Source organism: Staurois parvus, unplaced genomic scaffold (assembly GCF_062004578.1).
Source record: "Staurois parvus isolate SC_StPar_1 unplaced genomic scaffold, SC_StPar_1.0 ptg000827l, whole genome shotgun sequence".
NCBI classification, from domain to species: domain Eukaryota; kingdom Metazoa; phylum Chordata; class Amphibia; order Anura; family Ranidae; genus Staurois; species Staurois parvus.
In genome coordinates this window covers 6,916,407-7,060,585 of record NW_028318623.1, presented here as the reverse complement: position 1 = coordinate 7,060,585, position 144,179 = coordinate 6,916,407, and the positions used below count along the sequence as shown (strand labels likewise).

At 42.3% G+C, this 144,179-nt stretch overlaps 1 protein-coding gene and 1 long non-coding RNA gene across 2 annotated transcripts; both read right to left on the bottom strand.

The window, feature by feature from the left end:
- Positions 1-29,749: 29,749 nt before the first annotated feature.
- On the bottom strand, positions 29,750-37,184 carry LOC149443892 (uncharacterized). The gene is made up of 2 exons (XR_016306607.1): positions 30,968-37,184; positions 29,750-30,930 (listed from the first exon to the last, which is right to left on the bottom strand). It is a non-coding gene; the product is annotated as an uncharacterized LOC149443892 (long non-coding RNA).
- Positions 37,185-47,382: 10,198 nt separating this feature from the next.
- LOC149443891 (cell adhesion molecule CEACAM8-like) lies at positions 47,383-143,533 on the bottom strand. The gene is made up of 9 exons (XM_089655221.1): positions 143,297-143,533; positions 129,375-129,728; positions 111,985-112,257; positions 101,979-102,230; positions 87,755-87,890; positions 79,612-79,664; positions 59,513-59,541; positions 55,589-55,651; positions 47,383-48,293 (listed from the first exon to the last, which is right to left on the bottom strand). Exons 1-9 carry the CDS (start codon positions 143,340-143,342, stop codon positions 48,210-48,212), a joined length of 1,290 nt encoding a protein of 429 aa, XP_089511347.1. The 5' UTR covers positions 143,343-143,533; the 3' UTR covers positions 47,383-48,209.
- Positions 143,534-144,179: the final 646 nt, after the last annotated feature.

The window sequence follows — 144,179 nt, the reverse complement described above, 5'->3', positions numbered from 1 at the left end:
TGGGGAGAGAAAGGACAGCGTGGGACAGAGCAGTAGACATTTGAAGGACTATATGCAGCCACAGAGAGGGCTGAAGGTAAGCTCTGTCCAACACCCGATTAAATAGAGAAGAAGAGGAAGCTGAGCTGAAGTGGATTCTGGGAATTGCATGGACTGCTCGGAACAACTACAGTGGGGATCAAAAGTTTGGGCACCCCAGCTAAAAACTTATATTAATGTGCATAAAGAAGCCAAGGAAAGATGGAAAAATCTCCAAAAGGCATCAAATTACAGATTAGACATTCTTATAATATGTCAACAAAAGTTAGATTTTATTTCCATCATTTACACTTTCAAAATAACAGAAAACAAAAAAATGGCGTCTGCAAAAGTTTGGGCACCCTGCAGAGTTAATATCTTGTACTGCCCCCTTTGGCAAGTAAATGCTTTTTGTAGCCAGCCAAGAGTCTTTCAATTCTTGTTAGAGGGATCTTTGCCCATTCTTCCTTACAAAAGTCTTTCAGTTCTTTGAGCTTTCTGGGCTGTCTGTCACGCACTGCTCTTTTAAGGTCTATCCATAGATTTTCAATTATGTTGAGGTCAGGAGATTGTGAAGGCCATGGCAAAACCTTCAGTTTACGCCTCTTGATGTAATCCCCCGTGGATTTCGAGGTGTGTTTAGGATTATTATCCATTTGTAGAAGCCATCCTCTCTTTAACTTCAGCTTTTTCACAGATGGCATCAAGTTACCATCCAAAATTTGCTGAAATTTTATTGAATCCATTTTTCCTTCTACTCATGAGATGTTTTCTGCGCCACTGGCTGCAACACAACCCCAAAGCATGATTGATCCAACCCCATGCTTAACAGTTGGACAGAGGTTCTTTTCATTAAATTCTGTGTCCCTTCTTCTCCAAACGTACCTTTGCTCATTCCGGCCAAAAAGTTCAATTTTAACCTCATCGGTCCACAGAACTTGTTTCCAAAATGCATCAGCCTTGTCTATATGTTCTTTTGCAAAGTTCAAACGATGATTTTTGTGGTGAGGACGTAGAAGAGGTTTTCTTCTGATGACTCTTCCATGAAGACCATATTTGTACAAGTATCTCTTTATAGTGGAATAGTGTACCACAACTCCAGTGTCTGCCAGATCTTTCTGGAGGGATCGTGCAGTCAAACATAGGTTTTGAATTGTTTTTCTCACAATCCTGCGAGCTGTTCTGTCTGATATTTTTCTTGGTCTTCCAGATGTTGCTTTAACTTCCACTGTTCCTGATGACTGCCATTTCTTAATTACATTCCGAACAGAGGATATTGACATCTGAAAACGCTTTGCTATCTTCTTATAGCCTTCTCCAGCTTTGTGAGCGTCAACTATTTTCAGTTTCAGTTTTCTAGACAACTGCTTAGAAGAACCCATTGTGCTGAATGTTGGGGCAAGGTCAGATGAGTCTGGGCATTTCAAACCTTTGAGATTGACATCACCTGGTCTTCCCAGACGATGATTGAGAACAATCCATGACACTGGCAGGTCTCAGCTTTGCAAAGGGGGCAGTGCATGCTATAAATTCTGCAGGGTGCCCAAACTTTTGCAGACACCATTTTTTTGTTTTCTGTTATTTTGAAAGTGTAAATGATGGAAATAAAATCTAACTTTTGTTGACATATTATAAGAATGTCTAATCTGTAATTTGATGCCTTTTGGAGATTATTCCATCTTTCCTTGGCTTCTTTATGCACATTAATACAAATTTTTAGCTGGGGTGCCCAAACTTTTGATCCCCACTGTATAACTTGTGGGGAATGTAGTAACCAAGGAGAATGAGCCTCTAATACAGATTGGCTCTGGGACTCGGGAAGAACAGAGTGGTGTAGGTTGTAAATACACTCGGGTTGCAGTAAAACTTGGGACGGAATGCCAACATTACTAACATCTTGGTGGGAGAGCCCCACCAGAGAAAAAACTCACAGTTCAATGTAGTCAGGAGACGTAGGAGAGGTGCCGACAGTGTCTGTTTCAGAGGGTGAAGTGCAGCCTGGCCGGTCCAGTCCCAAAAGGGAAGTTCCTTTCCAAGAAAGTAGGTCCCTGATCTTTCCCTCCTAAACGAAGAATTGCAGTATAGACCAAACCGCTAACAACAATCTATATTAAGTTTTATTCTCCAGCATATTTCATTGATACATTGATCAGTAAAAACCTGACACTAGATGAAAATTTCCCAATAAAAGGTTCACACATATTAGTAAGTGCATTAGTAAGATAATGAAAACAAGGTGTGACTGGAGTTAAGTGTTTACAATGAAGGTATTTGCAGATGGTTGATTTTGGCCAGCCAGCTGGAAACACACTTTTTTTGGTAATTAGGCCCATCCAGTCACCCTGAACTATCCAAATCCTTATATGTGTCATATAATGAAATGTGACTTATCCGATTTCTTTATTTTTGTACAATTAGGAAGCAATAAAGTCAGACATTAAAGCTTTGAAAGATTTTAACTTTGGCTGTGCTAGAGCTATACAAGTGTTTGTTTTTTTGGTAAATCAGTCATGCTACAAAAATTGATCAAAGTAGCAATCAGTCTAAGTTTTCCCATTAATGGAATGTCCAGTCAGGAGCTGTCCTCCCAATGAACAGTTTATGTCCAAATCTGGGGCCCACTTAGAGGAATACACTTGGCTCATTTACTGCCAACTGCTGGAGGTCAGAATGGTTCTGCTATGCCCACACACCACGTCATTAGCAGACTTACCCCACTATATATACCAGAGCCAGTCTAGCCTGGTTTATCTGATCTGGGGGTGTTGTAAAAAAAGTTGGGGGGCATAATATCAATAGTGTGACAGAGATCCTGGGAACCAGCATTCCCTGTTCACTCAGCATACTTCGATACGAGTCACAACCCAGAAGTAACATCTAATAAGTAGTGCAGAGGTGGTGCAGGAGTGAACAGGGAACACTAGTATGTATCAGGCTAGGGCTTAAAATTTCAAGGTCTGAGCTACTAGCCAGACCTTAAAAGTTGCACTCTACAAGTTGGCCAACCCAACCCCTACCCTGCCCTAAACACGTCCTCGTAAATGATCTCATGAAATTACACTGTTTAGTGTTTTATGCAGAATTATTATTATTATACAGTATTTATATAGTGCTAAAAGGTTTGCTCAGCGCTGTACATTATAGTGGGGGACAGAACATGAGACAAGACAGTAACAAAACAAAACACGAGGGGTCAAGGGCCCTGCTCTTTCGAGCTTACAATCTAGGAGGGAGGGGATTAAGGTACAATAATAAATATTAACAACAACTTTAACAATACTGACATAAAGCAATGTAAATATAAAATGAAAATAAGTGCTTTCCCATCAATAGGGAAACAAAATGACGCACAGTGTGGAGGTCAGCGATGTGACACATAGTGCAGGGAGAAAGGGAGGGAAGGAAGGAAGGAAGGAAATGGAGATGAGGAAGGGAAGGAAGGAAGGAAGGAAGAACGGAGGGAAGGGAGGAGGGAAGGAAGGAAGAAAGGGAGAGGAGTAAGGGAAGGAGAGGAAAGAAAGAAGCAAGGAAGGAAAGAAAGTAAAGGAAGGAGGAAGGGAGGGAGGGAGGAAGGGAGGAAGGAAGGAAGGAAGGAAATGAAGGAAGGAAGGAGAGGAAGGGTGAGGAAGGAAGGAAGGAATGGTGAGGAAGGAAGGAGGGAGGAAAGAAGCAGGAAAGGGAAGGACGGGTAGAAAGGGAAGGAAGGGAAAGAGAGGAAGAAAGGAAGCAAGGAAGAAAAGAAAGGAAAGGACGCATGGAGGAAGGAAGGAGAGGAAAGGAAGGAAGGGTGAGGAAGGAAGGAGGGAGGAAAGGGAAGGAAAGGTAGGAAGGTGTCAGGGCAGGGCTGTGGAACGGACAGGTAGGCCTAGTGGCAGGGTAACGCACTGGCTGACGACAACCACCACCAACAGACTGAAGTCCCTCAGGGCGCGGAGTCTAAGTCCCAGGCTGCCCTTCACCAGGGCCCCTGATGGTGGGGATGGACTTGACGCAACCAGGGACCAGGTCGCGGCCCCCGAGACACCCCAGCTGCGGTAATGGCCGCCGCCAATGGCGTGTAGCTGGTGAGAATGACAATAGCGTAGTCAGACAAGCCGGGTCAATAACAACGGGACAAAACAGTACAGAACAGTAGACAGAGAATCACAGGTCACGGGCCGGGTTCAGCAACGGAAGGTCAGATCAAAGGGAAACACAGAGAATGGTCTTAGTCACAAGCCGAGTCAGAATACCAGAAGAGTCACGAGCGTATACACAGAGCTGTAGCAAGACAAAGACACAAGACACAAGTGCAAAGAGCATGTGCAGATCCCAGGCTTATATGTACTCAGCCACACCCCTCTGGGGGATGGACCTCAGAGACCTGAAGGCATAAAAGATTCCCATCATGCTCAGCAGAAATCCAAGATGGATGCTAGCACATGGAGTAACATAACCTCTGGGAAAAGGTAGGACCTTGACAGAAGGATAGAAGGAAGGAAGGAAGGAAGGAAGGAAGGGAAAGGAAAGGGAGGGAAGAAAGGAAGGAGAAAAGGGAGGAAGGAAGGAGGAAAGGAAGGAAGGAAAAGGAAAGGGTGGAAAGAAGGAAGGGGAGGGAGGAAGGGAGGGAAGGAAGGTTGGAAAGGAAGGGAAGAAAGAGAAGGACAGAAGGAAGGAGAGGAAGGAAGGGGAGGGAGGGAAGGAAGGGAGAGAGGGAAGGAAGGAAAGTGAGTGAAGGAAGGGAGGAGAGGAAGGAAGGGGAGGGAAGGAAGGAAGAAAGGAAGGGAAGGAAGGAAAGCAAGAGAAGAAAGGGAAGCAAGAGAGGAGAAGAAAGAAGGAAGGGGGAGGAAGGAAGAAGGGAAGGAGGGAGGAAGGAAGGAAGGAAGGGAAAGAAGAGTAGGGAGGGAAGAAAGGAATGAGGGAAGGAAAGAAGAGGAGGGAAGGGAGGATAGAAAGGAAGGAAGCAAGGAAGGAAGGAAGGAAAGGGAAGAGACAGGAAGGGAAAGGAGGGAAGGAGAGGAAGGAAGGAATAAAGGAGGGAGGGAAAGGAAGGGAAGGAAGGAGGGGAGGGAAGGAAAGGAAACAGAGGAAAGAAAGGAGGAAGGAAGGAGAGGAAAGGAGAGGAAAGGAAAGGAAAGGAAAGAAAAGGAAAGGAGGAAGAGGAAGGAGGGAAGGAAGGAAGGAAGGAAAGATAGAAAAAGGAGGGAATGAATGAAGGAAGGGAAGGAAGGAAAGGAAGATTGGGAAGAGAAGGGGAGGGAGAGAGGGAGGGAAGAAAGGGAAGGGAGGAAAAAAGTAAAGGATGGAGGGAGGGGAAGAAGGGAAGGAAGGAAAGGGAAGAGACGGAAGGGAGGGAAGAAAGGGAAGGAAGGAAGGAAGGAAAGGAGGAAGGAGAGAAGGAAGAAAAGAGAAGGGAATAAGGAAGGAAGGAAGGAGAGTGAAGGGAAGGAAGGAAGTAGAGAAGGAAGGAGACTGAAGGGAAGGGAGGAAGGAAGGAAGGAAGGAAGGAGAGAAGGAAGGGCTCTCACACTAATTTAGTTGATAAGTGCGTTTTGAATCACTGACCTGATCAGTAGTTTTTTACTTTTCTCTTCCACCATTGGCTCATTGCTCGTCTGAAACTCCTAAAGTATAGAATCCAGAAACAGCAAGGCTAGTAGCGTTTTCATAAGGAGGTACCAGTGACATTCCCCAAAATTCTTTTAGTTCGGGTTCCTTTTAGTGAACAAAAAAACCACTGGAGACAGAATACTAACAATGAGAATTAGCACAGTGGATAGCACTTCTACCTATCATCACTAGGGTCATTGGTTGGGATCTCAACCATGGCACTACCTGTCTGCAGTTTGCATGTTCTCCCTGTGTCTGTGTTGGTTTCCTCCGGGTACTGTGGTTTCTTTCCACACTCCAAACACATGCTGGGAGGTTAATTGGCTCCTCTCTAAATTGGCCCTAGTATGAGTGTGTATATATGTGAGTTAGGGACCTTAGATTGTATGCTCCTTGAGGGTTAGGGACTGATGTGAATGTACAATATATGTAAAAAAGGTAGAGAAACATCTGAGAAATTGAAGAGAAAACAGTTTTTGATTATACAGCACATATTCCTGAGCTTACATTTGCCTGTACAATTTGGCTTTAAAACTGAGTTAATATTAACTGCATTTCATTAAGCTGTGAGATCCTGGATGTAGAAGAGCAGTAACAACGGGCGGAGGGAAATTCCCTGTATCTGAGAAGGAAGTTGTTGTACTTCGGGGCGATGTTGGTTCACGGCTCCACAAAGTTTCACTCTGTCTTTATACATCTGTTTAATGTGGTTCATTGTTTTTTTTATTTTTTAAGCCCATTGTGAAAAGTAAAATAATATATTAATATACAAACCATATTATTAAAAAGGATTAACATGCATACCAAAACTTATTCAAACAGCACGAGAACACTGATCTCTGTCTTAGTGGTGACAATTAATTAAAAATAAGATGGCCATATCAGGGCCATCCTAATAGCATCATGTGCCTATGGAAAAAGTTTTGCACTAATGCCCCTACCAGCCTTCCCCAATTTATGCACCTACTGTCAAGAATTATAGTATAAATAGTTGATAGTACTTGCAATAAAATTGATTTTAATCAATAAAAAAGGTCATAGGTCAAAAGCTAATCAACAAAAAGGGCACAGGACTGGGAAGGTGGGGGGGCAGGAAGGCACAGTACAGGGGGGCGTAAGGAGGGTACAATACTGGGATAAGGAGAGCACAGTACAGGTTCTGTGATGCTGCCTAGGCCTTCCTGGGACAGCTTAGTGAAAAGTGTGACTGTCCCAGCAAATCCGGGACATTTGGAAAATATGGTTTAATGCAAGATTATCATGGGGCCTCCATGCACCTGGGGTCCATGGGCAGTGGCTAGGGGTGCCCATGAATTAAGACAGCCCTGGGCCATATATGAACAGAGAATATCGATTTCACAATAACCAGTAGAGAAAAACAGGGCTTTCAGTTGTTGAGCTATTTCTGAAAATGATAGATGTCTGGCTGCTGTGCTAACCTTCTGGCTTTAGGCTTTCTAAGTCTTTGGTATGCAAATCAGAAAAGTCAAAGTAAAGTCCTTATCTGCATCCTTGTTCTGGGTTAGAAACTCAAGCTACTAAAATTGGTAGGTTTGATCTTTATTGAACTGTTTTATTTGTCCAGCTTGGCACAATGTGAGTATGTGAGTATGCATCTCTCTTATCTGATGGGCCGCTGGGGAGGTTGACAATCACTGTAGTGCAAGCTTCCCTTCGGCACACTTATAAGCTGGTGCAGTCTGTTCTTCAGGTATTTGACAGGTACCAGCTTCCACTTCCACTGCGATTGGCTAGGCTAGATGAGAGAGTCCCATACACCAGCCAAACAAGTGAACACTGACATTCTTCTCACATCTGCTACTTTCCTGCACACAGTTGCGTACATTGCATATAATTAACACGTGTTGCAGCCTAGTTCCCTCGGCTACTACTTTTGAACACGGTGCCTCCCATCAATGTCCATCAGTGCCACCCATCAGTGCCCAGCAGTGCAACCCACCAGTGCCCAGCAGTGCCTCCCACCAGTGCCCAGCAGTGCCACCCATTCGTGCTTCCCAGCAGTGCCACCCAGCTGTTGTGCCCATCAGTGCTCAGCAGTTCCACCCACCAGTGCCCAGCAGTGCCTCCCACCAGTTCCCAGCGGTGCCACCCATTCGTGCTGCCCAGCAGTGCCACCCAGCTGTTGTGCCCATCAGTGCTCAGCAGTTCCACCCACCAGTGCCCAGCAGTGCCTCCCACCAGTTCCCAGCGGTGCCACCCACCAGTGCTGCCCAGTAGATGCACCCATCAGTGTCCAGCAGTATCGACCAGCAGTGCAGCCAGTCAGTGTCTTCAGTTAGTGCCACCAGTCAGTGCCGCCACTCAGCGCTGCCCATTAGTGCCGCCTATCACTGCCCATCATTGCTGCATATCAGTGCCTCCTCATCAATGCCCACCAGTGCCGCCTCATCAGTACCACCTCATCAGTGCAGCCTATCAGTTCCCACCAGTGCTGCCTATCTGTGCCACCTCATCAGTGCCCATCAGTACTGCCTATCAGTGCCCATCAGTGCTGCCTATCAGTGCAGCCTCATCAACGCACATCAGTGAAGGAGAAAAAGCACCTGTTTGCAAATTTTATAATAGAAACAAAGAATAACTTTTTTTTTTCAAATCATTTCCTCTCGTTTTGTTTATAGTGCAAAAAATAAAACACCCAGTGGCGAATATATACCATAAAAAGAAAGCTCTAATTTTGTGAAAACGATGCTAAAAATTTCATATGGGTACAGTGTTGCATGACCGCGCAATTGTCATTTAAAGCGCAACAGTGCTGAAAGCTGAAAATTGACCTGGAAAATTGACCCTCTTTCACCACATGAGGGCGCATGATCTCCATCTTTCCCAGCTATTTCCATGACCAGACCAGAAAGGAGAGGGGAATCTTCAGGATATACAGTTGCAAGAAAAAGTATGTGAACCCCTTGGGATTCCGTGGAATTTTGCATGAATTGGGCATAAAATGTGCTCTGAACGTCATCTAAGTCACAACAATAGAAGAACACAGTCTGCTGAACATAATACTACACAAACATTAGATGTTGCCATGGTTTAATTGCACATAACATGTAAACATACACAGTGCAGGGAGGAAAAAGTATGTGAACCTTTGGACTTAATAACTGGTTGACCCTCCTTTGGCAGCAATAACCTCAACCCAACGTTTCCTGTAGTTGCAGATCAGACCTGCACAATGATCTGGAGTAATTTTGGACCACTCCTCTTCACAAAAATGTTTCAGTGTAGCAATATTCTTGGGATGTCTGGTGTGAATCGCTCTCTTAAGGTCATGCCACAGCATTTCAGTCGGGTTGAGGTCAGGACTCTGACTGGGCCACTCCAGAAGGCGTATTCTGTGCTGTTGCAGCCATTGTTTTGTTGAATTACTTGTATGCTTTGGGTCATTGTCCTGTTGCATCACCCATCCTCTGCGGAGCTTCAGTTGGCGGACAGATGGTCGTAAGTTTTCCTGCAAAATGTCTTGATAAACTCTGGAATTCATTTTCCCATCAATGACAACAATCCATCCAGGCCCTGAGGCAGCAAAGCAGCCCCAAACCATGATGCTCCCTCCGCCATGTTTTACAGTGGGGATGAGGTTTTGATGTTGGTGTGCTGTGTCTTTTTTTCTCCACACATAGTCCCCTTTGAAAACGTGCAGTTGCCACGAAACGCGTTAGGAGATGCTATTTGACCCACAACCACTACCCACATGGTCCACACCTTGACACGGGCGGCCATCTTTGGAAGTGTATATTGCACCATGTAAGTGCGTTTTTTGTTTACTACTCCATAATAAAAGTTATCACACTATCGGAAGCCTCTCTTTTGGGTTATTTCTGAGCCCTGAAGGTGATTCCTGGTCCTTGAGCGCACATCGCACCCCGGGAGGTCGCTGACACAAGGATTCTACTGCATACCGGATGAACGTTTACTCCACCGGATACCTGGGAATTCCATTACTGGAGAGGACACGGATGACTCTGGTGACCATAGTAGAGACGACCACCATTCCGGCAGGTTCCCTGATCCAGTGACCAGGAGTAGGTCATTTTACTCCAATGCGCTTTTATTTGCGCTATCTGGTTAGTGCATTCCACAGCCATATTTCCTACCACAGATGTCACAGATTTACGTCACTCCGATGATAGATTGACTTTGACACCTTTATCACCATTTATACCTTCTTAACCATGAGAATGTTATAATATTAGTTGCATAAGACTATTATGATAGCTGCGTTTATATCTTATTAAGTGGTCACTCCGTATTATGAGATAGATCTATTCACTCTAGCGCTGCATGTTTTTGTATATGATTGTCCACCACGAGGCGTTTTGGAGGCTTGCCTTTCATGCCAGCTGCTTCTCTATTTCGCTCTAAAAACTGTCCAGCGCTCGTTATACTCCTTTTTCCACATAGTGTTGTGTGTTCTTCCCAAACAACTCAATCTTGGTTTCATCTGTCCACAGTATATTTTGCCAGTAGTGCTGTGGAACATCCAGGTGCTCTTTTGCAAACTTCAAACGTGCTGCAATATTCTTTTTGGACAGCAATGGCTTCCTCCGTGGTGTCCTCCCATGTACTCCATTCTTGTTTAATGTTTTCCTTATTGTAGATGTGTCAACAAAAATGTTAGCATGTGCCAGAGATTTCTGTAGGTCTTTAGCTGACACTCTGGGATTCTTCTTTACCTCATGCAGCATTCTGCGCTGTGCTCTTGCAGTCATTTTTACAGGACGACCACGCCTAGGGAGAGTAGCAACAGTGCTAAACTTTCTCCATTTGTAGACAGTCTGTCTTACTGTGGACACATGAACATCAAGGCTTTTGGAGATACTTTTGTAACCCTTTCCAGCTTCATGCAAGTCAACAATTCTTGATCGTAGGTCTTCTGAGAGCTCTTTTCTGAGAGGTATGGTTCACATCAGACAGTGCTTCTTGAAACCAGTAAACCCAAAACAGGTGTGTGTTTTTTAAGGGCAAGACAGCTGTCAGCAACACATTCAATATCATCACACTGATTGGACTCAAGGTTGGCTCACTCCTGACTCCAATTAGCTCTGGGAGAAGTCATTAAGCTAGGACCTCACATACTTTTTCCTCCCTGCACTGTGAATGTTTACATGTTATGGGCAATTAAACCATAGCAATATCTAATGTTTGTGTAGTATTATGTTCAGCAGACTGTGTTCTTCTATTGTTGTGACTTAGATGATGTTCAGAGCACATTTTATGCCCAATTCATGCAAAACTCCACGTAATCCCAACGGGTTCACATACTTTTTCTTGCAACTGTATATTCACATGCGTATTACTTTTACGCTTTCTGGTTAGTGCGCATTCCTATCATTTGCACTGGGAATCAAGGAGCACCTTTATTGGACTGTGTTTTATTATTATTATTCATGATTTATTAACAGTGCTGCATTTTTGTATATATATTAATTTTTTACATTTGTACATTCGTTATCCGTGACACGTAACAAACTCGCTGGCCATTAGGAAATGTAGGCATACTGTAAAGCTACAATGTATCATAAAGATACGTCACGTGTAGAAGATGAGAGATTGCTAAAAATGTGAGCGTGTTTCACCAGGAAATTTCTGTCTAAGGAGAGCCCCCATGTGAGTAATAGCAGAACATGGACATTGAACGGAATAATAATAGACACAGGCTGAAGTTCAAGGGATCATAAAACAGAAACTGAGATAAAGACCGTCATCAAGTCAAATATTAGCTAATGGTGCCTGCAATAAACTAAAATATGCCGGATAGAACTTCCTGAAACCTGCCATCATTTCCCATTGGACAAACACATGGAAAATGAATCAGTGAAACCTAGTAAACTGTTTCACAACATAGAGCGATGCTGTGCAGAGACCAATAATTCAGAATTAGGTTGCCCACTGTGGGTTCTATTTGGCTGCAATCACTTACCAGCTTTGCTTGCGCCTCATTTATTACAAATAGCTAAGCCACTTGACCTCCAGATGGTTTCACCTCCTTCGTGATTGGGGAATTTTTTACCATTCGGCACTGCTCTACTTTAACGTGCAATTGCTCGGTAATGCGACACTGTATGCAATTTAAATTTATATAATTTTATTTCACACAAATAGAGCTTTCTACTGGTGGTATGTGATCACTATTGAATAAAATTTATAAAACAAAAAAGAAATGAAAATATATATATAAAATTAAAGGAACACTTTTTAGTCAGAGTATACCATCAAGGCAATGAAACTCCTGGGATATTGATCTGGTCAGTTAAGTAGCAGAGGGGGGTGTTAATCAGTTTAAGATGCTTTGGTGTTAATGAAATTAACAACAGGTGCACTAGATGGGCAACAATGGGATGACCCCTAAAACCAGAATTGAATAAAATTTATAAAACAAAAAAGAAATAAAAATATATATATATAAAATGAAAGGAACACTTTTTAGTCAGAGTATACCATCAAGTCAATGAAACTCCTGGGATAATGATCTGGTCAGTTAAGTAGCAGAGGGGGTTGTTAACCAGTTTAAGATGCTTTGGTGTTAATGAAATTAACAATAGGTGCACTAGATGGGCAACAATGGGATGACCCCTAAAACCGGAATGGTTTTACAGGTGGAGGCCACTGACATTTTTTCCCTACTCATCTTTTCTGACTGTTTCACTAGCTTTGCATTTGGCTAGGGTCAGTGTCACTACTGGTAGCATGAGGCGATACCTGGACCCTACAGAGGTTGCACAGGCAGTCCAACTCCTCCACATCAATGGCACATCAATATATGCCATTGCCAGAAGGTTTGCTGTGTCTCCCAGCACAGTCTCAAAGCATGGAGGAGATTCCAGGAGACAGGCAGTTATACTTGGAGAGCTGGACAGGGCCGTAGAAGGTCCTTAACCCATCAGTAGGACCGGTATTTGCTCCTTTGTGCAAGGAGGAACAGGTTGAGCACTGCCAGAGCCCTACAAAATGACCTCCAGCAGGCCACTGGTGTGAATGTCTCTGACCAAACAATCAAAAACAAACTTCATGAGGATGGCCCAAGGACCCGACATCCTCTAGTGGGTCCTGTGCTCGCTGCCCGGCACCATAGAGCTCGATTGGCATTTGCCATTGAACACCAGAAGTGGCAGGTCCGCCACTGGAGCCCTGTGCTTTTCACAGATGAGAGCAGGTTCACCCTGAGCACATGTGACAGACGTGAAAGGGTCTGGAGAAGCCATGGAGAACCTTATGCTGCCTATAACATCATTCAGCATGACCGTTTTGGTGGTGGGTCAGTTATGGTCTGGGGAAGCATGTCCATGGAGGGATGCACAGACCTCTACAGGCTAGACAATGGCACCCTGACTGCCATTTGGTATCTGGATGAAATCCTTGGACCCATTGTTGGACCCTACGCTGGTGCAGTGGGTCCTGGGTTCCTCCTGGTGTATGACAATGCCCGGCCTCATGTGGAGAAAGTATGCAGGCAGTTCCTGGAGGATGAAGGAATTGATACCATTGAATGTCCCCCACGCTCGTCTGACCTAAATCCAATAGAACACCTCTGGGATGTCATGTTTCGGTCCATCCGACACTGCCAGGTTGCATCTCAGACTGTTCAGGAGCTCAGCGATGCCCTGGTCCAGATCTGGGAGGAAATACCCCAGGACACCATCCGTTGTCTCATTAGGAGCATGTCCCGACGTTGTCAGGCATGCATACAAGCACGTGGGGGCCATACAAACTACTGAGGACCATTTTGAGTTGATGTAATAAAATTTCAGCAAAATGGACTAGCCTTTGATTTTTGGAGTGTTGATAATTTTCATTTCCATCAAACGATGGGACATCTTTACATTCCTAACACATTAATAAATAAATTACCCAGTCCATATCAGTATAACTATCCAGCATGAGATTTTTCCCCATTGAGATCTGATGTGTTTTCAAGGTGTTCCTTTAATTTTTTTGAGCAGTATATTTCCCCTACTTTCTGTTATAAAACATATCCAATAACAAAAATAAAAAATAAATCACATTTCTTCTTAAATTTAGGCCAAATTCCATTCTGCTACATGTCTTGGGTATAAAAAAAAGTCCCATTGATTGTTTTGTGTGAAAGTTATAGTGTGTACAAACAATGGTAAATACTGTATGCTGGAATTTACATAGCTATGATGCTATACATGTAATGGTGATCAGTGGCTTATACTGGGACTGTGATAGTGTAGCCGGCAATCTGGCACTAACAGATACTCACTGGGAGGTACACTAACTGACTAGCTGACAAGGACATCACTAGTGGCACTAATACACTGATCAGTGCTAATACTATACACTGTCGCTGTACTAATGGCACTGGCTGGGAAGGGGTTAACATCAAACAGCAATCAAAGGGTTAACTGTGTGCCTAACATTGTGAAATGTGTGTTATATGTGCTGCTTTTACTTACGGTTTTGGCTGTTTTTCACCCTGCTTTGTCTAATTAAGTGCAAGGATAATTAAAAAAAACCCACAAGTTTTGCTCTCACATGATTGGATGATTGAAGTCAGCACAACTTCACAATAATGTGAAGTTATGCTGACTTTATAACCACTGACAGGTTGACAAGTGAAAAACATTGATTATCTTGTTGCAATGGCATCTGAAAGTCGGTGGGATATATTAGGTAGCAAGTAAACATGTTGTCCCTAAAGTTGATGTGTTGAAAAAGGAAAAAATTGTCATTGTAGTTGATTGTGTTAGGGGCTGTGCCAGGGGCGGACTGACAACTCATGGGGCCCCCGGGCAATAGGGGATCATGGGGCCCCTGTGTCCTTGCCCAAACTCAAAAAAGCCTATGAAAAAGGTACCAGGGGCATCTCGTGGGGGGCCCCCTACTGACCCTGGGCCCTCGGGCAATGCCCGAGTTTACAAATGGTCAATCCGCCCCTGGGCTGTGTAGCCTGAGACTGGTCAGGGTGCCCATGCTGACCCGTGCCCACAGCCAAAAGTGCCTACAATGGGTACAAGATGATCAGAACAAAGAAAGAAGGTGACCTGGTCTGATGAATCATGTTTTTTTTACATCATGTGGATGACTGGGAGTGTGTTCTTCCCTTACCTGGGGATGAGATGGCACCAGGATGCAGAATGGGAAGAAGACAAGCCAGCGGAGGTAGTGTGATGCTTTGGGCAATGTTCTGCTGGGAAACTTTGGGTCCTCCCATTCATGTGGAAGTTACTTTGGCACATACCACTTACCTAAACACTGATGGTGACCAAGTACACTCCTTTATGGAAACGTCATTAGCTGATGGCAGTGGCCTCTTTCAGCAGGAAAATGCACCCTGCCACACTGGTCAAAGAAAGATTTGGGGAGCCCAAGAACAAGTCTGAGTTGTTGGATTGGCCTCCGAATTCTCCAGATCTCAATTAATTGAGCATCTGTGAAATGTGCTGGAAAAACAAGTCCAATAGGCTCCACCTCTCAATTTACAGGACTTAAAGGATCTGCTACTGATGGCTTGGTGCCAGATACCACAGCATACCTTCAGAGGTCTACTGGAGTCCATAGCTTGTCTAAATTTGAATTGATTTGAATGAGTTTAGAAAAGATGACTTTCTGATGTTCTTTGGAAGTGAATTCCAGAATTTTGGGGCATAGGAGGAAAAGGCTTTGTAAGTAAGAGGGGGGGGGGGGGCAAACAGAAGACCAGAATTTTAGGTGCAGATGTTCCGGGTGGGGGGTTTAAAGGAATAAGTTGAATAAGTGCTAAATGGTTAGCACTTCCGCCTGGCAGTACTAGGGTCGTTGGTTCGAATCCCAGCCACGGCACCACCTGCCTGGAGTTTGCATGTACTCCCTGTGCCTGCGTGGGTTTCCTCCGGGTGCTCCGGTTTCCTCCCACACTCCAAAGACATACTGGTAGGTTAATTGGATCCTCTCTAAATTGGCCTTAGTATGTATGAATGTGAGTTAGGGACCTTAGATTGTACACCCCTTGAGGGTTATGGACTGATGTGAATGTACAATATATATGTAAAGTGCTGCGTAAATTGACGGCGCTATATAAGTACCTGAAATAAATAAATAAAAAAAGTTCAGATAGAGGCATGCCAAGCCACGAAGAGCCTTATAGGTGAGCGAGAGGATCCTAAAGTCTATGTGAAACTTGATGGGTAGTCAGTGCAAGGTCTCCAGGATAGGGGCAATCACCTGTACTGGTCCTAGTCAGGATTCTGGCTGCAGAATTTTGTACATATTGTAGTTGATTAACCTCCCTGGCGGTATTCCCGAGTGTAGCTCGGGGTAACATTTCAGTACCAAAAGCGGTAACCCCGAGCTACACTCGGGCTTACCCTGCGGCACTGCTCCGGCATGTGTTCTTCACTTACCTTACCCTGCGCTCCCACGATGTGTCCCCTGCAGCGTCCCCGGCCATCTCCTCCGGCCGATGCCGGCATCCGGCTTCTGTGTCCTGTCCCTGTGACGTCGGGACGTACGGGCGCCGCCGCCGCCGGCGGCGGGAAATTTAAAAATTTTAAAAAATGTCATTTTTTTTTTTTTACATTTTACATAGTAAAACATTGCTGTCTCAACCAATTTCACATACATTTTGTCCCGAGTGCTTTGTCCGGCGCCCTGCCTGCATTTTGTCTGTTCTTTCTGCCTGGAAACTGAGAAATGTCCATGGCATCCAAAAAGTGTCCCTTTAGGTCAAAAGCGGTTTAGATCAGCTAGAGAACAGCAATAGTAAATCAGAACCACTTGCAGAATTGAGTGATAATGATTCGTGGGGGAAATTCGTCATCAGACACTGAAAACGATTTTGCGACTGAGCTCAGCGATGTGCGAACTTGGAGCTATATTTCACATTTCAGTGTTTTTGGTTTGATTATATTATTGAATTAAATTTTTTATTATTTTTATATTATTTTTATGATTATTTATTAAATTATAATTTATGATTTTGTGTTTCAAATTTTATCATACCCGGGATGTTTACTAGACTCTTGTTCGGACAGATTTCAGTGAGTTTTTCCTAAAAATTACAGCCTACAATAAAAAAAATACATATTTCCATGCAAAAAAATGGTACCGCTTTCAGCACCAAAAATCTGAAATAATCATACCGCCAGGGAGGTTAATAGTAGATTTAGGTACACCAGCGAGTAGAGCATTGCAGTTGTTAAGTTGGGAGAACGCAGAGGTATGGATGAGATGAGCTTTTCAGCTACAGTGTATAACAGTGTTTGAACAATATGATCCATAGGACGGCTGGAAAATTACTGTATTGTTTAAGTGAAATGATGTCTGTGCCCTCGGGGTGAAGAAAGACATTTTCTGCTTCCTTGTACTGTATACACATTGTTGTCATTGAGGCAAAGAGAATCTGGTTTCATTTCCTCGTAGGCACATTGTCATCGCTGAGTAATACAATCAATGTTAAACTTTGCTTGGAAGACTTCAGGAATAACTACAACACCATCTATTGGCCATCTAACATATCCAACCAAGAACAGAAAGTGAGGAAGGGGAACCGGGTGGACTGGAATCCTCCAGAGAATGACTATAATCTGGGGCGGACTGACCATTTGGAAACTCGGGCACTGCCCAAGGGCCCGGGGTCAGTAGGGGGCCCCATGAGATGCCCCTGGTACCTTTTTCATAGGCTTTTTTGAGTTTGGGCAAGCACACAGGGGCCCCATGATCCCTTGTTGCCCGGGGGCCCCATGAGTTGTCAGTCCGCCCCTGACTATAATAAAATAGATTGAAGCATCAAGACTTATTTTATAGGATAAAATGCAATAACCCTCAACAACTGGAGTTACTAAATTACTTCTTTGACTACAGGAAAATGTTTTCTTCAATTTGCATATCATCTTACTTCTTGGTACCACCTTTTTAAAGGATCAACAATAATATGCTCAGTGATAAATAAATATCATAAATCCTTTCCTCAGATCTATGAATATAATCAAAATAAAGTCCAAAAATTAAAATAAATCAAAAATATCTCAAAAATATCATATGTCCCTTTTAACAAAAATAAAAATAAATCAATAAATCCGAGTGTTTTATTTTTGTTAAAAGGGACATATGATATTTTTGAGATATTTTTGATTTATTTTAATTTTTGGACTTTATTTTGATTATATTCATAGATCTGAGGAAAGGATTTATGATATTTATTTATCACTGAGCATATTATTGTTGATATTTGTACACCTCTAAGGGTAGGGGTGAAGTGTGCTCAAAAGAAATTGGGGATTAATAGTGATTTATATTTATTATTATTATAACACCTTTTTAAAGTGTTTATATAGAGAAAAACTTTTTTTTAAGTGTAGAATACAGTGGGGAAGGGTTTTTAGTGCTGTCTATGTCTGGGGAGAGTCACCCTTTTTAGATGCTATAACTTTCACACAAAGCAATCAATATACACTTATTGGGATTTTTTTAACCAAAAATATGCAGCAGAATACATTTTGGCCTAAATTTATGACGAAATTTTAGTTTTTTGGGATATTTTTTATGATCGAAATGAGAAAAAATAGTTTAAAAAAAAAAAATTTCTTCAAAATGTTTTTGGTTATGGCGCCAAAAATAAAAAGCGCACAGGTGATCAAATACCACCAAAAGAAAGCTCTATTTGTGTAAAAAAAGGACATAAATGTAATTTATGTACCGTATTGCATGACCGCGCAATTGTCCGTTAAACTATTGCAGCGCTGTATAGCACAGAAATGGCGTAAATTGCAGTATCTATACCATAATTTGTAGACGCTATAACTTCCACACAAAGCAATCAATATACACTTACTGGGATTTTTTTTACCAAAAACATGGAGCAGAATACATTTTGGCCTAAATTAATAATTAACTTCGAGTTTACTATATATTTTTTATAGCCGAAAGTAAAAAATAAAGTTTTTCGTCAACATTTTTGGCCTTTTTTTTGTTTATAGCGCAAAAAATAAAAAGCGCACAGGTGATCAAATACCACCGACAGAAAGCTCTATTTGTGTGAAAAAAAGGACATAAATTTCATTTGGGTGCAGCATTGCATGACCGCGCAATTATCAGTTGCAAAAAGAGGCAGGGCCGAGTAGCAAAAACAGGCCTGGTCATTAAGGGGGGTAAATCCTCTGGTGGGCAAGTGGATATGTGATTATGCTTCTTCGGGTAAGGGGCCCATGCGCATGCGCCAGCTTACCAGCACTTCCATTGGCTCTTGTACATGTCAATCTCTGGGTCCTGGCCAGCACTTTATGGCTGGGACTGGGTGATCGTTGGAGCAAATGACAGGAGAGAGATCTGGGAATGTAAACAACACAGATCTCTCTTCTGTCAGTGGGGATATGCTGTTTTTTTTATCTCCCTGCAAAGCAGGGAGATAAAATCCAGCACATCCCCTAATAAACACCACACAGTCCACAGTGCACACCAATACATTCCATAGCACACAGTTAACCCTTTGATCAACCCAGATGTTAACCCCTTCCTGCCCAGTGTCCAGTGACAGTGCCACTGAAGATGCCAGTGGCAGTTAGTCAGCTCCCAACCAGTGTCAGTTAGCGTCAGAATGCCTGCCGTACTATCACAGTCCTGTTATAAGTTGCTTATACTAGTATTTAAAAAAACAATTCCAGTATCTATGCCATTGTTTGTAGACGTTATACTGTAATTTTCACACAAACCAATTAATATACACTTATTGGGATTTCTTTCTTTTTTTCACCAAAGACATGTAGCAGAATACATTTTGGCCTAAATTTATAAAGTTTTTCTTTCTTTTTTATTGGCTATGTGTTATAGCAAGAAGTAAAGAATATATATATATATATATATATATATATATATATACATACATATATATATATATATTTAATTTTGGTTTTTTTTTTTCATTTATAGCCCAAAAAATAACAAACCCAGTGACAATCAAATACCACCAAAAGCAAGCTCTGTGTGAAAAAAAATGAAATAAATGTAATTTGTGTACAGTGTTGCATGACCACACAATTGTCAGTTAAAATAGCGCAGCACCGTTTAGCAAACAATTGCCTAGTCATGAAGGGGGGTAAATCTTCCGGAGGGCAAGTGGTTAACTGGTGAATTCCCCTTACTTTACAGAAATTTCTTTTAAAAACTGGGGGTAAACACTGCTTCTTCAAATGATATTCCTAGGGTATTATCATTCTAAAAGAAACTAGAACACTTGCATAGAAAAACAGGACATTAAAGTGTTACTAAACCCACAACAGTAAAATCATTCTGTATATGCAGTAAAGCATGCTTGTTATACTCACCTAAGGGGTTAATCCTCTGCATTGTGTAAAAAGGCCTTTGGTCCCTATTGCTCTGTTCGTCCCCTTGTTTAAGTGACCACCTCTTATCTCCTGATAAGACAGATTGAACGCACATGCTCAGTTTGGTGTGTATTGCTTGAAAGGTTTTTTTTTTTTTTCTTTCTTTTCTTGGGAGAGTGCATGTGGTCATCACAGGGCCAATCAGCACTGGTCAGAGAGGGGTCAGGGGTTTTGCATCCTCCAAGAGCAGAAAGAAAACTCCTCCTACAAGCTTTAGCTAGTTCTTGGCTGAATACTGATAGAAGCCACAAGACTGCTATATACTACTGATGAGAAAAGGTATTTAGCAGTTTATATTTACTAAAATAATTACATTTCCATGTTCTGTGTACTGTGGGAGACCAGATATAGTGAATGCAGGGTGCGGGGAGACCGGATATAGTGAATGCAGGGTCCGGGGAGACCAGATATAGTGAATGTAGGGTCTGGGGAGACCAGATATAGTGAATGCAGGGTCCGGGGAGAGTGGATATAGTGAATGCAGGTTCTGGGGAGACCGGATATAGTGAATGCAGGGTCCGGGGAGACCGGATATAGTGAATGCAGGGTCCGGGGAGACCGGATATAGTGAATGCAGGGTCCGGGGAGACCGGATATAGTGAATGCAGGGTCCTGGGAGACCGGATATAGTGAATGCAGGGTCCGGGGAGACCAGATATAGTGAATGCAGGGTCCGGGGAGAGCAGATATATTGAATGCAGGGTCCAGGGAAACCAGATATAGTGAATGCAGTGTCCGGGGAGACCAGATATAATGGATGCAGGGTCCGGAGAGACCAGATATAGTGAATGCAGGGTCCGGGGAGACCAGATATAGTGAATGCAGGGTCCGGGGAGACTGGATATAGTGAATGCAGGGTCCGGGGAGACCGGATATAGTGAATGCAGGGTCCTGGGAGACCGGATATAGTGAATGCAGGGTCCGGGGAGACCAGATATAGTGAATGCAGGGTCCGGGGAGAGCAGATATATTGAATGCAGGGTCCGGGGAGACCAGATATAGTGGATGCAGGGTCCGGGGAGAGCAGATATAGTGAATGCAGGGTCCGGGGAGAGCAGATATAGTGAATGCAGGGTCCGGGGAGACCAGATATAGTGAATGCAGGGTCCGGGGAGACCAGATATAGTGAATGCAGGGTCCGGGGAGACCAGATATAGTGAATGCAGGGTCCGGAGAGACCGGATATAGTGAATTCAGGGTCCTGGGTTTAATATCACTTTAAATATAGCACCCAGAAAAGACCACATATGAAAGAGAGATTTTCTTAATTAAAAAAAACTAAATTTTATTAACAATTAGATTGGAAGATCAGATCAAACATTATATTGATTATTATTATTTAACATTATATTTGCTCTGATCTTTTAAACTAATCATTAATAACATTTTGTACTTTTTGAACAAAAATGTCTCATATATGTGATCATTTTTGGGTGTTCCATTTAAAGTCACTTTTTTTTTTAATTCAGGTAGTCTATTTAGAGAGATTTCCTCTTACGTCCAACTGATGCCGGTAATATAAAATTGTTGTCATGCTCTGCTGACCTCAGCTTGATGGGTTTTAGTTCTCACTTCTAGTTTCGTTAGGTATGAAAAGACAATGGAACCTGAAATAAATGTCATTGTTTCACACGCTGCAGGTTTCAAAACCTAAAATCAAAGCCTTATCACCATCTTTCTGTCTCCTTTTATTGTGATATATTTAAAGTATATGTAAACCCTCACCATGTAAAACCCATTCAGTTTAAAATAGAAATGAAAGGCAAAACATTTATGTATAGGTATGAAAAACATTATAAAAACTTTTTTCTTCTTTTTATAAGTGATCACAAATCCTCTGTTCTCAGAAGCATCAGGAACTCAGGGAGGAGAAGCAGCAGTACACTGGTCTTCCCAGTGAATGGCTGTGCTGGGGGTTGCGCGTGCCAAGACAAGTCTGATCATTGGAGGAGAGAAGGCAGCGTTTCCAGCACAGTTAGAGAACTGACCATGCTGCGCTCTTATGCCTAGTGTGGTCAGTTTTAATAGGAATGCAGAGGGACTGGCAGGAACACCAGGGATTTCACACAAGGAAAGCAATACAAAGAGAACAGGATACATTTTCATACAAGTACATGGTACAGCAGGCACATATCAGGAATAGGAAATGTTGGGTCTGCATATTCTTTAGCTGTCACTCTACCGGTAATGTATTCTACAGGCTACTAATATGAACTGATGTTGGAATTGTGAATAAAGTGCCACAGTATACCTTCATTGACATCTCAACTTCCAGGGATGTACCCCAGTTCCCAAATACTCAGTACAGAGTCATCCTGAAAGCTGGTATCACATGGGGTTAAGTCGGCCATACACTGTCTGACAGCTCTGCCAGCATGCCCCGGTCGATGACGTCACAAGGGGACATGGTCACCCAGTGATATCACCAGATGGACCTGCCCCTTATTTATTTAGGGACTTTCAGGCGGCGGAGCTGTCAGATGGTGGGAACCTTCATCAAAAGCGGAGCCTTTTTTTTTCCGGCCGGCAGTGGCGGCGGGCATCATGGTTGACGATGGATCTACACGGGGGGGCTTTTTTATTTGTTTTGTTTTTTTAATAAAGAACTTGTCAACCATTGCTTCCTGTGTTTTTTTACACTACACTTTTATTTTCGGTGAATGAGTAGGGGTAACATGTACCCCATACTCATTCACATGGGGGGGGGGGGCAGGATCTGGGGGCCCCCTTGTTAAAGGGGGTTTCCAAATTCTGATAAGCACCCCCCATATTTCTGTTACATCGACAGGAAGGGGTTAACATTCATAGATAACACCAGGGATAGTTTATCCAGAGAAAATCTGATTGCCTTCTGGGGGATTTTTTTGCTCCTGCTGGAGCAGCTTGGATCATGCTTTACAGGGTTTTCTATTCTGTTTATTTATTTTTTCTATTGGTTGAACTAGATGGTCTTTTTACAATCTGATTAACCCCTTTACGCCGGTACCTCCTGGTCCTTTAAGAAGTTTTAGATGCCGGGAAGCAGAGTGGGGTTTGTGATCATGTGACCGCCGTGATTGTCTGTTACTGAAGTCACATGATTGGAAAGCTCCCAGTCACAAGTAGAGATCTGGAGTTTTCCATTAGTTGCCAGTAACTGTGCTAGGAGTGCGCACTTGCGCTCTCTCGGCACATTTCTGTTTTTTTTTGGGTTTTTTTCGGTATGCATATTTGTGGTCTCCCAGCAAACAAAATCCTCCTTTGTATTAAAAGAAGTATAGACTCCAAAAAGAGAGATATAATTTCCCTCAGTACAAATCATTAGTAAGACCTCATCTGGAATATGCAGTTCAGTTTTGGGCACCAATTCACAAAAAGAACATTGGGGAACTGGAGAAAGTACAGAGAAAGGCAACCAAACTGATAAGAGGCATGGAGGAGATCAGCTGTGAGGAAAGATTAGAGGAACTGAATTTATTCTCTCTTGAGAAGAGGAGATTAAGGGGGGATATGATCCCCATGTATAATACATAAGGGGGGATATGATCTCCATGTATAATACATAAGGGGGGATATGATCTCCATGTATAATACATAAGGGGGATATGATCTTCATGTATAATACATAAGGGGGGATATGATCACCATGTATAATACATAAGGGGGGGATATGATCTCCATGTATAATACATAAGGGGGATATGATCTCCATGTATAATACATAAGGGGGATATGATCTCCATGTATAATACATAAGGGGGGATATGATCACCATGTATAATACATAGGGGGGGATATGATCTCCATGTATAATGCATAAGGGGGATATATGATCTCCATGTATAATACATAAGGGGGATATGATCTTCATGTATAATACATAAGGGGGGATATGATCACCATGTATAATACATAAGGGGGGATATGATCTCCATGTATAATACATAAGGGGGGATATGATCACCATGTATAATACATAAGGGGGATATGATCTCCATGTATAATACATAAGGGGGATATGATCTTCATGTATAATACATAAGGGGGATATGATCTTCATGTATAATACATAAGGGGGGATATGATCTCCATGTATAATACATAAGGGGGGATATGATCTCCATGTATAATACATAAGGGGGAATATGATCTCCATGTATAATACATAAGGGGGGATCTAATCTCCATGTATAATACATAAGGGGGGATATGATCTCCATGTATAATACATAAGGGGGGATATGATCTCCATGTATAATACATAAGGGGGAATATGATCTCCATGTATAATACATAAGGGGGGATATGATCTCCATGTATAACACATAAGGGGGATATGATCTCCATGTATAATACATAAGGGGGGATATGATCTCCATGTATAATACATAAGGGGGGATATGATCTCCATGTATAATACATAAGGGGGATATATGATCTCCATGTATAATACATAAGGGGGATATGATCTTCGTGTATAATACATAAGGGGGACTATGATCACCATGTTTAATACATAAGGGGGGATATGATCAACATGTATAATACATAAGGGGGACTATGATCAACATGTATAATACATAAGGGGGGATATGATCAACATGTATAATACATTAGGGGGGCTATGATCACCATGTTTAATACATAAGGGGGGATATGATCACCATGTATAATACATAAGGAGGGATATGATCTCCATGTATAATACATAAGGGGGGATATGATCTCCATGTATAATACATAAGGGGGGATATGATCTCCGTGTATAATACATAAGGGGGAATATGATCTCCGTGTATAATACAAAAGGGGGGATATGATCAACATGTATAATACATAAGGGGGATATGATCAACATGTATAATACATAAGGGGGATATGATCAACATGTATAATACATTAGGGGGGCTATGATCACCATGTATAATACATAAGGGGGGATATGATCACCATGTATAATACATAAGGGGGGATATGATCTCCATGTATAATACATAAGGGGGGATATGATCTCCATGTATAATACATAAGGGGGGATATGATCTCCATGTATAATACATAAGGGGGGGATATGATCTCCATGTATAATACATAAGGGGGGATATGATTAACATGTATAATACATAAGGGGGGATTTGATCTCCATGTATAATACATAAGGGGGGATATGATCTCCATGTATAATACATAAGGGGGGATATGATCTCCATGTATAATACATAAGGGGGGGATATGATCTCCATGTATAATACATAAGGGGGGATATGATTAACATGTATAATACATAAGGGGGGATTTGATCTCCATGTATAATACATAAGGGGGATATGATCTCCATGTATAATATATAAGGGGGGACATGATCTCCATGTATAAATACATCAGTGGTTCATATAGTGAACTCGGTGTAGAGCTATTCACCCTGAGGTCATCACAGAGGACAAGGGGGCACTCTTTACGTCTGGAGGAAAACAAATGTAATCTCCAAACACGGAAAGGTTTCTTCACAGTAAGAGCTGTGAAAACGTTGAATAGACTCCCTCAAGAGTTGGTTCTGGCCAGTTCATTGGATTGTTTTAAAAAGTCCTGGATTCTTTCCTAGATACACAGAATATAACTGGATACTAACATTTATAGGTAAAGTTGATCCAGGGAATATCCGATTGCCTCTCGGGGGATCAGGAAGGAATTTTTTTCACTGCAGGAGCAAATTGGATCATGCTTTGATGGTTTTTTTGCCTTCCTCTGGATGAACTGTGGGTGTAGGATTATAACTTTTTTTTTTTTTAATGGTTGAACTGGATGGAATTTTGGCTTTTTTTCAGCCAGACTAACTATGTAACTATGTAACCAACTACAGTCATGGCCGAAATTGTTGGCACCCTTGATATTTTTCCTGAAAATCAAGTATTTCACACAAAAAAGGTATTGCATTAACACATGTTTTGCTATACACATGTTTATTCCCTTTGTATGTATTGGAACAAATATAAAACAGAGGCAGAAAAGCAAATATGACATAATGTCACACAAAACCCCAAAAATGGGCTGGACAAAAGTATTGGCACCCTTAACTTAATATTTGGTTGCACACCCTTTGGAAAACATAACTGAAATCAGTCGCTTCCTATAACCATCAATAAGCTTCTGACACCTCTCACCCGGAATTTTGGACCACTCTTCCTTTGCAAACAGCTCCAGGTCTCTCTTATTGGAAGGACACCTTTTCCCAACAGCAATTTTAAGATCTCTCCACAGGTGTTCAATGGGATTTAGATCTGGGCTCATTGCTGGCCACTTCAGAACTCTCCAGCGCTTCTTTGCCATCCATTTCTGAGTGCTTTTTGACGTATGTTTGGGGTCATTGTCCTGCTGGAAGACCCAGGATCTTGGACGCAAACCCAGCTTTCTGACACTGGGCCCTACAGTGCGACCCAAAATCCTTTGGTAATCCTCAGATTTCATGATGCCTTGCACACAGTCAAGGCACCCAGTGCCAGAGGCAGCAAAACAACCCCAAAACATCATTGAACCTCCACCATATTTTACCGTAGGTACTGTGTTTTGTTCTTTGTAGGCCTCATTCCGTTTTCGGTAAACAGTAGAATGATGTGCTTTACCGAAAAGCTCTATCTTGGTCTCATCTGTCCACAAGACGTTTTCCCAGAAGGCTTTTGGCTTACTCAAGTACATTTTGGCAAACTGTAGTCTTGCTTTTTTATGTCTCTGTGTCAGCAGTGGGGTCCTCCTGGGTCTCCTGCCATAGCGTTTCATTTCATTTAAATGTCGACGGATAGTTCGCGCTGACACTGATGCTCCCTGAGCCTGCAGGACAGCTTGAATGTCTTTGGAACATGTTTGGGGCTGCTTATCCACCATCCGGACTATTCTGCGTTGCAATCTTTCATCAATTTTCCTCATCCGTCCACGACCAGGGAGATTAGCTACAGTGCCATGGGTTGCAAACTTCTTGATAATGTTGCGCACTGTGGACAAAGGCAAATCTAGTTCTCTGGAGATGGACTTGTAACCTTGAGATTGTTGATATTTTGCCACAATTTTGGTTCTCAGGTCCTCAGACAGTTCTCGTCTCCTCTTTCTGTTGTCCATGCTTAGTGTGGCACAGACAGACACACAATGCAAAGGTTAAGTGAACGTCTCTCCTTTTTATCTGCTTTCAGGTGTGATTTCTATATTGCCCACACCTGTTACTTGCCCCAGGTGAGTTTACAGGAGCATCACATGCTTGTAACATTCTTATTTATCCGCAGTTGTGAAAGGGTGCCAATACTTTTGTCCAGCCCATTTTTGGAGGTTTGTGTGACATTATGTCGAATTTGCTTTCTTTCCTCCCTTTTTTTGTTTTGTCCCAATACACACAAAGGGAATAAACATGTGTATAGCAAAACATGTGTTAATGCAATACGTTTCGTGAGAAATACATGATTTCCTGGAGAAATATCAAGGGTGCCAACAATTTCGGCCATGACTGTATATGCGGCTGGCAGGAAGGGTTTAATTATGTAACTATATAACTGTATCCAGTCAGGCAGGACCTTGCACTACATTGTAGATTGTACAGTTGGAAGCTTTGGTTAGATCTGGGAGAAGCGTTGCTGTGCACCCCAAGTAGTGGCAGGTCCGGCACTGATGAAGCTGGTGAGCCGTGTCTTCATTTCATCTATATTAGTACATCACTAGACCATCCTTGTGACTTACTGTCCTATTAACACATTTAGCAGCACAAAAATCTATATTTAAAATTCTTTAGAATTTCCAGTTACAGATAAGATTTTGCAATGATAATTTTCCAAGGCCTGTGGTCTGAAAGGAAGTTCAGAGCGCTTAACCAATACATTTATCTGATCTCTAGAAATACCCATTTTACATGATACATTTCTGGAGAAATAGCCACAAAAAAAAACAGTTTTATTTATATGGAAAAGTTCAAAAAGTTCAACTATGAAATTCCCAATGTTGCTGTAATTCCTCACCTGTACAGTAGAGAGCACTGTTTTCCTAGTCTTACAAGCAACATTACCCAATGGAAACTTTTCCCAAGGGAACTGTAGGGGCTTTCATTGCAAATGCTTCTTTCCTGTCTGTCCTGCTATGTTGTAGGTTTTATTGCAATGGGGTTGATTTACTAAAGTGGAGAGTACAAAATCTATACAGCTGTGCATGGGAGCCAATCAGCTTCCAGGTTTTACTGTCAAAGCTTTATTGAACAAGCTGAAGTTAGAAGCTGATTGGCTACTGTGCGGAGCTGCATCAGACTCTGAACTTTCCAGTTTTAGAAAATTAGACCCAATGGGGTTTATTTACTAAAGCTGGAGAGTCCAAAATCAGACTCCCTTCTGCATAGAAACCAATCAGCTTCTAACCTCAGCTTGTTCAATGAAGCTTTGGCAATGAAACCTGGAAGCTGATTGGTTTCTATGCAGAAGGGAGTCTGATTTTGGACTCTCCAGCTTTAGTAAATAAACCCCAATGAGTCAGGACAGGCGTGCAGAAAAAGACTTCTGACTTTTCTGATCTGCATACCTGAAGCTGGCCAGTGAGTTGGACCATATTAAAATGATTTTAAAGGTTTGGGGGGTGGTGGGGGGGGGGGGGTTTTGGTTTTTTAATAATCCTTGTTTATTGAAGTTTTATACAAAATAATAATTCAAAACACATAAAAAGCGGCAAGAGGAGAAGGTCTGCAGTACAGCAAATATAACCACAACCATAAAGCATACTAAGCCCCCGGTCACATCAAAGCCAACTTTGAAATCGTGCGACTTACAGTGAAGTCGCATGATTTCAGTATCGGGTGACCTGCCGATTTCAGTTGTGATTTGCAAGACATCTGACACAGATGTCTATGCAAATCGCAACAAAAGTAGTGCATGCACTACTTTAGAAATCAGTGCGGCTCTGACCAAGTCAGAACGACACCGATATGAATGCTCTAATAGCAAACAATAGGGTGCGACTTGGCATGCAATTTCCAAGTCGCATGGCATGAAAATAGCATGCCAAGTCGCACCCAATGTGACAGGGGGGTCAATGATATGTAGGATAAGATCCAGTCAGCGATCAACAAGGACATAGAAGGTGTGGCGTGTCATAAGAAGTCCAAGAATCAGCCATCTATATATAACCTACTGTGCAGATCCATATATTTTAAAGGGGAAGAACACAAAACAAAAATAGGGTAAAGTGTTAGTAAACCACAGACCCTGCATTCACTATATCCGGTCTCAACGGACCCTGCATTCACTGTATCTGGTCTCCCCGGACCCTGCATTCACTGTATCTGGTCTCCACGGACCCTACATTCACTATATCTGGTCTCTCCGGACCCTGCATTCACTATATCTGGTCTCCCCGGACCCTGCATTCACTATATCTGGTCTCCCCGGACCCTGCATTCACTATATCTGGTCTCCCCGGACCCTGCATTCACTATATCTGGTCTCCCCGGACCCTACATTCACTATATCTGATCTCCCCAGACACTGCATTCACTATATCTGGTCTCCCACAGTACACACAACATGGAAATGCAGTTATTTTAGTAAATATAAACTATTAAATCCCTTTTCTCATCAGCAGTTAGAGCAGTCTTGTGACTTCAGCAGAGCACTGGTTAAAGCTTGTAGGAGGAGTTTTCCTTCTGCTCTAAGAGGATGCAGGACCCCTGACCCTCTGTCTGGACAGTGATGATCACATGCACTCTCCCAAGCAAAAAAAGGAACCTCTCTAGCAATACAAAGTAGAATGAACCAAAAAAATAAAAAAGGCCAATTGCGGACTTTAGAGGCACTGCAACAAAATATCTTTAAAATCACTTTATTGTAGAAATGTAGACCATTACATAGCAATTACATACATATTTTTCTGCTAAGAATGCAAGACCCCCAAAAGGGGGAAGAGTATTCTAAGCTGATTACAAAACTCGTCAAAAATTATTAAAATTGACACAATTGTACCGTAACCCGGTGAAGGTATCAAAAGACATAAATCAGATGTCGATACTGGTAATCACTTGATAGTTACTCTGTAGTTACTCGACATGTTTCGCGAGAGTATCGCTTCTTCAGGAGTTACTACATAAAAAAAGGATTGAATATAAATATAACATGATGTCACATAATATCAAATTATTTGTTAATTATATAGATCCAAAAATACCTTGAGGTATCAGCTACAGAGCAGAAAATGTGTTGGGATAAATGATGGTAACCCATGGAGCAGCCGCGTGTCAGGCAAGTCAGCAGGGGGATCCCACAAGGATGAAACACCACTTGGCAGTCCCTATAAAAGGGGGGGGTTCTCGAGATCTAAAAGGGGTATATAGATCATAAAATACATATATCCCTTCCCAATCCAGATAGCAATATAATAAGGGTCAAAAAATGTGTTGTGCTAACCGTCCAAAGATATAGGCCGTAAGATTGATGTGAACATCGATTTTAACCACCTGCCGAACGCAGATAGCTGAATGACGGCTACAATGTGGCCGGCTAGTTCTGGGAGGGCGTCATATGACGTCCTCCCAGAACGCGCTCTCCTGTGCGCCCCTGGGGGCGCGCACCCGGTGATCTCTGTGATCGCTGTGTCCTACGGACACAGCTGATCACGTGATGTGGTAAAAGGCCAGTCACAGCGGCCTTTTACCACGTGATCAGCCGTGTCCAATGACACGCTGATCACCGGGAAATGCAATTGCCGGTTCTCGGCTGCACTTTCCACACGCTGTCAGAGCGTGAGGAAAGTGCTGCCGAGAACCGGCACTTGTCAGAACAGGGATCGGCACCGATCATCAGGGCACTGATGATCAGTGCCCTGATGATCGGTGCCCAGCAGTGCCACCCACCAGTCCCGCCCACCTGTGCCCAGCAGTGCACCCACCTGTGCTTAGCAGTGCACCCACCTGTGCCCAGCAGTGCACCCACCTGTGCCACACACCTGTGCTCAGAAGTGCCACCTACCTGTGCCCAGCAGTGCCACCCACCTGTGCCCACCCACATGTGCCCACCAGTGCCACCCACCAGTGCCCATCAGTGCAGCCCAGCAGTGCTGCCAGTCAGTGCCCAGTGGTTGTGCAAGTCAGTGCCCAGCAGTTGTGCCAGTCAGTGCCACCTATCAGTGCTGTCTATCAGTGCCACCTATCAGTGCTGTCTATCAGTGCCACCTATCAATGCCGCCTATCTGTGACACCTCATTAGTGCTGCCTATCAGTGCTGCCTATCAGTTCCCATCAGTGCTGCCTATCAGTGCCCATCAGTGCTGCCTCATCAACGCACATCAGTGAAGGAGAAAAATTACCTGTTTGAAAAATTTTATAATAGAAACATAGAAACTTTTTTTTTAACTTTTTGCATTTTTTTGTTTACAGCGCAAAAAGTAAAGTGTCCAGCAGCGATTAAATACCACCAAAAGAAAGCTCTATTTGTGAGAAAAAAATGATAAAAATTTCATATGGGTACAATCTTGCATGACCGCGCAATTGTCATTGAAAGTGTGACAGCGCTGAAAGCTGAAAATTGGCCTGGTAAAGAAGGGGGTATAAGTGCCTGGTAGGCAAGTGGTTAAAGCACAAAAAGCCACTTGGAAATATTCACTGAGGTGAAAAATGTAGAGGAGACATATGAAGGCCTCAAAAATATCCACTCAACCACAATGGCTGCTAAGCAGCGTATATAAAATCTAAAGAAAAAATCCAGAGAAGGGGTGTGGCAGGAGTCACTTTGGGTGGGGGGCCCATGGAACCCAGCTCACTTTAGAGAGGTGGGGAGACCCCTGTCTCAGCTCCCCATGTCCCTAATATGTGTAAATCACCCTGTGCCTGTTAGGGGTACAGGGTGAACTGTCCTAATATTGGGGTGGGGGGTTGTTGTTTCCGGCAGCTCTCCCTCCTGATTGGACTGTCTGTTGGTGTGTCTCTTGTTACTAAAGGTAGATTGCCCCACCCTGTGTCATTATGCAGGGAGGGGGGTTGTTCCCTTGAATGTATATATCTTGTATCTGTGTTAAAATAAAGTACCGTATTTTTCGCTCCATAAAAAAGGGGGGAAAATGTCAGTGCGTCTTATGGAGCGAATATGGAGCGGCCGGTCCGGTTTTTCCACCGCCGCCGTGTCAGAATACCGGGCCGGCCGCTCAGCTCTGCAGCGGGACCTTACCTGTTCCTCTATCCAGCGGCACGGTCTTCCCGGCTTCTGTAGTGTGCGTGACAGCCGGGTCCCAAGTGCGCATGCGCAAGAAGTGGTGCTCTTTGTGAATGGTAAGGCGGTACCTGGGACACATGACAGATCCCAGAAGCCGCCGGACCAATCACAAAGCGCAGCGCTTCTCGCTCATGCGCACTGGGCACCCGGCTGTCAAGCCGAGCGCCATTACAGAAGCCGGGAAGACAGCGCGCAGCTGGATAGAGGAACAGGTAAGGTCAAAGAACAACTCCGCGGAAGTAAGAGCGGGTACCTGTCAAATTCAGGTACCCGCTCCCCCTCCCTCCCCAAAGGTCAGCAGTCATCTCCTGTACTGTCCACAGTCTCTGGTCATCTCCTGTACTGTGTCCGCAGTCTCTGGTCATCTCCTGTACTGTGTCCGCAGTCTCTGGTCATCTCCTGTACTGTGTCTGCAGTCTCTGGTCATCTCCTGTACTGTCTGCAGTCTCTGGTCATCTCCTGTACTATGTCCGCAGTCTCTGGTCATCTCCTGTACTGTGTCCGCAGTCTCTGTTCATCCCCTGTACTATGTCCGCAGTCTCTGGTCATCCCCTGTACTATGTCCGCAGTCTCTGGTCCATCTCCTGTACTGTCTGCAGTCTCTGGTCATCCCCTGTACTGTCCGCAGTCACTGGTCATCCCCTGTACTGTCCGCAGTCTCTGGTCATCTCCTGTACTGTCCGCAGTCTCTGGTCATCCCTGTACTGTTTGCAGTCTCTGGTCATCTCCTGTACTGTCCGCAGTCTCTGGTCATCTCCTGTACTGTCCGCAGTCTCTGGTGATCTCCTGTACTATGTCTGCAGTCCATTAGTTCAGAATTTTTTTTTCCTGTTTTCTGCCTCTAAAACCTAGGTGCGTCTTATGGAGTGAAAAATACGGTAGTCTATTTTCTGGTTTCCTTCAATACTGGTGTCGTCTAGTCTTGTATGGTCTGCTGTGGTGTCTGTGATCGGTGTTCGGACGGGGAAGCGGTATCCTAATGGAAGTACCCAAGCGCAGACTGGGTCAGTTCCGTTCCAAGGGGGAAGGGAGAAAGGTAAAATATAAATTATTAGGGAAGGTATTTAAACATGTTACCCTTGTATTAGAGCTAGCCAATCTGAAGACCACTCCAATATCAATTAGTAAAAACTAATTGCCAAACGGTGTACTAACCTTGTTACGGTACAGGCAAGGATGGTGCAACAGGGAGAATAGGGCCGAAATAGTACACTACCTCAATTCCACAAAGTAGGAATCAAACCAGGCAAATAGGGTAGTAAAGCCAGTACATCTCTGTAAATACAAGAACCAAATAGGTCCAAAAACGAGGTAAACGATGGCTAGAGAGAACAGTAGACGAGATATGGGTTGTTTTTTTTTTTTTTTTTTAAATAACAAACACATCATATTTACATGCTCTGTGCAATGGTTTTACCACCATTTTAAATTTAGAGTCAACATAACAGGCAACTAGCTTCTTCAGAAACAAGCCAGCAATGGCAGCTCCAGTAATTCTTTCATGACTCTTTTAATTTAATCCCCTATTTAAATCAAGGAATCAAAAATTGCCAGGTTTGGGAAAGAGTAAAATGAAGGGAATGTCTACAAATACTTTTGTAAATTTAATTTTCAAGACAACCAAATAAGCAATATACAACCAATATATTTACATTTATTCATTAGCGATTATTTCTGCATGTAAACAATAATCTATAAAAATTCCCTGAATTCAAAAAAGTCTGCGCCTTTAACTAAAGTGCTCTTCTTGGAGCAGGTGTGCAGGGCGCAATGTATATTTACATTTTATATTAAGATTTTTAAAGGATTTTTATATGTTATAATAATACAACAAAGAAAAAGCAAAGGGCAAAGAACAGGAACCCACAAAACCAATCATAAATCATCGTTTTTAATTGATAAAGTGACGTGATTAGCTGGTAGATGTTACTACTTCTCAGTTCCACCTTATTCTTTGTACTGTCCTATTAAAACGGCATACAAAAAAATTTACAAAAATAATTCACGATACAATAAATTTGTATTAATACAATCGCCTAATATAAAAGTAATTACAGCATTGTAGAAAAACGCAAAAAAAAAATATTGATTAAGATTAAACTAGAAGATCATATTAAAAATAGGGAACTAAAGTGTTACTAAACCCCAGACCCTGCATTCACTAAATCTGGTCTCCCCGGACCCTGCATTCACTATATCCGGTCTCCCAGGACCCTTCACTATATCCTGTCTCCCCAGACCCACCCTGCATTCACTATATCCCGTCTCCCCAGACCCACCCTGCATTCACTAATTCCGGTCTCCCCGGACCCTGCATTCACTAAATCTTGTCTCCCCGGACCCTGCATTCACTAAATCTTGTCTCTCCGGACCCTGCATTCACTATATCTGGTCTTCCCGGACCCTGCATTCACTATATCCGGTCTCCCCAGACCCTGCATTCACTATATCCGGTCTACCCAGACCCACCCTGCATTCACTATATCCCGTTTCCCCAGGCCCACCCTGCATTCACTAATTCCGGTCTCCCCGGACCCTGCATTCACTAAATCTTGTCTCCCCGGACCCTGCATTCACTAAATCTTGTCTCTCCGGACCCTGCATTCACTATATCTGGTCTTCCCAGACCCTGCATTCACTATATCCGGTCTCCCCAGACCCTGCATTCACTATATCCGGTCTCCCCAGACCCTGCATTCACTATATCCGGTCTCCCCAGACCCTGCATTCACTATATCCGGTCTCCCACAAGACACAGAACATGGAAATGCAGTTATTTTAGTAAATATAAACTGCTAAATACCTTTTCTCATCAGCAGTTACAGTAGTCTTGTGATATCTATCAATATCCAGCAGAGCACTGGGTAAAGCTTGTGGGAGGAGTTTTCATTCTCCCCAGATTGTCCTATGAGGCTGCAGGACTGACCCTCTGTCTGGACAGTGCTGATTGGCCCTGTGCTGATCACATGCACTTTCCCAAGGAAAAAAAAAACTCTCTAGCAATGCACACCAAACTGAGCATGTGCAGCTTGCCCCCAAGGCTCTGTTCTATCAGCAGATGGATTGGGGACAGTAGAAGAAGGGGAGGATCAGAGAAGACATGATCAAACATCCTTTTTACACAGTGCGGAGGATTAACCCCTTGGGTTCCACAGTGAGTATTACAAGCATGCTTTACTGCATATACAGACTGATTTTAAGGTTGTGTGTTTAGCAACACTTTAACGTATAATTAAAAGAGAAGTATGAGCTCAAGAAAAAAACAAAAATACATCCTCACTTCCATGCTGCAAACCGCTGCCACAGTCCAAGTTCTGTGCCTCCATATTATCAGGAACTGGTTCCCCCTGATGGCAAGCTGCCAGGTCCACCCTCCTTTGATGGAACCTGAAGCATCTTGGGGTATGTGACGTGCATACCCCTGGAGGCTTCCGAAAAGAGGAGACGTCATTTGCTCCTAGGTGAGAATGACAGCCATGAGAAGGATCGGACTGTAGATAAGAAAAAGTAAACTAATAAAAAAAAATTTCATTTTTGATTGCGAGGGGGCTGGGGGAGTGCAATGAATGGAGCTATCATGGTGGGCAACACTATTTATTATAGGTACTATAGTGCCAACAATTTACGCAGTGCTTTATGTATACTGTATATTCACATCAGTCCCTGCCCTCAAGGAGCTTACAACCTAAGGTCCCAAGCTCATATCCACTAGGGCCAATTTAGACAGGATCCAATTAACCTCCCATCACATCTATGGGGTGTGAGAGGGAAAACTCCCAAACTCTAGTGAGGTAGTTTGGGATTTGAACCAACTACCTCTATGCTGAAAGGTAGAAGTGCTAACCACTTAGCCACTCACTATCCATACCTGGCATGACCCTAAGGTGACCCATACAGGTCAGAGCCATCTCTTTGTTGGGCAGTTTCCATCTCATTCCTGACCAGGGGCGGACTGACAACTCATGGGGCACCCAGGCAATAGGGGATCATGGGGCCCCTGTGTCCTTGCCCACATTCAAACCACACCCAAAAAAGCATATGAAAGGTACCAGGGGCATCTCATGGGGCCCCCTTCTGGCCCTCGGGCAGTGCCCGGGTTCCCAAATGGTCAGTCCGCCCCTGTTCCTGACATCTGGTTTTTGCAACTGTCCTATTTTTTAGTCCAGTTTGGCAGCTTATAGAAGATCTTCACACCCCACCACCCATTTTTTTCCCCTCTTATTCACTCACCCAGCAAATCTAGCATTGTCCATGCATCGCTGTCACAGCCCGGATTGCATACCACCATCATATTGGCGCTGGCTGTTTCTTCCTGGTTTATGAAGATGACCCCCTGATGACAAGTTGCCAGATCCGCCCTCCTCCAGTGTTTTTATGGAACCTAAAGTATCCCCAGGTGTGTGATGTGCACATCTTCTGGAGTCTTCATGGAAGGAGGCGAAGTCACTATCCCCAAGGTGGGAATGGAGGCCACGGGACAGCTGGACAGTAGATAAGAAAAAAAGTTTTGATTGCAGAGAGGGAAGGTCGCAAGGGTGGTTGAAGGTTGCATCTAGTGAGGAAGGGGCCGCTTTCAGTGGGATTATTTTAGTCTGGCTATTTGGCTTACTGTCTCTCAAAAAAGAAACAAAGGGAATCTCTCCAATAGGGACGTAGAGAGAAAACAAGGAAGAGAGTATTTCCACTGACAACGGTTGTTAATCAGTGCCATGCCATCAATTAGGTCAACTGAGGAAGCCGCCTCATCTAACACTCATAGAGCCACCATGGTGGGAAGCAATGAAGACAGAGGGGTTGATTTACTAAGGGCAAATAGACTGTGCAGTTGCCCTCGGCAAATGCAATTGATCCAGAGCTTAGTAAATGAGGTAAAGCTTCACTTTGCAAAGAATATCCAATCACGTGCAAGGAAAATTAAAAAAAAACACAGCATTTTTGCTTGCACATGATTGGATGATGAAAGTCAGCAGAGCTTCTGCTCACTCACTAAACTCTGGAGCAGCTGCACTTGCAGGGCGCAACTGTACTTTGCCGTGCATGGTTAATGGCAGGGCCGTCCCAGGTTTCAACACTATGGGGTTGATTTACTAAAGGCAAAAAGACTGTGTACTTTGCAAAGTGCACAGTCTTTTTGCCTTTAGTAAATCAACCCTATAGTGTTCAAACCTGGGACGGCCCTGCCATTAACCATGCACGGCAGGGCCACTTCTTTACTTCTGCTAATAATAGGCACAAGCCTGGTATTCCTCATTGTAAATCTGCTCCAGTACAGGCTCCCTTTAAAGAAGAAGTACAGCCAAAGCTATACTTCTTCAATGGATCAGAGGAGTGCAGTTTGTTCTGCACTCCTGTGACCCATTTCCAACTGACAGCAGGCTAAAGCCTGCTGTTGGCTGACGTCACAGAGCTAGTCCAGGCTCTGAAAAGATTCCAAACACATGGTTGGGAGCCACCCAGAAGCCTGGACCAGCATCTGGGCTAATGTTAGAAACTGTGGGGCCCCATACAGCCAACCTGACAGCCCCCCCTCCAAAAAAAACAGTTTACTATGCTTCAGTTATGAATGAACACAGTGAGTGATTGTTACCAAAATGTGACATACTTACCTTAACCTTTCCCCAGTCTCCATCATGAAGGATCCTATTGTGTTATTGCAGCTGCTGGTGGGAAGGAGATGAGGGAAGCCACAAGCTCTGTGGGTGCACACAGGAGGCCCTGGGTAGCAGGGGGAAAATGTATGGTGCACAGGGAGCGTGATGGGAGCAGGGGCAATTACTGGAACTAATCCCCTATATGACTCTCTTTGTAGTAGCTGAAAGTCAGTGGGAGGGAGAGGAGAAGAAGCCAGCTTTCAGCTGCTGCAGAGAGAGCCATACAGAGGATTGGTTCCTGTAATTGTACCCCCCACTGTGCCGTTCACCCTTCCTGCCCAGATCCGATTCACCCAGTTGCCTGGGCCCCCTTGCTGGCCTGGGTCCCGTACACAGGGACTGGTAGTACCCCCTTATCCACAGCCCTGGCTCAGCCTATCAGAAAGCTGCTGAGAGTCTGAGCCAACATCTGGAGGGGCAAAGCAGAGAGCCTGTGACTGACAGGGCAGACCTGAGAACAGAGCGACCAGTGGTGTTTGATCACTCAGTTCTCAGTGCAAAGATGGCACAGAGCAGATGCAGCATTGCATTTTTTTTGTGATTCCCATACTTCTCTTTTAATGAGTATTTTATTATTTATTTCAGGTACTTGTATAGCGCCATCAATTTACACAGCACTTTACATATATATTGTACATTCACATCAGTCCCTAACCCTCAAGGGGTATACAATCTAAAGTCCCTAACTCACATTCATACATACTAGGGCCAATTTAGAAAGGAGCCAATTCACCTATCAGCATGTCTTTGGAGTGTGGGAGGAAACCGAAGTACCCAAAGGAAACTCACGCAGGCACAGGGAGAACATGCAAACTCCAGGCAGGTGGTGCTGTGGCTGGGATTCGAACCAACGACCCTAGTACTGCCAGGCGGAAGTGCTAACCATTTAGCCACTGTGCTGCCCCACCCTGAACGTCATTCAGTCAAGTTGCACTATGTGAGTTTTCTATCCACTATGGCCCACCTCCATATAGTATCCATATTTATATGCTTTTGCTGAAAAAATCAGGTCGTAACCCCATTTCAGGAGCTACACAAAGCTACACCTTTGCCTACACGAAGAGTGAAACACATCAAAGCATTCGGAAATTCCCAATGCCCTGGCAGGACTGCGGCTTTAGGTCAGAGACAAAGAAAATGTTACTGTTGGACTTCACACTACAACCTGGCAGAAGCCAGTCCATAAGGTCAGAACTATTTGCACAGCACAGTAAATCCTCCCTTCTATTCAGTGCTGGTTAGTAGAAATTTACTCAATAAGAATTAAAGGAAAGCTACAGTCCCAGCATACATTTCATTTTGTACCATCAGCATTGTAATAGCAAAACAAACAATCCAAAATAAGCCAACTTAAATCTCATTTTATATTGCATGTGCTGCCAGTCTGCTGGCTGTCCCTTTCCACAAAGTCCTGGATTCCCATCATGCTTGCTGCTTCTCCTCCATTTCTAAGGACTACATATCCCATGGTACACAGCTGCCTATAGGCAGTGATTCGTGTACTGACTCCGCCTCCTGAAACTCCTCCTCTCAGCCCTTTTGTAGTTCAGAAGTCAGGCTCTGTGAAATGTGAGACACAGCAGTGCCACCCACCGGGCATAGTGACTACATGTCACAGAATTCAGAGTAAATCTAGGTTCACACCTATGCGTTTTCCATTGCGTTTTACAGAAACGCACAGCAGTCCATTTAACATGATTTCCTATGGGACAGGTTCACATCTGCACGTTTTCACCCAGTGCATTTTTTTGGAAAGAGTCAGGGATTTTTTTAAATGCACAATGTTGCGTTTTTGGTTCAATAGACTTCAATGGAGATGCTGCAGAAATGCATGCAGTGCATTTTTTACTAGTTTTTGATGCTTTTTGCGTATTAATCTGCCCAGCAACATTTTGAAAGAAAATGCATATGCAAAAATGCAAGACTCACGGCAAAAAGCACTGCAGATACAGATCAAATGCAAATTGCATAGGTGTACACCTAGCCTAAGGGCCAGTTCACACTACATGTATATCAGTAGCTTTCTTTCTGCATCCAAAACACACAGAAAGTAGGTTATATGGTTGTCAATGCCATAGTTCACAACAGTGCTTGCAGGTTCTGTGCGTTCCGGTTGCAAAAAAAAAAGTAGAACAGGCTGCATTTGTTCTGCACAGAACTGTACTGGACAGGGGCGGACTGACCATTTGGAAACTCGGGTACTGCCCGAGGGCCCGGGGTCAGTAGGGGGCCCCATGAGATGCCCCTGGTACCTTTTTCATAGGCTTTTTTGACTTTAGGCAAGGACACAGGGGCCCCATGATCCCCTATTGCCCGGGAGCCCCATGAGTTGTCAGTCTGCCCTTGGTACTGGAACAAGGTAAAATGCGTAAAAAAATGCACCGGAGCGCACCAAAATGCTCTATTTAAATTGAAGAAAAAGACTGAGGAAAAAATTCACTGGAATGCATAAAAAATGCACCTTAACATGTCGAAAACGCTCATGTGGAAACGCATCGGGACTGTGTGAACCGGCCCTAAATGTGTTTGCATCGTCACAAAGTTTAAAAGCTTTAGGATCATTCAGAGTAATAGAAGTAGTCTAGAAATACAATATAGCTATAAATATATAATTTTACAATTTGACCATAGATTCATTTTAATAGTAAAAAAAAAAACTACAGCACATTATAATTTTGGCACAATGGCACAACAAATTATCTCAGTAAACTATAAGCAGCCACACTGATTGGGTGAAGGTATCTTAAATGGCGTTCCCTTTCTAGCTTAGGGATAGGAAAACATGAACACATTTGCAGTTATAGAATACTGATGCGATTATTCGATATGACGTTTAATAATCCACATGTAACTATGATCTGACTCCACAACAATAACATCTGCTATGGGTTACAGCATCACCTTGTTCAATAGGCCTTCAAGTGGTGAACCTACCTTGCCAATTCATTTTATTTAGTAATACTTTATTCTAGAAATAGATCTGTGTTTTCTCAGACATGTCAAGGTTGTACAGCTAGGGGGCGCCAACCCCTTTAAAAGTTCATAATGCCATTTGTGTTACATGGGCTTTGTGGTCATGTGATTACTGTGATTGGCTGTCACAGCAATAACATGATATGGAGCCCAACCCACTGGCTCTTGATCTTAAGGTGTTACTGAATCCAGGACCCTTCATTCACTATATCTGGTCTCCCCGGACCCTGCATTCACTATATCTGGTCTCCCCGGACCCTGCATTCACTATATCTGGTCTCCCCAGACCCTGCATTCACTATATCCGGTCTCCCCGGACCCTGAATTCACTATATCTGGTCTCCCCAGACCCTGCATTCACTATATCTGGGCTCCCCAGACCCTGCATTCACTACATCTAGTCTCCCCAAACCCTGCATTCACTATATCTGGTCTCCCAGGACCCTGCATTCACTATATCTGGTTTCCCCAGACCCTGCATTCACTATATCTGCTCTCCCAGGACCCTGCCTTTACTATATCTGGTCTCCTAGGACCCTGTATTCACTATATCTGCTCTCCCCGGACCCTGCATTCACTATATCTGGTCTCCTAGGACCCTGCATTCACTATATCCGGTCTCCCCCCGGACCCTGCATTCACTATATCTGGTCTCCCAGGACCCTGCATTCACTATATCTGGTCTCCCAGGACCCTGCCTTCACTATATCTGGTCTCCCAGGACCCTGCCTTCATTATATCTGGTCTCCCAGGACCCTGCATTCACTATATCTGGTCTCCCCAGACCCTGCATTCACTATATCTGGTCTCCCCAGACCCTGCATTCACTATATCTGGTCTCCCCGGACCCTGCATTCACTATGTCCGGTCTCCCAGGACCCTGCATTCACTATATCTGGTCTCCCAGGACCCTTCATTCACTATATCTGGTCTCCCTGGACCCTGCCTTCACTATATCTGGTCTCCCAGGACCCTGCTTTCACTATATCCGGTCTCTCCCCGGACCTGCATTCACTATATCTGATCTCCCCGGACCCTGCCTTCACTATATCTGATCTCCCCGGACCCTGCCTTCACTATATCCAGACTCCCATAGTACACACAACATAGAAATGCAATTATTTTAGTAAATATAAACTGCTTAATACCTTTTCTCATCAGCAGTTAGAGCAGTCTTGTGACTTCTATCAGTGTCCAGCAGAGCAATGGTTAAAGCTTGTAGGAGGAGTTTTCTCTGTGCTCTAGGAGGATGCAAAACCCCTGACCTTTGTCTGGACACTGCTGATTGGCCCATGCACCCTCCCAAGAAATAAAAAAACATCTCTAGCAATACACACTAAACAGAGCATGTGTAGAATGGCTAAGGTTCAGTCTGTCTTATCAGGAGATAAGAAGTGGACATTTGAACAGGAGGAGGGGCAGAGAAGACAGGATCAAATGGCACTTTTTTTTTTACACAATGCAGAGGATTAATCCCTTAGGTTCCACAGTGAGTATAACAAGCATGCTTTACTGCATATACAGACTGATTTTACTGTTGTGGGTTTAGTAACAATCTAAATGGTGACTGAGAGATGTCACTGACAGTATGGTCGCTGTGTTGAGGGATGCCCAGGGAGCATTCTCCCAGCAGAAACAATTGGCTGTACGCATATATATGTGACAGCTCAAAGTTAGGACCCACCACCATGCTGTCATATGTACATGGCCAGCGTAAAGGAGTTAAAGTGGAACTACATGTAAAATAAAAAATAAAATAAATACAATTTTGGCACATATGGTATTGCCTGTTAATAATATCATTAACACAGCAGTTATTTTATTTTCAGTCCTCCCAAAACAAAGCTGATTTTGCCCAAAGTTTGGTCATTTTTTCACTTCCTGTAATAATCGAAGTTATCCTGCGAAAGTTTCAGTTTCAAGGGTTAGTGCAATCTATATATATATATAATTCTGCTTATAGTGATCAGTGTTTATTCAAATGGTTTAAATGAAAAAAATTAAAAAAATTGGTTAGTTGGAATTGGGCTTTAATGTCTCCTACTTAACCGATTCAGCTCTCATTGGGGTAAATTTACTAAACCTGGAGCACTCCTATGGTGCAGCTGTGCATGGCAGCCAATCATCTTCTTACTTCAGCTTGTTTTATTACGCTTTAGGCAATAAAACCTGGAAGCTGATTGGTTTCTGTGCAGAGTTGCACCAGATTTTGCACTCTCCAGTTGTAGTAAATAACCCCTACTGACTCTTTATCCAGTAATAACTTTGTCATTAATTAAGATAACAAGGTCATTCATATGTAATTTTTTAGGATAAAGACTTTCCTTTAATAATATTATCTTTAAAAAAAATATTTTATTTTTTAATGCAGTCAATAGCCAAAAACGTATAACAGAACTAAACAATTATACTTTCTTTTAATCTAATTAGTGTTAGATTTAAAAAAAAGTGTTACAGTAGGAAACAAAATAACTCTCATTCTTTAACCTCCTTAGCGGTATTCCCGAGTGTAGCTCGGGGTAAAATTTCAATACCAAGAGTGGTAACCCTGATCTACACTCGGGCTTACCATGCGGCGCTGCTCTGGGGGTCCCTGCAGCACTTACCTTGTCCTTCGCTCCCGCGATGTGTCCCCTGCAGCGTCCCCGGCCATCTCCTCCGGCCGATGCCGGCATCCGGCTCCTGTGTTCCGGTCCCTGTGACGTCGGGACCTACGGGCGCCGGAACCGGCGGCAAATTTGAAATTTTTTAAAAATGTAATTTTTGCTGTCATTGCTGTTTCAATGCATTTACATATATTTTGTCCCTACTGCTTTGTCCTGTGCCCTGCCTGCATTTTGAATTTTCTTTCTGCCTGGAAACTGAGAAAAGTCCATGGCGTCCAAAAAGCGTCCCTTTACGTCAAAAGCGGTTTTAGAGCAGCGATAATAAATCAGAACCACTTGCAGAATTGAGTGATAATGATTCGTGGGGGAAATTCATCATCAGACACTGAAAACAATTTTGCGACTTTGCTCAGCGATGTGCGAATTTGCCTCTGTATTTCAAATTTCAGTGTTTTTGGTTTGATTATATTATTGAATTAAATGTATTATTATATTATTATTTTTTATGATTATTTATTAAATTATAATTTATGATTTCGTGTTTCAAGTTTTATCATACCCGGGATGTTTACTAGACTCTTGTTCGGACAGATTTCAGTGAGTTATTCCTAAAAATTACAGCCTACAATAAAAAAACTACATATTTCCATGCAAAAAAATGGTACCGCTTTCAGCACAAAAAATTGGAAAGAATCATACCGCCAGGGAGGTTAAAGAGTAAACCCAATGTACTTGTATGAAAAAGTCTTATGTTCTCTTTGTATTGCTTCCTTTGTGGGAAATCCCTGCCAGTCCTTCTGCTTTCCTAGTTAAAAAAAACTGACCACACTAGGAATGAGAGCACAGCGTGGTCAGTTCCCTAGCTGTGCTGGGAACTCAGCCTGCTCCAGCCATTCACTGGGAAGTTCAGTGCACTGCTGTTTCTCCTCCACCAGCTCTAAAGCAGCTGAGAACACAGGTAATGTGAACACTTATAAAAAAGGGGAAAAAAGCGTTTAGAATGTTTTTGATATCTATACACAAATGTTTTACTTTTCATTTCTATTTTAAACTGAATGGGTTGTTTTACAAGGTGAGGGTTTACAATCTTGTTTAGCACTAAAATTATTACTCAGGTACAAACCATTGCCACCTTGTTTTTAGACGAATATATTGTGGTATCGTTTTTACTTTTTGGCCTATCAAGATTTCAGCCATGCCACTATATTTACAGAATAGAAATATTTCACACCGATCATTTTTGTAAGGGTTCAGTTGTGCCTAAAGAGGAACCTAAACTGAGGAACCTAATTTGAGGAACCTAAATCTGGAAGCTTTGCTATAAAAAAAAAAATGGCAAAATGACAACAGAGTAGTCACCAGCATTGCCTGTGGCCTCCCTGCAGCTGATTGTTTTTTCCATCAGTGTCCTGCACTGGACCTGTAATGGTAATGTTATCTTACGGTGTCATTAAACCCACATCATACAAAACTATCAATAAATACTGCATTACATGCTGTTCATACTCAACTAGTCACTATGAGATTCATTTTGTGTATTCCTCAGACATGGTTGACCCTGCTGCTCTCTATCTCCCTCTTCTGTCCATGTCCTCAATGCAGCTGGGAATTTTGCAGCTGTAGTGGCAACTCTGCACATGCTCAGTTTTCACAGATATGTGTCTATTTGTAAACAAGTTACTGTGCTGACAGGGTGCCCCCAGCTTAGAAACGAAAGCTGGGTACACACTATAAGAAAATCTGTCCTGTTTTCCTTGATGCTTCACAGCAATTCAAATCCAAGGATGGTACTAATTGTATGAAAATTCTTGAATGAAAAAGGATTTTTTTTTCTTTTTTTTGTTTTACCAAGCCCCAGAGGGTGGGGTGAAATGCATCAGCGGGAGTGGCCAGTACAGCGGCTGAGGCCATTACTCAACATTGAACTCCTGGGGTCAGTTAAGCAGCGTCCTTCCCTTCACTTGTATTGGCTGACACTGGAATCGCTTGGACTCATGCTCCCCTCTTCTCAGTTGCTGGTGGGGTGATCCCTTTCCTTCCATCCATAGCTTGGAGCGGCGCCATAAGGCAATGTTTCTCAACTTTTTTTCAGTCAAGGCACCCTTTAAAATTAGAGACAGTCCCAAGGCACCCTTTAAAATTAGGGACAGTCCCAAGGCACCCTTTAAAATTAGGGACAGTCCCAAGGCACCCCATTCTAAAATAGGGTGCCTCTAGACTGTCTATAATTTTAAAAGAGCACCCCATTCTAAAATGTGAAAAACTATTCTATTAGTTTTATATAACATAACAACATCCACACATGTAGGACACCCAACATTAGAGGTGATTTATTCTTCCAAAGCAAATGCACTTTTGCACACCAGTACTGACTAATATTCCAGTTTTTCTCCACCCTGAGCTAATGTGACCCCAACACTGATGGAGAGGGGCGGGGGAGGGTCAAACTAGGATGCTGTGCAGGCAGCTGACATCCTCCTTTCAACTGATGATGTCATTGGTTTTCAGGATGGCGGCAGCTAGAAGGCCATAATGATGCACTATGCAAACCTGTGGCTTTGCGTAGCTAAAAGACAGGCATGTCCCAGCCACTGGCTTGTATACAAGTTTTTGGCAATTTTTAGACAAGGCCAAGGCACCCCTGAAGAAACCTCAAGGCACCCCAGGGTGCCTGGGCACCCTGGTTGAGAAAGCCTGCCATAAGGTATACTTTTCACTATAGGCTTTTTTTTTTTTTGACGTAGAAACACTGTAGCGTAGATTATTATTGTTCTTTATTTTTGATCATGTGCACTCATTTTGTATCCAATTTTTCTTCTACAAAAATAGTACGCATTAAACGAAAATTTTTTGTTCTGTTCACATAGAAGACAAGTTTTTGGGTTTGTCCCTTTTTCCTTTGGAAAGTCTGAATCGAATGTCGAAAGTTGTGGACACTCTTTACAAAAATTAAAAGATCATTCCTTGTACGGAATTTTTCTTCTGACTTTCTTATAGCATGTACCCAGCTTAACATGTAATAGAAAGCTCCCAATACATAGTTGTTTCCAATCATGTGACCATTGAGACAGCCAATTACAGCAGTTACATGATTGGAATGTCCGCCTTCACCTCCCGGCATTTAGATCCACTTAAAGGGCCTGGAGACAGTGGCAGGAAGGGGTTAAAAAATACATTATCTAAATTAAATCAAACTGAAAATAACAGTTATAAAATTTGGAACCACTGGACTAAACATAGGCAGCTTCAGTAGTTCGACTTTGTTAAGAAATGTTGCTAATATTAACAGGTTGTTTTGTCAACTTGTTTGTGCAATTCAAATGCTACAGTATATTCAATTTGTTCCAACCCTCAGGAACCTACATGACACCCCTCTCTCCAGTTTCTACCCCACCCCAACTCACCCTTCCTTTCCCATCTCACCCCTTCCCTTTCTTTACCTATTTTCAAAATAAAAGTAAATATGCTCTTGTATTTGTTATATATTGTAATATGCATATGTCATGCGGTTTTCTATACCTTTCTTTTTGTTAACCTGTATAAATAATAATACAAAACATAATTAATAAAAAAAATTAATTCTTCTCCACTCTATGCAAAATTTGAAAATAAAAAGTAATTGGAATTAGACTACAATGTACCGGCAATGAACAAAGATAGACATGGGTGGCAACCATGGTTCTCTCCATAGATACAGTGGAGGAAAGGGCATGGCCACCGTAGGGTAGGACAGGAAATATGTTATTTGCGGAATTACCAGGTGAAAATAAAGGAAAAAAAGCCTTAAAAAGAGAAGACTAATGCCGCCACTACATCTGGATTACCAGGTGAAAATAAAAGGAAAAAAGCCTGAAAAAAAGAGAACTAGCCACTGTAGACACTACATCTAAGGCCTGGTAAGCTGAAATACATTTTTGTTTTTGAGTGCAGATACACTTTAATGTACAAAAATACTACACGTTCTTTTGTTAAAAAAAAAACAAAAAAAAAAAAACAATAATCGAAATTGGATTTTTGTTTAAAATATATATTTAAAGTAGGACTATGGGCAAAATGTTTTCATTGTTGATAGAGCAAGGGAGGGCTATAACCCCTGTCAGATTTTTTTTGTCCCATTACCAAACAGGAAGTGAGAGGAAATCCCTACAAATTAAAGGAATTCCTTGGGGACCCCAAGGTCACCAGAACTAGTATCCCCATTGGAAGATTTCCCCTCTATTACTGTTCTGGAGACAACTCAAAATTTGGGATTTTCTTTTACTTTCACTTTCAATAATAATGGTAAAAAGGACAAATAGAAAGGGGGAATCTCCCTAACGGGGGTACAGACAGCAATACAAATCTGACAGGTGTTCTAATCCATCTCTACTCTATCCAAAACTAAAAAAAAAAAGTAATAAACTGAAAGCATTTTACTGCAGGAAAAAGAATCAACGGTCCCCAGTTGGTCCCAGTAAAAAGAAAAAAGTTACAACTTTGTTACTCAATTACTGAATGGTAAACATAATTTCAGATAAACACATTGACCAGCAACAGTTCATAGTCCATACCAGTTATTTGCATCTACAGTTTGGTTGATGTCCCAGTTCTGTCAACACCGCTGTGGTTTACATATGTTGACTTGGGAATTGAACATGAATTCAGAGCTGGAGTTAAGCCAAGCTTTCAGATCCTGGTTGAGGACACTTCCTGTAAGCACTCCATTGACCTTCGTAAATCCATCATATTGGCAAAAAGGTGACATCATGCCAAACCCTGATGATAAAGAGCTGAGTGACAATAACAGGAAGAAACAAATAAATTGCGGTGCATTTCCAGTCAAGGTGGCCAAGATCAGTTTAGTCTTAGTTCGGAATACACGGTCTCCTGAGGGCGCACTAGGTCGGTTCTGTTGGCATACAGCACATCCGGAGGGGGCTGAAAGTAAAGACAGAGACAAGTTTCAACATACGGTTGACCTATAGACCTATTGTTGTTTAAAGATTATCTATACCAGGGGACTCCAACCCTTTCCTGGGCCACACTGGAAGAAGAGGCATTGTCTTGGGCCACACATAAAATACACTAACAATACGGATAACCAACGAGAAGAAAAAGTTGGGCAGATCACAAGTTAACAATCACGGATATACTGTAGATAGCATAGCTGAGTAATAAAACTTAATTTTTTTGTAATATTTTTTATTATAAAAGTAAAAGAGGGCAACATAAAACTAGTGCAATATTTGACACTGTTTTTAACACATTAATATCTGGTTGGATGGATGGAGTAGCAATTCTCAATGAATTCTCAAGGTGCTCATCAGATATTTTGTTTCTAATTTTGACCTTTGTATGCTTCATCCTTGAAAATAGTTCTCACAAATATAGGCGCTGCCGAAAACTGATGACATGAATAAGGTGTGACTGTGATAAGTGGGAGATTTTTCTTTGGGAGGATAAAACTTATAAATCTCCAGTAAAGAGACATTGCCAGATTTTTCTTTGGATGCATGTGTTCACTAAGTGTAAACACATTTTTACAAAATAGCTGTCTTGGGCCGCAAGTTGTACACCCCTGGTCCGAACCAGGGGCGGACTGACCATTTGGATACTTGGGCACTGCCCGAGGGCCCGGGGTCAGTAGGGAGCCCCATGAGATGCCCCTGGTACCTTTTTCATAGGCTTTTTGGAGTTTGGGCAAGGACACAGGGGCCTCATAATCCCCTATTGCCCAGGGGCCCCATGAGTTGTCAGTCTGCCCCTGGTCCGAACTTTAATTTTAACAATCAAACATTTTTCACCACTTGCTCTCTGAAAGATTTACTCCCCTTCATGACCAGACTATTTTTTTGCGATACAGCACTGCGTTATTGTAACTGACAATTGTGTGGTAATGCAACTCTGTATATAAATGAAATGTATGTAATTTTTTTTCCCACAAATAGAGCTTTCTTTTGGTTGTATGTGATCACCTCTGCTGTTTTGAATTTTTTGTGTTATAAACAAAAAAAGACAGACAATTTTGAAAAAAAAAAAACAATATTTTTGACTTTTTGCTAAAAAAAATTCAATAAAAAAATAAAAAAAAATTTAAAATTCTTTATAAATTTAGACCAAAATGTATTCTGCTACATGTCTTTGGTTAAAAAAATCCCAATAAGTATATATTTTATTTATTTAAAAGAAAAAAGACATAAAGATATACTGTATACACACTGCTCAAAAAAATTAAAGGAACACTTTTTAGTCAGAGTATAGCATAAAGTCAATTAAACTCCTGAGATATTGATCTGGTCAGTGTGGTAGCAGAGGGGGTTATTAATCAATTTAAGCTGCTTTGGTGTTAATGAAATTAAGAACAGTTGCACTAGATGGGACCCCCAAAACAGGAATGATTTTACAGGTGGAGGCAACTGACATTGTTTTCCCTACTCATCTTTTCTGACTGTTTTTCACTAGTTTTGCATTTGGTTAGGGTCAGTGTCACTACTGGTAGCATGAGAAGATACCTGGACCCTACAGAGGTTGCACGGGCAGTCCATCTCCTCCAGGATGACACATCAATACGTTCCATTGCCAGAAGGTTTGCTGTGTCTCCCAGCACAGTCTCAAGAGCATGGAGGAGATTCCAGGAGACAGGCAGTTACTCTAGGAGAGCTGGACAGGGCCGTAAAAGGTCCTTAACCCATCAGCTGAACCGGTATCTGCTCCTTTGTGCAAGGAGGAACAGGATGAGCACTGCCAGAGCCCTACAAAATGACCTCCAGCAGGCCACTGATGTGAATGTCTCTGACCAAACAATCAGTAACAGACTTCATGAGGCTGGCCTGATGGCCCGACGTTCTCTATTGGGCCCTGTGCTCACTGCCCGGCACCATAGAGCTCGATCGGCATTTGCCATTGAACACCATAATTGGCAGGTATGCCACTGGCGCCCTGCGATTTTCACAGATGAGAGCAGGTTCACATCGTATGCAACAGTGTTCAGCATGACCGTTTTGGTGGTTGGTCAGTGATGGTCTGGGGAGCCATATCCATGTAGGGGCGCACAGACCTCTACAGGCTAGACAATGGCACCCTGACTGTCACTAGGTATTGGGATGAAATCCTTGGACCCATTGTGAGACTGGTACAGTGGCCCCTGGGTTCCTTCTGGTGCACGACAATGCCCGGCCTCATGTGGCGAGTGAATGCAGGCAGTTCCTGGAGGATGAAGGAATTGATACCATTGAATGGCTCTAATGCTCGCCTGACCTAAATCCAGTAGAACACCTCTGGGATATCATGTTTTGCTCCATCTGACGCCGTCAGGTTGCACCTCAGACTGTCCAGGAGCTCAGTGATGTCCTGGTCCAGATCTGGGAGGAAATACCCCAGGACACCATCCGTCGTCTCATTAGGAGCCTCCCCCAACATTGTCAGGCATGCATACAAGCACGTGGGGGCCATACAAACTACTGAGGACCATTTTGAGTTGCTTCAATGAGATTTCAGCAAAATGGATTCGCCTGCTGCATCATTTTTTCACTTTGATTTTCGGAGGGTCTTGAATTCAGTCCTTTGTAGGTCGATCATTTTTATTTCCATCAAACGATGGGGCATCTTTACGTTTCTAACACATTACCCCATCCATATCAGTATAGATATCCAGCAGGAGATTTTTCTCCGTTGAGATCTGATGTGTTTTCACTGTGCTCCTTTAGTTTTTTTGAGCAGTGTATAATATGGCTGTTTCTGGTAATGAGTCACTAGCCTCAAGGTAATTGTAATCATTATCTTTACTGACATAAAAATAAGACATGAAACGACAGCAACACACAATAATTAAACTGCTTAGAAACAAAGTAGAAACAATCCCCAATATACTCCAAATGTGGAATCATTCATCAAATAGATCAGAGGTCTCCAAACTTTCTAAGGAAAGAGCAAGTTTACTATCCTGCAGACTTTAGGGGGGCAAGACTGTGCCCAGTGGGAGTAAATAATACCCGAGCTTTGGTAATAGGGGGAGAAACAGTTGGTGTCAGTGGAAGGAATAGTGCCCCATTGTTGGTCAGTGGCAGGAATAATGCCTCAAGATCCGAATAAAGGCAAGCAAAGGGCTGCATCCACTGCCAGGGCCACAGATTGGAGACACTAATATAGGTTATACTAAATGTACCGCAGCACCATCCAGTAAGGGAATAAATGTATTTCCTCTGGTAGCTCAGATTCAGATCTGGTTTGTCAAGTCTAATGTATAGCAAAAGAAGTGACTTACTGTTTTTAAGCAAATAGGAATAAAAAATATGGTTAGTTCATATATTTGTATACTATTGGTCACAGCAATATACAGTATATACAAGAGATCCTAACCCAACCCAACCATTGGAACTGACTGGTCCATATAACCAATGGTCACTTTAGTAGGCAAGAACTTTCTTCATGGTAGGTGAGGTGGCAACTCCAAAGGTGATAGGCCTAAGGTTAGTGTCCCTCCCACAACACTACTGACTTTAAATTCAGCCAGTACAGCAGAACCCAGCAGACATTTGCTCAATCTATGGGAAGGCTGGTTACACTGAAGTCAATCCATCGATCGACTTCAGTACAACCAGCCTGTTGGATTTTTTGCATGCAATTACTGCTGGCGGCTAAAGCTGCCAATAGTGATCATTGTGTTCTGCCAGCTAAGAAGGCTCCCCGCCAGGAGAGCATAATAGGGTTGTGAGAGGGATTCCCCCATCAACACTGTGTTGATCGGGAAATAGAGCGAAGTTTCTTTCTTGCAACCCGTGGTGGAAAGAAAGAAACTCATATCATCTATGGCCTGCCTAACTTTTCTGTCTCACTTACCACTGAGATAAACTTGGGGTAACCCTACAGAGCACACAAGACATCACTGGATTTTGGGGGATATTTTTTGCACTTTTGCACAGATATAACAAAACATGTAAATGGTATAGTGCAGTGGTCTCCAAAATTTGGCCCAGGGGCTGGATGCGTCTCTTTGCTTACTTTTATCCGGCCCTTCAGACACTATTCCTTCCATTGATACCAACAGCAGGGCAATAATTCCTACACTGACACCAACGATGGCTTCCAATGACACCGAGGGGGCGTTATTCCTTTCATTGACACCAATGATGGGGAGCTATTCTACATTTTCTTCTCCCACTGGCCACAGTCTGGCCCTCCTAAAGTCTGCACTACAGTAAACCTGCCCTTTGTTTAGAACTTGTGGAGACCCCTGGTATAGTGAACAGACCACAAGGGAGAAAATAAAAGCTCATTGTTCGGAATTACATTAAGTACACTTTAGCAAACTTTCCTGTTTTCTCTTTTATCACTCCTTTTTTATCCTCTATTCTGGTATCTCTCTGGTACTATATACAAGACTGACCTTTCATTATTCTGCTGTCGTTTTCGGACTCATTTAAAATTACCATTTAGGCCGGTCATACATGGATCAAAATTTGGATAGTACAGCAGGGACCGGCTCAGAATCGATCCATAAATAGCCAGGCTGATTGTACCAAAATCGATCCATCAATCAACCTGGGTACAACAGCCTGTTGGATTTTTTGACATTCAATTACTGCCAGCAGCTATAGCTGCTAGCAGTAACCGATGTGTTCTGCCCACCAGGAAGGCTCCCCCACCCCCAGCACAACACAATAGCACTGTGGGAGGCATTCCCCCCCATCAACACTGACTGTGCTGATGGGTGAATCAAGCGTTTTTCTTTCCTTCCACTCATGGTTGAAGGAAAGGAAATTGAGTAATCTATGGGCTGCTTAGTCAAGTTCTCCTTTCGAAAAATTATAAATGCACATCTTTTTGCAGGTAAAAAAAAGGTGCATTTGCTTCTGTTTAAAAAAATTATAAAGTATTGCACCTATGATTAATGGGCGTAATCTCAGGCTCCTGTACACACTGCCAACAGTAGACATGTTTGTTTCATTACGATTTGTTTTTCCAAAGAAAATTTAATTTTCAGAGATTCAGATGTATATGAATCTCCAAATGGACATAATAACGAATGCCAATGAACCCGAAAAAGAAGTTATAAGGAAATTAACAAATGCATTTGTTTCATTCGGATGATGAGATAGCAGTTTGGGCCCAGTGGGAAATGAACTCAATTTTCAAATTTGTTTGATAATTCAGATTCGAATAACGAATTTAATTTGATTGGTTAATTCGGATGCACATGATGCCAGTTGATATGCGATTTCTCTAGGTGGGTTGGACTAGAGTACAAAAATATTGAATCCTTTTGATTCGATAATATATCAAATATATAGCAATCTTCTGGAAAAGCTGCACAATTTTTCGAATACATCCAGATCAATGAATATACAAAATGAACGCCAAAGACACAAAACAAATTCTAAAAATTAATTGGGTCAACATAACGAATATGACAAAACAAAATTCTTCAATGAATGAATTCATCCGAAATGAAACAAACATTTCTGACGTACATGCCTAGTTTTTAGGCTACAAGTGCGCTGATCAGCACACTTGCGGCCCACACATTTTCTCCTGCACAGATTTCTGTGAATGAATGAGGCAACTGTACGGGCAGAGCCCAATACAGCTGTGCCAAATTTAAAATGTGACAACAGATCAGGGGTAGAGGAACCCCCACCCACTGTCACAGAGAAGGGGGCGCAGGGGTACAGGGGAGGTTGATGAACATGCTACATGTTACATCCCAAATACAAGTTCAGAAGGTGAATTTAGCCTTTAACCACTCATATGACGTCCATCAAGAACCACCGCACCCCCCACGTGCCCACTGCGGTGCACACCAGGTGCTCTCTGCGATTGTTGTGTCCTCCCATGTCATGGTAAAAGGCCAATCACAGTGGCCCTTTACCATGTGATCAGCTGTGTCCAATCACAGCTGATCACGATGTAGACACACTTGCTGGTTATCATCAGCACTTTCCTCAAGCTGTCACAGCGTGCACTGATAATAGGGCACTGATAATCAGTACCCGGATTATTAGCGCAGCCCTAACAGTGCTCATCAGTGCTGCCTATCATTGCCAATCAGGGTCCATCACTGCTGCCAATGAGTGCCCAGAAGTGCTGCCAATCAGTGCCCAGAAGTGCTGTCAGTCAGTGCCAACTATCAGTGCTCTTCAATGCTGCCTATTAGTGCCCTTCAGTGCTGCTTATTAGTGCCCATCAGTGCCAACTATCAGTGCCCATCATTGCCCCCTATCAGTGCCTATTATTGCCACCTATCAGTGCAGCCTCATCATTGCCTCCTCATCAATGCCCACCAGTGCTGCCTATCAGTGCTGCCTATCAGTGCCCATCAGAGCTGCCTATCAGTGCCCATTAGTGCAGCTTCATCAGTGAAGGAGAAAAATTACCTGTTTGCAAAATGTTATAATAGAAACTAAGAAAACATGGGGTTTTTTTTCAAAATTTTCAGTCTTTTTTAGGTCATTTAGCAAAAAATAAAACACCCAGTAGTGATTAAATACCATCAAAAGAAAGCTCTATTTGTGTGAAAACGATAAAAAGTTCATATAGGTACAGTGTCGCATGACCACGCAATTGTCATTCAAAGTGCAACAGCGCTGAAAGCTGAAAATTGGCCTGGGCAGGAAGGGGGTAAAAGTGCCTGGTAGGCAAGGGGTTAATAATGTGTTTTGCTCCCAAACTTACTCGCAGAATGTTTCACCACGATAAACAGGACAAAGAGTGAAGCTGAATCTCCCTAAGTCCCAGTTCACACTAGTGCGGGCCGCGTGGCTCATGTTTGCGTGGGCACGGCAGCCTATTCATTCGAATGGGCTGCTGTGCTCGTATTTCACGCAAGGAAAGGGTGCAGGCACCTTTTCCAAAATGCATCTGCACGGAAACCGCATTTTTTTTTGGACATGCAGTTTCCGTTTGGTTCCAGCACCCATGGTCGTGCTGTGAGATGTAGTGCATGGGAGTGCTATTCAAAATGAATGGCACCCCCCCGCGCGTCTCGCAAGAGAAACTCCATGCGGCTGTGGGTGGTTGTGGGTGCGGGAACAGATGCAATTCCTGCAAATGCAACCAGCCCACAGCCGCAGACATAACAGGGCCTTATGGGGGCACTTAGAGAAATAGAAACTTGACAGATATTCTGAAAAATAAAAAAAGTTTTGCCTGTAGTTATACCTTAATTTACAAGATTTTTGTTTTTAGCGATTCCTATATATTTGGAATAATTGTTAACCTCAAAATGAGGGTCTCACCTGCTGTTTTCTAGGCATGTTTTTGTTAAAAACAATATCAGCATACTGTAACTCAGGTGGTTCCTGAAATGAGAAATGAACAAATTAGGGTTTACATGCACGTCTTTGAAAAAGAATACCAGGCATGGATATGTTATTACAGAGCTGGACCAATGTAACAATGCATGTACCATACTTGGAGGGTCCCTCTAGAAGCTGCAAATCACTCTAGTTGCCACCCCTACTCCAGTGATCTCCACCAGCTTCCGGGTCCCATGCCAAATGCCTGCGTTGCGGCATTGTGAACACAGGAGGTCAGCCACCCAACACCGGTGCCATTCAGAGAAAACGCAAAGTGTTCTCTGAACAAGGTGGAGAGGTGGTGTGGGGATGTCAGAGAATGCTTTTCTTTGCCAGTTAGAAATGGAAATAGTTCACTTGGGCCAGCGCAGTCCAAACAAACTATATGTGACATGAAACATGGAATTCTGCTTTTAAAATTTGCAATCACCATGGCTGTAATTGTTGTGTCCTCTGATAAATGTGCACTTCAGCATGTGTGCAAAAAAAGGCTCCAGCATTGAAAGGGTTAAGATTTAAGGGGAAGTTGAAATAAGATTTTCTCTTGAATTTGCAAAGGAGGTTCTCCTTTCCGACAGCCTTATCCTCTTTAGACAAATTAGGCAGAATTAGACAGATACATTTTATTTGTTACTTATTTTGTATTAAATTTAAACCAAGCTGCATATTTAACTTTTACTTTAGTACATTTCACTTCTAAAATGTAATTTTAATTTTCTCTGCGTTTCTTACAGTTACAGTTTGTTTTCTTTAGAGAGCAACCATAACCTGATTAGAAAGACCAGTCCCAGGCCAGTACCATACCCCTGCCAGCCTATCTCCTGCTAGTAACATACCCCTACCTCCTTGTACCCTGCCAGTACCATGCCCCTACCACCTTGTACCCTGCCAGTACCATGCCCCTACCACCTTGTACCCTGCCAGTACCATGCCCCTACCAGTACCATACCCCTGCCATCCTATCTCCTGCTAGTAACATACCCCTACCACCTTGTACCCTGCCAGTACCATGCCCCTACCACCTTGTACCCTGCCAGTACCATGCCACTACCAGTACCATACCCCTGCCAGCCTATCCCCTACTAGTAACATACCCCTACCACCTTGTACCCTGCCAGTACCATGCCCCTACCAACCTATCCCCTGCCTCTACCATACCTCTACCAATAACATCCCCCTGTCAGCCTATCCTCTACCAGCACCATACCCTTGCCACCTTGTCCCCTGCCAACACCATACCCCTACCACCTTGTACCCTATCTGTACTATACTCCTACCAGTAATATACCCCTGCCAGCCTTTCCCCTGCCAGTACCATACACCTGCTAGTAACATACCCCCGTCAGCCTGTCCCCTGCCAGCACCATGCCCCTGCTACCTTGTGCAGTACCAGTACTATATCCCTGTCAACCTATCCCCTGCCAGGAACATACCCTTGTCACCTTGTCCCATGTCAGTACCATCTACTGCCAGTATGTCCCCTGCCAGTACCATTCCCCTGCCAGTACCATACCCCTGTCAGCCTATCCCCTGCCAGTAACATACCCCTACCACCTTGTACCCTGCCAGTAGTATACCCCTACTACCTTGTACCCTACCAATATCATGCCCCTACCAGTACCACACCCCTGCCAGCCTATCCCCTGCCTGTACCATACCTCTACCAGTAACATACCCCTGTCAGTCTATCCCCTGCCAGTACCATACCCCTACCAATACCATGCCCCGTCAGCCTATCCCTTACCAGTACCATACCCTTGCCACCTTGTCCCCTGCCGGCTCCATACACTTACCACCTTGTACCCTGCGTGTACTATACTCCTACCAGTAACATACCCCTGCCAGACTTTCCCCTGCCAGTATAATACCCCTACCAGTAACATACCCCTGCCAGCCTTTCCCCTGCCAGTTCCATACCCCTACCAATAACATACCTCTGTCAGCCTGTCCACTGCCAGTACCATACCCTTGTCACCTTGTCCCCTGCCAGTACCGTACCCCTGCCACCTTGTACGGTACCAGTACCATACCCCTGCCAACCTATCCTCTGCCAGTAACATACTCTTGTCACCTTGTCCCATGTCAGCACCATCTACTGCCACCCTGTCCCCTGCCAGTACCACACCCATACTAGACTGTCCCTTGCCAGTACCATACCCCTTCCAGTAACATATCCCTGCCACCTTTTACCCTGCCAGTACCATACCCCTACCAGTAACATACCCCATCAGCCTGACCCCTGCCATGTTGTACCCTGCCAACACCATACCCCAACCAGCCTATCCCGTGTCAGTAACATACACACCCTGTATCAAGTCAGTTATATAGCCCTGCCACTTTGTCCTCTACCATCACTCATACCTCTGTCAGCCTGTCCCCTACTAGTACCATACCCCTACCAGCCTGTCCCCTGCCAGTAATATACCCCTGTCACCATGTTCCCTGCCAGTACCATACCTTGGCAGCCTATTCCCTGCCAGTAATATACCCTGTCACCATTTTCCCTGTCAGTACCATACCTTGGCAGCCTGTTCCCTGCCAGTAATATACCCCTGTCACCATGTTCCCTGCCAGTAATATACCCCTGTCACCATTATCCCTGCCAGTACCATACAACTGGCAGCCTATTCCCTGCCATTAATATTCTCCTGTCACCTTGTTCCCTGCCAGTACCAAGCCTCTGCTAGCCTGTCCCCTACCAGTACCATACTTCTGCTAGCCTGTCCCCTACCAGTACCATACCCCTGCCAGCCTGTCCCTTACCAGTACCATGCCCTTGCTTTCAGTGTGGATGCAGTGGTTTATCTGCAGAGGTCCAACACACCCCTGCTGAATCAAACCTATAGCTCTTCAACCAGCAAAGCTCACTGTCCTAGTGATTGGGGAGCTGTAGTTTTGACTCAGCGGTGGGCATGTCACAGCTACAGAGAGACCACTGATTCCATACAGAGAGTAAGGGTCCTTCTTTGAAGCATGCTGGCAGGGGACAGCCTTTTCTACTCAGGCTATGGATACTTTCTAAAAAATAAAACTCTTAAGTTTAGATTCAGACTGAAACAGTGCCAGTTACATCAGTTGTGAAGTGTAATTCATTAAGCACTTGCGTTACTATTTAACTGGAATACCAGTGCATTTTGCATGCAATTTTGATGCAGCTGCGATTTAGGATCTCTCTCTCTGTTCAGTAACACGGCTGCAAAATGCATTTGAATTGCATTACATCTAAAGAGATAAGCATTTCTCATGTGATTTCAATTCAAGTCTATGAAGCTCAATATTAGATCGCACCACTCCAAAGACACACACAACCCTATTTCAAAATGCACTGCATGGAAGAGATTGCCCTCCATTGCAAATTAATTTTTTTCCAATGCCATGCGAATCACTGCAGTTCAAAATGCTTTAAAAAAACAGATCAGTGTGAAGCAGGGCTAAAAAAAAAAGTTTTCCCTTAATATTTTATCGATGGTAAAGTCCAACTCAACTGCGTTCAAATCAACTAAACTCATTCCATAAAAGCACACCATTTGCTTTGATGGAATGAGTTTAGTTGATTTGAACGCAGTTGAGTTGGACTTTACCATCGATAAAATATTAAGGGAAAACATTTTTTAATATGATCTAAATGTTTGCATTAACTAAAAAAAAAAATTAATAAATGATCTTAAAATGAACACTTGAAACAGAAATTAATGGTCAGATCCCTCTTTCACGCCTGTGTAACTTCCTCATAGTTTCTCCTTTTTGGTTTTTTTGCGGAACATTTCCTAGACACATACAAGTGACAGTAAAGCAAGTCGTCCATTTGTGTGTATTGCTTGAATAGACGATTATTATGATCCATAAAACAAGATGTTAGCTTACCGGAGCTTCTGCTGAGGGGTTGTTCTGACCTAAATAGAAATAAAAGCCATTGTTAATATGAGACACTTTATACCCCTATGTAACTGAACAGGTTCATGCTGAGCTGTAAGGCAGAAGTGATTATATATCTTCAAGTCCCATCTATGTTAACGAATAGCCTAATTCTCTACATAGATGTCTTATTTTTGCTATAATAAAGCTGCATTCTGGGAATACTTCTAAAAACACAATTGAAATTTATGTATTTGAACTGTTTTCTGACAAATAATTTATTATTCTGTTTAGTCAGTCTTGCGATTTAAACCTAAGAAATACAAATAAAGGAGAAAGGTGTGGCAGACCAAAACCAGATAAAAGAGTCCAAAATCATTTTAATTGTTGATTAACTACTTGATGACCAGCCACATTTATGTTACCACGGGTGGCTTGTACAGGCACCGTCACAGACCTGTACATTGGCACCCCCTCACCCGCATACACTCCCATTTTAATTGGATTTTGTCAGCAGATTACAGCCAGTGATTCATGGCTGAGACCCGCTGATCGGATTTGTCCAATCACAGCCCAAAGCCCTGTGTTGACAAACACACAACTCTGTACAGAGGGAATGATCTATGTATTTCTTTTCTCTGCAAAGCAGGGAGAAGAAACAGACATTTTAGTAAAAAAGCAGCACATATCACACACATTAACACTTGTTAGGCACACACCTAACCCCTTAATTATCCTGTGATGTTAACCCCTTCCCAGACAGTGTCATTAGTACAGTGTATAATATTATCACTGATCACTGTATTAGTGTCAGTCAGTCTACCTCCCACCCAGTGTCAGTTAGTGTTAGATTGCCCACCGCACTATCCTAGTCCCACTATAAGTTGCTGATCACCAACATTACTGTTATTAAAAAAAAATACATAACTAAAAATTCCAGTATACACATATACCAATAGTTTGTAAACACTATAAAGTTTACACAAACCAATCAATATACACTAATTTGGATTTTTTTACCAAAGACTTGTAGCAGAATACATTTTGGCCTAAATTTATGAAGATTTTTTTTATTGGATATGTTTTATAACAGAAAATAATTTTCAGTCTTTTTTAGTTTATATAATAAAAAATCCAGTGGTGACCGAACCTCCAAAAGAAAGCTCTATTTGTGTGAAAAAAAATATCTAAATTTCATTTGGGTACAATGTTCCATGATTGCGTAGCTTCTAGGTAAAGTAGCACAAGTAGTTAATAAAGTGTCAATTTAAAAAATCAAACGTGTTTTGGGGGTGCATCACCACTCCCCCGTCAATAGGGCTACAAGAGCAAACATAAAACATTGTCATAGTAATAAAAAATTATGTCTATATATGCATATGAGTTTATACTACAAATGCTAGAACATCACATTTGAATTTGATTGGTTAGTGAATATGCTTGTGTAGCAACCCCCCCCCCCACAAATGCAGAATAGGCTGCTAGGTAAATTTAGTTTGGCTCCCCTGTAATCAGAGGAGTAGGGGTTGATTATTGAGGGCTGCTCAGTGTTTCACAGGCTGCTGTTCTGTCATTGTCCTCTGTCTTCTATAGGATTCTAGAATCATAGTGGGAGGAAGGACAGGGCATGCAGCCTGAATATTTATGGAACCCTAGCCAACCCTGGAGAGGTGTGCCCAGTAGGTGGTGAGGGAGCCCATAAATAGCCCAGGGCTTAGACAGCAGGGGGCAACTTTCCTGGGTCCAGTCCTGCAGGAAGAGACCCCTGTGCAAGGGCTCTGCCCCTGGAGCAGGACCCTAGAGGACGTCTTCAGGAAAACTAGGCTTAGCTGGGGACCTTTTTGCAAATATGCATCCGGGGATCAAGTTGGGTCTGAAGAATCTTACTGGAGAGACCCAAGAAGAAGTTGTTCTATGGTGGTGTGAGTCTACATCTCCCTCACTAGGAAGAGACTGATGGATATCGGCAGGAGGCTGCTGATGATCCTGTGGCAAATCCTATGTGAGCAAATGACTCTAGCGCAAAAGAATAGTGACTCTGTAGCTTTTATCTCTGGAAGGAGTACAGGTCACCATCGGCATAGAGATCCTGTGGGACATTCATTTTTATGCAGGGCAGCCAGAAGTTAAGGAGTCCTCAAGTTGTTCAGTTTTACAGTTTATCGGGGTAGCTTATGCTCCCTATCCCTATACAAAGTTCAGAGTTCCCAATAAAAACTCAAAAAGACACCCATAGACTGTTTTTGGAACTAGTGAAAAAGTGCAAAACATTTGGTGTGCCTGGCTGTGTTTGCTCTAAGTGGGAAATAGTACCAAATTCACTAGCAGCTCCTTAATGGGTGCACTAAACTTGTTAGACAGTCTGAGACCCAATCTGACTCAACATGAAACATACCTAGGGATCATCTCTATGGAATTAATTTGCTAAGGGAGTATATAATGTTCACTTTGCAAAGTCAATGATCATGAAGCTTAGTGAGTGAAGTTAATAGAAACATTGGCTTCTTTAAGTACCTGATCATTTGTAAGGAAAAATAAAAAAATTAATAATAAAAAGATTTTTGCCTGCACTAATGGGATGATTGAAGATCAATCTATTTGCTAAAGTGAATATTTTGTTCTGCTTTAGTTACTCAATACATACAAAAAAATAACAGTAATAGACTGAACAGATGACTAACCAGCAAACCTCAGCTTCTCTTCCCCATCATATGACTGACCTGTTTTTCTTCCGCTATTGCCAACTAAGTTTAATTATCAGTTCAAAAAAGTATGCCGCTATTTATGAAACTAGAGCCTAACTAGAAAACGTTCTCGTCTGTGATACATTCTGGGAAATCACTGAAAAGTATACATTGCCTCCAGGCTACCATGTCACAAAGGAGTGCCAGATGGATTTCGTCAATGATGAATGGAAGTTGCTGGTTCCCTGAACAAGGAGCAATTGCTGTAAAGTGGACCAATCTTGGCTCAACCCGAAGAACAATACAGAACAATGTAATACACCCAAACATAATCATGCAAAGATGCTAATTTTCATTTTTTAAATTTGTGTGCTTAAATTCTTCAGATGCACCCTACAGGTTTCTGGAACCTGAAAGTACCCCCCTCATCAGGGCCTGAAGTTTTAGATATTGTAAATCAATGAGATGATGAGCAACAGCTTACATAACCAGCTGCTGAGAAGCAAGTCAAACAGGTGTTTTTTCTCTTGGGCCAACAAATTAGGATAGGCCAGCAATGGGCAAACTACGGCCCGCGGGCCGTATACGGGCCGGCGGACCTTTTAATCCGGCCCGCGGAGCGTGATACATTGGCTGTCAGGATGTGTGTAGGCGGGGCAGCGTGACGAACGTGAGGGGAGCTAGGCTCCTCTCACAGTCCGCCCTGAAGACCGGAACGGTGCGGGAACACGGCGAGAGGAACGCGCGGAGCAAAGGTAAGTGAATTGACACAGGGGGGACTTGGCTTACTACTTGGGGGGGAATAGTACTATGGGGGATGAATTAATATGGGGAATGAATTACTATAGGGGGGATGAATTACTATGGGGGATGAATTACTATATGGGGGATGAATTACTATATGGGGATGAATTACTATGGGGGATGAATTACTATGGGGGATGAATTACTATATGGGGGATGAATTACTATGGGGGATGAATTACTATATGGGGGATGAATTACTATATGGGGGATGAATTACTATGGGGGATGAATTACTATATGGGGGATGAATTACTATGGGGGATGAATTACTATATGGGGGATGAATTACTATGGGGGATGAATTACTATATGGGGGATGAATTACTATGGGGGATGAATTACTATATGGGGGATTAATTACTATGCTTACTATGGGGGAATATTACTATACTTACTATGGATGACACATACACATCATTCATCTACTCTTGGTCCGGCCCCCGGGTCCAATATATGAACCCATTGCGGCCCTCAAGTCAAAAAGTTTGCCCACCCCTGGGATAGGCCCTTTACTGCTCCACAATGACTGTGCCCCTGTGCACAATGCCACCTCTATAAAGACATGGTTTGATCTCAACCCTATGGAACTTTTTTTGTGGTGAATTAGATAGCTGATTGCAAGCCAGGTCTTCTCATCTAACATCAGCATTTGTTCTCATAAGTACTCTCTTGGCTGAATGGGCATGAAAAACCTACCCAAATGCTAGTGGAAAGGTTTTTTTTTTAGGAAAGTGAAGGATGTTTTAGCCAAGGGGGATTGAAGCTTTATATTGATGCCATGGTTTTGTAATGGGATGTCCAACAAGCTGTTCAAGATGTCCATTGGTCAGGGATCCATTGGAAAAGTTAATGGAAAAGATAACATTAACATACAGGGTTTTTCTACTTGGTGGAAATCATGTGACTATCAAAATTAGAAAAGTATTTGCTATGTTAAGCAGGCCATACACTACTATAATTTAGTTGAGAACGGTTGTTTATGGGGTTAAATTGACCATTGTGTTTGACTGTAATGATGAAGAAAAATCGAAGGATTGGGATTGTAAATTTTTTCAGGAATGAACAAAATTATTACTGTGAATGTGGGTTTCATTGATGAAATTCTAATAATTCTAAAATTAATGTTAAAAGCAAGCAAAATTCGAACGTGATCTGCCAGTTCTCTGATGACAATATTGAATGTACTGTACTGATTCTTCATATGATCATTCGTACAAACAAAATCTACTAATATAATAATATATGCCCAGAACGTTTGTGTGTGTGACTGCCAGTGGTATACATTATAGTTTAGCAATATAATTACCAAATAACTTTCTATTCTCCAAATGTATGTGAAAGTGGTCCTGATATATGAAAGAGACAAGTTCAAAACATTATAAAAAAGAAACCAAGAAACCCTTTGTAAGTTTGAGTGTTATAAATAATCTTTTAACCAAAACGACCACAAACAGTGTAACTGAATAGAAATAACTTTGCTACTATGAAAGAATAAATGGGATTCGTGTTTCTGCATGCCTGATCTGCTTTGCAGCCTAGAAACGAGAAGCTATGTACAGATGGCATTGAAAAGCCTTTTATAAAAAACTTGGCTGCATTTTCTCCTGGCACTTCCGGGGAAACTTTTCTCCCAGAAACACCAATTACTTTGCTAGCACCTCTTCTACTAATAGGTCTGCATGGTTACAAAATATACAGCTTTCTTTGTTAGTATTTGTATCGGATGTATCATTTGAATGATATATTCCTTAGTGTAAAATAAAGAAGGCTTATTTGAGGTCATAATTGTATTATCTGTATAAACAATGAACCAGTTCAGTCTGTGAAGCTTGAAATCTTTGTCAGGGCATACTAAAAACTGTTTGCATTGCTTACTTCTAACCTCTGCACTTTGAAGGATACTTACTGCTGATCCCTGCACACCGAGGGTTAATTACTCCTGACTTCTGCACCCCAAGGCTTACTTACTCCTGACTCCTGCACCCCAAGGCTTACTTACTCCTGACCCCTGCACTCTGAAGGTTACTCACTCCTAATCACTGCACTGCGAGGGTCACTTACTCCTGATCCCTGCCCTTTGAGGGTTACTCACTCCTGACCTGTGCACTCTACGAGTTACCTACTTCTGACCCCTGCACTCCAAGGGTTACTTACTCCTGATCCCTATACTCCGAGGTTAACTTACTCCTGAACCCTGCACTCCAAGGGATACTAACTCTTGATCTGTGCACTATGTTTGGTTTCTTACTCCTGACCCATGCACTCCGATGATTACTTACTCCTGACCCCTGAACTCCAAAGGTTACTTAATCTGGATGCCTGCATGCTGAAGGTTACTTGCTCCTGACCCCTGCACTCTGAGGGTTGCTTATTCCTGATCCCTGCACTCTGAGGGATACTCACTATTGATCTGTGTACTCTGAGGGTTACTTACTCATGACTCCTTCACTCCGAGGATTACTTACTCCTGATCCCTGCACTCTGGGGGTTACTTACTCCTGACCCCTGCACTCCGAGGGTTGCTTAGTCCTGATCCCTGCACTCTGAGGGATACTCACTATTGATCTGTGTACTCTGAGGGTTACTTACTCATGACTCCTTCACTCCAAGGATTACTTACTCCTGATCTCTGCACTCTGGGGGTTACTTACTCCTGACCCCTGCACTCCGAGGGTTATTCACTCTTGGTCTGTGCACTCTGAGAATTACTTACGCCTGACTCCTGCACTCCAAGGGTTACATGTTTCTTACCTTTCCACTCAGAGAGTTGCTTACTCCTGATTTCTGCACCTTTACTTATTTCTGGCCTCCACACTCTGAGGATTACTTACTTTTGACCCCTGCACTCCAAGAGTTGCTTACTCCTTATCCCTGTACTCTTTGAATTACCTACTCCTGACAACTTCACTCTGAGGGTTACTTTCTCCTGACATTACTTTCTCCTGGACTCTTAGAGTTACTTACTCCTGACTTCAGCACTATTTGTATTACACTCTACTGACCCCTGCACTCTGTGCATAAACGCTCTTGTCCCAGAGATGAGCAGGCTCAAGATTTACTTAACCATACCCTTTATGCCCATCCCACTAATACCACAAATGTCATTATCCTCATCATTTGTTGTTGGGACTGCTAGGAGATCCCTCCATCCAGACATGCTCCACCCCACAGTTCCCAGCCTGCTGCTACAGCCACACTGTAATCCTTACAGTGGTAAGGGGGACTGTATTGGGGACCCTAGTATAAGGGTGGCTATGTTGGGGACCCTGATGCAAGGGGGCACACTAATTGGGACCCTGAGGTAAGGGGGCACCTGATTTAAATAGGGACTCTGATGGGGATCCTGATGTAAGTGGGAACTCATACTGCCCACACTATCTAAACCAACATTTTTTTACCAGCTTTAAGAACCTTTCAGTATTATTGTTTAGTATATAGAGAAGTATTTCAATGAATGAGACCAAAACTGGATTTTTGTGGCTAACAAAGCTTCCTTTTTCTCACCTCTCAGGATTATTTTTTTATAAAATGATTCCTAGTTCACTGGAACTACACTGCTAAAAAAAAATAAAAGAGCACTTTTTAAACAGACTATAGCAACAAGTCAATGAAACTCCTGGGATATTGATCTGGTCAGGTAAGTAGCAGAGGGGGTTGGTAATCAGTTTCAGCTACTTTGGTGTTAATGAAATTAACAACAGGTGCATTAGATGGGCAACAATGAGACAACACCCAAAACAGGAATGGTTTTACAGGTGGAGGCCACTGACATTTTTTTCCCTACTCATCTTTTCTGACTGTTTTTCACTAGTTTTGCATTTGGCTAGAGTCAGTGGCACTAATGGTTGCATGAGGCGATACCTGGACCCTACAGAGGTTGAACAGGCAGTCCAACTCCTCCAGGATTGCACATCAATACGTGCCATTGACAGAAGGTTTGCCCAAAAGGCACAGTCTCAAGAGCATGGAGGAGATTCCAGGAGACTCTAGGAGAGCTTGAAAGGGCCATAGAAGGTCCTTAACCCATCAGGACCGGTATCTGCTCCTTTGTGCAAGCAGGAACAGGACGAGAACTGCCAGAGCCATACAAAATGACCTCCAGCAGGCCACTGGTGTGAATGTCTCTGACCAAACAATCAGAAACAGACTTCTTGAGGGTGGTCTGAGGGCCCGACATCCTCTAGTGGGCTCTGTGCTCACTGCCCGGCACCATAGAGTTCGAATTAGCAGGTCCGTCACTGGCGCCCTGTGCTTTTCACAGATGAGAGCAGGTTCACCCTGAGCACATGTGACAGATGTGAAAGGGTCTGGAGAAGCCGTGGAGAATGGTATGCTGCCTGTAACATCGTTCAGCATGTTTTGGTGGTGGGTCAGTGATGGTCTGGGGAGGCATATCCATGGAGGGACACACAGATCTCTACAGGCTAGACAATGGCACCCTGACTGCCATTAGGTATCAGGAGGAAATCCTTGGACCCATTGTCAGACCCTATGCTGGTGCAGTGGATCTTGGGTTCCTCCTGGTGCATGGCAATGCCCGGACTCATGTGACGAGAGTATGCAGGCAGTTCCTGGAGGATGAAGGAATTTACACCACTTAATGGCCCTCACGCTCGCCTGACCTAAATCCAATAGAACACCTCTAGGATATCATGATTTGATCCATCCGACGCTGCCAATTTTGCACCTCAGACTGTCCAGGAGCTCAGTGATGCCCTGGTCCAGATCTTCGGGGAAATACCCCAGGACATATCCGTTGTCTCATTAGGACATTGTCAGGCATGCATACAAGCACATGGGGGCCATACAAACTACCATTTTGAGTTGCTGCAATGGAATTTCAGTAAAATGGACTAGCCTGCTGCATCCTTTTTTCAATTTGATCTTCAGGGTGTCCTCTGCAGGTGGATAATGTTCATTTCCATCAAACGATGGGGTATCCTTATGTTCCTAACACATTACCCAGTCCATATCAGTATAGATATTCAGCATGAGATTTTTCCCCATTGACATCTGATTTTCAAAGTGTTCCTTTAGTTTTTTGAGCAGTGTAGTTTACACAATGATGCACCTACATGGTACACACAAAATAATTGGTGGTTTTCAATTCTGTAAACTTGAGACTGACCTTAAACTTCCTCTTCTGTTACCTGTGGAAGTCTGCAATACATCAGTGTGGCTTAATACTGTTTTGGTGCCACATTCACACTGTTGCAGCACCTCAATATCATGTAGCTTGGTTAATACCTAAAAATTCTGAAATTTCCTCTTTGGTGCAAAACTAAAAGGGGAATTAAACTGAAAAAAGTGAACAACTGAACACAGACAGGATATTGATTTCAGAAGACACATGTTCTCTTCTGAATCAAAACCAACTTACCAGTCTGTACCCAATCTTTGGAATGTACAATGATCCCTGTGGCCACCTATTTAGATTTAGGCTAGGGTGACACTAGAACTCAAAAGTCACGTGATTTCCAGGGCAACATTGCAGTGAGACTTTCATACTACTTTGCACTTTATGACAGTCTGTCAAGGTCCTACCTTTTCCCTCAGGTTATGTTACTCCATGTGCTGGCGTCCATCTTGGATTCTGCTGTGCATGGTGGGAATCCTTTTATGCCTTCAGGTCTCTGTGGTCCATCCCCCAGAGGGGTGTGGCTGATGACATATAAGCCTGTGGCACGCACATGCTCTTTGCACTTGTGTCTTGTGTCTTTGTGTTGCTATTACTCTGTTCTGACTCTCGTGACTCTCCTGGTATCTGATTCGGCTTGTGACTCGACTATTCTTTGTATTCTCCTTTGATCTGACCCTCTGTTGCTGAACCCGGCTCGTGAGCTGTGATTCTCGTCTGCTGTCCTGTACTGTTTTGTCCTGTTGTTGTTGACCCGGCTTGTCTGACTATTCTTTTGTCTCTTCCACCAGCTACACGCCATTGGCGGCGGCCATTACCGCAGCTGAGGTGTCTCGGGGGCCGCAACCTGGTTCCTGGCTGCGTCAAGTCCATCCCCACCATCAGGGGCCCTGGTGAAGGGCAGCCTGGGACTAGACTCCGCGCCCTGAGGGACTTCGGTCTGTGGGTGGTGGTTGTCGTCAGCCAGTGCGTTACATTGTTAGGCCTGCCTGTCCGTTCCTCGGCCCCTGCCCTGACACAGTCAAGTTGCAAGAAAATTGCATCAAAGTAGAACAGGAACCTTTTTTCAAAATCACTGAGACTTAAGTCGCATAGATTGGAACAGGTGCCATTGAAATAAATTGGCTGGACTTGGCATGCGACTTCATGTGTCCAAAGTCACATCACAAGTCACACAACTGTGATCTATTCCCCCACCCAACAACATGCAGCACAACTTACCTTCCTCCTCAATTCAGTGGTCTTTGCTGCACAGCCTTGACAGCCAGCTAATATGGTCCTATGAGTAAGCTGTATAGCGACAGCTGTGAGTACAGCTTGTCCAAAGGCAAGTATGGGAACACAGCACTTGTGCTAAGGTTTTCACAGTGGGAATTTATTCCAAGGAAACACTGAACAGGGCCACAGATCAAAAATTGTTGGGTTGAGAAGCAAAGTCAGTATTTGAGTTGGTGGGCTGCATTCAAGGTGGTGGGAAGAATTGATCTAAGGTGCAGTTGCACTTTACAGAGATACTTTTACTTACTTTGCCCTACATGGGCAAGGAGACAGTGGGGGAGATTTACTAAAACTGGAGCACTCAGAATCTGGTGCCGCTATACATGAGAGCCAATCAGCTTCTAACTTCAGCTTGTTCAATTAAGCTTTGACAAACAAATACAGGAAGCTGATTGGTTTCTAAGCAGAGCTGCACCAAATTTTGCACCATGCAGTTTTACGCCAACCATAGACAGACTAAAATTTGTCCGAATCCTGCTGAACTGGCTGAATTTCGATCCATCTATAGGCAGGCTGGTTATACTGAAGTAGATCCATTGTCCGATAAGTACAACCAGCCTGTCAGGTTTTTTGGGCAGTTCTTTTTTTGCTGCCAGCAGTGATCTTTGTATTCTGCCGGTGAAAAAGGCTCCCTGCCCTCTTTGCCGGCAGAACATAATAGCGCTGCAGAGGAATTACCCATCAATATTGACTGTGTTAATGGGGAAATCAAGCAATTTTATTCCTTCAACCTGTGGCTGACGTATGACCTGCCTTAGTAAATCTCCAACAGTGTCTCTTTAAAGCACAGTCTTTGGTACAATTGTCCCTTAATAACTTCTCCTCTTTCCATGCGATCCTCATCCAACACTGCTTACCCTTGCAACACTCTCTGAACACTGCTAACCTCTGCACCACCTGTAACCCTCTGTCAACACTGCTCACTTTAGTGCCCCTGCAATCTTCTGTTAACCCTGCAACTTTCTTCCAACACTGTTCACCCCTGCACCCTCTGCAACCTTTTTCCAACACTGCTCACCCCTGTTATTCTCTTCTTTCCAGCACTGTTCACCTTTGCAACTTTTTTCTAACACTGCTCTCTTCTTGCAACCACTAAATCCTACAGTCCCCCTTCCTCAATGCTCACGATCAACTTGAAGTGTTAGAGACTTAGGGTAGGATTCCTACTCCTGCCTGCAGAGATACAAGTGGCTGTGGTCATTGCTTTTGGTAGAGCCAAATGATACGACTATTATCCACAGTCACCCACAGCCTGTAGACCAGAATATTGCAAGAACAGCAGCAACGCATAGAACTATTATGGCTGGTCAGTGGGTGGGGGTTTGTCAAACAGTGATTACCCCACAGTTCTTGGGCCAGGGGCACCATTATTCAAACTGGTTAGAAACCAAGAATGCTATCTTTGAAATGGGGGCAAAGTCAGGGACACATTTTATCTAAGGATAGTCTCCTAAAATCAGGAACTGTCCCCAGAAACTGGTGGCATCTGGTCAGCCTATTGAAACGCCGTGTCAGGGATGCGGGTGTGACCAGAAGTGTGTGGACTGACACAGGGAAACGCAGGCTTCAGATATGGTATAAATAAGACAATTTATTAAGACTAACAATACAAACATAAACGCAGTGCACCAAACCCCAAGCTAACACAAATACATACAACAAGGTGAAACAAACCCAAACCTAAACTGATACGGATACACAGGTACATACACATATAGAGCGCAATGTAGTCAGGCAAGCCGGGTCAATAACTATCGGGCAGGTAGGTACAGGAGGAGCAGGCGGAGAGAATGGTCAGTGTCACAAGCCAGGGATCAAAACAGGAGAAGTCAGCAGAGGTCAGGATCAGGCAGGGTCGGCAACAAGTCAGGCAGAGGCAGAAACAGGAACAGGAACGCAGGTTACAAGATACAGGGGCCCATGGAAAAACACACACCAAGGCACAGACTGCAGGTCTGGCCATCCCTTAAATACACCTGCAATCAGCCCCAGGTGATGGCTAATTGCCGAAGTGAACCTCTAGTTGTTGAGAGCACCCGCTGGCCAGCCCTGGTACTGCAGCCCACAAGGCAGTTGAGTCCCACCACTATTGGCAAGTCCATTCCTGACACGCCGATTAACTCCAGATGGAAATATAAAAACACCAGTTAGCATGGCAAATACGCTAGCTACACATCTGTGGACTTATGATGAAACAAAACGGAGCTGCATTATCAAAACATGATCCTGCTATTAGTCATGTCACTGTCCCTGAGACCAAGAATGCCATCTTTAAAATGAAGGCAAAGTCAGGGACACTTTTTATCTAGGGATAGTTTCCTAAAATCAGGAACTGTCCCCAGAAACTGGTGGCATCTGGTCAGCCTATTGAAAGGCCGATTAACTCCAGATGGAAATCTAAAAACACCAATTAGCATGGCAAATATGCTAGCTACAGAGCTGTGGACGTATGATGAAACCAAACTGAGCTGCATTATCAAAACATGGTCCTGCTATTATTATTATTATTATATAGTGTTTATATAGCACCAAGGGGTTTGCTCAGCGCTGTACATTAGTGAGATGGACAGAACATGAGACAATACACTACAATACAATACACGAGGGGTTCAAGGGCCCTGCTCTTTCGAGGTTACAATCTATTAGTCACATCACTGTCCCTGAGAATTTTGGTCTGTCGTAAATTGCTGAGTTACACAATGAAAAATGAGGAACAAGACAAATAATGACAGGCAGTCAGCAACAGGTTTTGAAATATATGGTGAACTCTGAAAGCAGTAGGACCCCTCCAGAACATTGGTGACATAACATTAAAACTTCCTTCCACTTAGTGAAGAAATATTACAGCCGGGGGAAATGCTGTTTGAACTCTTCTACACAAATAACACCAATAAATAATGACCATTTCACTGCTTGTTTATCAAGCTTGACAAATGTTGAGGTCATTCTGAACCCTGACATGCAGGAAGCTGGACTACTGGCATAATGCAGTTCACTTCCTGTTTGATATAAGGAGGGAAATCCCCTTTAAATGAATGTGATCTTTTCCTCCTCTCCAAAACAATTTCATGAAGAATAGAAATCAAAACAGCTCTAAGCACTATTTATGCCTAACATACACAAATACACTCACCAGTCACTTTATTAAGTACACCTGTTTAGGTGGTTGGTAACACAAATTGCTAATCAGCCAATCATATGGCAGCAATTCAATGCATTTAGGCATCTAGATGTGGTAAAGACAACTTGCTAAAGTGCAAATAAAGCATCAGGATCGGGAAGAAGGGGATTTGGGTGACTTGGTTGTTGGTGCCAGATGAGGTGGTCTAAGTATTTCAAAAACTGCTGTTCTACGGGGATTTTCACACACAGCCATCTCTAGGGTTTACAGAGAATGGTCAGTAAAAGATAAAATATCAAGTGAGCAGCATTTGTGTGGATGAAAATGCTTTGCTAATGTCAGAGGAGAATGGGCAGACTGATTCAGCTGCGACATTCAGGTGGTAGGGTCAGAATTTGGCATACACAACATGAAAGCATGGATCCATCCTGATTGTATCAATGGTTCAGGCTGGTGGTGTAATGGTGTGGGGGAGATTTTCTTGACACTTTCAAGGTGTACCTAATAAAGTGGCCAGTGAGTGTAGTTTAAGAAATAGTATATATGCTTATTATTATTATTATACAGGATTTATATAGCGCCAACAGTTTGCTCAGCGCTTTACAAGATAGCGGGAGACAATACAGCGACAATACAGTTCAATACAAGAGGGTTAGGAGGGCCCTGCAATCTAAGAGGGAGGGGCTAGTGGTACAAAAGGTAATAACTGTGGGGGAAGGACTGGTAAGAGGAATAGAAGATTCCATTATTAGCTGAAGGCAGGATAGGCTTCCCCGAAGAGACAGGTTTTCAAAGATCGCCTAAAAGTGAGTAGAGTCGGCGATAGTCTGATAAATTGGGGTACAGAGTTCCAGGGGATTGGGGAGGCTCTGGAGAAGTCCTGGAGATGAGCATGGGAGGAGGGGACAAGGGAGCTAGAGAGTAGGAGGTCATGCGAGGATCCTAGATTACGGTTATGCTTATGGGTAAACTGTGCATGTTCATGGTATTTCCATATCTAACTACAAATTGTGTACAAAAATCTTTTGTTTTTGTGTGTAGGTATCTACTCAGCATTTCACTGGTGGTTTTTTTTGTTTTTACTCGTCAATGGCCAAGACAGTTTTGTAAGTCAGCTGACAATTTTTGGAAGATCAGCTCAGCAAAATTTGCTTTTATGATTTCAGTAGTTGTTGGCAAACTAGGTCACCCACTAGTCTTTTTATGTTTGGGGCCTACAAATTAAGATGTCTATATTTCAAAATCTTTCTTGCCAGTTCCACCCACTTGCCATTAGGAAAAAGTCTCACTCTAGTCATGCTTACCCTCTTGTTGGACCCTGCTGTAGCCCATTCTGGGAATAGGATTATCTTTAATTAGTTCCCCACTAGAGGTTTCCATTACCTGTGCAGTGCAAAAATACACAGCAAGTAGGGGTAAAGCTAGAGGGTAATGTGTAGAATTTGGAGCAGGAAAGAACACAGTAGTTAGTTGAGAATGCTGTTTGACCCCTAGCCTTTTTGGGATCCTTAGAACTGTTCCTGAAAGAAATGTGACTCACTTGTTGTGGGCTTCCCCGTCAGTATGTACCCCATAGTAGATATCCAGAAAACTGGAGAGCTGTACAGTGTTAGGGAGAAACCTGGAGTGGGCATAGTGCTGTACACAACCAAACATGTCTGATGGAACCATTAAGTAATGGACTTTTGTAAGTTATGTCGTATTGAACTGTTGATTCATGCTGCACAAATCAATACAAGTTCCATTGAGAAGCAGACTTGGCCTTCTCATTCCAGTAGCTTATAGCTGGGGCTAGTTATAGGTTGGGGTGGTTGACACATTTTTGTACAAAAGGTTTCCAATCTCCCTGGCTGATATTATTTACATAAACGGCCTTATCAACTATTGCCAGGAGGTGCTATGCTCTGGCTAAAATACTTTGAATTTACTATGGCTTTCCTGACTTCTCTGCTTATTCCGGGTCAGTGATTGGGAAAGTACAGAAGTCAAAGGGTCAGGTTAACAACCAAGCAGACAGTATTTTTAGAAAGAGCTCAGCACTGACAACACACTGTATCTCTCTTTCGATAGGTGAATAGCAATTTAATAAAATAAAAAAGTTTATTAATCCATGACAAGCTCTGAATATACTTTGTTTTACAATTATTGCCCCTGCTCTATTTGTTTGCATAGGCTACTAACCAATCAGTTCAAGTGCTGACAAGGAGCATGCTGAGAGTAAAAGAAGCCAGAGTGACAGAGAGATGAGCTAGTAAGTGTGCCACTTCTTCTTTCACTGTCCAGTCACAGGCTGTTGGCGGGTCCAGGGTGACCTGGACTCAGAAGAAGTGGTTTGAACAATGCTGGCTATCAAGTTAAGGGCATCTAGAGGAAAAGTATTGTGGGGCAAGTTTCTGGATTGAAGCTGAATATTGCTGCAAAAGTTGGCTATTCATTTTTATCTTATTATTTTTGCTAGAGTTCTGCCTTAGGGTTCATTCACACTTTGAGGTTCTTGTGCATTGTGGTAATGTACATTTTAATTGGACCAAAAATAGACTGATACCAGGTCAGATTGAGGTAATTATACTGCTTACATTTAATAAATACATGTAATAATGTATTATTGATTACAAAGTTGCAGTAATTTGCATCTTTTATATCTACCTAGAATTCAGCATTAAATATAAAGATAGGGAGAGTCTGTTCCCAAACATCATATAAAACAATATGGTTACACACACTGGCAGGTTGACCATGCAAGGCATATATAGTACATCAATAACAGTAAAGCACCATAAATGACACTTCATGTTTTAAATACTTCTCCAAATAATTTATAATAAACAGACCTATTATTCAATAGTTGTGTTAGGTTAGTTTAAAAGATCTTGCTTAAGGCTCGGTTCACATCTATACAGGTTATGGCTGATGCAGTTTTCCAGTACGTTTTGCAGTGCGTTTTTCCCATGTTTTGCTTTTTTTTTTTTGCGAATAGAAAAGTATGACAATTCTGTTCATGTAGTGCGACTTTGATGCAAAGTTACACTCTCTGGCACTCAAGTAGCGTCAAAGGCCCATACAAGTATTTTGGGAACCTTTATGTGACCAAAGTTGCATGTTAGGGTTAGGTTTAAGAGCTAGGTTTAGGGTTAAGGGATAGGGTTAGGGTTATTGGTTTGGTCTAGGGTTAAATGTTAGGGTTAGGGTTAAGAGCTAGGTTAATGGTTAAATGTTAGGGTTAGGGTTAAGAGCTAGGTTTAGGGTTAGGGTTAAATGTTAGGTCTAGGGTTAAGAACTAGGTTAAGGGTTAGGGTTAAATGTTAGGTCTAGGGTTAAGAACTAGGTTAAGGGTTAGGGTTAAATGTTAGGGTTAAGAGCTAGGTTTAGGGTTAGGGTTAAATGTTAGGTCTAGGGTTAAGAACTAGGTTAAGGGTTAGGGTTAAATGTTAGGTCTAGGGTTAAGAACTAGGTTAAGGGTTAGGGTTAAATGTTAGGGTTAAGAGCTAGGTTTAGGGTTAAATGTTAGGTCTAGGGTTAAGAGCTAGGTTTAGGGTTAGGGTTAAATGTTAGGTCTAGGGTTAAGAACTAGGTTAAGGGTTAGGGTTAAATGTTAGGATTAAGAGCTAGATTTAGGGTTAAATGTTAGGTCTAGGGTTAAGAGCTAGGTTAATGGTTAAATGTTAGGGTTAGGGTTAAGAGCTAGGTTAAGGGTAAGGGTTAAATGTTAGGGTTAAGAGCTAGGTTAAGGGTTAGGGTTAAATGTTAGGGTTAAGAGCTAGGTTTAGGGTTAGGGTTAAATGTTAGGGTTAGGGTTAAGAGCTAGGTTAAGGGTTAAATGTTAGGGTTAGGGTTAAGAGCTAGGTTAAGGGTTAGGGTTAAATGTTAGGGTTAGGGTTAAGAGCTAGGTTAAGGGTAAGGGTTAAATGTTAGGGTTAGGGTTAAGAGCTAGGTTAAGGTTTAGGGTTAAATGTTAGGGTTAGGGCTAAGAGCTAGGTTAAGGGTAAGGGTTAAATGTTAGGGTTAGGGTTAAATGTTAGGGTTAGAGTTAAGAGCTAGGTTAATGGTTAAATGTTAGGGTTAAGAGCTAGGTTTAGGGTTAGGGTAAATGTTAGGTCTAGGGTTAAGAACTAGGTTAAGGGTTAGGGTTAAATGTTAGGGTTAGGGATAAGAGCTAGGTTAATGGTTAAATGTTAGGGTTAGGGTTAAGAGCTAGGTTTAGGGTTAGGGTTAAATGTTAGGTCTAGGGTTAAGAACTAGGTTTAGGGTTAAGGGTTAGGGTTAAATGTTAGGGTTAGGGTTAAGAGCTAGGTTTAGGGTTAAAGGTTAGGGTTAGGGTTTGAGTTAGGATTGTGGTTAGCAGTAATCAGTAGGGTTATGGGTAATTGTTAGGGTTAGAGTTTCAACCCTAACAAGTACCGCTAACCTTAACCCCAACAATTACCAATAACCCTAACTCTAACTTGTGGGCAGCACAGTGGCTAAATAGTTAGCACTTCTGTCTGGCAGTAATAGGGTCGTTGGTTCAAATCCCAACCATGGCACCATCTGCCTGGAGTTTGCATGGTCTTCCTGTGCCTGAGAGGGTTTCCTCTGGGTACTCCAGTTTCCTCCCACACTCCAAAGACATGCTGGTAGGTGAATTGGCTCCTGTCTAATTTGGCCCTAGTATGTGTATGTATGAATGTGAGTTAGGGACCTTAGATTATACACCCCTTGAGGGTTAGGGACTGATGTGAATGTACAATATATATGTAAAGCGCTGCATAAATTGGTGGTGCTATATCAGTACCTGTAATAAAATAACACTAACCTCCTCTCTAACTCTATCTCTAACCCTAAACCTTACATATAACCCTAACCATAGTTCTTAACCCTAATCCTAGCCATTAACCTCAACCCTAATATGCAAATTTGGTCACATAAAGGTTCCTGCACTAATTTGATGCTACTTCAGTGCCAGAGAGTGTAAAATCACACCAAAGCCGCACCACACAAACAGAACTGTCATACTTTTCTATTAGCAAAAAAACCAGCAAAACATATAAAAAAAGCGTCAAAAACACATTGCTTGCATTTTTGGTGTGGGTCCATTGAAGTCTACTACACGCAAAACGCAATCTGCAGCAGGAAAAAAGTCCCTGATCATTTCCAAAAAATGTATCACAGATGCAAACTAGATCCATAAAAAAATCATGTTAAATGGACTGTAGTGTGTTTCTGTGAACTGGTGAAGGCACTAAAATCCACAGAAGTGTGAAACTAGGGTAAAACAAACCAGTCCCAAATGATCTAATCCTAATCATTACCTAACTCCAGGAATATATATCCTCCAGCATCTTGTTGAATGTACATACATAGATAGCAGTTACTTAGCCATTCCCGGCTAGCATTCTCTTATTCAACCCAAAGTCTGTACAAGAAAAAATAATCAGTGGATCCCTTAATCAATGCTAAGCAGCATGGATGGAGGAATCTCCACTGCCAGCTATTGTATTCAAGCATCTAATTGGATGTAGCCACTGTTCAGCCAACAATTTTCCACCCAACTCCTTTGATTTTCCACTGAAAAGTTGTTGAGCCAGGTGGCCCACCCAAAGGTCGAACTTTGTTGGAGTCAGTGGGGTTTAGTTATTAAAGCTGAAAGTGCAAAATCAGGCTCACTTCTGCATAGAAACCAATCATCTTCTAACCTCCGCTTGTTCAATTAAGCTTTGGCAATAAAACCTGAAAGCTGATTAGGTTCTATGTAGAGCTGCACCAGATATTGCACTCTCCAGTTTTAGTAAATCAACCCCATAGTGTCTTTAGTTGCATTAATGGTCTTAAATGTAGGTAGCCAACCTTATGAAACTTTCACTCTTCAGGTTTCATACATAAACCACTTTCCCTACATCACAGGTGACATGACAGAGGACCTTGTGGGAAGTCCAGGAACATGTCCCCTAATCTTGTGCTAATCAGTTGATCTGGGTAAGCACTTTCTATTTTATTGTTCTCTCTCTCTCTCTCTCTCTCTCTCTATATATATATATATATATATATACACATGTACACAGTATATATTGCAAGGGTCATGGCAGATTATGCTAAGCTACTGGAGTAACCAAGTGGCTTTATTAAGGGATAAAAGAGCAATTAGTAAAACAGCACTGCACATGACCCAGGAAGCAAGAAAGGTCTTTCATATGATGGAACTTACAAGTTCCAAACAAACACCATAATACCAACTGACATGTTTCAAGGGATATACACTCTTTTTCAGAGCAAAACTCAAGACAGGAATAAACCAGGAGGGCACATGATTCAGCCATTGTACCCAAATAATTGGTGTCACCCAGGGGTGGACTGACAACTCATGGGGCCCCCGGACAATAGGGGATCATGGGGCCCGTGTCCTTGCCCAAACTCAAAAAAGCCTATGAAAAAGGTACCAGGGGCATCTCATGGGGCCCCCTACTGACCCCCGGGCAATAGGGGATCATGGGGCTTCTGTGTCCTTGCCCAAACTCAAAAAAGCCTATGAAAAAGGTACCAGGGGCATCTCATGGGGCCCCCTACTGACCCCGGGCCCTCGGGCAGTGCCCGAGTTTCCAAATGGTCAGTCCGCCCCTGGACTGTTACCACTACCTTGCAATGCCAGCAACGTTTATTTTAAAAAGGCTACGCATAGGGTGTACTTTTTTCATAGACAGAGAAAGACAGCAACCCAGAAATCAATGTTACGTGATAATTATATTCACAGTTCCTTATCTCAATCATAGTAGGGCAATACTGATGCACATACAGAACTTTATAATAAGGAGATAGTGGGCAAAGTGCTAAGCTTGACACACTTGTAATTCAGAGGCATTCTGTCTCTTCTCCAGAAATGTCTTATACTATCCTACGCAACAGACAGACCTACACAAAGCCACAACTTCTTGTTTTGTGAGATGGAACTAAGCTATAGGTTTCTTTTTGACCTGTAAACATATTCTCTGGAAAACTGTGATAGATAGATAGATAGATAGATAGATAGATAGATAGATAGATAGATAGATATGAGATAGATAGATAGATAGATAGATAGATAGATAGATAGATAGATAGATAGATTTACCATTTCCTGAGGAGTTTTTACTTTTGACTGTTGAACTTCGGTCTTTCAAAAGCCTGAAAATAGAAGAAGATTTTTAGTTGATGCTGAATTACATAAATAAATTTGGAATGCTTAGTGATAAGGTGCCAATTTAGGACAAAAGGCTGAATATGGTTGATACACACAAAGGACTGCAGCCTGACCATAAAATAGCATACATATTAATTTATATACAGTAAAATGCACCTACTGTGCACATATACTGTCTTTGACCAATGTTAGGTACTTTTCAGGGATGTTTTCAAGGTGATTAAAAAATCAATGCAAACTCAGGAAGAACATTTACAGATTATCCATAACATTATGACCATCCACCATAACCCCTCAGGGCATAGACACCACTAGACGTTTGAAGGTATGCTGTTGTATCTGGCCCTAAGCTGTCAGTAGTGTTAGCTTAAAGTCCTGTAAGTTGAGAGGATCCAACTTGTTTTTCCAGCACATTCCACAGATGCTCGATTGGATTGAGATCTGGAGAATCTGGAGGCCAAGTTGCATCTCGAACTTGTTGTGTTTCTCAAACCATTCTTGAATTCAACAGACCAAGCTCTACTTTCTTCCATTGTTCTGTGGTCCAGTTTGATGCCCATGTGCTCATTGTAGGTGCTTTTGGCTGTGGACATGAGTCAACATGGGCACCCGGATAGGTCTGTGACTACACAGTCCCATACCCAATAAATTGCACTGAGTGTTCTCACACCTTTCTATTGGAACCAGCATGAACGTTTTTTCTTTTTTTAACTTTTTTTTTTTTTAGCTACAGTAGCTCTTCTCTTGAATCGGGCTATAAGGGCCAGCCTTCACTCCCCAGGTGCATCAATGAGCACTTGCTGCCCATAACCCTGTTGCCAGTTCATAGTTATCCTTCTTTGGACCACTTTTGGTAGGTCCTGACCACTGCAGACCAGGAACATCCCACAAGAGATGCAGTTTTTAAGTTGTTTGACCCAGTCATCTAGTCATTGCAATTTGACCCTTGTCAAAGTCACACAAATATTTAAACTTGTTCATTTTTCTGCTATCAACACATCAACCTCAGGAACAACATTTTCACTTGCTGCCTAATATATTCCACCCACTTTCAAATGCCATTGTAATGAGCTAATACATGTTTTTTACCTGTTAGTGGCCATAATGTTATGGTTATAGACACCATGCATATAAGGGATTATGCATGAAAAGTGTGCTAAAAAGGTTTGTGTTGACCATAGCATCTAATAAACTTCCAGCTAACATTTCTGTAGTACAGAGCTTAAAATGAAACAAGAGTTCTATTGGCTGCTACAGGAAAGAAAACCCTTCTTTTAAGCACATTTCATAGATATGTCCTGTACAGGGGCGGATTGACCATTTTGAAACTTGGGCACTGCCCGAGGGCCCGGGGTCAGTGGGGGGCCCCATGAGATACCTTTTTCATAGGCTTTTTTGAGTTTGGGTAAGGACACAGGGGCCCCATGATCCCCTATTGCCTGGGGGCCCCATGAGTTGTCAGTCCCTGGTCCTGTAGCATCTTTAGTGGAATTGTACCAGGACCTGGAGCTGCTAGCCACTTTAGCTGAGCCTTAGTGCTTCGTCATTCAGTAAAACATGCCTACAAATGAGTAAGATGAAAGATAATGTATGAAAGATAATGTATGCCATCTTTAAAGTGACTGTGTAGCAGCATAACTAGAATAGATATTCACCCCAAACTAATAAATCTTGGAAACCCCAGACGAGACCTCTCCTCCAATGTCCCAACTACCACTTTTGTTTTACAGGTACTTATATAGAGCCGTCAATTTAGCACTTTACATATATATATTTATACACACACTATATATATTGTACATCGGTCCCTGCCCTCAATGAGCTTACAATCTAAGTTCCCTAACTAACATCCATACATATACATTCTAGGGACAACTTAGACAAGAGCCAATTAACCTACTAGCATGTCTTTGGAGTATGGGAAAAAAAAACCCACGCAGGCACAGGGAGAACATGCAACATTCAAGCAATTAGTGCCATGGTTGGGACTCAAACTGACTTTTAGCTTGCTTATCCTTATGCCAGACCTTCTAGAATAAGGGTCTCCAAATTTTATAAAGGAAGGGCCAGTTTACTGTCCGTCAGCGTTTAGGGGGGCCAGACTGTGGCCAGCGGGAGAATAAAATGTCCTGGCTAAACATATAGAGATATAGTGTCCCATCATTGGTGTCAGTGGGAGGAATAGTGCCCCATCACTGATATCAATGGGAGAAATAATTTCCCAATGTTAGTTTCAGTGGGAGGAATAGTGCACCATCATTGATGTAAGTAGGAGGAATAGTGCCCCCATCATTGGTATCAGTAGGAGGAATAGTGCACCATCATTGGTGTCAGTGGGAGGAATAGTGCACCATCATTGGTATCAGTGGGAGGAATAGTGCCCCCATCATTGGTATCAGTAGGAGGAATAGTGCACCATCATTGGTGTCAGTGGGAGGAATAGTGCCCCATCATTGGTATCAGTGGGAGGAATAGTGCCCCATCATTGGTATCAGTGGGAGGAATAGTGCCCCATAATTGGTATCAGTGGGAGGAATAGTGCACCATCATTGGTATCTGTGGGAGGAATAGTGCCCCATCATTGGTATCAGTGGGAGGAATAGTGCCCCATCATTGGTATCAGTAGGAGGAATAGTGCACCATCATTGGTGTCAGTGGGAGGAATAGTACCCCATCATTGGTGTCAGTGGGAGGAATAGTGCACCATCATTTATGTAAGTAGGAGGAATAGTGCCCCATCATTGGTATCAGTGGGAGGAATAGTGCCCTATCATTGGTGTCAGTGGGAGGAATAGTGCCCCATTATTGGTGTCAGTGGAAGGAATAGTACCCCATTGTTGTGTCAGTGGTATAAGCTATGCTCCACTCTTGCTAATGGTGGGGGGAATAATGCCTGAAGGGTCGGATAAAAGTAAGCAAAGGGCCAAATCCGGCCCCGGGTCGCAGTTTGAAGACCACTGGTCTAGAAAGATCCATTTAATCAGTTGCAAAATACTTCACTCCTGAATGTCTGTCGATGAACACTTGCTGTCTGTTTCAGGCCCCATTTACACCTGAATGTATTGGAATCATGGGCAGAATCACATGATTCTACCCGCGTTTCCAGAATTACAACAAATGTGTAATGTGCTTGTGGTGTTACTATTTCTTACTGGAACCCCAAACACGGTGCGATTTTATGTGATTGTCGTGCAACAAATGCATGAAAATAGAGTCAAAATATGCTTCTTAGGCTCGTTTTTGGAGTGGAGGGAGGCCCATTCAAAATGAATGATGCTGCTCCAAAACGTGCATAAAAATGCGATGCTGCAGCATCACTCAGGTGTGAACAGGGCCTAAAGGAAACCTAGGCTGCATATGTGTTCTAGGTGAGCATCCTAGAAACACTGGATCACCATAACAGTTAGAAAACTAGGACTAGAAAACTAGAAACAGGTAGAGATTACAGGCAGAGATCTGTAATGGCAGCTTCTATGCTTCTATATCATGAAGTTAGCTCAGCTGTGGCTTAAAGCAGTGTTTCTCAACCGTTTTTCAGTCAAGGCACCCTTTAACATTATGGACAATCTCAAGGCACCATTTAAAATGATGTACAGCCTCGAGACAACCCATTCTAAAATGTAAAAAACGATTCTAGTTTTGCATAATGCATCAACATCCACACACATAGGAACACCTGTTAGAGGAGATTTTTTTTCTTTCAAATCAAATATTCTTTGTGTAACTAAAAAGCAGACTTGATCCACTTGCTGACTTGTATATTTTTTGGCAATTTTTAGGCATTTTGCCAAGGCACCCCTGAAGAAACTTCAAGGCACTCGACGGTGCCTGGGCACCCTGATTGAAAGAGTCTGGCTTAAAGGATAAGTTCACTTATTTAAAAAAAATAATAAATGCACTTTTTTGCAGTTAAAAGAAAAAAGTACATGTATTATCTTTTTAATTAGAAGCCTGCAGAGCATTGCACCCATGATCAGCAGATCCCAGGTGCAATGTTGCGCTCCCGTAGAAACTCAGTACAGCTATCTGCCCATACCTCCTGTACGGGTAGACATTTACCGAATAGCAAAAAGAATCAATAAACTACAAGAGCGTTCACCAGCTCCCTCGCAGTTCATTGAGAACTACAAGTCATCTGCCGGGGGTGGAAGATGGGACTTGTAGTTCATTCATTTACAGATAGCTGTGAACGAATGATGTGGCTGTGTAGGTGGAGTCCTTAAAAAATTGTGACAGCCTAGAAAAACACTCTCCTCCCCCTTCAAAACTTTGTCAGGTTTCCTCCATTCCTAAGTCACTTCTTTTCTAATGGGTTAAGTGATGATTTCCTCTTTATATGTCCCATTCAGTCATCCTTCTGATATGGTTCAGGTGTTACTTGTCCTGCTCACCCAGGTCCTATATCTCTTGTCCTGCTCACCCGGGTCCGATATCTCTTGTCCTGCTCACCCGGGTCCGATATCTCTTGTCCTGCTCACCCGGGTCCGATATCTCTTGTCCTGCTCACCCGGGTCCGATATCTCTTGTCCTGCTCACCCAGGTCCGATATCTCTTGTCCTGCTCACCCAAGTCCGATATTTCTTGTCCTGCTCACCCAGGTCTGATATCTCTTGTCCTGCTCACCCAGGTCCGATATCTCTTGTCCTGCTCACCCAAGTCCGATATTTCTTGTCCTGCTCACCCAGGTCTGATATCTCTTGTCCTGCTCACCCAAGTCCGATATTTCTTGTCCTGCTCACCCAGGTCTGATATCTCTTGTCCTGCTCACCCAGGTCCGATATCTCTTGTCCTGCTCACCCGGGTCCGATATCTCATGTCCTGCTCACCCGGGTCCGATATCTCTTGTCCTGTTCACAGGGGTTGGATGTTGCTTGTCTTCTTCTCATGAGCAGGGGTGGACTGACAACTCATGGGGCCCCCGGGCAATAGGGGATCATGGGGCCCCTGTGTCCTCACCCAAACTCAAAAAAGCCTATGAAAAAGGTACCAGGGGCATCTCATGGGGCCCCCTACTGACCCCGGGCCCTCAGGCAGTCCCGAGTTTCCAAGTGGTCAGTCCGTCCCTGATCAAGAGTGACTTGTCCTTCTTACATGAATCAGATAGGTCAGATGTCCTCATCTACCCTACTAATAATGCCTAACCCATGTTAGGAGCAAAAATGACTGAAGAATGGAGAACAACTGACAGCTCTGAAGGAGAAGTAAGTTTCTGTAGGAGACGGAAGTATGTAAAAAAATTCAGACTACAGCTCAGAAGCAGAATATTCTATGCCTTAAAATTGTTGTAAACCTCAGATGTGAAATATGTACAAACAGGGCTTTTTTTTCAGCGGGAATGCGGGGGGGGGGGGACGCAGTTCCAGCACCTCCAACACTGAATGTATGAAATGACAAGGGTGTCTACTGATGCAGGGGAATCTATTGTTGGAGGGGGAGGGAGGGAATCTCTTGATGAGGGAGGAGTCTATTGTTGCTAAAGGGTCCATTTTTGCTGGCAGGGATCTACTGTTGAAGGAGGGTTCTGTTTCTGGCTGCTGGGAGATCTATTGTTGCTGGCGGGGGTCTATTGTTGCTGTAGAGCAGGGGCGTCAAACTGCTGGCCATGCAGTTGTTGGGAAACTACAAGTCCCATCATGTCTCTGCCTTTGGAGTCATGCTTGTAACTGTCAATCTTGCAATGCCTCATGGGACTTGTAGTTTGGCAACAGCTGGAGGGCTGCCAATTTGACACCTGTGCTGTAGAGGGTCTATTGTTGCTTGGAGGTGCGTTTGTTGCTGGCAGCGGGGGATCTCTTTTACTGTTTTTTTTGTTATCATTAGCAAATTCCATACACATTACTTAACACCACAAAATGATACTTGGTTTCTGTATTCACTAAAAGGGGTGGTACTGGTAGGTGGTTAGGTGGTGGAACCAAAGGATGGTGCTTATAGAGGGTAGGGGGGCGGAGACAAGGAAGACTTGGAAGGGGGGAGTTCCTTCACCTATTTTCTGAGAATAAAAGACCTGTGTACAAAGCATATCCCTCTATAGTGTGTACTTGTCTCAATCAAGAACAGCATTTCTGTTTGCTGCCCTGCTTCTCTGCTATCTGCAGGAGTCACTTCTTGTAGGTTTTCCCGATGACAGGGAGGGAGTTCAAGCACACAGCCTGTGATTGATAGCCTCAGCTCTGTTTCTTTGTGCTATCTGGGGGGGGGGAGGCTTTTCTGTTTCCTGTTTGCTGTGTGTAGGGAGGTGTCATTTTCCTCCAATGGACTCTCAGAGCTCTCCTCACTAAGTGTAACTTCAGCTCCCCGCCCCCTGCTTTTCAGAGCTTAGAGATCCTTGGTAAATTCTGCACTTTGAGAAGATGTAGAGCACAGACTGATATAGATAAACAGGTTCAACTTATGTAGGAGGATTTGTTGCATCTCTGTGTATCACCTGAGGACACTCACTTCATTGGGTATATGTAAGGGTTTACAAACACTTTAAGTAAACATGATCTGCTCATCAAAGCAAGGTGCAAGGTCAGGGACATTTTCTATCACTTAAAGAGTTACTAAACCCTGGACCCTGCATTCACTATATCCGGTCTCCCCGGACCCTGCCTTCACTATATCCGGTCTCCCCGGACCCTGCCATCGCTATATCTGGTCTCCCCAGACCCTGCCTTCACTATATCTGGTCTCCTGGACCCTGCATTCACTATATCTAGTCTTCCCGGACCCTGCATTCACTATATCTAGTCTCCCTGAACCCTGCATTCACTATATCTAGTCTCCCTGAACCCTGCATTCACTATATCTAGTCTCCCCGATCCCTGCATTCACTATATCTGGTCTCCCAGGACCCTGCATTCACTATATCTGGTCTCCCAGGACCCTGCATTCACTATATCTGGTCTCCCCGGACCCTGCATTCACTATATCTGATCTTCCCGGACCCTGCATTCACTATATCTAGTCTCCTCAGACCCTGCATTCACTATATCTGGTCTCCCTGAACCCTGCATTCACTATATCTGGTCTCCCATGATCCTGCATTCACTATATTTGGTCTCCCCGGACCCTGCATTCACTGTATCTGGTCTCCCCGGACCCTGCATTCACTATATCTGGTCTCCCCGGACCCTGCATTCACTATATCTGCTCTGCCCGGACCTTGCATTCACTATATTTGGTCTGCCCGGACCCTGCATTCACTGTATCTGGTCTCCCCGTATCCTGCATTCACTATATCCGGTCTCCCCGGACCCTGCATTCACTATATCTGGTCTCCCCGGACCCTGCATTCTCTATATCTGGTCTCCCCAGACCCTTCATTCACTATATCTGGTCTCCCATGATCCTGCTTTCACTATATTTGGTCTCCCCGGACCCTGCATTCACTGTATCTGGTCTCCCCGGACCCTGCATTCACTATATCTGCTCTCCCCGGACCCTGCATTCACTATATCTGGTCTCCCCGGACCCTGCATTCACTATATCTGCTCTGCCCGGACCTTGCATTCACTATATTTGGTCTGCCCGGACCCTGCATTCACTGTATCTGGTCTCCCCGTATCCTGCATTCACTATATCCGGTCTCCCACTGTACACAGAACATGGACATGCAATTATTTTAGTAAATATAAACTGCTAAATACCTTTTCTCATCAGCAGTTAGAGCAGTCTTGTGACTTCTATCAGTGTCCAGCAGAGCACATGTTAAAGCTTGTAGGCAGAGTTTTTTTCTGCTCTAGGAGGATGCAGAACCCCTGTCCTCTGTCTGGACATTGCTGATTGGCCCTGTGCTGATCACATGCACTCTCCCAAGAAAAAAAAAACCTCTTTAGCAGTGCACACCAAACTGAGCATTTTCAGAGTAAATCCACATGATATGTCTTATCAGGAAATAAGAGGGGGACACTGGAAGAAGGGGAGGATCAGGGAAGTCAGGATCAAACAGCGTTTTTACACATTTCAGGGGATTAACCCCTTAGGTTCCTAAGTAAGTATAACAAGCATGCTTTACTGCATATACAGACTGATTTTACTGTTGTGGGTTTAGTAACACTTTAATACTTTGACAGTATCCTAATAGACTTACTTTTTTCGCCGTCTGTGAGCAACGAAAAGGAACACCAATGCAGCAACAAGAACCAGCAGTAAGATGACAGCAATCACAATTCCAATGATTAGTCCCACTTCACCGTTATGTTTCTCAGGTTCTTGGTCTTTAGCCTCTGGTAAAAGATCACATGTTGAAGATCAGTGACACCATACATTTCTGTTTTCAGTAACATTTTGGTAAAATGCAGACATGGAAGACAGAACGAGGAACACATTTGCTGCTATGAACAGAGGCCTTCTTATCAAACCAATCTCGGCATGTACTCATTGCTGGCTCCACGGCATGGCTCATCCTCGTGTGTCCTTCAAGGATCACAGTTCCTGACACTGGGAATCGCAGGAAACACGTGATTTTGTTGTTTTGAACGGTCTGTACCATGAAATTTGAGTTTTAGAAAGATGCCAGCGGCTTGACTCCAGCTTTGGTTACACCATGGCACCTAAACGCCCAGCTTGGCACAACTACAAGGCCTTTACCAAGGGGGTGTCACAGCTCAAGACCCCAAAGGGAATGAGAGTCATCCGAAGATTTCATCAATCAGCACCCGCCCGAAACCAAAGTATCGAGACACGTGCAGGGCGAAAATATTTGTTACATTTCGATTCATTACCTAAATAGTTTTGTTTAGTTACATTTCTTACATTTGTTCAATTCATTTTTGGAATTTGTTTAGTTTATTTGTTTTCAGATTCGACCAAATTGAAAAGTATCGAATCGGCATTCAAATTTATTCTAATTCTAAGTTCGAATTTCTGAAGATGGTTCTATTCTATTGTTTTTTTTCTATTACAGTCTATTCTTTTCTATTTTTTTATTTTCTATTCTATTCTACTTTATTATTTTTTATTCTATTCTGTTTTATTCTATTTCATTCTTTTCACAAATTCGAATTTCGGAATGGAAGCTATACTCTATTTTATTGTATTCTGTTCGAAATTCTGTTCTATTATATTCCCTTATATTCTATATTATTTTATTTAATTCTATTCTGTTTCACTCTATTTTCTGTTCTGTTCTATTATTTTATTTTTCTATTCTATTCCTTTTTTTCCTATTCTATTGTATTTTATTCTTTTATTTTCTATTCTATTATGTTCTGTTTACTGTATTCTTTTCTATTCTATTGCATTATTGTATATTCTATTCTATTTTATTCTGTTTAACTCTATGCTTTTTTATTCTGTTCTATTATTTTCTTTTCTATTTTATTCTTTTATTTTCTATTCTATTCCTTTATTTTATTTTATATTCTATTATGTTCTTTTTTACTGTATTCTTTTCTATTCTATAGTATTATTGTATATTCTATTTAAATCTGTTTCACTCTATTTTCTGTTCTGTTCTATTATTTTATTTCTCTATTCTATTCTTTTATTTTCTATTCTATTGTATTTTATTCTTTTATTTTCCATTCTATTATGTTCTGTTTACTGTATTCTTTTCTATTCTATTGTATTATTGTATATTCTATTCTATTCTGTTTAACTCTATGCTTTTCTACTATTTTCTTTTTCTCTTCTATTCCTTTTTTTCTATTCTATGGTACTTTATTCTTTTATTTTCTATTCTATTATGTTCTGTTCACTGTATTCTTTTCTATTGTATTATTGTATATTCTATTCTATTCTGTTTAACTCTATGTTTTTCTATTCTGTGCTACTATTTTCTTTTCTATTTTATTCTTTTATTTTCTATTCTATTCCTTTATTTTATTTTCTATTTTATTATGTTCTGTTTTACTGTATTATTTTCTATTCTGTTGTATTATTGTATATTCTATTGTATTCTGTTTAACTCTATGCTTTTCTACTATTTTCTTTTTCTCTTCTATTCCTTTTTTTCCTATTCTATTGTATTTTATTCTTTTATTTTCTATTCTATTATGTTCTGTTTACTGTATTCTTTTCTATTCTATTGCATTGTTGTATATTCTATTCTATTTTATTCTGTTTAACTCTATGCTTTTTTATTCTGTTCTACTATTTTCTTTTCTATTTTATTCTTTTATTTTCTATTCTATTCCTTTATTTTATATTCTATTATGTTCTTTTTTACTGTATTCTTTTCTATTCTATTGTATTATTGTATATTCTATTCTATTTAACTCTATACTGTTCTACTATTTTCTTTTTCTCATCTATTCCTTTTTTTTCTATTCTATTGCATTTTATTCTTTTATTTTCTATTCTGTTATGTTCTGTTTACTGTATTCTTTTCTATTGCATTATTGTATATTCTATTCTATTCTGTTCTGTTTAACTCTATGCTTTTCTACTATTTTCTTTTTCTCTTCCTATGTTTCTATTCTATTGTATTTTATTCTTTTTGTTTTCTTTTCTATTATGTTCTGTTTTACTGTATTCTTTTCTATTCTATGGTATTATTGTATATTCTATTCTGTTTAACTCTATGCTTTTCTACTATTTTCTTTTTTTCTTCTTTTCCATTTTTCTATTCTATTGTATTTTATTCTTTTATTTTCTATTCTATTATGTTCTGTTTACTGTATTCTTTTCTATTCTCTTGCATTATTGTATATTCTATTCTATTCTGTTTAACTCTAAGCTTTTCTATTCAGTTCTACTATTTTCTTTTCTATGTTATTCTTTTATTTTCTATTCTATTCCTTTATTTTATTTTTTATGATATTTTATTATATTAGTTTATTTTCTATTCTATTCATATTTACTCTGTTTTATTCTATTCTATTATTTTAACATTTTGGAAGACAGCTATATTCTATTTTATTCTATTCTATTCAGATCTATTCTTTTTTTTCTATTTCTTTTTTTTTTTTTCTATTTTATTCTACTTTATTCTTTTTGAAATTCGAATTTCGGAAGAGGGCTATATTCTAACACTAATACACACAGTCTTTGAAGGAAATCAGCAAAATTCAGGAATATGTTTACATTTCGAATTTGTTTTCAAATTTAATTTTGTTTTAGAATTCGATTTAAATGCAATTCTACCATTTTCTTTTCTATTTTATTCTTTTATTTTCTATTCTATTCCTTTATTTTATTTTCTATTCTAATTCATTATATTCTTTTATTTTTTATTCTATTCAGTTTTACTCTGTTTTATTCTATTCTATTCTTTTTACATTTTGGAAGACAGCTATATTCTTCCTATTTCATTGTATGCTATTTTATTCTATTCAGATCTATTCTATTTTTTTCTATTCTATTCCTTTATTTTCTATTCTATTTCTATTTTATTCTACTTTATTCTTTTTGAAATTCGAATTTCAGAAGAAGGCTATATTCTAACACTAGTACACTACCTAGTACACTAGTACTAGGAAATCAGCAATAATCAGGAATATGTTTACATTTCAAATTTGTTTTCAAATTAAATTTTGTTTTAGAATTCGATTTAAATTCGATTCGAACTTCAGACAAAATTTGGTTTCATTATTTCAGATTCATTTAAATGCATTACTATTGCAATTCGTAAACTCGAATACATCTGAATTTCCAAATAACTAAAAATTTGTCCAAATTGTGATTCAGAATGAAACAAAACACGCATGTCTAAAAATATACATTTTGCATGCATTGACCAAGGATTGGTTTAATGGACCAATCCTAACATGCTTACATTACCCTGATTGATAGTACAGCTGACGTAGGGCTGAACAGGATCCCAATTGTTGCTTTTTAAAACTTAATAATTTATGACATGCTGAGTAGTAGATGTGACTACACCTGGAAACCAACATTTAACCACTTGCCCTCCAGAGGATTTACCCCCCTTCCTGAGCAGGACATTTTTTGTGTTACGGCACTGAGTTACTTTAACTGACAATTGCGCGGTCATGCAACGCTGCACCCAAATGAAATTTATGTCCCTTTTTCCCACAAATAGAGCTTTCTTTCGGTGGTATTCGATCGCCGGTGTGTTTTTATTTTTTGCGCTATAAAAAAAAAAAAGAACGACAGTTTTGGAAAAAAAACAATATTTTTGACTTTTGCTATTAAACATGTCCAGTAAAAAAATTCAAAAAATAAAATTTCATCTTAAAATTTAGGCCAAAATAGATTCTGCTACATGTCTTTGCTAGAAAAAATCTCAATATGTGTAAATTAACTGGTTTACGTGAATGTTATAGCGTTTCCAAATGGCGGTATATATACTGGGATATTTTTTTTTTTGTACTAGTAATGGCGGCGATCAGCAACTTTCTGACACTGGGGGGAACTGACTTGGTGTCACTGACATCCCCAGTGATACCAATACAGTGATCAGTGCTAAAAAAAAAAAGAAGCACTGACACTGTACTAATGACATTGGGCAGGAAGGGGTTAACATGAGGTGCGATCAAAGGGCTAATTGTGTGCTGTTTTACTGTAAGCTGTGTATATGCAGAGCCATACAAAGCAATGTGCATGAGCTGACAGGGGAGAGATCTGTATTGTTTACATACAGTTCTCTCCCCCTGTCGGAGAATGCTCAGCGATCACCGGGTGCCGGCAAGTAATCACCAACCGGGACACGGTGATTGACAGCTGAGGCCACGAATAGTGGTGTGGTAATGAGTGCACATGTGCCCCCACCTGCAAAATGCAAAATCACGTATATACAGTGGGGATCGAAAGTTTGGGCACCCCAGCTAAAAATTTGTATTAATGTGCATAAAGAAGCCAAGGAAAGATGGAAAAATCTCCAAAAGGCATCAAATTACAGATTAGACATTCTTATAATATGTCAACAAAAGTTAGATTTTATTTCTATCATTTACACTTTCAAAATAACAGAAAACAAAAAAATGGCGTGTGTAAAAGTTTGGGCACCCTGCAGAGTTAATATCTTGTACTGCCCCCTTTGGCAAGTATCACAGCTTGTAAACGTTTTTTGTAGCCAGCCAAGAGTCTTTCAATTCTTGTTTGAGGTATCTTTGCCCATTCTTCCTTACAAAAGTCTTCCAGTTCTTTGAGATTTCTGGGCTGTCTGTCACGCGCTGCTCTTTTAAGGTCTATCCATAGATTTTCAATTATGTTGAGGTCAGGAGATTGTGAAGGCCATGGCAAAACCTTCAGTTTACGCCTCTTGATGTAATCCCCCGTGGATTTCGAGGTGTGTTTAGGATCATTATCCATTTGTAGAAGCCATCCTCTCTTTAACTTCAGCTTTTTCACAGATGGCATCAAGTTACCATCCAAAATTTGCTGAAATTTTATTGAATCCATTTTTCCTTCTACTCGTGAGATGTTCCCTGTGCCACTGGCTGCAACACAACCCCAAAGCATGATTTATCCAACCCCATGCTTAACAGTTGGACAGAGGTTCTTTTCATTAAATTCTGTGCCCCTTCTTCTCCAAACGTACCTTTGCTCATTCCGGCCAAAAATTTCAATATTAAGCTCATCGGTCCACAGAACTTGTTTCCAAAATGCATCAGGCTTGTCTATATGTTCATTTGCAAAGTTCAAACGATGATTTTTGTGGTGAGGATGTAGAAGAGGTTTTCTTCTGATGACTCTTCCATGAAGACCATATTTGTACAAGTATCTCTTTATAGTGGAATAGTGTACCACAACTCCAGTGTCTGCCAGATATTTCTGGAGGGATCGTGCAGTCAAACGTGGGTTTTGAATTGTTTTTCTCACAATCCTGCGAGCTGTTCTGTCTGATATTTTTCTTGGTCTTCCAGATGTTGCTTTAACTTCCACTGTTCCTGATGACTGCCATTTCTTAATTACATTCCGAACAGAGGATATTGACATCTGAAAACGCTTTGCTATCTTCTTATAGCCTTCTCCAGCTTTGTGAGCGTCAACTATTTTCAGTTTCAGTTTTCTAGACAACTGCTTAGAAGAACCCATGGTGCTGATTGTTGGGGCAAGGTCAGATGAGTCCGGGCATTTAAAACCTTTGAGATTGACATAACCTGGTCTTCCCAGACGATGAATGAGAACAATCCATGACACTGGCAGGTCTCAGCGTGGCAAAGGCGGCAGTGCATGCTATAAATTCTGCAGGGTGCCCAAACTTTTGCAGACGCCATTTTTTTGTTTTCTGTTATTTTGAAAGTGTAAATGATGGAAATAAAATCTAACTTTTGTTGACATATTATAAGAATGTCTAATCTGTAATTTGATGCCTTTTGGAGATTTTTCCATCTTTCCTTGGCTTCTTTATGCACATTAATACAAATTTTTAGCTGGGGTGCCCAAACTTTCGATCCCCACTGTATACATGATTTTGAACACACGTGTCGCCTTGTAGCGGTATATATGCTATAGGGCTGCGGGAAAGCGGTTAAAGGAGGTAAACCTTTTTTTCCTTGTTATCTGTGTCCCGTTGGGGAGATTCCATTCACTTCCTGTCCCATAGCCAAAACAGGACGTGAGAGGAAATCCCTCCAAAGTGAAGGAATCCCTTGTTGTCATCAACTTCTCTGCCGGTTTCCTACTATGCATACGCAAACCGTGCTGCGCTGTGTGACTGGTCCCGCAGTCTTCTGGGACCTGTGTGAGCCCCAGAAGGCTTCGGGAAAGGAGGAGGGGCCGAAAGATTGCCGCTGCAATCTGACCCGGACATGGGAGTGGGTACATGTCAAAACCAAGTACCCATTCCCCCCTCCCCCCTAAAAATTGCCAAATGTGATAGTGGAAGGAGGGGGGGGGGTTGGGGAGGCAAACAAGCGGAACTACCCCTTTTGGGTGGAGTTTCACTTTAAGGCACCATGCGCACTAGAGCATTTTTAAGCTCCTGGAAGCTGTTATTAGCATTTTTCTGCTCCTAGAAGCTAAATAATATTCTCCTATGTGTCCATGCATGCTATTTTAGGCTATTAGCATTTTTTTAGCTTCAGCGTCTGGGAGCAGAAAAAAATTGTTTTTGTAAAATTTTTTGGAGCGTTTTTCCAGCAGAAAAAAATGCTAAACGCCCCTAAACACTCCTAAAACGCTCCTAACAGCTTTTTATTCCTCTGCATGTACAGGTGAAACTCGAAAAAATGGATTTCAGTAACGCAACTTAAAAGGTGAAACTAATATATGAGATAGACTCATTACATGCAAAGCAAGATAGTTCAAGCCGTGATTTGTCATCATTGTGATGATTATGGTTTACAGATCATGAAAACCCCAAATCCACAATCTCAGAAAATGAGAATATTACATGCAATCAATAAAACAAGGATTGTACATAGAACAATATCGGACCTCTGAAAAGAAGAAGCATGCATATGTACTCAGTACTTGGTTTGGGCCCCTTTTGCAGCAATTACTGCCTCACTGCGGCGTGACATGGAAGCTATCAGCCTGTGGCACTGCTGAGGTGTTATGGAAGACCAGGATGCTTCAATAGCGACCTTCAGCTCTTCTGAACTTTTACATGATATTCTAATTTTTCGAGTTTCACCTGTACTGTAAAAATGCTAAGAAAATGCTAACATTCCTAAACGCTGCTAAACACTTCTAAGCGCTACTAAAACGCTACTATAAAACGCTATTACCAGCATTTTTTCCAGCGTTTTTTGAATTTTGAAAAAAAAAACGCTAGTGTGCATGGAGCCTAAGATTCAGTTCACACTGCTGCGACCCCAAAGTTGCTGCGACTTGCTTGCAACTTTTGTGATTTAACATTGCAGTCTACGGCACTCAAGTCTCACCAAAGTGGTAGAAAAGTAGTGCAGGAATCTTTTTTTTTGTTACTGCAACTTGAGTCCTATCAGAAATTAATGTGTTTTGATTTGACATGCAACTTTATGGGGTTGATTTACTAAAGGCAAATAGTCTGTGCACTGCAAGTGCAGTCGCTCTAGATTTGAGGGGAAGCTCTGAAATGAAGGGAAGCTGTGCTTACTTCCATCGTCCAATCACGCACAAGCAAAAATGCTGGTTTTTATTTCCCTTGCTTGTGATTGGGCATTCTTTGCAATGTGAAACTTTACCTGATTTACTAAGCTCTGGAGCAACTGCACTTGCAGGCTATTTGCCTTTAGTAAATTGACCCCCATGTGTCACAAGTCGCATGATAAGCCGCAGCAGTGTGAACTGGGGCCTGATGAACAGGGGCGGACTGACAACTCATGAGGCCCCCCGGGCAATAGGGGATCATGGGGCCCCTGTGTCCTCGCCCACACTCAAACCAAACCCAAAAAGGCCTATGAAAGGTACCATGGACATCTCATGGGGCCCCCTACTGACACCGGGCCCTCGGGCAGTGCCCGAGTTCCCCAATGGTCAGTCTGCCCCTGGTGATGAAGCAGATGATGTCCAGTGATAAAGCAGATATTAGCCTAGGTGCACACTTGGGCAGGTCAGGAATGCTTGCAAAATCTCGAGTGTACCCCAAATGCGCTGCTCTTTAGCAGAAGTGCGGAGGTGCTATTGGTTTCTAAAGGTACCCCATGCATCGGCAATCGTGGTGCATTTTCACGCCCGCTAAATTTCTAACTCGGTGAGGCGCGATTTTAAAAACAAATTTCTTTCCCCGCATTTCTGCTGGTAGGGCAGCCCATTGAAATGAATAGGCTGCCTATACGCAGAACGCAGGACGCAGATGTGTAAACCGTAAAGGATAAGTTCACCTTTGAAACATATTACATGTTCCACCCATTTTTAGGGTAGAACATATAACATGTTCCCATAGCCACAGCCCACCGCCCCCTCCCTCTGACAGTACAGGGAGAAGTTTCCCCGTATTATCAGTCAGATTTGAAAACAGCTCGGCCGCGCGGGGCTCCGCCCACACAGTCATATGACTCATTCTTAGATTGTAAGCTCCAAGGATCAGGCCCTCCTAACGCTCTTGTATTGAACTGTATTGTTGCTGTATTGTCTCCCATTATATTGTACATCGCTGAGTAAACTGTTGGCGCTATATAAATCCTGTATAATAATAATAATTCACAGAGTTCTATGAGTGAGTGCCTACAAGTTCCAGAAGCCTTAGCGGCTGTCAGTTTTTGCTTTCAATTAACTATCATGGCGCTGTGGAGCGCCGTGGTAGTTCTTTCAATATCTGCTTGGCCGTACATCCCATACATCTCGTAAATCCCGTACGGCAAGCGGATATTCTGACAGGTCTGCAGGAGACCTGCATGGCATCGGCGATCTACTGGTCGCAAGTGCAATGCTTTCCAGGCTCCTGCAGACAAAAAAATAATAAATGCACATTTTTTTTACCTGCCAAAAAATTAGCATTTATTATTTTTGCCAAAAAAAGTGAACTTATCCTTTAACCCATTACATATTTCCGGTAGCATGGAGATACCACAAAATGATGCTGTATAAAACTGGAGAAGTTCTTCACAAACGTGTACAAACTGCACACATTGACCAATCAAAATCCTTGTTTGATTAGCCGGAGAGTAAAAGGAACAAATGCTTGTTATAAAAGCTCCCATAGGTTTTGTTGCAGCAGTACTTTGAGAGGGTGGGGCGGCATTAGGGTATGTGGTGTCCCTTCCCTTCAATCAGCTCTCAGAGCTCCCCTCACTAGGCTCTGCAGTGTAACTTCAGCTCCCTTCCCCCTGCTTTCTGAAAGCTCAGACAAGCCTTATAAATTATGAACAGATGTAAGAAAGAGAAGACTTCAGATAAACAGGTGCAACTTATGTAGTAGCAATTGTTTCATCTCTGTGTATCACCTGAGGCCAGTCACTTCACTGGGCATATGTACGGATTTACAAACACTTTAGGCAGTTGCAGCAACAGTATTTTGTTCTTTTCATAAATGAAAAAAACTGACCATTGTAGGTACCCCTGTCAGTGTCAAATGGTTTGTCACAACACTCTAACTGCCACTTTGTCTGGACAGCTTGGTCTGCTAAAAGAAGTTTGAAAAAATAACAGATTTACTGGCTGGATCACCAGGTAAAAGTAAAGGAGGAAAAAAAAAAAAAAAAAAACGTAAAAAATAATCTAATGCAGCCATCAAATCTACAAATTGGCAAACCGCAATATGAGAAATTTTTGTTTTAGGGTTTACTACCACTTTAATGTCTATTAGCCCGCTAGTCTGGGTCCCTCCAGAATCTACTTTTGCTAATATTTAAAAGTTATTCCATACGTCTCTGTAATTTGGATTATTTTACAAATAATAGCAAACTCACCATACGGAAAACTGAATTAATTTTGGAGTTCAGTAACGTTTACAAACACACTCAGCTTTGTATATTTAAAGGGATGAAGAATTCCCTCATGAATCAATGAAAACCTTCTAATTTGCAGAAGGGCTTCTTCTTCCATATACAGTCATGGCCGAAATTGTTGGCACCCTTGATATTTTTCCTGAAAATCAAGTATTTCACACAAAAAAGGTATTGCATTAACACATGTTTTGCTATACACATGTTTATTCCCTTTGTATGTATTGGAACAAATATAAAACAGAGGCAGAAAAGCAAATATGACATAATGTCACACAAAACCCCAAAAATGGGCTGGACAAAAGTATTGGCACCCTTAACTTAATATTTGGTTGCACACCCTTTGGAAAACATAACTGAAATCAGTCGCTTCCTATAACCATCAATAAGCTTCTGACACCTCTCACCCGGAATTTTGGACCACTCTTCCTTTGCAAACAGCTCCAGGTCTCTCTTATTGGAAGGACACCTTTTCCCAACAGCAATTTTAAGATCTCTCCACAGGTGTTCAATGGGATTTAGATCTGGGCTCATTGCTGGCCACTTCAGAACTCTCCAGCGCTTCTTTGCCATCCATTTCTGAGTGCTTTTTGACGTATGTTTGGGGTCATTGTCCTGCTGGAAGACCCAGGATCTTGGACGCAAACCCAGCTTTCTGACACTGGGCCCTACAGTGCGACCCAAAATCCTTTGGTAATCCTCAGATTTCATGATGCCTTGCACACAGTCAAGGCACCCAGTGCCAGAGGCAGCAAAACAACCCCAAAACATCATTGAACCTCCACCATATTTTACCGTAGGTACTGTGTTTTGTTCTTTGTAGGCCTCATTCCGTTTTCGGTAAACAGTAGAATGATGTGCTTTACCGAAAAGCTCTATCTTGGTCTCATCTGTCCACAAGACGTTTTCCCAGAAGGCTTTTGGCTTACTCAAGTACATTTTGGCAAACTGTAGTCTTGCTTTTTTATGTCTCTGTGTCAGCAGTGGGGTCCTCCTGGGTCTCCTGCCATAGCGTTTCATTTCATTTAAATGTCGACGGATAGTTCGCGCTGACACTGATGCTCCCTGAGCCTGCAGGACAGCTTGAATGTCTTTGGAACATGTTTGGGGCTGCTTATCCACCATCCGGACTATTCTGCGTTGCAATCTTTCATCAATTTTCCTCATCCGTCCACGACCAGGGAGATTAGCTACAGTGCCATGGGTTGCAAACTTCTTGATAATGTTGCGCACTGTGGACAAAGGCAAATCTAGTTCTCTGGAGATGGACTTGTAACCTTGAGATTGTTGATATTTTGCCACAATTTTGGTTCTCAGGTCCTCAGACAGTTCTCGTCTCCTCTTTCTGTTGTCCATGCTTAGTGTGGCACAGACAGACACACAATGCAAAGGTTAAGTGAACGTCTCTCCTTTTTATCTGCTTTCAGGTGTGATTTCTATATTGCCCACACCTGTTACTTGCCCCAGGTGAGTTTACAGGAGCATCACATGCTTGTAACATTCTTATTTATCCGCAGTTGTGAAAGGGTGCCAATACTTTTGTCCAGCCCATTTTTGGAGGTTTGTGTGACATTATGTCGAATTTGCTTTCTTTCCTCCCTTTTTTTGTTTTGTCCCAATACACACAAAGGGAATAAACATGTGTATAGCAAAACATGTGTTAATGCAATACGTTTCGTGAGAAATACATGATTTCCTGGAGAAATATCAAGGGTGCCAACAATTTCGGCCATGACTGTATAATAGACTCTCGCAGTAAATTAATATACATTTATAAGGAAAAAGAGTGTTATTTCACATTTCCTGTCATTGTTCATTTTCCTGCCTAGGGTTCATTATATTGTACATGTGTTGCTTGGCATGAAACAGAAAATCAACAGGATTCCATGTTGTAGTATTTCCTGAGTGCTGATAAGGATTTGACAGAGGAAATGACAGATGTAAATACAGACAATTGCTGATACGGGTATAGAAGTCCCGAAATGTGTGAATGATGCTGATCGACAACAAAAAGCTGTCATGCATACATTCATTTCTATCTGCTGGGCTGCATTCATCCCAAAAAGGTTCTATTCTCCACACTGCTTAAAGCGGAGTTCCACCCAAAAGGGGAAGTTCCACTTTAAAGATTGTTCTCCCACTCCCCATTAAGGATTGGCACCTTTGGGGAGTGGGGGGGGGGGCGGGTACCCGAATTTGACAGGTACCCGCTCCCACTTCCGCTGCGATCGCCTAGGCCAGTGGTCGATAAATAGTGGAGATAAATAAAAGATGGCCGTACATTGATGATCCCGGCCGTGGTGGTTCCCAGCCCACAGCAGGCATTCCTGTGAACATTCAGCATGTGCAAGGCCTGATCCTGGAAAATTGATGTATAGCCTATCGTGAAATTGCACAGGAGACAAATCTTTGTGTGGGAACAGTGAACACAATGATGAGGAAGTGAAGCGACCTGTCCTAGGATGGTTCAGCCGTACTGACAAATCTTTCTATGCCGAAGCTTTCCAGGCATTAGTTAAACACTGCGATAAGTGTATGAATGTAGTTTCCACTCCTTGAAATTTGTTCTGTTTAAATAGCAGGTCTAAATGTAATTTTAAGGGCTTTAAAAAAAAAATTAGTTGACTCAATGATGTCAAAGAATGTTCTGATGAACGATCTTTCTATGAATGTTAAAAATAAAATCGAACTGTGTTTTATTTTTAGTTTCAGACAGAGAAGGGAAGGATTGCAACCCTTGACATTTTTTTATTGCCATCTGTGCCCCAATTAGGCTGATTTACTCTCTGCGTGACAATGACAAAGTCAGAAAGTTGATGAGAAATCCAAAAGTTTAGAGTTGTTGTCTGAACAAGAGGCAAAAATGAATCTATCCATGGAGTCACCTGCTCAGGTGACAACTAAGAGGGGATTTCCTTTTACTTTGTAGAGATTCCATTTTACTTCCTGTCCATCTCCAGCACGAGAAGAAAAGAAAATCACCCCCCTAACTGACCAGGGTTTCACTCTTCCTTATTCTATCCAAAGCTGAAATAAAAAAAGTTTTGGCTCTACGATCAATTTAAATTCTGAATATAGAAAAACAATAATCATATAAAAATTACACAATTTTAAAGATAATTTGTACAGCCCACCATCTAGAGCTTATGTACAATTTTTATAAACACTTCCTCTTGCAAAATGAAAAAGAAAAACCTTTATCCACCACAATTTTGTTCGGCTCCAAACATTCAATGCAGTTTAGTGAAAATGTACTTATTTACTCTTACTTAGAGGCAACGTCAACACAGCTATTTCTTATAAAATAAGTGAATATTCGTGACAAAACTTAAATATACAGTATTTAAAACCACATTTTTAATACAATTTTGGAAACAATAGAGAAAGGTTTTTAATTTTTTTTGTGTCCCATTGGGGAGATTTTACTTCTTTTCATGAAGCACAGAAAGTGAGAGATGGTTGTTTCAAATAAAAAAAATCCCCTCTTAGACAGTTGTTACAAAAAAAAAAAAAAAGCTTCCTCATTGGGAGATTCCCTATCTATTCTTGCTCTGGTGACATCTCATAACTTTGTATTATCCCTTATTTTCACTCCCACCAGGACAAGCAAAGAGAAAATAAATCTCCCTAGTGGGGACACAGCAATAAACACCAGAAATGGGTTCTAACCCATCCTTACTCTATCCAAATTCAGTATAACTCAAGGCAAATCTTTTTAGATTTGAAAACAGTGGCAAGGGGTTAGAACCACGGTCAGGTTTCAATTACTGTTTGTGTCTCCGTTAGGGAGATTCACTCTCTTTAATTGTCTTGATCATCAATGTCACTGAGAATGAAAGTGAAGGGAAACCCAAACTGCCACCAGAACAGGAATAGATGTGAAATCTTCCAATGGGGACGCTTTCTTGGAGAGGACATGTCTCACATTGGAAGTAGCTCCTCTTAATTCTTGTTGTGACTACGGGACAAGAAGTCAAGGGAAATCTCCCTAAAGAGACGTGGATGGGAAAAATGGTTCACTACTCTATCAAAAATGGAAAAAAAATGTTCCTGCCCAATACCACAGTGAACTGGAGAACACATTAATGCACTTACCGAATGTTGCATTCACATATATAGAGCCCATGGCAGTAAGCTGCGTCACTGAGTTACTGGCCACACATGTGTAAGTCCCCTCATTCTCAGCCTTCTCTTGAGCTACCTCAAGCTGGCTCTGCTCTTGTTTTATATCTGTCCCATTTAGTCTCCAATGGTAGGTGGCTGGTGGGACAGAATCAGCAGAACATTCTAATAAAATGACGGAATTTGAAGGTGACTTGGATTTTACTTTCACGTTTTCTGGGCCATCTGAAATAACAAAAAACTCTGGTATCAGAACAACAGGACTGAAGAAGGAAACACGTTGAAGTAAAATGCTTAACTATTGGAACTGGAGAAATGGAGAAATACATGCTACGCTGCCCAAGGTATGATAACAGGGGGTTCCGACCATCAGACCAGCCGTTCAACCATTCCAACTTGTTATCTAACACAAAGTGTTTTTTTTGAGAAATCACAAGCTTCCTTCTAAAATAATTGTGTTCTGAGTCCCAGGCCTGAGACAAGCATCAAGTAAAAGAAAAGTTAGAAAAGTTGGAGATCGTTATCTCTATACTTGTTCTGGATTAGTGATGCATTCTACACTGCCCAAAGGGTGATAATGAGTGTTTCCAACCATCAGAAGCAGTAAGGCTATCAAACTTCTTGGAAATCACTAGCTCCCTTCTGAAATTCCTAGTTGACTTTTGATTCACAGGCCTGGGACAAGCATGCAGCAAAGGAAAATCAGAGAAAAGTTGGAATTCCTTAGACCTATAAAACTACAACCGCTCCAGGCTGTTGCTCACTTACTTAACCGATCACTGCTCCACTGTTCTATAAGGTGCACGCCGGCCCACCAGTCATCATTAGAAAACACAAAAGAAATCCAGATGGCTGCACTTCTTAATGGGTTTATTGTAAAATATCACACATGGACATCATACAACAATGGGGGAAAGAAGAAGATGACATGCTTTGCACCCATCTGGCACTTAATCATTGCAATTAAGCGTCAGAGGGCCGTGAAACGCGTCATCTTCTTCTGTCCCGCACTATTGCATGACATCCATATGTGATATTTTAGAATAAAGCCATTATGAAGTGCAACCATTCAGATTTCCATTGTGTGTTCCTTAGATCTATACATATTCTGGATTAGTGGTGCATACAGTAGTAAAGCAAAAGCATTAACATTACCACCACAAGGCAAATCACATTTTAAGATTGAGAGTTGAGCAATGTAAGCCCACAAAGTTCTCTAATAATGGGTGTACTTCAAGTTTAACCTAAAGTCAAAAATGACTTTCAGTCTGCTAGTACCCAATGGAAATGTCATCCACTTCCCTTCTGCACTCAACTGGGTCTTTATTGAGCAGAAAAGGCTCTGACTGGCTTATTAGGCAGCCAATCAGAGCCTTTTCCCCACACAACTTAGTTTCAAATGTTAACAAATGGAAAAGCGAGACAGTGGCCACAAGGACAAAATAGAGTTTGGGGGACAAGTGGTCATATTTTGTAATAGGAGCTACATGAAAGCCTAAAAAATTAGCAGCATATAAACAGCTCATGTGATCCCAGCCTAAATCTAAGTCTGTCCACACATATTACAACGATTTTAAATTTGATAAATGTGTTCAATTTCCCATTCTTTGCTTATAATGCTGCCATGATGATGTGATTTCTTTTTTACATTTTATCTGATTTCAAAAATGATTAGCTATAACCAGTAATATATGGATTACTCTGCAAGGTTTGAAATTTAAAAATAAAAATAAAAAAAGAAAAAAGGATACCGCACATGCTGCAAACTGGTCAGAAATAACAGAAAAAGGATGTTATCTTCCATGTTTAATTAATATTCTATTCTATCCATTCTAGAAATCTATTTTTAATCAGTCAATACACACAGCAGTCATCACACCAACTGGATTGAAAAATAGATCAAAATGGCAATTCTCATGCTCAGATTGTAATATGTGTGGGCATGTTAAATAGAATTAGACACAGCCAGGTTTATGCAATAAATTAAATTTTCAGGCTTAACCTCCCTGGAGGTATTCCCGAGTGTAGCTCGGGGTAAAGTTTCAGTACCAAAAGCGGTAACCCCGAGCTACACTCAGGCTAACCATGCGGTGTTGCTCAGGGATTCCCTGCAGAGCTTACCTTGTCCTTCGCTCCCGCGATGTGTCCCCTGCAGCGTCCCCGGCCATCTCCTCCGGCCGATGCCAGCATCCGGCTTCTGTGTTCCGGTCCCTGCAAGTGTCGGGACATACGGGGGCCGGAACGGCGGCAAATTTAAACATTTTTAGAAACTGTAATTTTCTTAGAAATGATTTTGACATAGTATAACATTACTGTATCAAACCATTTCACATACATTTTGTCCCGAGTGCTTTGTCCTGTGCCCTGCCTGCATTTTTACTGTTCTTTCTGCCTGGAAACTTAGAAAAGTCCATGGCGTCCAAAAAGCGTCCCTTTTGGTCAAAAGCGGTTTTAGACCGGCTAGAGAACAGCGATAGTAAATCAGAACCACTTGCAGAATTGAGTGATAATGATTCGTGGGGGAAATTCGTCATCAGACACTGAAAACGATTTTGCGACTTTGCTCAGCGATGTGCGAACTTGGCGCTATATTTCAAATTTCAATGTTTTTGGTTTGATTATATTATTGAATTAAATGTATTATTATATTATTATTTTTTATGATTATTTATTAAATTATAATTTATGATTTTGTGTTTCAAGTTTTATCATATCCGGAATGTTTACTAGACAGATTTCAGTGAGTTATTCCTAAAAATTACAGGCCTACAATAAAAAAACAACATATTTCCATGCAAAAAAATTTACCACTTTCAGCACAGAAATATGGACATAATCAGACCGCTAGGGAGGTTAAAGTGATACTAAACCCAGGACCCCGCATTCACTATATCTGGTCTCCCCGGACCCTGCATTCACTATATCCGGTCTCCCCGCACCCTGCATTCACTATATCTGGTCTCCCAGAACCCTGCATTCACTGTATCTGGTCTCCAGGACCCTGCATTCACTATATCTGGTCTCCCAGAACCCTGCATTCACTGTATCTGGTCTCCAGGACCCTGCATTCACTATATTTGGTCTCCCACAGCACATAGAACATGGAAATGCAATTATTTTAGTAAATATAAACTGCTAAATACCGTATCTCATCAGCAGTTAGAGTAGTCTTAGGACTTCAGCAGAGCACTGATTAAAGCTTGTAGGAGGAGTTTTCTTTCTGCTCTAGGAGGATGTGAAACCTCTGACCCTCCAGACAGTGCTGATTGACCCTGTGCTGATCACATGCACCCTCCCAAGAAAAACAAAACCTCTCTAGCAACACACACCAAACTGACCATGTGCATGTGACCACAGGTTCAGTATGTATCAGGTGGTCATTGTAACAAGAAGAGGGGCAGAGAAGACAGGATCAAACAGCCTTTTTACACAATGCAGAGGATTACCCCTTAGGTTCCACAGTGAGTATAACAAGCATGCTTTACTGCAGATACAGACTGATTGTACTGTTGTGGGTTTAGTAACACTTTAAAGGAAAATTCTATATTAGTTAAAGTTCAAGCTCTCTTACATAGTGCTCTCTGTTTTTAGCCTCCAAAGTTGCTGAATCAATGATTAGAACTAGGCAGTAAAGGCAAACTGAAGATGGCTGGGTGGTCAAAAAGAATGATGCCCATTGGCCAACTGAAGGTTTATAATTTGTGGATGCTTCCCGATTCATACAGTAGTATAATGGAGGCAATTCTAAGTTTACAAGTTAATTGTGCCGTCAATGGTTTGTATGGTCAGTCTGTTTAGGGCTAACTTTTTTTTAAACAATTGTAGCTACAGTTGTGTCCAAAATTATTCAACCCCCACTGAAATTGAGTGTTTTGGCCAGTTTGACATTGCTTTTGATCATTCAGTCATCTTGCTTACATTTACATTAAAGAGGCACTTGTAGGTCAGACAAATATAACATAACAGTTATAATGAAATAACCACAAATGTCTTTTCTGTGCTCACAGCATTATCAGTTTTATTCAACCCCCAAGTGACATTCAATCTTAGTACTTAGTACAGCATCCTTTTACAGTTATAACAGCTTTTAAACGTGAAGCATAGCTTGACACAAGTGTCTTGCAGCGATCTACGGGTATCTTCGCCCATTCTTCATGGGCAAAGGCCTCCAGTTCAGTCACATTCTTAGGCTTGCGCACTGCAACTGCTTTCTTTAAGTCCCACCAGAGGTTCTCAATCGGATTTAAGTCTGGTGACTGCGATGGCCACTCCAAAATGTTCCAGCCTTTCCTCTGCAACCATGCTCTAGTGGACTTGGAGGTATGCTTGGGATCATTGTCCTGTTGAAAGGTCCAACGTCTCCCAAGCCTCAGGTGTGTGACGGACTGCATCACGTTTCCATCCAATATCTCCTGGTACTGAAGAGAATTCATGGTACCTTGCACACGCTGAAGCTTCCCTGTACCTGCAGAAGCAAAACAGCCCCAAAGCATGATTGACCCTCCACCATGCTTCACAGTAGGCAAGGTGTTCTTTTCATCATAGGCCTTGTTCTTCCTCCTCCAAACATAGCGTTGATCCATGGGCCCAAACAGTTCTAATTTTGTTTCATCAGTCCACAGAACACTATCCCACAACTTTTGTGGTTTGTCCACATGGCTTTTGGCATACTGCAGTCGACTCTTCTTATTCTTTGGAGACAGCAAGGGGGTACGCCTGGGAGTTCTGGCACGGAGGCCTTCATTACGCAGTGTGCGTCTTATTGTCTGGGCTGAAACTTCTGTACCCACATCTGACAAATCTTTTCTCAGTTCCTCAGCAGTCACACGGGGACTTCTCTCCACTCTACGCTTCAGGTAGCGCACAGCAGTCGAAGTCAGCATCTTCTTTCTGCCACGACCAGGTAGCGTTTCAACAGTGCCCTTTGCCTTGAATTTGCGAATGATGCTTCCTAAGGTGTCTCTTGGTATGTTTAACATCTTTGCAATCTTCTTATAGCCATTGCCCTTCCTGTGAAGAGAAATCACCTCTTCTCTTGTCTTCCTGGACCATTCTCTTGCCTTCACCATGTTTGTAACCACACCAGTAAATGTCTAGAAGGAGCTGAGTATCACAGTCATTTTAAAGCTGCCTAATTGGTGCTTATTATGCTTGATTGCTGCTCGGTGACATCCACAGGTGTTTTCAATACCTGATGGAAAGCACCTGTATGAACCTCTGTTCTTCAGAGTGGTAGTCTTTAAGGGGTTGAATAATTGTGGCAATGAAGAAACCACATAAGAACCATTTACTACTGTATTACATAAACAATTGATGTCATTTTAGTTGCATTTGGGTAGTTACAACGTCCTTGTAGGATTTGATTCTGAATACAATTCCAAATGTACACTATAGTCCCTAAACCCCTTTACAGCATTGGGGGTTGAATAATTTTGGACACAACTGTATACTTAACATTATAAACCTTATGCAGGATTATTTGTTAAAGAATCATATTTCCCCCTTTATTTAGTTTTATTTACTTTGTCTAAACATAGCCATGTGGAGCCAAGAATCAAAACTGGAAAGCCTTTGAGGTCTGATAGTTGCTGCCCTTCTTTATCATTAATCATAATTCTAGCAAAGCCTGACCAATTCCTGCCCCCCCCCCCAACCATTGTGCTTTGCTGTTCTCTAATGCTGGCACCCTTCTTTATTCTGATATTTTCTTTGAGTTCCCTTTCCTGAGTTAGTGACATGCAAGGATGATGAGCTGGGCGAAATTCTGCACACACACGCAATGTGGTGTAGATTACAAGAAGCCAAAGAAGGAGCTGTAACACGATTGTTGGAGCATTGACTAGACGTGTGCATTTCGTTTCATTAACCTCCTTGGCGGTCTGACTATTTCCGATTTTTTGTGCTGAAAGCGGTACATTTTTTTGCATGGAAATATGTAGTTTTTTATTGTATGCTGTAATTTTTAGGAATAACTCACTGAAATCTGTCCGAACAAGAGTCTATTAAACATCCCGGGTATGATAAAATTTGAAACATGAAATCATAAATTATAATTTAATAAATAATCATAAAAAATAATAATATAATAATAAATTTAATTCAATAATATAATCAAACCAAAAACACTGAAACTTGAAATACAGAGGCAAATTTGCACATCGCTGAGCAAAGTCGCAAAATCGTTTTCAGTGTCTGATGACGAATTTCCCCACGAATCATTATCACTCAATTCTGCAAGTGGTTCTGATTTACTATCGCTGCTCTAAAACCGCTTTTGACCGCTTTTTGGACGCCATGGACTTTTCTCACTTTCCAGGTAGAAAGAACATTCAAAATGCAGGCAGGGCGCCGGACAAAGCAGTAGGGACAAAATATATGTGAAATGCATTGAAACAGCAATGACAGCAAAAATGACATTTTTTAAAAATTTCAAATTTCCCGCCCGTACATCCCGACGTCACAGGGACCGGAACACAGAAGCCGGATGCCGGCATCGGCCGGAGGAGATGGCCGTGGACGCTGCAGGGGACACATCGTGGGAGCGAAGGACAAGGTAAGTGCTACAGGGACCCCCAGAGCAGCGCCGCATGGTAAGCCCGAGTGTAGCTTGGGGTTACCGCTTTTGGTATAGAAATTTTACCCCGAGCTACACTCGGGAATACCGCTAAGGAGGTGGTTAAGAATCTATTTGATTTTCGGAAATTCAGATGTATACGAATCTCCTAATGGACATAGTACCGGATATCAGCGAATCAAAAAAAATGTTAAAACAAAAACTAATGCATTTGTTTCATTCGGATGACGTAACATGATGCTGTAGTAGTTTGGGCCCATGGGGAAATGAATAAAATGTTTTAATTTGTTTGATAACTCAGATTTGGATAATGAATGGATATGAATTTCATTCCATTTGTTAATTCGGATGCAGCTGACGCCAGTCAATATTGTCCAATCATATCATGCCATTTCGCTTGGTGAGTTGAACCAGCGTCCAAAAATAGTGGATCCTTCCGATTTGAATCCATCTGATTCGACAATATATAGAATATATAGCAATCTTCCAGAAAAACAGCAACATTTTTCAAATCCAATTTTTGAATTTAAATAATTGATAACTGATATTGAAATTGATCATTTGAATTCGAGTAAATTTGTGATTTAAATTGAATTTGTAAATTGTCACAGTCAGTCAGTTCAGTTCCACAGTCGAATGCAATTCTTAAGTTTGAAAACTTCGGGGGCCACCAAATTTTGAATGATTTTTTCTGTTGCGTCCAAAAACATGGAATCCTTCCGATTAGTTTTGATATATGATTAATGAATCCACCCAAAATGTTGAAACTGAAAACTGATATATAGCAATCTTTCAAAAAACTGCACAATTTTTTTTTAATCCACCCAGACCAACAACTATACAAAACGAATGGCAGAGATACGAAACAAATTCCGAAAAGGAATCGGTTCAACAAAACGAATGTGATGAAACTAAATTCTTCAATGAATGAATGCATCCGAAACAGAACGAAAACTTCCGGTGTGCACATGTCTAGCAATGATTGCCGTTGTCACGTCGGCATTGTGAGTTCCTCAGAACAGAATCTCAAAGATGGTGTAAAAAAGGTAAATGGTTGCACGTGCAACACATACAGTACACTATAGAAAAATGAGGAGTTATTCCATTGCATGAAGGGTTATAAGGGTCATCCTCAACTCTAGGTACACACTAAAATTTTATAAACTCGATTTTAAAGTTTAAATTCTTTTTTTTCTGCTATATAGAATGATTGCCTTTACAGGTGAAACTAGAATTTCCAGCTTCTCAAAGTTATTGATTAACCTCTGGATTAATGTTTTCTGCAATTTTGCAGCAATTTTTCAGAGGTGACATTGAATGTCTGCAGAAGCATCAAATCTGTTTTCCCTTGAACTTCTTTTTTCCTTACTGTACTGCCTGTATCATCCCAAATTAGGAGAACATTTAGATTAACTGAATGTGTCAGCTGCATTCATATTTACTCTCTAACCCAGCCTTTCTCTACCATGGTTCCAAGGCTCAAAGGGGCTAGGGATTTCCTGAACTATGATCAGCCTCTCATTTAATGGTGCCTGCATAGTTCTGGAGCCGACACCACATGGCAGAGCCAGCTGCCTGACACCAATGATACTTTTAGCTGTCTGTAGGGGTTTCATTCTGACCACCCTTGTAAGGGAGGCATTTTTCCCACTGAATTCCAATGAATTGGTTTCAGCAGGGGTTCCTCAAGATCTGCAAATTATTTCAAGGGTTGAAAAGGATGATCAAGTCTGTTTTGACCTTTTGGACAGCACTGAAGTCATGAAACCAAATTACTGGCTAAGCACAAAAAAGTGTCAGCGTATCAAACATTTTGTTGGTTACCTTGGTAATCAGGCTACACCAAACAGGAAACTCACACATTTTGTTTCTTTATCGAAACCTATGAAAGTTGCCCGTTTCATGGTCAATGCAAGGTTTGCATTCACAATATACTATGGTGTCCGTATATGACACAGAGAATAGCTGCGATTCAGAGGATTGCAGCTATTCTCTGGTCATTCACAGTTTATGACACTCAGGAGATCAGCGGAGAACATGTTCAGCCCTTCACTGGAGATCTGTGTTCTCCCTCTAGATTCTCCAACCCAGAGCTGGAGAATCGGAGGAACCGCAAACAAAGGTGTCCATTTATGAACCAGCGGTAATAGATCGCTGCTCAATTCTCTGGCATTCTCGGAGAACACAGTTCTCCTGTGAATGCAGTTTATGAAGCAGTTCTCCGAACGAAGGGAGAATGGTCTCCAAACGCTGGAGAACGGTCTACAAACTCTGGAAAACGGCTGATTTTAATCTCGCGAGATTACAGTAAAAGATCGGTTTACTAAGCAGAGGTAAATTATCTCTGCTTAGTTTGCGGTCCCTCTGATTCTCCAGCTCTAGGCTGGAGAATCTGGAGGGAGAACACAGATCTCCAGCGAAGGGCTGACATGATCTCCTGAGTGTCATAAACTGTGAATGACCAGAGAATAGCTGAGACCGTTGAATCGCAGCTATTCTCTGTGTCATAAACGGACACCTAAACAGCAGTAATTTACCTCTGCTTAGTAAACTGATCTTTTACTGTAATCTCGTGAGATTATAGTAAAATCATCTGTTTTCCAGCGTTTGTAGACCGTTCTCCCTTCGTTCGGAGAACTGATCTACACCACTTCATAAAAGGCATTCACAGGAGAACTGTGTTCTCTGAGAATGCCGGAGAACTGAGCAGTGATCATTTACCGCTGGTTCATAAACGGACACCTAAATCCATAATATGATGACTCATAGAGAACACTGTCCACCAATCACATCATGACTTTTGCACCAGTTCATGTCAAAATCTAATGATTTTACTGAAGATCCAACATTTTGGAAGCAGCCCCAGAGTTACCTTCTAACATGTGTCAAGGTACCCAAAAGGGTACACATACTCCAGTTTGAGAACCATTGAATTAAATTAACAAATAACTCTGGTCCTCCTTTAACAGCATGAAGTCAGCATTCTCTATTTGTCCTGGTGTCCACTGTCATTGAGACAAAGGGAAAATCTAAAATGTTGGGGTTGTCCCCACAGCAAGAGGTGGGTGTAAATCTTTCAATGGGGTCAAAAGTTCTCGGGACAACATTCTAAGATGGGAATATTCTTACTTTTGTTAATTTTTTCTTACTTTTTGTGATATTCCCAAGATAGAGAGAGGAGGGTATTCTACCCACTGGAAAACATGTGACAAATAATTACCTGTTAGAGATTTTAGCCCTTTCCTACTATTCAAAGCCATAAAGTGCAGACTATACGCACACTTTAAACTAACAAGGTGGCAAATGATGTTCAGAACTGACATATACCAAAGATTATTATATTTGTAGGAAATAGTTACAAATATTCAGTATATAATAGCATACAGTATAGAAAAACAGACTTACATGCTACGGCTATTGTAACGGGATCACTGTTCTCTGTACTGACAGGGTTACTAGCCTGGCATCTATAATCTCCTGAGTCTGAGCGATTAATCCTGGAGAAGGAGACAGTCCTGTTATCTTGAGATAGAGTGGCCCCAGAAGGGAGAGGGGCTCCTGAGGGGAACCTGCTCCATAATATTCTCTCTGCATTAGTAGAGGTACAGGTGAGGGTGACTGAAACATTTTCTTTGGGAAGCAAGGAAGAAGCTGTGATATTAGGTTTGCCAACCATGTCTGTAGATGGAGGAAGATATGGACAATTAACAGAGTTCACATAGGTCACACACTGGTCATAATTTAAAATAAACAGGTTTTCATAAACATGTTTCCAATACCAATCCATAAATATGCTATTCCACATTACATGGTTTGGATTATCTTTCAAAGCAAACCTCTGCTTTGCCCATGCATGGCTAAAAAAAACATGTGTTCTCAAAAGTCCACATCTTGCTTAACTTGCTTAATTATCCTTCTTTTGTGCCCCCATCGTTTCATTCAGCCACCAGGAGCTGAAAATAATACAAGGTTCTTTCAGGAAGGGGTACATGTGACCACTCTTCTTCCCTTAATGTGATAGCGCCAATGTTGGTGATAGGTCCAGCACTGTCACATGGGGTTGCGTACAGGCTGTCCTTTGTAAGCTCTGACAAGAGCAAATTAGTTCTTGGAATCCTGTCCTAACAACTCAAAGCTGAGGTGGCAGAAGATTGAAATAAAGACAATGTAAACCAAAAAATGAAAATTTTATACACTGCAGCTTACATCTCTTTATGTGGTGGCTGAATAATTTTTTTCAGGCTTTTTCATTTTATTTTCAGCAGCTAATCCTGTGAATAACACCCTTTCCGTTCCTTCATGTCTAAACTTTTTACATAAGTACATAGGTAAAAAAAAATAATACACAAGCAGAAGTTAAATTTGGTGAGAATCAAATGTTAAAATGAGATACAAAGATAAAAAGCAGATGCAGTGGAAAGAAAAGTTGATACGTGCCTTAAACCTCCTACATACATCTCTGCTTTTCTTTCTTTCTTTTTTTAAATTTTTTTTTCTACAAAAAAAAAAAAAGAAACCGAGAAAAGAAAAAAAAAAGCAAAAAAAAAACAAATAAAACCACTCCACAAATATCCACACTCACAAAAACACATGCACCTCATAGAGCATCTCCTTTAATCACCATTTTATAAAATTTATCTTGAAATATCAACCTGTTATCTATTCTATAAAAGATCTCAAAATAAACTCATAAACTCAACCCAAGGGGACCAAACTGACAGATACTTATGATAACATTCATGTATAGATGCTGTCAGTTCTTCGAATCTCTTTATTCTATTTATTTCATCTATCCACTCCTTAATAGCAGGGAGAACTTGAGTATTCCAATATCTTGGTATTACTGTACGTGCCGCAGAAAATAGAAAACACGACAGTCCTCTTTTTGATGCTCTCTCAGAATCTGGAAATATAGTTAATTATGCCATTTCTGGGTCATCTGATAAGAAGTGCCATTAATATGTGAGCAAATCCGGAATAATAATTCCCAGAATGGTTTGATCCTAGAACAGGACCACCATATATTTGTGATTGTGCCTACATCCTCCTCACAACGCCAACATTTTTCTGGATAGGTCTTATGTATTCCCACTGTATATCTGTACCACCTTGTTAGCATTTTATCATTTTTCTCTTGAATGGAAGTTGAAATACTAGATTTGAATGTTAGCCTAAAACATACGTCTTTGCTAACTGATTTGATAGGGGTTATTTACTAAAACTGGAGAGTGCAAAATCTGGTGCAGATGTGCATAGAAATCAAACAACTTCCAGGTTTTATTGCCAAAGCTTAATTGAGCAAGTTGAAGTTAGAGGCTAATTGACTACAATGCACAGCTGCACTAGATTCTGAGTGCTCCAATTTTAGTAAATCTACCCCCATGCAAGAGGAGAAATGTCAGGCTGCAAGTTCCATTGGAACACTTTGTCTGGGCTGTTGGAACTATCATTAATGCCCTTGCATATGATATCTATGTGCCCATCAGGACTTTTATCTGTGGGAACTTGGTGGAATTCAGTTCCACCACCTCTGACTCGTGCCCTCTGCTCCCTGCTCATCACTATAATTTGTAAACACAGAAGTTTGGCAATAACGCATGGGGGATGCATAGATTCCACCTCTTATAATGGATCATTTGTTTTCACTTCAATTTTCCATTAAGGAGTCACTCAGGCAGCTTAACAAAAAAAAATAAAGGCGCTAATAGTGTAAAACCATATGACCAATTCATCCTCCATCCTACATTCATCCTCCAGGTAAAAATCTACTCACAAACATCCAAATATCATTGCCCTTCAAAACCACAAATATGGACCGTCAGGTAGAACCCCACTCCTCAGCTGAGTGATCGGCGTCTCACCCGGTCTGTACCTCTATAACTTTCACTGCGTCACTTCCAAGGGGCCCTGATGTCACTACCAGTTGCCGTTCAGTCAAATTCTGCCTGTTGGTCCTGTGCCTGATACCCAGCCTGAGGGTCATGTGCCTGCTTCACAGCCTGATGGTCCTCTGCCTGCTGCCCAGCCTGATTGTGCCGTGTTTGCTGCCCAACATGCCTCTAATGATCCGGTGCATGATGTCCAGCCTACTTCTGATGGTCTGCTTCTGATAACCAGCCTGCCTCGGATGGTCCGCTGCCTGATGACCAACCGGCCTCAGATGGCCCGTTGCCTGATGACCAGCCTGCCTCTGATGGTCCGCTGCCATGTGAATTTATATTGTTTTTTTATTCACTTTAATAAATCACATTATTTATACCATACTGGTGTTCTCTATGCAAGTCCACACACTTCTGGTCATGCCTGTTTCACAAGATACCAACACTCGGTATCCTTAACAAAGACCATATATATTGAGGTTTCAAACTTGGAAATCCTAGTCATACTGTATATATTACCAAACTAAGCAGGAATAAAGCAGAACTGTGAGAAGAATAAAATAATACACTGTTTACTATAGAGAGTAGGTCTATACCAAATGTAAAACATGTTAGCTTTAATGGTAACAGAATCACCAAAGGTGCAACAAGGGCACCTTAACAATGGATAAGTCTAAACCCCTGGAGCTACACTGATTCTAGTGCACTGAGGTGGCCTTGCTAGGTCCAGGGGCAGACTGACCATGAGATGCCCCTGGTACCTTTTTTATAGGCTTTTTTGAGTTTGAGCAAGGACACAGGGGCCCCATGATCCCCTATTGCCCGGGGGCCCCATGAGTCAGTCCGCCCCTGGCTAGGTCCAAATCTGCCCAAACATCCCCAAATAAAGTGTAGATGATAGCAATTGTGCAAATTGAGGTGGATAAGAGGGGCAGTCTCTAGTTAGTTACTTCTATCCTTGGGACCCTTAATGGTGGTGCACTGCTGGTGAAGGTTGAGTGTCTTAGCCTGCATTCAGTTTCCAAAAAGAGATCCCACTTCTTGCAGGTGTGATTGGTAGAGCTGGTTCAAAGACGACGATGAATGGTAACAAAAGGCGGGAAAGGTTCCAAATTAAAGTCAGTTCTGGGATTTTGGGACAATTACAGTATCAGTAGATATTATGATGACAGCCTGTGGTGGGTTTTAGTTGTGGAGCAGTAACCCAGGGAATGAAAGGATAAGGCTATGCTAGAGAATTAGAAGACTCAGTTCCTCCTGTACAGTGCGTGTAATGGGTGAAGAATGCTCACACCAGTCCTGCGTTTCGGCCTTGGATGCCAGTGGTGGAAGGGCCCCTCAAGGATCGATCCACTGACTTGAGCTCCGCACAGGAAGGCTAGTGATCCAGCTGATGACCAGTCAACATGTTTGCTTTCCCCGGTACAAGCTGGTATATATGGGCAATAGATGTAGCTATCATCTCTCTTTCTCTCTTGGTAAAGCTGCTAACCAGGCCACACTTGTGGCAGAGTTCCTGCTGTGCTCAACACAGTAGTCCAGATGTCTGTACTCTTCCCTGTCCTAGGGCCAACTGTCTCGAACCTTCCCTGGCAGTCCACCATGAGCCTCTCCACTCCTCCCTTGATCACATGGCTCCCTGGCAACTGTAGTTTCCTTTCAGCCCTGGAGTAACGCCGCCATACACTGAAACTACATTTCCCACAATACTTTCCATCAGCATCTCATCCCCTATAGTCTGATGCTGCCCAATCAATGAAGGGCACATAACCATGCCTGGGCTTGTTCTTACAGTGGTAGTCTTTAAGGTTTGTTTTCGCTTTTGTCAGCACCTGCCCACACATACAGTATATATTTTCTTTGTTTTTACAAGTAGGAACATAAAATACACCTAATGCCATGGGTGCATAAAAGTTTAATAAAAGAGTAAAGATTTTCTATATGCAGTAAAATAAAAATAAAAAACATCAGGCCATGATGTATAAGTCCTAAAAATTCTAATAAAATTGCTCCAAAACCATTACAGCTTATCTTTAAAGTGACAGAGTCATTAAAAATTAAAATGGCAATAAATATATTACTTGCAAAGAAAACAGCAAAGTTCTATTCACACCTGTGCGACTCCAAAGTCACACAATTTCATTGAGTAATTTTGGAGTGCAACTTTGATCTGACTTTACACTCTCTGAACCATCAAATCAGTGCAGGCAAATTTTTTTTAAATCACTGTGACTTTAAGTTGCACCGATCTGAGTGGGTGCCATTGAACAGAATGGGCTGCGACTTGTCGTGTCCAAAACGCAACAAATATGAATGGGGCCTAAAAAGGTACCTCTTCTGCTGCTCATACCTCTGAGCACTGCTGTGATAAAGGGGAATGGCTGATTCATAGTCGTTCATCTTTTCACTGACTTCTACATTACCACAGGACACTGTAGTTCTGTAGGGGCTGATGGGAGTAATCACGGAGTGAAGCAAGGGACCCAGTAAATAAACAATCCCATAAGTTTCTGTTTGTAAAGAGACTTCAGGTGGCAGTTTCTGTTTATCACAGGAGTTTTTTGTTGGTATGGGTGACGATAGAGGTATTTACTATGTTCATTACGGGGAAAGTGTACTATTACGTAGACAGGTTCCTTTAAACAGTAAAGTAGCAAATCAGACCAAAAAAACAATCTCTGAACCTGACTATCTACAGTATAAATGCAAAATCATAAAAAATAAGTGTTATGTCTTATGTGGCAAGGTGAAAAAAAACTCCCTTTACATTGAACGTCAGTGGTGTCTCTTACGTTGAACGTCAGTGGTGTCTCTTACGTTGAACGTCAGTGGTGTCTCTTACGTTGAACGTCAGTGGTGTCTCTTACGTTGAACGTCAGTGGTGTCTCTTACGTTGAACGTCAGTGGTGTCTCTTACGTTGAACGTCAGTGGTGTCTCTTACGTTGAACGTCAGTGGTGTCTCTTACGTTGAACGTCAGTGGTGTCTCTTACGTTGAACGTCAGTGGTGTCTCTTACGTTGAACGTCAGTGGTGTCTCTTACGTTGAACGTCAGTGGTGTCTCTTACGTTGAACGTCAGTGGTGTCTCTTACGTTGAACGTCAGTGGTGTCTCTTACGTTGAACGTCAGTGGTGTCTCTTACGTTGAACGTTAGTGGTGTCTCTTACGTTGAACGTCAGTGGTGTCTCTTACGTTGAACGTCAGTGGTGTCTCTTACGTTGAACGTCAGTGGTGTCTCTTACGTTGAACGTCAGTGGTGTCTCTTACGTTGAACGTCAGTGGTGTCTCTTACGTTGAACGTCAGTGGTGTCTCTTACGTTGAACGTCAGTGGTGTCTCTTACGTTGAACGTCAGTGGTGTCTCTTACGTTGAACGTCAGTGGTGTCTCTTACGTTGAACGTCAGTGGTGTCTCTTACGTTGAACGTCAGTGGTGTCTCTTACATAGGACGTCAGTGGTGTCTCTTACATAGAACGTCAGTGGTGTCTCTTACATTGAACGTCAGTGGTGTCTCTTACATTGAACGTCAGTGGTGTCTCTTACATTGAACGTCAGTGGTGTCTCTTACATTGAACGTCAGTGGTGTCTCTTACATAGAACGTCAGTGGTGTCTCTTACGTTGAACGTCAGTGGTGTCTCTTACGTTGAACGTCAGTGGTGTCTCTTACATAGAACCTCAGTGGTGTCTCTTACATAGAACGTCAGTGGTGTCTCTTACATAGAACCTCAGTGGTGTCTCTTACATAGAACCTCAGTGGTGTCTCTTTCATTGAACCTCAGTGGTGTCTCTTACATAGAACGTCAGTGGTGTCTCTTACATTGAACGTCAGTGGTGTCTCTTACATTGAACGTCAGTGGTGTCTCTTACATTGAACGTCAGTGGTGTCTCTTACATTGAACGTCAGTGGTGTCTCTTACATAGAACGTCAGTGGTGTCTCTTACATAGAACGTCAGTGGTGTCTCTTACATTGAACGTCAGTGGTGTCTCTTACATTGAACGTCAGTGGTGTCTCTTACATTGAACGTCAGTGGTGTCTCTTACATTGAACGTCAGTGGTGTCTCTTACATTGAACGTCAGTGGTGTCTCTTACATTGAACGTCAGTGGTGTCTCTTAAGCCTATGATAATGCCACAAAAATGAGTAACAAGAATACATTTGAGGTCCTTTCTGGAAATTTAAACTTAGGTAGTATTTTTTAGTATGAATTCCATTACTGAGGAGTTTACACAGAAAATTTCCCTTGGATTAAATACTTTGTATATACAGTAGATCAGGGGCGGACTGACCATATGGAAACTCGGGCACTGCCCGAGGGCCCGGGGTCAGTAGGGGGCCCCATTAGATGCCCCTGGTACCTTTTTCATAGGCTTTTTTGAGTTTGGGCAAGGACACAGGGGCCCCATGGTCCCCTATTGCCCAGGGGCCCCATGAGTTGTCAGTCCGCCCCTGCAGTAGATTATGGCAAAGTCTTGGTGGTCTCAAAGATCTATATACTTGTATTCCTTCCCTGTAATGAGTATTCATTGCTCTTTAGACAGATTTAATGATGCAGCCTCTGCCTCAAGCTCCAAATAATTTTATGATATTCACTGCTCAAAAAAAATTAAAAGAACACATTGAAAATACATCAGATCTCAATGGGGAAGAATCTCCTGCTGGATATCTATACTGATATGGACTGGGGAATGTGTTAGGAAAGTAAGGATGCCGCATCGTTTGATGGAAATGACAATTATATCAGTCTACAGAGGACTGAATTCAAAGACACCCCGAAAATCAAAGTGAAAAAATTATGCAGAAGGCTAATCTATTTTACTGAAATTTCATTGCTGTAACTCAGAATGGTCCTCAGTAGTTTGTATGGCCCCCACATACTTGTATACATGCCTGACAACATCGGGGGAGGCTCCTAATGAGACCACGGCTGGTGTCCTGGGACATTTCCTCCCAGATCTGGACCAGGACATCACTGAGCTCCTGGACAGTCTGAGGTGCAACCTGGTGGCGTCGGATGGACCGAAACATGATATCCCAGAGGTGTTCTATTGGATTTAGGTCAGGCTAGCATGGGGGCCATTCAATGGTATCAATTCCTTCATCCTCTAGGAACTGCCTGCATACTCTCACCACATGAGGCCGGGCATTGTCGTGCACCAGGAGGAACCCAGGATCCACTGCGCCATCGTAAGATCTGACAATGGGTCCAATGATGTCATCCCGATACCTAATGGAAGTCAGGGTGCCATTGTCTAGCCTGTAGAGGTCTGTGCGTCCCTCCATGGATATGCCTCCCGAGACCATCACTGACCCACCACCACACAGCACAGCCATCCACAGCAGTGTGATTATAGTGAAGCACACTGACACCGCCCCCTAGTAAACACCCCCTGTACACAGTTCACCCTTTGATTGCCTCTCATGTTAACCCCTTCCTGCCCAGTGCCATTAGTAGTGTCAGTGCTTTTGTTTTTAGCACTGATCACTATATTGGTGTCACTGGGGATGTCAGTGACACCAAGTCAGTTCCCCCCAGTGTCAGAATGTCCGCAGCAGTCCTGCTATATGTAGCTGATCGCCACCATTACTAGTAAAATGTAAAAAAAAAAAAAAAAAGCCCAGTATATATACCGCCATTTGTAAACACTATAACTTTCACATAAACCAATTAATTTACACGTAAAATACATTTTGGCCTAAATTTATGACAAAATTTGATTTTAAACATTTTTTTACTGGACATGTTTAGTAGTAAAATGTCAAAAATATAGTTTTTTCTCAAAATTGTCTGCTTTTTTTTCATAGCGCAAAAAATAAAAACTGCACAGGTGCTCAAATACCACCAAAAGAAAGTTCTATTTGTGGGGATAAAAAGGACATAAATTTCATTTGGGTGCAGTGTTGCATTACCATGCAATTGTCGGTTAAAATAACGCAGAGCCATAATGCAAAAAAATAGCCTGGTCAGGAAGGGGGGTAAATCCTCAGGAGGGCTAGTGGTTAATTTATCTTCATAGATTTCTTGAGGGAGATTGTTGATAAATATTTCTGTCCTTAGTGGAGGAGCTTCTCCAACCCAGTCTGCAGGAGGGCCACCATATTTCCTCTTATTATTAACCTGTACAAGATTAATATTACACCTTTCCATCCACTCAAGAAGGGAAGATTTATTGTTTTTATCCAGAGAATTAATCCCAGCCTCGCTCTCAGCGTTCATCACGTTATTATCCATCATCACAGAATGGTCCGCTCTCTCCATGTGATCAGACACTGAACTGAGCTCCCCTCCAAGCTCCGACCAGGAGAAGCAGACAAATCCCCAGTCTCCTCAATAGACTCTGCTGTGGACTAGCATACCGAGGTACAAGACTGTCTTCCTTTGGTGATTGAGGCACACAACTCAGCAATACCTTGTAGTGATACCTCCTCCATGGGCCATAATCAGTGGGTAGAAGGCTAGCCCCTAGTCCCCTCCAAAAGCCCTTTTCCTGGTTGGGTCTGTCACAACGGCATATACAGGTTCCAAGAAAACGTTGTCTTTACAGGACTGAGATTGAGCTCTGCAGTCACTTTTGCAGTAGTTTTCTTGTTCCAGATCACAATCCTGCGCTATGTTCTTTTCTCTCTTTTGGTCGGCTGACCATGTCAGATGATGCTTATCAGACTACGTTTTCCTGGAAACTGTATATGCCGTCATAACCTTTGACACTGTACCTTGTGACATAGCAAATAAATTGGCAACTTCAGTTGCAGAGGCACCAGCTAAGCGGCACCAACAATTTACCTTCTTTGAAGCTCAGTAAGCTCTGACATGACTCCGTATTACTTGCAGTGCACGCAGTGGATTATGAAAGTGAGGCTTTCCACCTGTTAGCTATGTGTCTCATCACACAGCGGAAGCAATATAATGTTACATCACTTCTGTTCTCAACGTAAAACATGTCACTTTCACACCTGCAAATCATGTAGTGTTTCCATTTATCTTCCAGTTATCTAACGCTTGTATATATGTACAGTGGGGATCGAAAGTTTGGGCACCCCAGCTAAAAATTTGTATTAATGTGCATAAAGAAGCCAAGGAAAGATGGAAAAATCTCCAAAAGGCATCAAATTACAGATTAGACATTCTTATAATATGTCAACAAAAGTTAGATTTTATTTCCATCATTTACACTTTCAAAATAACAGAAAACAAAAAAATGGCGTCTGCAAAAGTTTGGGCACCCTGCAGAGTTAATATCTTGTACTGTATATATCATGTTTCACATGACTGTCATATGCCTTTCAGTGTTCTCTGTATTTTTTCTCTGCTCCTCCCTTTCCTTTGGTTTAATTCATGCTGTATAGATAGCCCACCCCTTTCCCAGTAATGCATTTCAGCTTCTAGCCTCATGTCATGAAGCAGATCACATTATGACCTTTTGACCTATCCGATGTTCATTGTTGTAAGATTCTCTCAGTTTATGGAATAAACATCACAAGATCGACAAGGTGTCATCTGATCGAGTCACTGCCTGTGTTATTCAACTAAGATTGGAGTTATCGCTATCTCATCACAACTGTAAGTTACAGAGATCACACCTTCAATGCTTAGATTGGAGAGACAGAAAATATATATATATATATATATATATATATATATATATATATAATTTTCATATATAACATATAAACATTCTGCAGTATTCCAAACGAGCTGTTTATAGCAAGATAAATAAATCTCCACTGACAACATATTTACTGATCATGGCATGATAACAAGTGCTTGCTGTAGCTCTACTTGAATCCAGTTTAAATCTATAGACTATGAAGAACAGCTGGTAAGCACTGTACAAGTATCCAACTGCACCAATATGTAAGTCCAATGGAGAAAGGCAGCAATAGAAACTTGACAAGGGGATCTAAACCCATCCCAACACTATCCAAGGCTAAGACAAAAAGGTTTTCCTAAAGATAGCCTTTCAATGCTCATTTTTTCTAGGGGGTGATGGATAAGGAGAATTCCTTATTCCTATGCTGTCTCCTCTGCTATCCCATGCTCCCTGAAAGTGGGCTGGTCCCTTGATATTCTTATGTACAAGGGTTCTTTAAAAAGTTTATGCACTTTTTTAACTCTATTAAGAATTTCAAAAACAGTGACAACTCTGCAAAATCAGCCAGCTTGCCAGACAGACTAGTCCAGGGGTCTGCAACCTTTAAGACATAAAGAGCCACTTGGACCCGTTTCCGAGAGGGAAAAAAAGACTGGGAGCCGCAAAACCATTGCAACATTTAAAACAAATCCGACACTGCATATATTGCGAAAAGCGCTCTGGTCATGAAGGGGGTTTAAGGGCCCAGTAAGCAAAGGGTTAATCAGGGCCACAGTGTATCGTCATAATCACAATCATAGCCTTAGGTCAGTGGTGGGCAACCTTTTTTTCAACTGAGCCAAATCTCGCCAAAACCACGATTGAAATTTATTTTGAGAGCCACATTTTTAAAACTGAAAATACATCCCCCATATAGTAATTCATCCCCCATATAGTAATTCATCCCCCATAGTAATTCATCCCCCATATAGTAATTCATCCCCCCTATAGTAATTCATCCCCCCTATAGTAATTCATCCCCCATATAGTAATTCATCCCCCCTATAGTAATTCATCCCCCCTATAGTAATTCATCCCCCCTATAGTAATTCATCCCCCCTATAGTAATTCATCCCCCATATAGTAATTCATCCCCCATATAGTAATTCATCCCCCATAGTAATTCATCCTCCATATAGTAATTCATCCCCCATAGTAATTCATCCCCCATATAGTAATTCATCCCCCCTATAGTAATTCATCCCCCCTATAGTAATTCATCCCCCATATTAATTCATCCCCCATATTAAGTCCCCAAGTCCCCCCTGTGTCAATTCACTTACCTTTGCTCCGCGCGTTCCTCTCGCCGTGTTCCCGCGCCGTTCCGGTGTAGCATGAAAATCTGTCTCCTATGAGGATCTGTCCCCCTCGACGTATCTGCGCATGTGCCAGTTTCAAGCATTAGCAGCCGATCGGCGATCTCCGACACATGCGCAGATACGTCGAGGGGGACAGATCCTCATAGGAGACAGATTTTCATGCTACACCTGTCTTCAGGGCGGACTGTGAGAGGAGCCTAGCGGGAGCCTAGCTCCGCGGGCCGGATTAAAAGGTCCGCCGGGCCGTAGTTTGCCCATTGCTGCCCTATTGCCTGTCACCTGGTGGGCAGTGTGCTCCGGAGCCGCAGCCAAGGTGAAAAAGAGCCGCATGCGGCTCTGGAGCTGCGGGTTGCCGACACCCGGACTAGTCACATGATACTCTCAGACACAACCAATTACTTCTCCTCCCGCCCTCACTGTTTCCAACGAAAATATAAAAGTGTGGAAACTTTTTGAAGACCCCTGGTACAATACAGGACCACTGGTCATAGATGATGTTGAATAGCTGTGACCAATTGAGCAATGAAAAGAAGCAGCTTCAGGGGACTGGTATTTTGAAGAGGAGGAAGCCTGCAGTGGTGGGGAATAAGGAAAATGTATCACTTTATTCAACAAGCTGTAGACAAAACCAGTTTAACCCCCTTGTAGTACAGAGGTGAGCTTAATGTGAGAGTGACTTTCTCCAGCCCAGAATCCTGCTTTAAGATGGTCTATGAAATAAAGAGGCCAGAACATCACTAGTCCAGATGTCAAAATTAATATGATATATTTTTGTAATAAAATAGGCAGCATGGAAGTAGTTTCATTATTGGTGTAAAACATTATCAACTTGTTGATAAAACTTTTTGACAATGGTGCCTTTATGCACCTTCTGTGGTATTAATTAAAGAAGTAATCAGAAGTGTTTAAGTGATCTAAGCTATTTGATAAATGGATAGTGTCTGTTAGCAAATATATATAAACAGGTCATCTTGGACCCCAAAGCAAATTCAACGCCAACAGCAAAAAAAGTAAGTGCCGAGAGAAGGATAGCCAAGTCCCATGAACTGTCAAAATCATGTGACAGCCTCTCCTCAAAAAAAGGAGTTCTTTTTGTCAGCATTTAGTAGAGAGAACGTGTGGGTGTGGCCAGGGGCGGACTAACCATTTGTAAACTCGGACTCTGTCCGAGGGCCCGGGGTCAGTAGGGGGCCCCATGAGATGCCCCTGGTACCTTTTTCATAGGCTTTTTTGAGTTTGGGCAAGGACAGAGGAGCCCCATGATCCCCTATTGCCAGGGGGCCCCATGAGTTGTCAGTCCGCCTCTGGGTGTGGCCTATTACGCCAGTGCATGTGGGGTAACTTTGTTTGGGTGTGCGCTCTACAATGCCTGTGACCAGGTTGGACCACTTTCACGATCAAGCGATACTATGTTGGCACCCCAATTTAGAGATGTGCTATCCACTGTCTGCAGCTAGGTGACCTACAGAGTCCCTCTGTGAATGTACTATCCCGTGTCACTGCACACCTTGATGATAAGTGTTTGCAATTAACCGGGACACCGCTGAGCCCATGGCCAATCCACTAGTCCAGTGTGCCTCAGCCAGCTCACTCCCAGTGAGGGAATGGGTCCTACCAAACACCTATGCGGACCTCATGCCTGCTCTCAGTAAAATCTTTACACTCTCCTGTACCATGTGGCTAGGCCATGGATCTCCATAATGCGGATTCAGTCCTAAACACTGGGAAATGACCACTGGGGAGGGAGTCAGCGCACCGACCCCCTCGCTACTAGAGAACCCTCCACTTAATGCCAGGTACTACGCCTCTGACTGGCTACTGTACTTCACACTAGTTACTGGTTACTCATAGAAACTGCTTTACTCCTTTGACTTGTCTTGTTGAGTTAACCTTTAGTAGCGGCCTTTCTTCATACCCCATATGTGCTGATAGGTCCTGTTCTTTCATACGCCAGAAACCATCATGCACCCCCAGGGGCAGACTGACCATTTGGAAACTCGGGCACTGCCCGAGGGCCCGGGGTCAGTGGGGGGCCCCATGAGATGCGCCTGGTACCTTTTTCATAGGCTTTTTTGAGTTTGGGCAAGAGCACAGGGGCCCCATGATCCCCTATTGCATGGGGGCTCCATGAGTTGTCAGTCCACCCCTGTGCACCCCTTTAGGGTAACTTCAGACTCGCCTTAAACAGGAAACAGCTTTACTGAAGATTCTGCAACAAAGTTCAACAGCACACATAAAACAATACAAATAAGCCATAAAAAACTAATGCAGGTTTCCAGGTTCATACCTTCCAGCAAAGCAAAGTCTATTCAGCAAAATTCCAGTGATTATAGATTTCTGATCCAGACAGAATCCCGTCAGGGGGCCATGTGCTCCAGCAAGACTTACATATTGCAATAGAGCTTCCTCTGATATCCCATGTGAACAAGCATGAGGGCTCTGAGCCCTCTGTATTCATGTGCTGTACAACAGGGGGTAGGACTCTGAAAGCCCAGGAAAAGAGCCTTAACACAGTTAACCCCTTCCCACCCTGGGCAGCCTGTAACTGTCTGTATAATTACACAGTGCAATGAATACAACAGCAGAAATACATACAATGACACCCCACAAGCCCCTGCATACAAACTCATCACACACTCTACAGTGCAGGCTGCATTTTATGAATGGGCTGAGGGGTTTAACACTGAGTTGCCCAGCAGAGAGCAGATAGCAAATTCTATTCATCACTTCAAATCAGGTCCCTGCTGTCTTTTACATTTGACTTTCTTTGATATAATATCTTCTATGTGGATAATATCCTAAAATCATACTTATTTTCTTCTGCAATTGTAAAAAAAAATACTTCTACACTATAAAGTTTTTTCTTTTTTCATTTCTATGAGTCATTGTTGTCTGTTGAACTGAGGAGGTCAGTGACCATCTGAGGGCCTTTCTAAAGTTCACAGTGCTCTACAGTGAATTCTAAAATAGTTATTTATTAATTGCAACAGCTACAGCATTCCTTCTACTGCACCAAAATTAACATACAGAAAAAACTAACACTTCCAGGATATTATAGGGCAGTGGTCTCCAAACTGCGGTCCTTTGCTTGCCTTTATCTGGGCCTTAAGGCACCTTTCCTCCCACTGATATAGACACTATTCCTCCCAACAATGGGGCATAATTCCTGCTACTGACAGCAATAGGGCCCACTGACACCAACAATGGGGACCTATTTCTCCCACTGACACCAACAACAGGGCACTATACTCCCCACTGACACCAATGATGAGGCACTCAAACTGACACCAACGATAGGGCACTATTCCTTCCACTGACACCAGTAATGGGGAACTATTCCTCCCCCTAATATCAAAGATACATTTTTTACTCCCACTGACACCAGGACAATTTCCACTCCCAATGGCCACAGACCGGCCCCCCTAAAGTCTGAAGGACAGTACACTGGCCCTTTGTTTAGAATGTTTGGAAACCCCTGTTATAGGGTAATAGATAGGCTCTTTACATCACCCCCCCAGCACTGCCCCCGCTTTACATCACCCCCCACAGCACTGCCCCCCCCCTCCCACAGCACTGCCTCCCTTCACATCCCCCCATAGCACTGCCCCCCCATATCACCCACAACCCCTTTACATCACCCCCCACAGCACTGTCCCTCTTTACATAACCCATCCCCACTTCACTGCACAGCCCCCCCATTTACATCACCCTTGCTGCACTGCCTTCCCTTTACATCACCACAACAGTAGTGTGCTCTACCCTCAATACTTCACCCCCCCACAGCACTGCCCCCCCTTTACATCACCCCCCTCCCACAGCACTGCCCTCCGTTTACATCACCTCCCTCCCACAGCACTGCCCCCTTTATATCACTCCCCCACATCACTGCCCCCCCTTTACATCACCCCACTCCCACAGCACTGCCCCCCCTTTACATTACCCCCCCCCGCAGCACTGCCCCCTCTTTACATCACCCCCCTCCCACAGTACTGACCCCCTTTTCACATCCCATCCTACCCCCACAGTAGTGTGCTCTGCTCCCTTGACATCCAGCCAGCTTTCCCCCCAGCACTGCCCCATTTCACCTCACCCCCCCCCCCCCCCCACACACTTTCCCTTCCCCCTTCACTCTCCTATGTAAACTTATCCTTTAACTAAATTCAAGTTATCAGCAAACTCCTTCCTAAAGGGATACTTCATCTTTACCACAAAGCTGCCTATGCAGGAAAGGGGTGTTTGTAGACAAAACCAAACTGAGCAGCTCTAACTAAAGTTCAATAATGCCCTTGCTATAGGTGTAGGCCATTTCCCTATCTCATAAAGCCTGACTGGAAAACTCCCAGGGCTTTGCTAGGTAAGGCCTAGTCATTCCTGCTCTCCGCCATCACAGGAGTGAGCTCTCAGACGCTGAGTTCTATATCAGAGGGAAGAAAGAGCATGCGAGGCAGGGGCAGACTAACCATTTGGAAACTCGGGCACTGCCCGAGGGCCTGGGGTCAGTAGGGGGCCCCATGAGCTGCCCCTGGTACCTTTGTCAAAGGCCTTTTTGAGTTTGGCCAAGGACACAGGGGCCCCATGATCCCCTATTGCCCGGGGGCCCCATGAGTTGTCAGTCCGCTCCTGAGGGCTTTGATTCAGAGACAAAGCTCACTCCTGTGATGGTGGGGTGAGCAGTGATGACTAGGCCTCACTTAGCAACTTAATTTTCAGTATAATTTTTTCCATACATAGAGCTTTCTTTTGGTGGTATTTAATCACCGCTGGGTGCACTATACACAAAAAAAAGTTTTTCTTAGTTTCTTTTATAAAATTTTGCAAACAGGTAATTTTTCTCCTTCACTGATGTGCGTTGATGAGGCTGCACCAGGGGCGGACTGACCATTTGGAAACTCGGGCACTGCAAAAGGGCCCGGGGTTAGTAGGGGGCCCCATGAGATGCCCCTGGTACCTTTTCATGGGCTTTTTTGAGCTTGGGCAAGGACACAGGGGCCCCATGATCCCCTATTGAGGGCCTGGGGTCAGTAGGGGGCCCCATGAGATGCCCCTGGTACCTTTTTCATAGGCTTTTTTGAGTTTGGCCAAGGACACAGGGGCCCCATGATCCCCTATATCCCCGGGGGCCCCATGAGTTGTCAGTCCGCCCCTGATATGAGGGGCTTTGATTCAGAGACAAAGCTCACTCCTGTGATGCTGTGGTGAGCAGTGATGACTAGGCCTCACTTAGCAAAGTCTTAGGAGTATTCCAGTCAGGCTTCATGAGGAACATAAATGGCCTACACCTACAGCAAGGGCATTGTTCAACTTCAGTCAGAGACACAGTTTGTTATTATCCACAGACACCCCTTATCTGCATAGGCAGGTTTCTGGTAAGGGTGAACTAACGTTTTCAATTAATTCTGAATGAATAAATATTTCATTTTTTTTTATTTTTATATCTTTTCTTTACTCACCCCAACCATCCAGATGTAAGCCACACCCCAATAAAGATGGCTGTTTTCATCACTGCAAACAATACAGGCACAGTACGGGCAATATGAGGCTTCCTGGTGAGGGACAGTGTCGGTTGTATAGGCCTCATTCATACCATATGTGCAGAAAAACTGATGGAAACAGACATCAGACATCAGTTTTCATGCGAGCCTCAATGAGTTTCATACACGTTGCAGATTCCTGCACAGAAAAAAAAATCTGCAAATGATACTAGTGTTGTAGTGTGAACAGGGCACATAGAGAACCATTGATTTCATTGTGTCCTTGCAAAACATGTGCAGAAAAACTGAGGTCTGTGCACCATGGTGTGAACGAACCTCACATTGTCTGGCAGTTGATGTTTGTCTTCAGTAAATCAAGCTGGATGACAATCATAATACGTTCCTACATACCTGTACGTGTCTTGCTTGCAAGTAAAGTGGAAAATAAATGAACAGATAGAAAACTTTTCCGACAAGATGCTGATGGATTACTCACCATAGATATTCAGGTGTACATTGGCATCACTTCGTTTATCTGTTTGTATCCTCACTCTGTAATCTCCCTCATCAGAGATATTTAGGTTGGAGATCTGTAGAGATCCATTAGGGAAAGGTGTCATCCTATCACGGATGAACAGAGGTCCAGGAATTATTGGATTATCACCAGGGATATATGTAAGGATTTGATATTCTCTGTCTGTGATCGGTCCTTTATACCAAACAATATCCCGAATTGTCCCAGTAATCCCAGTAACACTCAGAGTGACAGATCTCCCGATGACCGGATATGGAGGGATCACCTCAATACTCATCATTCCACTGGACACATCCACCAACACACCGAGGAGAACTGCAAGAGAAAGTGACAGATAAGAAAGTCAGTGAGATTACATGCTGCTTGAGGGTTAGGAACTGATGTGAATGTAATATATATACATACACACACAGTATATACAGGGCTTTTTTTCCTCAGATAATAGGTGCAGAAAATCCCCCTTCTGAGTCACTTCTTGTCTCCTCCCCCTACCCACCTCCGAGCACCGTCCCATGGTTCCAGCCCCTACCCACCTCCCAATACTGCTCCTTTTAGAATAGACAGAACAGTATTATTTTGTACTGCTAACACAGCCAGCAACAATAGATTACCCCAGCAACAATGGACCCCCACAGTAAAATACCATCCTAACAATACTAGACCCCCAGCAGCAACAACAGATCTCTCAGAAGCCAGCAAAAATAGACCCCTCCCTTAACAGTAGATCCCATGCCAAGTGTCAAACTGGCGGCGCTCCAGCTGTTGCCAAACTACAAGTCCCAAGAAGCATTGCAAGATTGACAGTTACAAGCATGACTCCCAAAGGCAGAGGCATGTTGGGACTTGTAGTTTGGCAACAGCTGGAGGGCCGCCAGTTTGACACCCCTGGCCTAGGGGATGAAGATGGACGTTGGTCCTCCCTCTTTGCCCACAGTCTTCTGAGACATGTCACAGGAGGCTGCGGGTCCATTCACAAAGCGCAGCGTGGTTCAAACATGCGCAATGGGAAGCCGGCTGTGGAGCCTCAAGGAATCACTTCCCACATTAATGGTGCCGGAAAGCAGAGATCCGAAGACCGGTGAAGAACTGGCACGGGAGAGAATAGCACTGGATACTCGGACAGGTAAGTGTCTTTTTAATAAAAGTCAGAAGCTGCAGTATTTGTATTTTCATCCGCAAACAGGCTGAAGATCCTCATTAAGCTGGCCATAGTCAGACTGAACTTTGGCCATTTCAGCAGGAACCAAATAATGACCCATCTATGGGTTGGCTGATTGTACTGAAGCCAATCAATCTCACTACAACCAGTATATTGTTTTTCTTTTATTCATGTGATAACTGCCGGCAGTAGTGATCATGGTATTCTGACTGCGGGGAAATCTCGGGGTGGGCGTGGGGGTGGGGAGGGGTGGTGTTGTACAGAATGTTGTACATAAATTATAAGAAAAATTTGCAATCCTAAATCCTCTAAAGCACAGGTGTCAAACACAAGGTTGTAGGGCCGAATCCGCCCCTCCAAGCCATCTCATGTGGTCCTTGCACCTCTCCTGCAGGTACCCCTTTGTCTCCCCCCCCCCCCCCCACCTTGCCTCAGCAGTCAGAAGCAGAGGAGGATAATAGAACTCCTCTGCCAAATCCTGCACCTCTCAGTGTAGCTGAAGCACCCCTTCATCTCCGCCTCCCTTGGTCTCAGCATTCAGCAGACTCCGGTAACTGACTCCACTCCTCCTCTGGTCCTCCTCCAGACTCTGAACTTTCTGCTTTCCAGCTCTGCCCTCAAAGGAGGTGCACGGTGATGTTAGAGAGGCTGTGGGATTCTTGGCATCTGATGTAATGGGGGGGGGTGCTATGGACATCTAGCCTTACAGATACAACCGGCCCCTTGAGGGCAACCGTAATGCAGATACGGCCCGTGATGAAATGGAGTTTGACACCCCTGCTCTAAAGGAATTGCCCGCAATTCGTTTCTAATGATCATGAACAATCTCAGCAACATATGCACGGAAATTTTTAACAAACTGAATTTTTTTAGGCTGCGAAGCCGCAAGCTGTCACAGCCTGGTGCCCAGAGTTGAGATGCCAGTGCCGAGGATGAGAAGAAGGAGAGAAGTGATGGCACGGGTGAGTACATCGCTGGACCCTGGGACAGTTGAGTGTAAGTTTATTAAAAGTCAGCAGCTACAGTTTTTGTAGCTGCTGATTTATAGAGCTAGCTCACACTAGATGCAGTTCAGCATGCTTTTTTTTCTGCATCAAAAATGCATGCACAGTGTTTTCCATGTATTCCAATGGTCCTAGTTCACACTAGTGCAGTCAGTTTCCAGTGCAGAAAAAAAAAAAGTAGAACGTGCTGCAATTTTTCTGCACAGAACCGCACTGGAACATGGCAAGCTGCATCCAAACTGCACCGGAACTGCGCGTGGTGTGAACTGTACACAAAAACGTATCCGGAATGTATCCAGAGTGCTTTTTTGTAGTGTGAACTGGCCCTTAATAAACACAACAATGACTGGAACGCCACTTTTAGCCTGGGTTCACACTGATGAGGTGTGGAATTTGCAGCGTTTTCTGTGCGAATTCCCAACCACATCAGAATCGCACCCCGTTCACGTGAACCGATGCGGGTGTGTATGTTAAGTATGTAAGTTAACAACACCCCGAAATCAAAACACGGTGCGATGTGCAGAATCGGATCGAATAGGTGTGAATACCCATGAGATCTGATTCTAGTGCGGACCCAAAAAAGGATCCTGCACGTTTTTGATGCGGTGCGATTTGAGCCATTCAAAATGTATGACTCCTTTCGCACCGCACACCAATCGCATGTGATTTGCATAGGAATGCGGTGCGGTTCCTGTGTGAATCACATGTGATATACCGCACCACATTAGTGTGAACCTAGCCTAAGTGTTGTTTGACTTAAAATGGCAGCTACCTATAATATATATTTTATATATATTTACAAAACTTTTTTAGTTCACTGTCTGGTTGGGTTTGGCGCTGCTTCATTATTTTCGATTGGATAAAAAAAGTGATGCTTGTAAAAGTGTTTAACGCGTTTTGGCACATTTAGCCGTGTCAAGCATTTGGCTGTTAATTCGTCTCATTGGCCAGAATAATAATCTATTCCAGCTATTGAAAGCATTTACATGCATTTAAACGTGTCAAAGTTTTTTTTTTTCTGCCAAAATGCAGCTACTCCTGGACGCACTGGCAGTGGGTATTTTTTCTGCCTTTAAACTCATCCAAAAGCCTATAAGTGCATGGACACACAGGATAACATGCAGGGGCATTTAGTGGCGCAAAAAAAAAAAAATCGCCAGATGCCCTTAAGAGCAGTTGAAAAAAACGTCCACGTGCGCACGAGACCTGTTTTAATTTCCTGTACAATTTTTTTTATTTCTGCCTGTGACCCCAATTGGGGAGACTTCCCTCACTTTCTGTCCCCGCGATTTCCAAGAATAGAGGTGTGGATGCCACTGAGACAAACTTTTAGGGCAAGTTCACACTGCATGCATTTCAGTTGCTTTTTTTCTGCATCCAAAACGCACAGAAAGTAGGTTATATGGTTATCAATGTCATAGTTCACATCAGTGCTTGCAGTTCCAGTGCGTTTCAGTTGCAGAAAAAAAAGTAGAACATGTTGCATTTTTTCTGCACAGAACTGTAATGGAACAAGGTGAAATACATCAAAAACGTACTGGAACGCACCAGAAACACACCCATAACCCTATTTAAATTGAAGAAAAAAGAGAGGGGAAAAAATGAACTGGAATGCATAAAAGAAACAACTGGAACGCATCAAAAAGGCACTGGAACACAAAAAAAAGGTGTCAAAAACACGCATGCAAAAACGCATTTGGACTGCGTTCTACAGTGAACCGGCCCTTAGACTGCATTAAAAACTGAGAAGATATAACACTTCTTCCTACTACAAATGTGTTGTTTGTCTGTACACACTTTGGAGAGCTTTCCAATCACTTGCTGTCCTCGAGCTTCTAACCCTTCCCTCTCCATTCAAAACAAAATAAAAAAATTGACCAGTACTGGACCTTAAAGTGCACCTTTGCTTCTTTTTGTGCCCTTCTCCCCGATAGAAAGTAACCTTAACCACTTAAGCTCCAGAAGGTTTTACCCTCTTCATAAAAAAGGCCATTTTTTTGCTATTCGGCACTGCGATGCTTTAACTGGTAATTGTGCAGTCATGCAACACTGTACCCAAACAAAATTTGTATAATTTTTTTCACCCAAATAGCACTTTCTTTTGGTGGTGTTTGATCACCACTGGGTTTTTTTATTTTTTAAATGAAAAAAGACCAAAAATTATGAAAAATCTGATAAGGCCCTTGGACCACATGTAGGGAGGTAAAACCATGTGGGATCTCACCCTAGACCCCTCTGTTTCTTGCTTTAGTAATGGGGTGTACCTGGGTCTAAATCCATATATCCTCCCAGTACAAGGATTAGGACCTTTGGACTGTGTTATTTAGGGAATAATTATAGTGGTTAATCTGTTACCTTTGTCTGACGAATTTGTTGCTCTACACTTCCAAACGCTGAATGTGAAAGCTATTATTCTTGCAAGTGTAATTATCAAATTCTATTGTCACATTTCTACTAAAAATCTAATAAACATATTGGAAAGGGAAAAAACAAAAATAATATTTTTTACTTTCTGCTATAAAACATATCCAATAAAAACATCAAAAATGTAATTTCGTCATAAATTTTCACCAACATGTATTCTGCTATATGTCATTGATAAAAAAATCCCCATAAGTGTATATTAATTGGTTTGCGTGAAAGTTATAGATTCTACAATCTATTGTATATATACTGCTTTGCAGGGAAAAGAAAAAGTGAGATCAATCCCTCTGTACAGAGCTCTGTATTGAGTGTCAACACAGAGCTCTGGGATGTGATTGGACACAACTGATCAGCAGGTACCAGCCATTAATCTTTTGGCTGGGACTTGCTAACAGACGTCCGCTGTGTGCACCAAGCCCTAAACCTGGAAACAGGCAGCGACGTACCAGTACGTCGCTTTGCCTGCATGGGCCACCCATCAGCAGTACATTGCGGGCGGATGCTACGCAAATTGGAAGAAAAAAGTAAAATTATTCACCTTGCACCCTGACCTACCTTGTACCTACCTAATCTAAGGTGACACTGCTGGGTCTTCTCCCAGGAACCAAGGAAAGCTGAGATGTCTCTACCCTACACAGTGCTGGAGCAACATTTTAAGGGATTTGGGCTCCTCAGCTTTCACCGAATCCTGGGAAAAGGCCCAGTCACGGGGCCTACAAAAGAAGTGATCCTTGTGTTTTCATGCAAGGTCTACTACAGAGTCAAAAAAAGAAGACAACTTCTTAAAGTAGAACTAAAGGCAAAAGTGTTTTTTTTTAGTTTTGGATAGAGTGGAGCGGGATTAGAACCCCTGTCAGGTTTTTATTGCTGTCTGTGCCCCCGTTAGGGAGATTCACCCTCTCTATTTGTCCTGTTTACCTTTATCATTGAAAGTGAAAGTAAAAGTAAAAGAAAATCCCCAATTTTGGGTTATCTCAAAAAATGTAATAGAGGGGAAATCTTCCAATGGGAACACTAGTCCTGGTGGCCTGGGGGTTCTCAAGGAATTCCCTTAATTTGCAGGGATTTTTTCTCACTTCCTTTTTGGCTATGGGGCAGGAAGTGAAGATAAATCTTCCCAATGGGACACAGATGGCGGAGAAAAAAAAACTGACAGGGTCAACCCGTCCTGCCTACAGTTCTACGTTAATACCAGAAAACACCAACTAAAATAACAAGTGCGTAGGCTGTAGGTGCTCGGGTGTTAGGTAACGAAGAGGGAAGGCTCAAAAACTTTTTACCCTACAGACTGGCAGCACCTGGTGCAGAGGGGTGCCTGGAAGACAGATGCAGCAAGAACTAGTAGTGAAAAGGTTTCCTTGTAGAAGCTCTGACAACAGTCCCTATCAGGGGCGGACTGACCATTTGGAAACTCGGGCACTGCCCAAGGGCCCGGGGTCAGTAGGGGGCCCCATGAGATGCCCCTGGTACCTTTTTCATAGGCTTTTTTGAGTTTGGGCAAGGACACAGGGGCCCAATGATCCCCTATTGCCTGGGGGCCCTATGAGTTCAGTCCGCCCCTGGTGCCTATACGTCCGTCTTCCACTGGAACCTCTTCCTACACTCGGTACACTCTCCCTGTTAAGTGGGTTCTTGTCTCTGACCTAGCCACAGGCAGAATGCACACCAACAGCAGTGGGAACAGTGCTTTTGTAAACACTGCCTTCACTAAAGATGGGTCACAGAGGTGTCCCATCGGACAGCAGTCCACCTGATGACACATATGGAAACCTAAGAGGAATGAGAATTCCTCCTGTCCTCCACTCTCCCTGAAGGGTGGTTGCAACAGCACAACCAGTGTAGGGAGGTCAACCTACACCTGCCAACAGGCGCAAAGTCATGAATATGAAATAAAAAGGCTTAGCGTCCCTTATTTCCCATATAGCAGAAAAATATATTTTAAATATATTTGAAAAATATTCTTCCCAAATATATTGCCATATATTTGAAATACTACAATTTTGCCCATATTTCAGCATGCAATATATATATATATATATATATATATATATTTATTGAAATATATTGAATATGGCCAAAATTGTAGTATTTCAAACATATTTTTCTTCCATGTGGGTAACAAGGACATCTTGCCTATTGCCTTCTTGTCCTGTTACCATATTCTTTGTGATCCCAAAAGAATTAAATCAATCTGCTGTGGATCTGATCTTCTTCTCAGGGGAGAACTTGCTTTAGGACTTTTTTTACTTTGCAAAACCTGCATTAGGTAAGAGAATCACTAATCAGAAGCTTTCAAGTTGAAGTTTAGGTATGGATACTTTTGCATTATTATATCGGTCCTGCTTGGACCAATGTAAGTATGCATGTGCCAGGGGCGGATTGACAACTCATGGGGCCCCTGTGTCCTTGCCCAAACTCAAAAACGCCTATGAAAAAGGTACCAGGGGCATCTGATGGGGCCCCCTACTGACCCCGGGCCCATGATCCCCTATTGCCCGGGGGCCCCATGAGTTGTCAGTCCGCCCCTGCACTGGCAGCTGCAAGCACACAATAGAATCCTTCAGAATGGAGAGCGGGGGATGAGCACAGTAAATATGTCACATTTACCAGCCCCTTTCTTTCCTGAATGAACACAATGAGAGATTGGTACCGATCACTCGCTGTGTTCATTCATAACAGAAGCACCATAAACTGCAGGGGTTTTTTTAGAGGGGGCACTCTCAGGTTGACTGTATGGGGTTCCGTGGTTTCTAACAGCAGCCCTGGGTATGGTACAAACATAGTTTTATTGGTACAGCTTGGACTATGAAAAAATATCTGTACCTAAACTTCAGCTTTAACGGTGTCACTAATTTGCACAGAAAATTATCAAAAACTCATAATAAAACATTTTACTATTGAACAATACAATGTTATTTGTCCGTATTTATTTATTTCAGGTACTTATATAGCAGTGTCAATTTACACAGCACTTTACATACAGTCATGGCCGAAATTGTTGGCACCCTTGATATTTTTCCTGAAAATCAAGTATTTCACACAAAAAAGGTATTGCATTAACACATGTTTTGCTATACACATGTTTATTCCCTTTGTATGTATTGGAACAAATATAAAACAGAGGCAGAAAAGCAAATATGACATAATGTCACACAAAACCCCAAAAATGGGCTGGACAAAAGTATTGGCACCCTTAACTTAATATTTGGTTGCACACCCTTTGGAAAACATAACTGAAATCAGTCGCTTCCTATAACCATCAATAAGCTTCTGACACCTCTCACCCGGAATTTTGGACCACTCTTCCTTTGCAAACAGCTCCAGGTCTCTCTTATTGGAAGGACACCTTTTCCCAACAGCAATTTTAAGATCTCTCCACAGGTGTTCAATGGGATTTAGATCTGGGCTCATTGCTGGCCACTTCAGAACTCTCCAGCGCTTCTTTGCCATCCATTTCTGAGTGCTTTTTGACGTATGTTTGGGGTCATTGTCCTGCTGGAAGACCCAGGATCTTGGACGCAAACCCAGCTTTCTGACACTGGGCCCTACAGTGCGACCCAAAATCCTTTGGTAATCCTCAGATTTCATGATGCCTTGCACACAGTCAAGGCACCCAGTGCCAGAGGCAGCAAAACAACCCCAAAACATCATTGAACCTCCACCATATTTTACCGTAGGTACTGTGTTTTGTTCTTTGTAGGCCTCATTCCGTTTTCGGTAAACAGTAGAATGATGTGCTTTACCGAAAAGCTCTATCTTGGTCTCATCTGTCCACAAGACGTTTTCCCAGAAGGCTTTTGGCTTACTCAAGTACATTTTGGCAAACTGTAGTCTTGCTTTTTTATGTCTCTGTGTCAGCAGTGGGGTCCTCCTGGGTCTCCTGCCATAGCGTTTCATTTCATTTAAATGTCGACGGATAGTTCGCGCTGACACTGATGCTCCCTGAGCCTGCAGGACAGCTTGAATGTCTTTGGAACATGTTTGGGGCTGCTTATCCACCATCCGGACTATTCTGCGTTGCAATCTTTCATCAATTTTCCTCATCCGTCCACGACCAGGGAGATTAGCTACAGTGCCATGGGTTGCAAACTTCTTGATAATGTTGCGCACTGTGGACAAAGGCAAATCTAGTTCTCTGGAGATGGACTTGTAACCTTGAGATTGTTGATATTTTGCCACAATTTTGGTTCTCAGGTCCTCAGACAGTTCTCGTCTCCTCTTTCTGTTGTCCATGCTTAGTGTGGCACAGACAGACACACAATGCAAAGGTTAAGTGAACGCCTCTCCTTTTTATCTGCTTTCAGGTGTGATTTCTATATTGCCCACACCTGTTACTTGCCCCAGGTGAGTTTACAGGAGCATCACATGCTTGTAACATTCTTATTTATCCGCAGTTGTGAAAGGGTGCCAATACTTTTGTCCAGCCCATTTTTGGAGGTTTGTGTGACATTATGTCGAATTTGCTTTCTTTCCTCCCTTTTTTTGTTTTGTCCCAATACACACAAAGGGAATAAACATGTGTATAGCAAAACATGTGTTAATGCAATACGTTTCGTGAGAAATACATGATTTCCTGGAGAAATATCAAGGTGCCAACAATTTCGGCCATGACTGTATATATTCATCAGTCCCTAACCCTCAAGGGGCGTACAATCTAAGGTCCCTAACTTACATTCATACATACACATACTAGGGCCAATTTAGACAGGATCCAATGAACCTACCAGCATGGCTTTGGAGTGTGGGAGGAAACCCACGCAGGCACAGGGAGAACATGCAAACTCCAGGCAGGTGGAGCCGTGGCTGGGATTTGAACCAGCGACCCTAGTACTGCCAGGCAGAAGTGCTAACCATTTAGCCTCCGTGCTGCTATATAAAAGGGGTATTTCAATACATATTCCAATGTACAATGCAAGAGCATAATACATCTAGCCAGCATCAAACTTCCCTTTACCAAAGCACTGTTTAGATTCAATAATCTATAATTTGGTTCTCAGTCTCCAGTTGATGAGTTTCTTTATCTTACTTATGTATATGGTGGGATGTGGGGTCCACATGCGAGGACTATTGTCATAACCTACGCAAATTTTAAAGCTGAACTTCAGAGGAAGGGAAAATGCTCCCTTGAAACAGGGCTACCCCGACCTGCAAGGGTTAAAACCTCGTTTAGGTTTGGGGGCAAGCTTGCCTGATCCTCCACTCCTGCAAGTCGCTAGACTGGTCCTTTCAGCTACTTCAATCCCTATGGCCCAGCTGTTGCAGGTCCTTTGAATTAATTAGGATCCTTTAACAATGGGTACAGTTGGATGCATTTTTGACTGCATTTCAGCTGCATAGACAGTTCAAAATCCAGGCTATCCTATGGGCATAGTTCACACCAGTGCAGTGCAGTGCAGTATAACAAAAAAAAAAAAGTACAGCATGCTGCATTTTAGCACACTGAAAATGGACAAACATGCATGCAAATTGATGTAGACACAAGCAAACGTACTGCAATGCATCACAGTGCACATAGAAGCCCAAGGAAAGAAAGAAGAAGGAAGTGAAGTTTTTGCAGATAAAAAACCGCGCGTCTAGTACATAAAAATGTGCAAAGGAAAAAACATGCAGTAGATGTGCAGTTTCTAGTGTGAATGGACCCTAAAACCAATGGCTAGATCAGTGTTTCTCAACCTTTTTTCAGTCAAGGCACCCTTTAAAATTATGGACAGTCCTGGGCCACCCCAATGTAAAATGTGAAAACCTATCTAATAGTTTTATATAACGCAGCAACATCCATACATGTAGGACACCCAACATTAGAGGTGACATTTTCTTCCAATGCAAATACACTTTTGCACGCTGGTACTGACTAGTATTCCAGCGTTTCTCCTCTCCCTCAGTTTTTCTCCATCACTGAGCTAATGTGACCCCAGTACTGATGGAGAGGGGCAGGGGAGGGTCAAACTAGGATGCTCTGCAGGCAGCTAATGTTCTCCTTATCAACTGATGATGTCAGGACGCCGGTGGATAGAAGGTCGTAATGGTGCACAATGAAAACCTGTGGCATTGTGTAACTAAAAGGAAGGCTTGTGCCATCCTCTGACTTGTATACAAGTTTTGGGCAATTTGTAGACATTTTGCCAAGGCACCCCTGAAGAAACTTCTGGGCACCCTGGTTGAGAAAGGCTGGGTTAGACCATGACGCCGTGGGACAGTTCACCACTGGAACATACCCACATGGAAGAGAAATATATTTTAAAATATTCTTCACAAATATATTGACATATATTTGAAATACTACAATTTTGGCCCTATTCAATATATTTTAAAAAAAAATTATATATATATATACACAGTGAGGAACAGACGTAGTTGAACACCCTGTGATTTTGCAAGTTCTCCCACTGAGAAATCATGGAGGGGTCTGAAATTCACATTGTCGGTACATTCCCACTCTGAGAGACAGAATTTAAAAAAAAATTCAGGAAATCACATTGTATGATTTTTAAATAATTTATTTGTCTTGCACTGCTGAACATAAGTATTTGAACACCTAAGAAACAGCAAGAATTCTGGCTCTCAAAGACCTGTTACTGTGCCTTTAAAAAGTCCACCTCTACTCCACTCATTAATCTAACTTAGTAGCACCTGTCTGAGCTCTTTAAAGACACCTGTCCACCCCACAGTCAGTCAGACGCCAACTACTACCATGGGCAAGACCAAAGAGCTGTCAAAAGAAACCAGAGACAAAATTGTGGACCTCCACAAGGCTGGAAAGGGCTACGGGACAATTGCCAAGCAGCTTGGTGAAAATAGATCAACTGTTCGAGCAATTGTTAGAAAATGGAAGAGGCTAAAGACGACTGTCAGTCTCCCTCGGACTGGGGCTCCATGCAAGATCTCACCTCGTGGGGTATCACTGATGATAAGAAATGTGATGAATCAGCCCAGAACTACAAGGGAGGAGCTGGTCAATGACATGAAGAGAGCTGGGACCACAGTTTTAAAGGTCACTGTCGGTAGAACACTACGCCGTCATGGTTTCAACTCATGCATTGCACGGAAGGTTCCCCTGCTCAAGTCATCACATGTCCAGGCCCATCTGAAGTTTGCCAGTGACCATCTGGATGATCCAGAGGAGGCATGGGAGAAAGTCATGTGGTCAGATGAGACCAAAGTAGAACTTTTTGGTCTAAACTTCACTCGTCGTGTTTGGAGGAAAAAGAAGGATGAGTTGCATCCCAAGAACACCATCCCTACTGTGAAGCATTGGGGGGGGTAACATCATGCTTTGGGGGTGCTTTTCTGAGAAGGGGACAGGATGACTGTACTGTATTAGGGAGAGGATAAATGGGGCCATTTATTGTGAGATTTTGAGCAACAACCTCCTTCCCTCAGTCAGAGCATTGAAGATGGGTCGTGGCTGGGTCTTCCAACATGACAATGACCCGAAGCACACAGCCAGGATAACCAAGGAGTGGCTCCATAAGAAGCATATCAAGGTTCTGGAGTGGCCTAGCCAGTCTCCAGACCTAAATCCAATAGAACATCTTTGGAGGGAGCTGAAACTCCGTGTTGCTCAGCGACAGCCCCGAAACCTGACAAATCTAGAGGAGATCTGTGTGGAGGAGGGGGCCAAAATCCCTGTTGTACTGTGTGCAAACCTGGTCAAGAACTACAGGAAACATTTGACCTCTGTAATTGCAAACAAAGGCTTCTGTACCAAATATTAGCACTGATTTTCTCAGATGTTCAAATACGTAAGTTCAGCTGTCAAGACAACTAAATTCTTTACAAATCATACAATGTGATATCCTGAATTTTTTTTTAAACTCTGTCTCTGAGTGGGAATGCACCTACAATGTGAATGTCAGAGCCCTCCATGATTTCTAAGTGGGAGAACTTGCAAAATCGCAGGGGGTTCAAATACTTCTGTTCCTCACTGTGTGTGTATATATATATATATATATATATATACACACATATACACTGTATGTTGAAATGCATTCTTATTACAAAATATATGAAAAATATTTTATTTTTAAAAATACATTTTTAAACATACTGTATGTCTTTAAAAATACATTACATCTACATTTTTTGGAATGCATTTACAAATATATGTAAAAATATATGTTAAAATTACTTTTTTACTTTTTTATATGTTAAAAAAAAATTGGAAGAATGTATTTTAAAAATATATATTTTTAAAAATATTTTTTCATATATTTTGTAATATATAAAAAATGCATTTCAACATGCAGTATACAGTGAAGGAAATAAGTATTTGATCCCCTGCTGATTTTAAATGTTTGCCCACTCACAAAGAAATGATCAGTCTAAAAATCGAATGGTAGGTAAATTGTAACACTGAGAAACAGAATAGCAACAAAAAATTTAAAGAAATGCATGTCTAACAAATGATAACTGGTTTGCATGTTCATGAGAGAAATAAGTATTTGATCCCCTATCATTCAGCAGGATTTCTGGCTACCAGGTGTCTATCATACAGGTAACAAGCTGAGATTAGAAGCAGTCTCTTGTGTGTGTGTGTGTATATATATATATATATATATATATATATATATATATATATATATATATGTGTGTATATATATATATATATATATATATATATATATATATATATATATACACACACACATATATATACACATATATATACACACACATATATATATATATATACACATATATACACACACATATATATATATATATATACACATATATACACACACACATATATATACACATATATATACACACACATATATATATATATACACATATATATACACACACATATATATATATATATATACACATATATACACACACATATATATATATACACATACACACACACACATACATGTATATATATATGTATTGAAATATATTTGGGCAAAATTGTAGTATTTCAAATATATGTCAATATATTTGGGAAGAATATTTTTAAAATAAATGTAAATATATTTTTCTTCCATGTGGGTAGGGGAACAGAGAAGAGCACTGGCTGCTGGGGAGTGGAAGATTGGGTAAGTAAAACTGCTTTTTTCGACCCCCCCCCCCCCCCATTTAACCCTTGTACTGCAGAGGTGTCCCCTGCATTTTTTCCTTCCCCTAGGAAATTTGGCACTGAATTAGAAACTTTAAAATAAAAGGAAAATATAGCACACAAGTGAACGACGAAAATAATAAAAAAAAAATATTTGCTATATGAAAAAAAGAACTTTTGTAAATGAATATTTCTCTCGCCCTTTCACTCTTCCCCCAACTTTTGATCTTACCTGATACTATAACGAACAGGCTGAACCGGGGTTGCTTGGAGATCATTTTCTTTTGTTCACAAACTCAGACGTAAAAGTAAACCTCAAACTTTTCATTCACTCCAATCCAGGCAACTCCTTTTTTCTCAGCGATCCTCGAATGTCCTTTCAGATTTCCTGGATGGCTTTGTCTGAATGCAGATTTTACTAGATCTGTAAACTTTTTTTCCTCCCCTGTATTCCCCTGCCTCTTCTGTGTCTGTGTGACTCTGGTGTGCTGGGCAGCCCACTATCTGGGAGGTGCGATAGGGGAAGTCATGCAATCCGTAGTCAGCTGTTACGCTGCTATACGAAGCTTTTCCAGTTGCGCACACTCCTAAGATTATTTGCATTTACAGTTGCTGTTTATTGGGCGTTTGCATCTTCAGTGCTTCCATTATTCCTAAACATTAAAGTACATCTAAAAGGCAAAACTATTTTTTTATTTTGGATAGAGTAGTGATGGAATAGAGGTGATTGTAGCTGTATTAGTGCACTTGCGACAGAAACAATTGAGTACTGTCCGTGATACTTTTTTAATTTGCACTAACATACAATTTTGAGGACAAGCTTTCGGGGAGTGTCCCCTTCTTCAAGGTCCAAGCAAGGTCTGCTTGGACCTTGAAGAAGGGGATACTCCCCAAAAGCTTGTCCTCAAAATTGTATTGCAAAGTGAAACGAAAAACGAGAAGCGCACCAACCTTGCGTATTACCTTAGTAACCAAAAATGTATTGATAAAGAAATGGTACTCACAAACAGCGAATAAAAACAGGCATGTAAGAACCTCCAGCACTGAATGTATGTAATGGCACGGGGTGCTGGGGTGTCCTGGAGGGTCTACTGATGCTGGCTGCCGGTGGGGAT

Bases quoted from the DNA above. Each gene is read 5' to 3' on its own strand.
- LOC149443891 (XM_089655221.1), bottom strand. From the start codon at position 143,342: ATGATCTCCAAGCAACCCCGGTTCAGCCTGTTCGTTATAGTATCAG. The intron at 102,231-111,984 runs GTAAGTCTGTTT...TTGTTATTTCAG, and splicing joins CGTTACAATAGCCGTAGCAT to ATGGCCCAGAAAACGTGAAA. The intron at 55,652-59,512 runs GTAAGCTAACAT...TTCTCATTTCAG, and splicing joins ACCCCTCAGCAGAAGCTCCG to GAACCACCTGAGTTACAGTA.